Source organism: Leopardus geoffroyi, chromosome C1 (assembly GCF_018350155.1).
Source record: "Leopardus geoffroyi isolate Oge1 chromosome C1, O.geoffroyi_Oge1_pat1.0, whole genome shotgun sequence".
Lineage (NCBI taxonomy): Eukaryota > Metazoa > Chordata > Mammalia > Carnivora > Felidae > Leopardus > Leopardus geoffroyi.
In genome coordinates this window covers 18,425,090-18,569,268 of record NC_059328.1, presented here as the reverse complement: position 1 = coordinate 18,569,268, position 144,179 = coordinate 18,425,090, and the positions used below count along the sequence as shown (strand labels likewise).

The 144,179-nt window shown below is 46.3% G+C and overlaps 1 protein-coding gene across 1 annotated transcript; it reads right to left on the bottom strand.

The window, feature by feature from the left end:
• Positions 1–37,911: 37,911 nt before the first annotated feature.
• CLIC4 (chloride intracellular channel 4) lies at positions 37,912–103,537 on the bottom strand. Its single transcript, XM_045482223.1, has 6 exons — positions 103,252–103,537; positions 67,642–67,751; positions 57,258–57,383; positions 50,683–50,789; positions 42,143–42,324; positions 37,912–41,417 (listed from the first exon to the last, which is right to left on the bottom strand). Exons 1-6 carry the CDS (start codon positions 103,321–103,323, stop codon positions 41,253–41,255), a joined length of 762 nt encoding a protein of 253 aa, XP_045338179.1. The 5' UTR covers positions 103,324–103,537; the 3' UTR covers positions 37,912–41,252.
• Between the last annotated feature and the right edge of the window lie 40,642 nt (positions 103,538–144,179).

Below are 144,179 nucleotides of genomic sequence, written 5' to 3'. Positions count from 1 at the left end.
CAGTCGGTTAAGCATCCGACTTCAGCTCAAGTCATGATCTCACAGTTCGTGGGTTCAAGCCCTGCATCAGGCTCTGTGCTGAGAGCTCAGGGCCTGGAGCCTGCTTCAGATTCTGCAACCTCTCTCTCTGCCCCTCCCCCTCTCATGCTCTGTCTCTTTCTCTCTCAAAAATAAATAAACATTTAAAAACAAAAAAAAATAAAAATAAAATAAATAAAAATAAAATAAAATAATAAAAAAAGAAGTAATCTAGAATGAAATCACTGGAAGGATAGGATTATAGCTATTTTACATTTTTTACGTTTTTCAGTGTTTTCCAAGTTCTCTAAAATGAGCACATTTGTTAGGGGTATCATATATTAAACTTCTAGACCTTGATAAATATCCAAGCAAAGGAGTTCAAGATTGAGTTTGGACCACCTCATTTGACATCAGCTGAGGCATCACCTCTTCCAGGGAGCCTTCCTTGATAGCCCCATGCTGGGTTTGGTGCCTTTTCTTTGCAAAGATTATTATCTTTGCAATAATAATGATAACAACAATAACAGCCCATACTCCCTGCCAGGCAATATCGTAAATATTTTGCCATTTTTAACTCAGCTTGTTGAGGTGTGTACTATCACTATCCCCGTTTTATGGATGAGAAAATTGAGGAACAAGGACAGAATTCCCTCCTAATCCTAATGAGGGCACAGCAATACCTGAAAAGGTTGTTTTCCATCCATTGAAGATACTGCAGAGTCAAAGTAAGAACTGACTTTTAGGGAAAAGGTGCTATTTCCTGCACACCTGAGTTTGTGCCCCACGACTCCTACTTGCATAAAGACTGAGCATCAGGGCGCCGTGGTGGCTCAGTTAAACTTCTGACTCTTGCTCTCAGCTCAGGTCGTGATCTCACGGTTCAGTTCGTGAGATCGAGCCCCGCATCGGGCTCTGCACTGGGAGCAAAGCTTGCTTGGGATTCTGTCTCTCCCTCTGCCCATCTTAGCCTCCCCCCGCCCCCACACACACACGCACTCTCTCTCTCTCAAAATAAATAAATAAACTTTAAAGAAAAAAAAGAAAGAAAGAAGGAAAGAAAGAAAGAAAGAAAGAAAAGAAAAGGCTGATCGTCAAAGGGAAAAAGAAATCGTCTTCTAATTTTTTGTCTTTTGTTAAAAAAAAAGCAGAAGCAGAAAAGACACAAGGCTTTATGGCCCTTTGCCTCTGAGGGTGACGTGTCTGCCTTTCTGAGTTGTGGTTCTGACATCCACGAAGCACGAAATCGAAAGACAGAAATCCCTGTCTGTGTGCCCTCTGGTGACCCCCCAGCCCGTTCTTCCCCATTCGAGAGGACGCCGCATGAATGAGGCCTCCCTGGAGGTGGGCCCCAGACCGCCTCATGGCGGGGCTCGCTCGCCCTGGATTTGCACACAGGGCAAGTATCGGCCGAGATGGCAGTCCCGCCTTGCCTCAAACAAGTGCTATTTCTTTTTCCATGAAAACAACTCAGTCCTAAATCACCGACGCCTGAAATTAGAAAAATACGAGGCCCATATTATCATAAAACTATTTTAACACGGTGGGGCCCTCTTGGTGGCAGGAGGGGTGGCCAAGAGCTCCACGGCGGCCCCTTCCAGTCGTAGCCCCTGGAAATGCTCAGAGGGACGAGAAATTTGGTTTTCATTAGCAGCGAATGTGAGGAGTTCTGTCGCTCTGAATGGACCTTTGATTCTGGCTGGCGGTGGAATCTTTCCAGGGCCCAGTGAGTTTTGTTTTGTTTTGTTTTTTTTTTTCGTAGAAAATGGGCCAGGCCCTCCTAGCTTATATCTCCCTGGACTACGCGGGAATTGGGAAACACCCCAAACCCTTGACTTCTAAAGTCAACAGCGGGGGCCCGCAAGAGCGGCACCCGAGACCATTCGGCTTTATTGACTCTGAGGTTTTATTAAAAATGTTATGTTTCCTTGAGGTCCGCGCCAGACCCAACAAGAAGACAGGCCGGTGAGGGGCTGGCACAGGCCAAGGGGATTTTCAGCACCTGGAAAACAACCTACCTTGACCTGCTTTCTCCCGCCCCGGTGACCCCCAGATATGGCCTTCCCTTTAGAATCTGCACAGAAAACCCAGATCCTTCCCTTCTGTCTACTTCAAGTGCAAGGGCATTGGCCTGCTCTTCTGTTCATTCGGTGGGTGTTGATGATGCACCTATTAGAGTGTTGGATGCTTGTGAGACAGCTGCGAATAAGTCAGAGTCCCAGCCCCCTGCAGCTGATGCCCTAAGTCGGAGAGAAAGGCCACGAACAAATACATTACATGATTTCAGGGGCGCCTGGGTGGCCTAGTCAGTTGAACATCCGACTTTGGCTCGGGTCACGATCTAGCGGTTCACGGGTTCGAGCCCCGCGTCGGGCTCCGTGCTGACAGCTCGGAGCCTGGAGGCTGCTGCGGATTCTGCGTCTCCCTCTCTCTCTGCCCCTCCTCCGCTCGTACTCTGTCGATCTCTCTCTCTCAAAAAGAAATACACATTAAAAAAATTTTTTTTCAGAGAGTAATAAGGACTATAAGAAATAAAATAGGAGAATGAGCGGGAGGAAGATGGGGAGCTGGGAGGCGACATTCGGTCGGGGAGGGTCAGGAGGTGACCGCACAGGACCAGGAGCTCAGCCGGGTACGGCCCGACCCCAGCTGCTGTGCTGGAGGCAGGACCTGCGGTGTGGCTGACCAGCACGGCGTCTGGTATTCCGTGGGCAGCTACTGGTTTAGCAAGGGCTCTCTTCAGGACGTCCGGCCGCGGAGAGGAGCCAGAGCGGTTTCCCTTACGTGGCAGGGACGCAGAGCAGATTCCTGGCCCGGCCCAAAGGCTACGTTGATGCTCTGTTCCCCAACGTACCACTGTCAGGGACTGTCTCAGGTCAGGTTCCTAGAAGCAGATCCAGAGGTAGGGATTTGTGTGCAGGAGTGGAAGGGGGACAGAGCAGGGAAAGAGAGCTAATCCATGATGCCTTTGGGCTAGAGACCGGCCTCGCTCTGGTCTCACAGGGGCCTCTGGAGCACGAACTGCACCACGGAGGTGCCCCACCTACACCGAGAGCCAGCCTTTCGTCCGCCCCCGGGAGTCAGCCAGACTGTGATCGACCCCCGGGAGACCCGTAACCGCCCTGGTAAGATCCCTACTACGGGGCGGAGAGCAGTTCTCCGGAGCAAGGGGCAGATGTGCTCTGTTAGCAGCCGACACTCATGTGATGTCAACACGATGGGCCCGGATGATGTCTGTGGAATGTCAAGATGATCGCGGACGTTGCCGTGGAAGCTTCTGGAAAGTTACCCACATCCCCTTCATGGGCCGGCGCCCCCCACCTGCTGCTGTGAATCTTGGGAGCCGGGAGTGTGGCAAGAATGCACGTGGCAGAGGGTGGAAGATAAACCCCGTGAGGATTCAGAAGTTCACCGTGTTGATGAAGGTATAAACGAGCCAGGGGGCCGAGGCATGCCAGGGCGTCACCAAAACGTATGTCCCCGACCTAATCCCTGAAACTTGTGGATGTTACCGTATTTGGAAAAGGGGTGTCTACTGATACAATTACGAATCTCAAGATGAGGACGTCACCTTGGGTTATCTGAGCAGGTCCTCAATCCAATGGCAAATGGTCTTATAAGAGACACACAGAGAAGAGGAGGAAGCCATGTGACCGCAGAGGCAGAGATTGGACTAATGAAACCACAGGCCAACAAACATCTGGAGCCACCAGGGGCCAGAGAAAGCGAAGAATGGATTCTCCCCTGGAGCCTTCAGAGGAAGCAGAGTCCTGCCAACGCCTTGATTTCAGGCTTCTGACCTCCGGAATCATTGGACGTATACATTTACCATCTTAAGTGCCATTAAATATATTCACGTTGTCGTGTAACCATTGCCACCGTTCATCTCCAGACCCCTACATCCTGCCAACGTGAAACTCTAGGGGCGCCTGGGTGGCTCCGTCGGTTAAGCGTCCGACTTCGGCTCAGGTCACGATCTCACCATTTGTGAGTTTGAGCCCCGCATCGGGCTCTGTTGCTGACGGCTCGAGCCTGGAGCCTGTTTGGATTCGGTGTGGGTCTCTCTCTGCCCCTCCCCCACGCACGCTCTGTCTCTCTGTCTCTCTCTTTCTCGAGAATGAATAAACATTAAAAAAATGAAACTCCATCCCCATGAAGCGATAACCTCCTCAACTCCTGGCCATCGTCACTCTACTTTCTGTCTCCGTGATCTTGACTGCTCGACGTATCTCATCCAAGAGGAATCAGACAGCATGCGTTCTTTTGTGACTGGCTGATTTCACGTAGCGTAATGTCCTCAGGGTTCATCCATGTTGTAGCATATGACAGGATTCCCTTCTTTTTGAGTGGTGAATACTATCCCGCCGTGTGGATACATCACATTTTGCTTATTCATTCTTCTGTTCACGGACATTTGGGCTGCTTCCGTGTTTTAGCTACTGTCAATAACTCTGCCAAGGGCATGAGTGTACCAATATCTCTTCAAACCCCACATTTCGTTCTTTGCGGTACCCACCCAGAAGGGAAATTGCTGGATTATATGGTAGCTCTATTTATCAGAAGACGCCACAGAGCTAGATGGGGGTATTGGGCAGATCCCCCAATCCCAGTTGGTCCCAATTTGTCATTGGCAAATCCCAGTAGCGTTGTGCTGGTTCAGGCTCCTAGGGCGTTCAGCAGCAGAAAACTACTCTCCTTTTGCAAACCATTTGAGAAATGTTTGGGCTGCTAGTAATCAGTTCAGATTCAGTCATCTTGATGAAGTGAGGTGGGCTTTTAATCCAGTGTGACTGGTGTCCTTATAAGAGGAGAAGAGACACAGAGACAGGGACACAGGGAGAAGGGCAGGTGAAAAAGAAGGCAGAGACTGGAATGATGTGTCTGCAAGTCAAGGGACACCAAGGATTGCTAGCCGCCACCAGAAGCCAGGAGAGAGGCATAGAACACACTTTCCCTCGGAGCCTCCAGAAGGAACCAACTCCGTGGACACTTTAACCTTGGACTTCCAGACTTCAGACTGTGAGAGAAACACATTTCTGTTATTTTATGCCACCCGGTGTGTGGCACTTTGTATGATAGTCCTCGGAAATGAGTACACCTGGGACCATGTGGGTGATGGGAAGACAGGCTGCACGTGGAGCCACTTGGCTTTGACAGGGAGGCCACAAGGCCCACACCGTCATCTTTTGGCCGGAGAGACTTGGAAAGATGCTTATGTTCCAAAAGCAAAAGGAGAAAAGGAAAAATCACACACTTCCACCCGCTTTCAGGAGGTGAGGACAGCCACCCCACCCAACAGGCACTTGGGTCCGAGCTGTGGACAGAAGTGTCATTAGTCCGGGCTGGAAAATAAATCCAAATGCGCTTGAGGTTGTTTTTGGAACTGCATCTGGCCAGAAGGGAGAGGTGTCGGGCCTGGTGACTGGACCAAGGTCCAGTCAGGGGAAGAGGAGGGAGAAGCTGGGCACTAGGTGAGCAAGTGAGAGAGATCACTCCCCTTTGCTCCCAGAGACCCCTTGTTCATAGGTGCAGGGGTTTTTTTTTTTTTTTTCATAGGAAAAGCAGAGGAGGGAAAACAGAGCTGGGGTCTTGCCAAGTTGGGTGAGAGACCAGTGGCCACATCACCTCAGTCCTGACATCTTTCAGCGAACAGAGTGTCTCCCCAAGACAGAGGACATCCTTAAGGAGCAAGAATTCACTAGAAACAGCATCTCCCAAACTCACTCACTCAAGTACCACCTTCCCACTTTTTGCCATCTCTGGCACATGTCAGCCACACTAGTATTTCACTTGACATCTTTCTTTAAAAGGTTGCCTCTTTCCAGTCTCTTCAACATATGGTGCTGGGACAACTGGATAAAATGAGGCTTGACCCCTACCTCACACCATATACAAACATCAACTCAAAATGGATCAGAGACCTAAATGTAGATGCTGAAGCAATAAGAGCTCTTAGGAGAAAACATAGAGGTTAAATCTTCATGTCCCTGATTTTGGCAATGAATTCTTAGATATGACACGAAAGCACAAGCAACAAAAGAAAAAAATAGATACATTGGACTTCATCAAAAAAAAAAAAAAATCGTCCAAACAAAAGACACTGTTGACAGAGTCAAAAGGCGATCCGCAGAATGGGAGAAAACATTTGCAAATCATAAATCCGATAACAGATTAATATCCAGAATATAGAGCAACCTCCTAAAGCTCAACAACAAAAATAAAACTCAAGTAAGCAAAGGGCTTAAACAGACATTTCTCCAAAGATGATACCCGAGTGGCCAGCAAGCACACGAAGATGCTCAACGTCACTAATCGTTAGGGAAACGCAAATCCCAAGTGCAATGAGATATCACCTCACACCCACTGGAATGCCTAGAATTAAAGGGGAAAAAAAACACAAGGGAACAGCAAGTGTTGGCAAGGATGTGAAGGAATTACAGGCTTCGCCCATTGCTGGTGGGACTATAAAATCGTGCGGCCGCTTTGGGGAACGGTCTGCCAGGTCCTCAAAACGTTATAACACAGAGCTACCATACGACCCAGCAATTCTGATCCTGGATACATACCCAAAAGAATTGAAAACAGGTGTTTAAACAAGTGTTTGTACACAAATATTCACAGTAGCCACAAGGTGGAAACAACCCAGATGTCCATCGACGGATGAACGGGTGAACAAAACGTGGTCCATCCGTACAATGGAATATTACTCAGCCACTAAAAGGAATAGAATCCTGAGGCATGCTGTAACACGGATGAACCTCGAAAACATTATGCGAGTGAAAAAGACCACATATCACACGATTCCGAAATGTCCGGAACAGGCAAACCCATTGAGGCGGAGAGTAGCTGAGAGGTTGCCAGGGGCTGGGGGAGGGGAGGTGCGTAGCGATGCCTAAAAGGTACAAAATTTCTTTGGGGACGACGAATATATCCCGGAGTGGAGTTAGTGGTAATAGTTGCGTGACCTCATGACTATACTAAAAACCACTGAATTGTACATTTTATAAAAGGGTTCATTGTACGGTGTGTGAATCACACCTTAAAAAAAAAAAATCGCCTTCAAGTCTGGACAGACTGGGGGCCAACTGGCACGACTGAGGCTTTTGCTCCTCATGATAACAGTACGCGATCGGTGCCACGGGATCGGTGGGCAGACTCGTGAGCTAACGCTATGAGTCGCAGGTGTTAGGGTTCGGCGGACCCTTCTGGAGAACGTGTCCAAAATACAAGCTGCCGGCCACATCCTCAGGGTCTCAGATTCAGCAGGAGCCTGAGAATTTGCATTTCGAGCACGTTCCCCAGTGACGCTGACGCTGACGGCCTGCGGACCACGCTTTGAGAAGCACAGCACTCATTCGTCGTGCTAAGTGCTCTGCGTCCAGCGCCAGATCCAGGACTCAAACACCACGTGAGCACATTTTAGTTCTTCCCGCAACTACCACTGGGAGGCTTGCAGGACCGGGGTTATTATCTTGGCTTTCCGGTTGGGGAATCAGAGGCCCAGAGACGTCAGTAACTGCCGGGGGGGGGGGGGGTCGTGAGGACAGGACGGGGCAAGGCTGAGACTTGAGCCCAGGGATTCTGGTCCGGGCCGAAGGCTCTTCACCGGCCCGCCGGGAGCAGGCACATTTCCTTCGGAATCTGCCGTCCCCCCTGCCCTCCCCCAGCCTCTGAAGCATTCTAGGTCAAGTCCAGACACCCAACGCTCCAGCCTTCTCACTCGTTGCAATCTCCCTGCCCATCCGGAGATTTTCCCTAAACCCGCTGCTCTGAATCCACTGCCTGGTGGACACAGCTCCCGCCACCCCCTCCCCCAACCCTCAGAGCCTCTTCCTTTCTGCCACCCCTGCCCTGCCCCGGCCCAGGCCTCGGCTCCAGCAGGCAGGACTGAGGCAGGGCGGCCCAGGCAGTCCCGACGGCCACATAAGTCATGTTCTCAACCCCTGGGAGCCTGTGCAAGGCCGTTGTGCATCATCCCCTCCCTCAGTTGCTCCTGTGGCTCCTACAGAGAAGTGGCTTCATCGAGAGCCGTGAGCTGGGCAGGCTTCAGAATGAAGTTTCTCCATGGCTGGTCTGTCATCTGCTCCTTCATCCAAATATTTCCTGGGCACTTGCTCCAAGGCAGGGGCGTGCTGGGCTTTGAGGGACACAGGGGTTATTAAAAACCCAGTTGCAAAAGGTCACGGCCAGGTTGAGAAGACGACGCTGACCCTGCGACAGTCATCACAGGGGTGTGTGTCCGAGGCGCCATCCCATAGAGAACACTTTGAGCAATCCCCAGAGACGTCCAGAAGCAGCCTGGTGTCAAAGCCCAGAGTTCCCGCAGCGTCCCAGTCCTCTCTTGCCCGCTCGGGGCCAGAGGTGGTCACGGCCAGTGGACCCCAGAGAAGTGGACAGACGCCACCCATCGGGAGGCAGGATGCCCAGCGAGATTGGGGGCCGTGAGGAAACACGGGCACATCTTTATAGGGCTCCGTCCTCAAGACAAGCCGCTTCTCAAAGGAAAGTACTTCAGTAAGGGCAGATGTGCAAACGGGTACCATTTTTCCCATTTTAATATTTCTGAAAATTAGGGATGTGTCTTACAATAGCTGTTGGCCAGGGGCCCTCTGGATGGAGTTCTCATTGCCTATGCAAGCCAAGCAGTACTCTGGTATGGGTTTCTGTGGCTTGGAAGGAAATCCTGGAGACAATACAGGAGTATTCTTTCAGCCTCCAGGAACCAGATGGCTGTGGGCGCAGGGCAGGGGAGGTGGGAAAGCGGACGTGTTTAGCAGCATTCCTCGCGTGGGAGTCCAAAGGGAGGAGCAGTGAGCAATGCAAAGCTGGTGTAGGACCAGCACCAGTGGCTCTCAGTCCACCTATGGATTCTGTTGAGAAACGCCGCTTCTGGATGCTTCCCTAGTTGGAGAGGGGGTTAGGGAGAGCACAAAGTTAGTAGGGGTGCTGGAAATCTCTCCGAAACCCAGAGGTAGTCACACTCAGCACTGTGCTGGTAAACCAGCTCCTGAGGAGGGAGGAAAAGGCCTGAATTGCATCATTTGCCAGTTTCCGTGGTGTAAATATTCTCACGATGGCTGGTTTTGAACAACAAACAGTTTAAAAGCTGGTCTGCCAAATTCCTAAATATTTACCCATCAGCCACCACTGATCACAGACGCAGACTTCCATGGATGAAAACTCATCAGATACCCTTACGACGTGTGCGCTTCATGACATGCAAGCTTTTGCTGAATCAAATGTGTTTAAAGTCAGAAAAAGAGAGAGAGAGAGAGAGAGAGGTCACCAACACATGCTGACACAGAGGACAATACCGTTTGAAAAAACACCAGAGTCGGTCACTCTGACCCAGAGCCTGATTTCGAATGTGAACAAGTTTCTTTTCATGTAAATTGAATTTCATCTCGAATAAGTTTATTTTCATCTGAATGCTCCTTCTACATATGTACGAGAATGATGTACGTAAGTCACACATCCAAGTCTAAAGGAGCTCTTTTGTTAAGTGTGAAATAAAAAGATTCTGAGTGATAAGAAGGTATTGTCTTAGTCTGTCAGCACTTTGATTTCCTGTGGCATCGAGAAGAGTGGTATGTCTGTATCCAGGAATGTTGCAGATTTGTTGAAATGTAGAGACGCATTTTTTTTTTTTTTCAGTTTTGTACCTGTTCTCAAGAACACCGGGCCAGGAATTAAGAGATGGGGTTCTAAGTCTGGGTTTGCTGCTGTGTGACCACAGGGAAGTCAGTTATCCTCTCTGAGCTCTGTTCCCTGATTCTAAAATAGGGATAATAATGCTACCTACCTCCTACAGCTGTGGAGCGAGGTTTAGCAGGTGCCTTAGGGAGGCAGGCTAAGTAAGAGCTGAGTCTAGGGCTCCCTAAAGTCATTACTTAGACTCTTCTGAACCCCGATCTGTCAAATGAGCTCAGTCCTAGGTTTGCTGGGAAGATCCAATGAGCTAACACAGGTACACAGCCCCTGAAAACTGGACCGTGCTCTGCCCACAAAACAAGATTGTTAAGAGGGGCGCCTGCCTGGGTGACTCGGTCGGGCGAGCGTCCGACTTCGGCTCAGGTCACCATCTCGCGGTCCGGGAGTCCGAGCCCCGCATCAGGCTCTGTGCTGATGGCTCGGAGCCTGGAGCCTGCTTCGGATTGTGTGTCTCCCTCTCTCTCTTTGCCCCTCCCCCGCTTGCGCTCTCTCTCAAAGAGAAATAAAAAAATAAAAAAAACAAGATTGTTAAGAACGGTCTAAAGGTTGTGAGCAGAAGCACATCAGGTAGCAAAACCATGATGGGACACGTTGCCCAAGGGAAAGAGCCGAAAAGGGAACCACGAAAAGACTGCATGAAGGCTCCCAGCTCACTTCCACACATGGAAACATCTGTCAATCTGCGGTTAGACCCGCCGTCCCAGCCTGGCCGCTCGGTCACCTCAGAATGGAGAAGTGGCCATGGGAACGGCATCCTCGTCTGTGAGGGGCTGACGTAGGGGTTTGGACACAGGGTGGGGGACCGGGCGCCAGAAAACTGAACCGAAAACGTTCCCAGTGAGGCGGGCCCGCCCCGCTGCGCAGCTGTGCTGTCACCAGACCGTGTGGTCCATGGATAAGGAACATGGCCTTCCCAGCCGGAAGAAGCTGGGCTCCAATCCCTGCTCTGTGCGGATTCTCCAGCTGAGAGACGGGGATGGAGCATAGCTACTTGCGGGGTTATTGGGAGGATTAAGTTAGAACACGTATGCAGAGCATCTGGTGGGCCTGGCACGCTGGAGGAGCCTCAGAGAAGGTCTCTGCAGCATGGTGCCACACGAGCCCATCAGTCCCCGTGCCCTCGATGGATCAGGTGGGACAAACGCGGAAATCCACGTTCACGGTGGTGTGGTTAGCGCTGAACAGAGAAGAAAGTATGAGGCGCCATAGAAGGGTGCAGGGTGTGCCTGAAGCTTCCCAGGAGAGCTGAACCTCACCAGATGGGTAAAGTTAGCCAAGCAGCAGAGGGCCGGAAGGGCATTCCCGGCAGATATGACAGTGTGAGCAAAGCCAGGAGGCACGAGGCGGCCAAGCATCCCACACAAAGGCCTCATGCTCCAAAGACAGATCCCTTGGTTTAGGCGGGGAGCCACGGGGACACCAACATTTCTTCCTGATTCTGAGCCAACGCTCCTACTCAGCTGGCAATGACATGGGCTGTTGCTGCCACCTCCAGAGTTAGAGAGTGAGCTCCCCAGCACCTGAAGCATGTAAGTACAAGGTGTCACTGGGCCAGTCCCGGGCCTCTAAGTTCAAACGCATTCCTCCCTGTGTTGCAGGGGGGGCTGATGTCTGTGGGCTGCGTGTCCCCGGTCCCCTGGCCAGTGGGTTTCCAGCTGGGTTCTGGCCCGGCGAGGCACAGTCTGGGGGGATGGGAGAGGGGGCTAAAGAGAGAAGCCGGAATAGTTCTCCTCAAGTGAGGTCACCAGCAGCAGCTCCTCCGTGTTCCAGCTCCCACCCAACTGGGTTCCAGCTGGCACCAGGCAGCCCGGGGCTCTGGGCTCCACTCACCCCACCACCTGCCCTGGCCCCTCCGTCCCCAGGGCGGGGGCAGTTCCCCACACTGGCTAATCTCTGGGTTGACTCACCATCCCCTCTTTGGCTCTAAGCTCTTCCATAACCTGGGTAACTAACTCCCTATATTAAGTCTCTCCGTCTGAAATACCTAGACTGCTTCTGTTTCTTGGTTGGACCCCGAGTGACAAGACCCTCCTGCAGTCCTGTGACAGGACTGCAGGTCACAGATAGGAGGCTAGTCCAGAAGGTCCTCTGAGACTCTCCCCCAGGCATCCACGGGCCACAGGCAGGCCAGCCCCACCCGGACAAGTCCTGGAACAGAAACTATACCCCCAAACCCCAACCCCAACCCCCAGGAAAGTCCAATAGCCCTTCCATGGTTACCCAGAGCAGAGACGGCCCGGTTCCAGACCACAGGGAAGAACTGCACAGGGAGCTAGAGAGGTGCCCTCTCTCCACAGCTTTAGACTGGGGCCCACTTGCAAGCCGGGAAAGTGGGCCAGCATCCTGTTGGAGGGTGAGGAAACTGAGGCTCAGAGAGGGAAGGTGACTTTTTTAGAATTCCCAACCAGAAAGCAGCAGAGCGGGGGCTGGAACCCGGAGGTCCCGGCTCCTGGCCAGTGCTCTTTCCCCTCCCGTGTTATCCTGTCCCTGACCCGCCTCCCGGGAGACAGGGACTCTCCGGTCCACTGGCGACACTGCATCAGCTTGATTGCAGTCAGGTGCCGCCGTGGCCCAGCCCGCCCGCTTCCGGGGCACCGCCATTTAGGAATGTTTCTGGCACAGGCCTAAGGACGTGCGGTGGGATGACTGTAGCCTTGTCTAAAAGTGAAAGGCTAAGGATGACCTAAGTGTCATCAGCAGGGGGTCGGTCCCAAGTGTGGCGTGTCCACACCTTGCGCTCCTGGGTGACCATTAGACCACACGCGGTATGGTCTAACCACCTGCTGTGTTTTCATGACGGAGCCCACGTTAAGGAGCGCAGAGAGAACTCTGAGCAAGGGTCAGTATTGGGGCGGAGCAGGGGTCTGGACCCAGAAATAACTCACTTTTCACTGTAAACCCCTTATGATACTTACGTGGCCGCCACGGCCACACCATTGTTCTGAGGACAGTTAATAAAGTTGTTTTTAATATTTCACTTAAGGGGCACCTGGGTGGCTCAGTCGTTAAGCATCTGACTTCGGTTCAGATCATGATTTCACAGTTCGTGCGTTCGAGTCCCATATCAGATGAGCTTGAGCCCTGCTTCGGGTAAAACATAAGCCCTAGATGAGCCCCACTTCTCTCTCTCTCCCTCTCTTCCCTTTGTGGGATTCTCTCTCTTTGCCCCTCACTCACTTGCACCCTCTCTCTCTCTCTCTCTCTCTCTCAAAAAAAAAAAAAAAAAAAAGACCTAAAACCATAAAACTCCCAGAAAAAAAAACATAGAAGCTCCTGGACATTGGTCTTGGTGATAATATTTTGGATTTGATGCCCTAATCAAAAGAAACAAAGGCAATAATAAACAAGTGAGACCACATCCAACTAAAAAGCTTCTGTAGAGCAAAAGAAACCACCAACGAAATGAAAAGACAACCTACTGAATGGGAGAAAATATTTGCAAATCTTACATCTGATAAGAGATTAATGGCCAAAATATATAAGGAACTCCTACAGCTCAATAGCGAAACAAACAATCTGATTTTATAAATGAGCAGCGGACCCGAAGAGACGTTTTCCCAAAGAAGACATCCAGATGGCCAACAGACACATGAAAGGGTGCTTGACATCGCTTATCGTCAGGGAAATGCAAATCAAGACCACAGTGAGATGTCACTTTACACCTGTCAGAATGGCTAGTATGAAAAAGACCAGAAATAACAAGTGTCAGGGAGGATGTGGAGAAAAGGGAACCCTCGTGCACTGTCGCTGGGAATGTAAACTGGTGCAGCCACTGTGGAAAACAGGATGCAGGTTCCTCAAAAAATTAAAAAGACACCTACCACATGATCCAGTCATTCCACTCCCGGCTATTTATCTGGAGAAAATGAAAACACTGGTTTAAAAAGATCTGTTACTCCCCATGTTCATGGCCGCACTATTTACAATCGCCAAGATATGGAAACTAAGCTGAGCATCCATCAACGGACGAGTGAATAAAGAAGAAGGGGGGGGGGGGTGCGCCTGGGTGGCTCAGTCGGTTGAGCGACCGACTTCGGCTCAGGTCATGATCTCGCGGTTTGTGGGTTCGAGCCCCGCGTCGGGCTCTGTGCTGACAGCTCGGAGCCTGGAGCCTGCTTGGGATTCTGTGTCTCCCTCTCTCTCTGCCCCTCCCCTACTCGTGCTCTGTCTCTGTCTCAGAAATAAACATTAAAAAAAAAAAAAAAAAGAAGAAGAAGAAGAAGATGGGGTAATATCTACAAGGGAATGTTTTTCAACCATAAAAAGAAGGAACTCTTGTCGTTGGCTACAACAAGGATGCACCTTGAGGGCGTTAGGTTAAGTGAAATAAACCAGACAGGAAAAGACAAACATTGTATGATCTCTCTTATGCCTGGAGTCTGAAACCAACAACAAAAACAAAAACAACCAGGCTCCTACACACAGAGAACAGACTGGCGGTGCCAGAGGTTGGGGGTGGGGAGGTGGGTGAAAGGGGTGAAGGGGGCTCACCAGTCACAAAACTTGCAGTTTTATAATAAAATAGGGATGTGACATACAGTCTGATGGCTGCAGTTCATAGTTCTGTATTGCCTCTTTGAAAGTCGCTAAGAGGCTAGATTGCAAAAGCTCTCATCACAAGAAAAGCGACGTCACTGTGTGTGGTGACAGGTGCTAAGCAGACCTACTGTGGTGGTCATCCTGCAGTTGATACAGATAGCAAATCATTATGTTGCACACCTGAAACTCACATACTGTGGTATGTCAATTACGCCCCATTAAAAAAAAAAAAAAAAAGGTTAAAGAAAGACCTGCCAACAGACCAACCTAAGATGGAATAAACTGCCTTGGGAGTGAGCATCCTGTCATTGGGGGAGATCAAGCTGGTGCTGGGCACTGGCCCACAGGACACCGTAGAGGTGACTCAATTGCAGGACAGAGGGTTGATTCTTTGATGTTCAGAGTCCCTTCCACCCCGAGAGTCACTGAAGGAGCCAGTCCTGGGACAGCCCCGTTCGCCGAGTCCTGACTCTGGGCCCAGTGCTGTGTGAAGGGTCCTGTCAATTCTAGAGCCTTAAACCTCACGGCAAAGCTGAGGGAGGGGCACTACCGCTCCCCTGTTCTACAGACAAGGAAAGGGCTGGGGGGGCAGGGGAGGGCCAGGCCACCCCCCCCAAGAGTCCACGCCTGCAGGGAAGGCGTGGCACCCACTGCCCTCCTGAGCCACAGGGGCCCCAGTCCGCAAAGCCCGGCTCTCACTCACTTCCCCTCCCCAAGAGGTCCCCTTCACCAGTTGGTCTGGTTCTGTGTCCTCATAAAGGGTGTTATTGCCTTAAATTGGCACAAATGTATTGTGCTGAATTTTTTAGTATTCTCTTTTACTTTAAATTTGAAAAAAAAAGGGGGGGGTGGCCAGGATGACTCAGTCGGTTAAGCGTCCGACTTCAGCTCAGGTCACGATCTCACAGTTCATGAGTTCGGGCCCCGAGTCAGGCTCTGTGCTGACAGCTCGAAGCCTGGAGCCTGCTTCGGATTCTGTGTCTCCCTCTTTCTCTGCCCCTCTTCTGCTTGTGCTCTGTCTCTCTCTCTCTCTCTCTCTCTCTCTCTCTCTCTCTCAAAAATGAATAAACATTTAAAAAATTAATAAATTTGAAAAAAAGTTAAGCCTTCAAAAAAATGACAAGAAAAACACACTAAAGGGGTCGCTTTCACCTAGATCCAGCCATTATTAACATCTGGCTACGTGCGTTCTCTCTCCATATCTATATACTTTCTTTGTGCTGACCCACAGCAGAGTATGCTATGCACATCAGAATGCGTCATCCCTAAATGTCCCGGGTGCCTCCGGAGAAGAAGGACGTTGTCTTACACAACCTGGGACAATGATCACATCCAGGAGAGTTCACACTGTTCCCTGACATATAGACCACATTCCTTCACCAGCCGGCCCAGCGCTGTCCTTTCTGTCATTTTTCTACGTGCACGTTTCCAGTATGTGGGTTCTTGTCCCCATTCCTGCTTCTTCCACTCAGCCCATGTTGTGGGATCCCTGCGTGTCCCTGCGGGCACACGCTCCCCTCCCCGCTCCCCAGTGCGGACGCCTCCCACAGACAGGGCTGGACACCGTCCTTCCTACCTGTCCCCTAGCCCAGCGCTGCTCACACTTTGCTCCCAAACTACCCGGCGCTCTTGGGAGATGACAGAGTCCAATTCAGCAGGATGCCGGGAAATCTGCATTCCTGACCCCCTCCCGGGAGTTGCTGGCGTTACAAGTCCACACGTGGAGCAGTGAGGCCCCTGAGCGAGAAGTGGGGTGCACTTTTGTGGGGGGTGAGAGGTGAGGGCTGGACCCGGGGGCACAACCGCGTGTCTTGGAATTTGTGGACTTCACCATCACAGGGCACGGCCACTCTGAGCTCCACGATGACTGTCCTTTGTCTGGGTTGCCACGAAGGCCCAGGCGCGGCTGCCTCCCTCGCCGCCCCCCCCCCGCCCCAGAGTCCCCTTCCTCCCCACACTGTGACCTAGGCGGGCAGCTGAAGCTGCACCTCCTGTGGCCAACACGAATCTCTCTGCCCCCCAGCCATGCTCACAACTGAAGGCTGTCCCGCCCTCTGGGCAAACCCCAGAAGCCTCTCTCAGAGAGGCCTCCGGTCTGTGAACACATATGCCCGGAGCTGAACATGAGTTGTCACCACAGTCACAGACCTCGGCCAGCCCTGCCTTTAGCTCCTCTGCAAAACAGAGGCACAGAGAGGTTGTGCGACTTGCCCAATGCTACACAGCCAGAGAGATGGAAAGGCTGGTACTCGCTCCAGCCAGGAACCGTAGGGACAAAGCCGACCGCCAGGGGAGATTAAAAGTGAAAACACCTTCAATCAAACCAATTGCAGTGGGGAGAAAATGACATTCCTGGAAAGACCCATCTTGCTAAGGCTCATGATCAGTGAGTGCATGGACACTGGGCATTTGGGGGTTTGGAGCGTGTGGGGGATTCTGGGCTGACCAGGCCAAGCCCTGCCTGTAGGGATGCTGGGGCCATTCTGGAAATATGCCCCTGAGCCTCCTGGGGGGCCAGCTCCAGGCACCTGCTTAGCCCGCCCACACCTCCCTGCACCTGTGGACCTCGGGGCTCCTCTCGCCCCTTGCTGCCCCCTGCTTTCTGCCCACGCCCTGCTCCTGCCCCCTCAACTTCCGGCCAGGGCCAGAGGCACCAGGGGGTCTAGAAGGTGTGTCTCCCCCCCCCCCAGTGGCCCTGCCTCAGGACCCCTCCTGCTTTCTTGCCCCCCCGCCCCATCCAGGCTGGGAAACCTCTCTTTGTCTCAATAAAAGGACACACGTCCTCCAGCACATGCCCACCTCCTGAGATCCTGTACGTGGCCACCACCCCATGGACGCTTCACCAGGGTGGGGACCAGGCGTCACAGCAGCAGCCCTGGGAAAGCCACCCGCCATCTTCCCCATGTCTCCATACCTCGTGCCCTGCGGACTCCAGACCTGCCTCCCACCCCTGCTCCGCTCCAGCCACCCCGGCCGGCCTCCCTTCGTGCCTCACCTCTTCGTGCCAGCTCTTCCCCTCCTCGGGGCTGTCCCTCTACGACACCTCCCCTAAAGAGCTTCAGCAACCAACCTCTCAGCCTCTGTCTGGATGTCGCCTTTCCAGAAAGGACTCCTCCGAGGTGGCGCCGTGGCGCTGGCCCTCATGGGTCCCCCACTGCCTTGCCCTCCAAACCGTCCCCCTGCTTTCCTGGTTGATCGTCTGGCTGTGACCCCTGGAAGGTCACCTCCAGGGACCAGGACCTTGTCTGCGTGCTGCTATTTCCCCAGACCCCAGAGAAGTGTACGTATGTTATAAAATGCTCATTTCAGGAACAAATAAGCAGCACTTTGCAGTTTACCTGGTGTTTTTGTGTCCACAACATGCTCGATCCACCCAAACCTGTACGGTAGGTAGTTTCTCGACCTTTTCAAAGACGAGCAAATAGGGCTTAGCCCCTCCTGGGCCATTCACTTCTCAGGCTCTGGCTTCCTCATCTGCGAAATGGGCACCATAATAATCCTCACGGCATGCTACGGAGCCAGAGTTCGATACATGGAGACTATTGCTAATGTTATTTTACTTAGATACGTGTACTTTCGATACAAAAGCAGAACCTCGGAACACTTCCGTTACCAAAAATTTGAAACACTGCAGATGAAGCTGAAGAAGCTCCTGGAACCACTGTTGGTTGGGTAACCTCCCTGTTCTTTCTCCTCCTCTGGAGAAATAAAGGAGTGGGGGAAATAAAGTCGTCCTGTGTCCCTCGGTCCTCACGTGAGGGCCACTTAGCGCCCTGTCCCAGAGAGGTCCCATGCTTTCTCGTCCACGGACCGTGTTCCCTCCCACCTGCCGCTTGACCTTCACAGGTGGGTGACTCGAGCCCGGCAGGCGATATCCCCATTTTGCAGAGGGATAAACTGAAGGCCTAAAGAGTAGAGACAGCCGCCCAAGCTCATGCAGGAGGAAGGAGAGGGACCGCCTCCCAAAGCGGGATCTGCCAACTTTGGGGTGGCTGAAGCCACGTCTTCTGAGATCAACTGCCCCCTTGGGAATAGACTGCTACGCACAGCTTCTTTCATTCATTCATTGCCTCATGCATTCATTCAAGCTTTGCCAAGGATGAACAGACCTCCCAACAGTGGCCTCCAGCCATTTACATGCCGGAAAGGGGGGGACGGTGGCTTTAGGACGGTGCCAGTCGCCTGGTTCCTGCCCTGAGGGAGATTCGGACAAAGAGGAGAAAGTCTTCGCGTCTATACTGTCGATAGTTCTAGTTAGAGGCGAGCGCACATTTCCTTTGTGGCCATAAAGAAAAATCCCACCGCCGGAGGAGGAAGCCCACAGGCAGAGGAAAGGCAGGACGAAGCCAGATGAGGAATCGGGGGGCTTTGCGAGACTCCCAGCACCGGCTCCCAGGCTCTCACATCGGGAAAGGGGAAACCAGGGCGAGTGGGGAGCTGTCAGCAGCGCTCAGGCCCCATTAAAACGGCCCCCAAACCCGAAGGTCATTTCCTCCCGCGCAGTGGATGTATTTATTTTCCATATCTGGCCAAACGTGGGGGAGAAACCCAGGCTATGTAGCAAAGGGGCCGGGAGAGAGAGGGGAGAAAAGAAAACAACGCGAAGTGGAGTTTTACGAGAGGCACTAAGTCCCCTCACACGATGAATCACACGGGCCGCTAACGAGGGCGACTCCGGAAAGTCTAGGGGACCGAGTCAGGGGAGAGGCAGGCAGTCGGAGAAAGGTGGGTGGAACTGCACGGGTGCCCGGCACGCACACAGAAAGAGAGCTGCGCTGGGGGACGAAGGTCTCAAGGGAAGAAAGCAAACCCGACAAGGCAGAGCTCTGGAACCATCCCAAGAAGAGTCCCTTCACGCAGAACCTTCCACGGCCTTGCCCGGGCAGCGAAGGAGAGCCTGCCATTGCCCGGTGGATGCTCGGCTGGGGTCCCGCAGACCACCCAGAGTCATGGTCCCCTGCAGGGGGCCCGGGTCTCTCTTCCTGTCCCCCCACCCCACCCCCGCTCCCTCCTCAGGCATGGGAGCTGGGCCTGGTACAAGACGTGGCCTCTCTCCGTCTCTCTCACACACACCTGCACCCACTCACACCCATTACACACACACACACGACTTTAATTCCTTTTTCTCTGGGTGGGTGGAGGGAGCTTCTTGACCAACCAGCTACACCATCAGAAGGCCCTCTGTGTTCTCCAAACCTGCCAGCTCCCCCCACCCCCATCCCCCCCCAGGCTGCAGAACGAGACCGTTTTTCCCCCACGTAGAGCTGTGGGAGGGCCCAGTGATGCTTGGAAGCACTTAGCGCTATGTCTGGTACAGTCCCGGCACGTGGGAGGCATTATTTTTCTTTTTATCATTAGCAGTGACCTTGGGAGGGCCCGGGGCCAAGGGGTGGGAGGGGGAAGGGAATGAGCGAGCCGGGGCAGCAGTGGTCAGGAGGCAGCCGAGGGTGAGGGTCTGCTAGCCGGTGAGGCCTCACGCAGTTGAGGGAGCCGGTGTGAGGCCTGAGGTCACTGGCCGTCAGAAAAGGAGCCTGGAGGTGCACGGGGGCAGGGAGTCTGCTGCCGAGCACGGGGGAGGGAAGATACGGGTTCTGGCACCAAGAAGAGGGACGGAGGGTGGCCTGGAAAGACGCCAGGTGTCCTCGGTTGTGCTCGCCTCCAACTGTGTGACTGTGACCCACCCCTGACTACTCCAAGCCTCAGCGTCCTCCCTGGGAGTCTGGGGCCCCATCTCCCCGCGGACCCACGGCTCGATCTGACGCCACCCACTGTGCCCTCCAGCAGCGGGCGCTCCCTTCGCCCACGGCCACCCCCTCCTCACCTCGGAGCCCCCACAGCCGGGGGCAACAGTCAAGAATGTCTGCCAAGTGCCTCTCCCTCCAAACAAACAAACCAGAAGGAGTCACAGCCTGTGTCTTTTTGGTCCGCTGCCTGATCTCCCTGAAGCCCTGCCTGATTTCTTTCAGGCCCGGTTATGCAAAACATGAGCCTCTCTAGCAACTGAGAGACGGCCCTGAGTTCTGGCGTGGGCCGCAGCGAGACGTTAGTCCCGGATGAAGGTAGTCTGGCCAGTCCCCCAGCCCTTCTGAGCACCTGTCCAAGCTGCGGAGCCTCTTGGTGACTTCGTCAAAGCTAACTGTCGGCTCTGCCAGAAGGGAGGGCCGGGCTGAGCCCGAGGAACGCAGAACGTGAGCCAACGTCCGCGCAGGGGTGTGGTAAACTGCCCATGGTCTGAAGGACGGTCTCGGGGAGGGGGGGGGGGGACTCAGAATCTGCTCCCGGACCGGACCTCGCTCCCCTTACTTCTTTAGGGAACTGGAGCCACAGGCTTCAGGATCCCGCCCTGCAGCCCCTCCAGGCCCGAGCTGACAGTCACGGCCGGGGTAGGGCCACTCCGCTGGCTGGGAGCCCAGCCGCACCTGCACCTGATGCTTCAGGGACAGGGATTGACAAGGCCTGTGTGGCCTGAGTCACAGATTCCTGATGCCTTCCTGACCCCCCCACCCCCCGCCATTAGCCTCTAGGTGACTCGACTTCTGCTCGGGGACTTAGGCTGGCAAGCAGCCCCCGACAGTGACAGTGGCTAAAAGAGGACTGGGGTCCTGGATTTCCACGTACTCCCGCCATCCAGGGGGTCTCAACGGGGCAGGCTGGGGGCACAGCAGGGTCACCCCAGGCTAGGGTGGAGGGACCTGTTCATTGCAAATCTGACTGCCCGTCTCCCACCTCAGACCTGCTACACGGAATCCCCACTGCCCTGGCAGCCCCAGAAATAGGCTCTTGGGCCCCTCACAACTGCAGCGTGGGGCACAATTCTTAAGGGTCCATCCCAAGAGCCAGAAGACCCTCGGCGGACCCCTGACTCTGCCACTTATGAGCTTTATAAACTTGAGCGAATAACCGAACCTCTCTGAGCCTGTCTTCTCATCCTTAGAATGAGGATAAAACTGGCACCTCCTCCACAGGGGACGTGAAGAAAAGATGAGAGAATTCTGTACAACACTCGGTGCAGGGCTCGGCACAGAGTAAATGCTCCATAAACGCCAGCTATCCTTACCGCTCTGACGTGTGGCCCGCTATTAACCACCGCCCTGCCTGCTCTCAGGCTACAGTATCTCTCTGCCCTGCCTCACTAGCCAAATTATACCTCTGCCGGTCAGGGTTGCCACATGCGGTTGCATAGGTTGTGCACTGCACAAAGTGCTGTCGCCGGAACCGGGGCTGAAATCCAACCTGACTCTGCTGCTAAGCCAGGCGCAGCAGCATATGAGCTGTGGCCACAAGGGACGCATTTTCTGATCTGCCTAAAAGCCCCACACAGGCAGCAGCAGGTATTGTAGACCCCTGACTTAGCTTACCCCAGCCACTGCTGGGCACGGGACCCTGATCAGTGTCTACCAAGTACTGCCACTCCAGCCCCACCTCAGCCACCGGGAGAGGGTGGTGGCCAATGTCTGTCTGCCTGTCCCCAGCCCCACCCTGCGGGCTGCAGGAACTTTGATGTCTCTAGCTGACAGGCCCAAGCAGGAGGAGAACAGTGATCCACTGTTTTGTAAAAGTGTATGTACAGATGTATATATATTTGGAGGACAACTTGGGAAATTTGAAAATCAATTTATTATTATACGAGATTAGAACATGGTAGTTAATTTTAGGCATCGCGCTGTGTAGGAGAACGTCTGTATTCTTAGGAGATGAGGGCTGGATTATTTAGGGGCGATGTGCCGTGACGGTGACAACTCAGTCCAGGGGCGCCTGGGTGGCTCAGTCAGTTAAGCGTCCGACTCTTGCTTACAGCTCAGGTCATGATCTCACAGTCTGTGAGTTCGAGCCCTCCGTCGGGTTCTGTGCTGATAGCGAGGAGCCTGCTTGGGATTCTCTCTTTCCCTCTCTCTCTCTGCCCCTCCCCTGCTCACTCTTTCTGTCTCTCTCTGAAAAATAAATAAACTTAAAAAAAAATTAGAAAAAAAAAAAAAGAAGAAGAAAGAAACGCCTGGGCCCCAAAACATAGATCCAGATGTGCCTATAAATATAGAGAAATATAGATACGGAGAAATGATACAGATAAGCAAACCAAGTATGGCCAAGTGTCAACAGCGATTACATCCAGATGGGGGGTATAGAGATGTCTGTGGGACCATCCTTGCACCTTTTCTGTACCTTTGACAGTTCTCATAATAAACACATTTCACTAATAACTCCTGTAAAGGAAATGGTGAGAAAGGGGCCCCAGGGTCAGCCGAGTTCTGTCTGGCGTCCCCCGCCCCCACCTGCACGGTTGTCTTCCTTTCCGGGAGAGAACCTCCTGGACAGGCCCTTGCCTTCTTTGGGCGTGTGGGAGGCACCCTCCCAGGGCGACGCGTTAGAGCCACTCAGAAGCCAGCGCCGAGAAGGGCGAACCATCACCATCTCTGACCCCCAGAGGAGCTCAGATGCGCAGCCCGTGACACCCGCACCCCCGCACCCTCAGGATCCTCCTCTTGGAGTAAGAGATTCTAGAGAAGGATGTTCCCTGCTGCATTTTGCATCGTCAAAAAAAAAAAAAAAAAAAAAAAAAGGAAATCGCGTAACCGTCCACGAGTAGCGGATCAGAGGCATATAGACTGAACAGCTGCGTACCTGGGGTCACGGACGTGATCGTACGTCTATGACATTCGGGTGAAAAAGCAAGTTGACGAGCAACACGTACGATCTGTTGCTCTTAAAAGAAAACTCTAGATATATATGATCACTGTGTACGTCTAGAGAATGATCTGGAGGGTGGCCCGCTGAACTGTTCGCGGTGGTTACTTCTGGAGAGTGAGAGTAGGTAAAGGAAGGGAAACTTTCACTTTCGGGTCAAACGCATCTGCATTTTGGGGATCTGTCCACAATTCTAAAGAGCACGTCTCGGGGTACTTAGAGCATTTCGAGAAGCATAACAACAATGTCCAGCACTCACGGGCACCTACTACGCCTCATGCACTGTTCTCAGGTCTTCATGCCTATTAACCCACTTACCCCGCACACATTATTCTTACCATCTTTCCAATTTAGAGACCAGGGAGGCACAGAGCAGTTAAGCAACCTGCCCAAGGTCACACAGCCAGTAAGTGGGGGAGCTGGGACTTGAACCTGAGCAGTCCCTTTCTACGAGCGGTGCCACAAGCCGACTATATCCCCCTCGGAGGCGTATCTTCATGCCTTGTTTGTAACCCTCGCAAAGCTCTCAGGGGGCCTCCTTGCCCGACTCCCGTAGTCCAAGAGCAGCCGAGGAGGCTGACCCACGAGGGTCCCGGCACTAACACCATCTGGGGCGGGTCGGAGGTTCGTCCTCTTCTAAGAGGGAGGCAGTGAGGGCACCAGAGGAGTAAAGAGGATGCACTCGGTGTAAAACCCTGCGATCTCCGAAGCCTTCTCTCTCTTTCACACGTACCTCTGGTGCCACACAATATTCGTCTTGAAAACCAAGGCCCTGCTGCTCCTTTGACAGATGAGGAAACTGAGGCTCAGAGCCAGGAAGAGCCCAAAGTCGGGATGAGTTTTGGCCAGGGCCTTTTAGGGGAAGGGGGGAGAATAAAGACCAATCCCGTCCTCCAGGGGCTCCCGGTCTTGCTCTCCGTGGATGGTGAGGGGCGAGTCTTGAGTCCCGTGGGCCTCACCTGGGCGGCAAAAGGTGAGCCGCCTCCAGGAAGGCAGCTGGAACCCGATGGCTCCCGCCCCCCACCCCCCCATCCTCAGCGTCGTTGGGGCCTGGACAGAGGTGTCACAGTGCCCCCGAGCCACACCTTAGAATTCTGAGAATAAGAAGTGACCCAACACCCCGGAGGAGACACGCCCAGATGTTAGCAGGGGCAGATCTGGGGCGTGAAATTGCGGGTAATGTTTATTTCCTTCTTTGTACTTTCCCACGGTTTCCAAATTTTTATTTGGTGACCGTGTATCACTGTGATCATTCGAAAAAGAATGCTGTTCTCTCTCTCTCTCTCTCTCTCTCTCTCTCTCTCTCTCTAGGAGAAACCAAGGACAAACCATAGCACGTACTTCCATGTGTGACCCTTGCTAGAGAACCAGCATTTCTGGGATGGCCCACTCTGCAGGGTGCCGGGACTGCTACGTCCCTTATCCCTTTAATGTCCACAACCACCCTGGGAGTCGGCTGTCAGGACCCCCATTTGACAGGTGGCTATACCGAGGCACATGATGGTCCACGACGCATTTCACAACCCAGGTGCCTCTCCGGGCATCGTTGTACCGTAACGCACAACGGTGACCAATGGCTAGCATTTGCCATTCCCTTGATGACGGAAAAACATTGTGTGTTCCGCATGCGCTGTTTTGTCTGGCGTCACGCACACCTAATGTAGATAAAGCTACAGCGGACTCAGGCTCCCCTTTGGCTGCCAGCAGCCCTGAAAACTGGAGCCACCCTTTCGGAAGCAATAGATGACGATGGGTCAAGAGCTCCAAGCACGTTAAGGTCCTATGACTCGGGAGTTCCTTTCCCAGGGATGGGTTTCTAAAAGGGCTTCAGCAGGAAGAGGAACCCGGGCGCATAAAGAGCTTTGTGTCCACATTAACGGCAATAAGCAAACCACTTACAGCACAACGATGTGACAGAAGACGCCATAGGACCTGACCTTCTGCAGGGGGCAAATAGAGTAGCCATAGGTGGCAGCAAACCCCCCCCAAAAGGCCCCACAAAGGCCACTGGCTCCTCGTCGTCACTTGCGAAGTCCCCTCTCCCACCGAGCAGGGCTGACGTGGTAATGGAGAGGATATTGTGGGAGTGACCACAGGTGGCTTTCAGGGAGAGGCCGTGAAACACGTTGCAGTTTCAACCTCAGTCTCGCGATCGATCACTCACTCCGGGGGGAAGCCGGGCATCGCGTCATGAAGAAACCCAAGCCCTGGTCGAGCCCTCAGGCGACACAGCTACCCGCCGGATACCTCAGGACCGCCCAGCTAAGCGGCTCCCAAAATTCTTAGCCCGCAGAAACGACGAGAGAGGAAGTGTTGCTGCTGGGTGTCCGTGAAGCTGGAGAGATCCTGGCCAGGCAAAGGATATCAGATCTCATTGTCTTCTCAGCCCTTGACCTTTCCCCGAAACCCTTCCATGGAATGGTTTGATCACGGAAAAATAAAAATAAAAATAAAAATAAAAATAAAAATTAGTAAGTATAGGTTGTCACTTGACGTCACTGGGTTTTGAGATAACTTGTCCCACAACAGTGAAAAAACAATACCCCATGCAGGGAGCCTGAGGGGCTTGGTCGGTTAAGCGTCCGACTTCGGCTCAGGTCATGATCTCATGGTTCATGAGTTTGAGTCCACATTGGGCTCTGCGCTGACAGCGTGGAGGCTGCTTTGGATCCTCTGTCTCCCTCTCTCTCTGCCCCTCCCCAGCTTGTGCTCTCTCTCTCTCTCTCTCTCTCTCTCTCAAAAATAAATAAACATTTAAAAAATTTTTAAAAGCAACAATGCCCCATGCAGTGGAATACCAGGCAGCAATGAACGTGAACCAGTCGGCTACAAACAACAATATGGGTGAATTTCACAATGTTGAGCAAAAGAAGCCAGATAGCAGAGGACATTCTTTGTGATTTCATTGATACGAAGGTCAAAAACATTCAAAAATGGGGCACCTGGCTGGCTCAGTCAGTGGAGTATGCAACTCGATCTCGGGGTCATGAGTTTGATTCCCCAAGTCGGGTATAGAGATTACTTAAAAATAAATAAATAAAACTTAAAAAAAAAAACAGTCAAAATTAATCTATGCTATCAGAGTAGTGGTTCTCTTTGAGAGAGGGAGGGAGGTTAGTGACTGGGGCCGGTCAGGAGGGGGTCCCCAGGTGCTGAAAGCAGTCTACTTCTCCATCTGGGGTGGCTTTTTAGTTCAGATTATAAGTGTGGTTAGTTTGCAAAATTTCATCAGGCTGTCCATTCGTGATTTGTGTACTAGTCTGTATGTACCCTATATTTCAATACAAAAATGTTTTTAAAAATTTTTTTTAATGTTTATTTTTGAGAGAGAGACAGAGTGCAAGTCCGGGAGGGGCAGAGAGAGAGGGAAACACAGAATCCGAAGCAGGCTCCAGGCTCTGAGCTGTCAGCACAGAGCCTCACATGGGGCTTGAACCCATGAACCGTGAGGCCATGACCTGAGCTGAAGTCAAACACTTAACTTATTGCGGCGCCTGGGTGGCTCAGTTGGTTGAACGACCGACTTCGGCTCAGGTCATGATCTCACAGTTCGTGGGTTCGAGCCCCGCGTCGGGCTGTGTGCTGACAGCTTGGAGCCTGGAGCCTGCTTCCGATTCTAGGTCTCCCTGTCTCTCTGCCCCTCCCCCGCTCATGCTCACTCACTCTCTCTCTCTCTCAAAAATAAAGAAACATTAAAAAAAAAAAAACCACTTAACTTATTGAGCCACCCAGGCGCCTCAATACAAAAATGTTTTAAAATGATCATTTTAGGGGCGCTGGGTGGCTCAGTCGGTTAAGCATCCGACTTCGGCTCAGGTCATGATCTCACAGTTCGTGAGTTCGAGCCCCGCGTCGGGCTCTGTGCTGGCAGCATGGAGCCTGCTTGGGGTTCCCTTTCTCTCTCCCTCTCTCTCTCTGCCCCTCCCCCCCTCACGCGGTCTCTGTCTCTCTCAAAATAAATACATAAACCTGAAATGCACTGTATAAAATCTATGAGCAGGCTCTATTCAGAGAAAAGGGCAGAACCCTAGGGGAGCCTGTACAGTTATCTTCATCCCGCAGCACGCACATGCCTCGGAAGGCAGGGTGGAAAGGAAAGGAAACGTTTGTGTTGGGAAGCAGGGACCCTGGGCCATCGTTAAATCTTCAACTATTTCATTTAAGAATGCATTATACTGTGGTGTCAAAGGAATGAACTACAAGGCCAAGTGGTAAAACAATTTTCCGCAGGGTGTCTAAGCAGACACTAAAATACAATCCTCTAAGGAGTAAGCTTTTCAGTCACCAAAAATCCGGCCACCCAGAAGAGCTCCTTTCCAGAGATTATACAAATCGTTCTAGCGCGGTTTCTCTAAGCAGAATCGGTTATGACAACTACCGTTTTAATGAAAGGCAGAAAAGCGGAGGCCTACTCGCAAGGTTCGTGGCCCAGCGGGGATTGGCGGGGAGTCTCGCCAAGAGGAAAGAGAAGGAGAGGGAAGGAGTCGACGACATGCCAGGCAAACAGAGCAGGAAATATCACTTTGCCGTGAAGTAAGGAAATAACTGCCTCCGGCGGGCCCGAGGGATCCTCCCGAGGGCTGATAGCAGCAGAATCAGAACAGAAACATCACCCTCAAATCCCAAAATGGCTGCAGACTCACAAGAAAGAGGCGAGAGTCCTCAAGTTTCACTGAGCTGTGAACTTCGGGCTTGGCGTAATAGCTTTCCAGGACAGGTCATCTCCCAGCTCAGAACTGTCAGTGGCTCCCCTGCCTGTGACCCTACAGCACAGCCCTAACACGCGTCCTTGGTCCGGCCCCAAACCACAAGTCCGGTCCAGGCACCCACGAATGGGTCACCTCTGGCCTCCAGGCCAAGCCCCCTTGTATCCCTCACCTGGGAACTCCCTTCCCCAACTGCCCTGTACATGGGAAGGGCTTTCTAAGCTTCAAAGCTGTGGAAGAAACCACAGAGGAAATGTCTGACAGATCCGTGCTACAAAAAACAACAACAACAACAACAACAACAAATTCTGGTGTGATTAAAAAATATGAGCACAATTAAAAGACAAGCGACTAGAGGGAATATTTGCAGCGAATACCACAGACAGATGGTTAGAACCCTTAATTTATGAAGAACCCACATAAATCAATAAGAACAAACACAAAGACACTCATGGATAAAAAGGCAAAGGACATAATAAGAAGCAAATATAAGTGGCCCATAAACACTGGGAGGGGGGATAAAAGGATGCTCAATCTATCTAAAGGCCTAAGAAATGCAATTAGCAGTAAGATACCATTAAGTTAGCAAAGACACTGTCCCCTCCTAGCTGGAGCACAGAGATGGCATTAGCCCCGGTGTTGGGGGTCGGGGGGTGTAAATTGCTGAGATATTCCCTGCGAGCCACTGGGTGATATTTATCAAAAGCCTGAGAGGCGCCTGGGTGGCTCAGTCAGTTGAGCGTCCGACTTCGGCTCAGGTCATGATCTCACAGTTTGTGGATTCAAGCCCCGCGTCGGGCTCTGTGCTGACAGCTCAGAGCCTGGAGCCTGCTTCAGATTCTGTGTCTCCTCCTCTCTCTGCCTCTCCCCTGCTCACGCTCTGTGTCTCTCTGTCTCTCAATAATAAATAAATGTTAAAAAGAAATTTTTTTAAAAAGCCTGAAAAAATGGTCCTCCTCTTTGTCCATATGTATGTTTTTAAACCACGTCCTTAGAAACTTCCCAGCAAATAACTTGCTCATATGCATCGATCCTCTGGAGATGGTCATACTTTTGGTTCACATCTCTGATTATTTCCCCCAAAACGTAGAAGCTGAAATACAGTCAGAGATGTACGTGCAGAGATACCCACGGCGATGTAAATGTGTAATAACGGAAAGCTGGAAACAACCTCGACACCCTACCAGTCAGGGAATAAGTGAGTCAATTATGATGCATCTGTGTGACGGCAAGCATTGGGCAAATAGCCTTATAATGATCGAGAGTTCCAGATGATGCGGGAAATGCTTCTGATATGATAGATTTGTGATGGAAAGTAAGCTGTAAAATTCTTAAAGAAAAAAAAAAAAAAATCCTGACCAATTGGTGGGAAAACACACCATGAATGGGTTGCCTCTGGTGGTGAATTTGGGGGAAATTTGTGTATGTGCTTCTCTACTTTTCTCTGTACTTTCCAAGATTTCTACAGCGAGCAGAATTACTTTGATAATCATTTGAACAGTTAAAAACCTTTTATAAACGTATTTGCTATACTATTGATTTTCCTAGTGAAAATCAATTTTCCCTTTACAAATCAGAACAAGGTAGGCTCAATAAATATGCAGGAGTGAATGAATGAATAGTGCTTTTAAGTCTCTTGTGAATAGTTTCTCACCTTCTGCTTTTATTGCCTGGTTATTTGTGTTTATGTCTTTTCTCCCCTGTGGTCCTGGAAGCTCCTGGAAGGCAGAAATCACGTGTCTCCATTTATTCACCATCAGCCAATGCCTTGCGCCCAGGAGGCACTTCAGTTATTTTTTTGAATGAATGGGGCATCTCATACACTCAAGCGTGTTTTAACAGAAGATAAAGATTCTGGATCCCGATAATTTATTTGTTAAAACCCATTTCTTGTGAAGTCAGGGAACTCCCTGAGAACCAAGCAGAGGGGATCAAGATGTGTTTCTAGGGGCGCCTGGGTGGCTTAGTCGGTTAAGCGTCTGACTTCGGCTCAGGTCATGGTCTCACCGTTTGTGAGTTCGAGCCCCGCATTAGGCCCTGTGCTGACAGCTCAGAGCCTGGAACCTGCTTCCGATTCTGTGTCTCCCTCTGTCTCTGCCCTGCCCCCATCCACGCTCTCTCTGTGTCTCTCAAAAAAAAATGAATAAACGTTAAGAAAAAATGTTTTAGAAAACTTACCAAAAAAAAAGATGTGTTTCTAGAGGCAACTCTGGGTCTGCTTGGTAGTCACCACCTTGTCTAGACCTGAGAACACTGTCCTAGAGGTCCCCACCCTGCAACTAATTAACCAAGGGGCGGGGCCCGACCCTCATCCTTGGTTCCTTCATGGATGAGCCAAGGGGGCTGGAGTATGTCCAGGTTGCCCTCACCATCATCTTCTGAAAAGCATCTGATAATGAAAGTTGAGTCAGAATATCAAGTTGAAAGGTATCTTTAGAATACGGCAAGAGTTTGGTTTTTTGTTTTGTTTTTTTTTTAATCAGGGTGCTGGGGGTGGGGGGGGGAGCTCAGGGGTTGAGCATCCAATCCTTGACTTTGGCTCAAAATCTTTCAGCACTGTCAGCACAAAGCCTGCTTGGGGTTCTCTCTCTCCCTCTCTCTGCCCCTCCCCGCCCCCAAATAAATAAACTTTTTTTCAAAAGGCTCTTTTGATAATCAGTGAGTGGGGCTGCCCTCCAGTTTATTTACATTTTTATCTTTCGTCCAATTTGAAAAATAGTTACAATAGGCAACCTTAGGAGGCTGCTAAGGACCGTAGGGGTCTTGGAGCATCTGTAGAGACGAGGACCGACTTCTCTGCAGTCAACTGTTTAAGAGAATGACATGACCTCGTAGATCTAACGGTGTTTCCAGGGAAGGGAAGGCGGAGGTACCCAGGACTTTCGCCTCCTGCCGCTCCCTTGATGGGGAAACTCCCGTTCTGCCTCAGCAGGACGATTTTGCTGGCTTACAGTGACCTCTGCAGGCAGCGGGCAGTTGCACGCCTATTTCTGAGCCGAGGAGGTGGAGAGGCCAGGCCCCTTTTGCTCTCCGGGGAGGCCCCCAGAGTCCCGTCTCACCCTCTTTTTCACAAACAACAAAGCGCCAGTGCGCTTGGCACTTAAGCGTTGGAACCTCTCAGCTCCGCGTGCACGGCGCCCACCCGACTGTGCTCCGGGTGCTGGAGCCGGGCGTGGTACAGCCGCGAACCTTCTGGATCCCACTGGAGAAGTCCACCTAGGGGAACTCTGGACGGCTCCATCGCCCGGCCAAGAAATCAGCCTTCCCGAGTCCCCACCTGAGCCCCTCCCAACGCAGGGGAAGTGACAGCATCGAACTGAGCGCTGTAGATAAATCTCGGAACCAGATGGCTTCTATCACATTCCTGGACATGTGGCCTTGAGCAAATAATTGAACCTTTCTATGCTGAAGTTATCTTACCAAAAAAAAAAAAAAAAAAAAAAAAAGTGGGGGGAGGGTTATTAATCACCCCTACCTCAATAGATTGTTGACAAGATTCAAAGATTTGAAACGTTTATTTATGAATAAATATATATATTTATACGTACATTCGGGATAAGCTTTAACACAGCAACAGGCACCTAGTGTTGAAGGAAAATTATTTACTCTCATTTGAAGACGTCCGAGGAAGAAGAATCACTTGAAAAAACCGAAGTACGCCCATTCTTCCTGTATGAGACACAGAATCAGAAACGTCGCCGGCTGTCCCTCGTTTTCCCGAAGGACGACCCCCGCGGCTCTCCTCACTGGAGGCCACTCCTCCGGCCGGGGACGGAATTTCTCCGGGCGGGCCTGGAACCTTGCACCCCCTTCCGGGGACGACGACGCCCTGGGGCTCTCAGCGCGGCCCCTCCTCCGGGGAGCCTGCCCCGCGCCCCCGCCCCGCCGCCGCACGGTCCCCTGCGCCGTCCCCTGCGCCGCCACCTGGCGGCTCGCGGAGCCGCGTCCCGGCGCGGCGGGGAGGGGGGAGGGGGCCCCCCAGGACCGGCCGTGGCAGCATCGCTGGGTCCCCCCGCCGCACCCGCCTGCACCCGCACCTGCTGCGGTCGCGGCCGAGGCGCTCCCTGCAGCCTCCCGCCTGCCGGCCGACCGCCGAGGGCGCGCGAAGGGCTGAGGGTGCGCGGAGATCGCGCGCTCGCGGGCTCTGCTCCCGCGGGGAGCGGAAGCCCTCGGGCCGCCTGACTTGCAAGCGGGGTGTCCCCCTCCCCGGGGTGCGAGCGGGGCGGGGGGGGGCGGGGGGGCGGCGCTGCAGGTTAGAGCGGCCGTTCGGCACAGGAAGGAGGGGCGGAGGCCGGAGGTGCCTTCACGGCGCGCAGCAGCCGGGACAGATCTGATAAAGAGGAAGGAAGCCAGCGACGCGGCGGAGCCGAGCTGCCAGCTCCCCAAACTGACGCGGGTCTGCAGCTGCCGGGCGGTTTGCAGCCCGGGGAGCGACGGCAAGGGGGCCTGCGCCCCCTGCTGGTCCTTCTAGATCAGCACCCAACGGGCGCCCCGAAAGCCAGCAAGGGCAAGGCTAATGTTGCCTCCAGCACGAGGCAGTAAGCCTTCCCGGGAGAGGCAGGGCCTGTCGGGCCGGGGCCCTCGACCCTCTGCTCCTCGCCGGAGACCTGCCCCAGAGAACAGACAAGAATAGATTTGCTCCTGCTGGAGCTCTGCTGACCTGGCAACCCAATGACCTTGGCTGGCGGGACTCAGGGAGCCAAGTCTACGCTGGAAAAAGCAGGAACACTTGTACAGGTTGCAGCTCACAATCCGCCTATTGCTACGTTCCTTGGGCTCTAATTCTGGCCCTGTGACTTAATAGCTGTGTGACCTTGAGCAACTCTCTTAACTTCCCTGTGCATCAGTTTCTTCATCCACAAAATGGGAATCATAGTCTCCATGTCATAGGATTGTTAGGGAGACTGAGTGTATGTAAAGTGGTTAGAATAGTTCCTGGCACATAATAGGCACATGTTTGTTAATTTTTTTTTAATTTCAGTGCAGGTTTTGTCTTATTTTGCACTTGCAAAATAAGACAGCATTCTCCTGCTGTCTTTCAGTCATGTCTACTTTAATTCTGCTGTGGTCAGAGCACATACTTTGGAGGATTTCTTTGAAATTCGTTGAGACTTGCTTTATAGGCCAGCATATGGTCTACTTTGCTGAAAGCAAAGTACTCGAGAAGCAAGTACTTGAAAAGAATGCGCGTTCTGCAGTTGTTGGATATAGGGTTCCAATGTCAGTCAAGTCAAGTTGGTTAACTGAGTTATTCAAATTCCTTATTGAGTGGGGTGGGAGGTTCTGTAGAGCTGTGATGAAAATCTTTCGTTGTGATGGTGCATTTGTCTATTTCTTCCTTTTAGCTTAGTTAACTTTTGCTCTATGTATTTAAGACTGTGTTGTTAGATGCATACAAGTTTAGGACTTTGTATCTTCCGAGTAAATAAGCCTTTCATTATAAAAGGATACGCTAAATGTCCTGTATTATAAAATGTCCTTCTTCGGCTCTAGTAATACTTTCTGCCTCAAAGCCTGCTTTGTATGATAAATGGTTATGTCTGCTTTCTTTTGATTAATGTGTCGACAGATTGACTGTTCCACCCTTTATTTCCAACCTTTCTGTATCCTTATAGTGGGTTTCTTGTATGTGTCAAATATTGGGTTTTGACTTTGTTTTTAATCATTCAACACTCTTTTTTTTAATGTTTATTTTTGAGAGAGAGCAGTAGCAGGGGAGGGGCAGAGAGATGGAGACAGAGGAGCACTTCCCACTTTCTGATTTTTAATGATTGTTTAGTGCACTTATATTTAATATAATTACTCATGGTATATGGTCTATAGCTAACCTTTTTCTATTTTTTCAATTTGTCCGATCCTTTATTCCTTTAGTCCTCTTGTCCTTTTGTTGGGATTCATTGGCTTTTTTAAAAATTCCTTTCCCCCGGAATCTTAGATGTTTATTCTTATAATTATCGTAATAGCTACCCTAGGCATTATAAAACTTATCTACGGTTTTGTAGTTTTCTTAAATCAGTATTTAATGTAAGGATCCTACAAGTACTTAACTCCACTTACTTTCCTACTACACTTCCATCAATGTTATATATTTATAATATATAACCAGCTATGTGCTGCACGTTATCTATTTTACTTCATTACATTTTACTTCTGTAAGCCAGTTATATGCCCCATAAAATATACTTCTGCAGAATATAGATATGTAAATGTTTACTTCCACAGAAGTAAAATATACAACAGTGCGTATCTGCAAGACGTCGTTGTTGTTTAGTCAATATTCTTTTACATTTGCCTACAGATTTTACCATTTCCATTGCTTATTCCTCCTTCTGGTTCTGTGCCTCAGTCTGGGGGTCATTTGCCTTTGGGCTGAAGTACTTCTCAGTATCTTTGGTAGCATTGGTCCGCTGTTGCCAAATTCTCTCGGCTTTTGTCTCTGTGAAAACGCCTTTTGACTTCGCTTTCGAGAATACTTTCACAAAAGTATGGAATTCTCCATTGGTAGGGTTTCCTTTCCTTTCCTTTTCTTTTCAGCAGTTTGAAGATTCCCCTTTCTTCTGGCTTCCAACATCTCTGCTGAGAAGCCAGCTATTAGTTTCGTTGTGACTCCTTCAAAGGTTATGGGTCATTTCTCTCTGGCTGTCTTCAGGCTTTTCTGCCTTTGGTTTTCAGCAGTTTGACTAGGATATTCTATGTTGTGGTCTCTTTGTTTTGATTCCTTATGGGGTTTGCTGAGGCTAATGAATCTGTGGGTTGATGTCAACAAGTCTGGAGAGTTCTCAGCCATTATTTCACCCAATATTGCTTCTACCCCATTCCCTGTGACTTCAATTACACCTATCTTTAGATTGTGTTCTCTCTCGTGTTCTTTCCTTGTAGATTTGTTTTTGCATTCTTTTTACTGCCTTGCTTCAGTTTTGTTTTTTTTTCTGTTGACCTACCTTTGAGCACTAATCGTGTCTTCTGCTGTGTTTATCCTATTGTTAAACCCATAAAATAAATTCTTAATTTCAGATTTGTGCTTTTTAGCTTAAAAAAAACAACAACACGCTATTGAAGCATAATTTATAGGCTGTAGAATTCACCCATTTTAGGTGAACAAAACTAAATGGTTTATACAAAAATTCTTTTTTTTCAGGGCGCCCAGGTGGCTCAGTCCGCTAAGCGTCCAACTCTCGATTTCAGCTCAGGTCATGATCTCCTTGTTTCATGGATGGGTTCAAGCCCATCGTCGGGCTCTGCGCTGGCACCACAGGGCCTGCTTGGGATTCTCGCTCTCCCTCTCTCTGCCCCTCCCTACTCTCTCTTTCCCTCTCACAATAAACAAAACTTATTTTCATTTTTTTTCCTTTTTCCCTTTTAAGAATACATTTTGGATGACATTTAAATTTTTTTTTTTTTAATTTTTTTTAACGTTTTATTTATTTTTGAGACGGGGAGAGACAGAGCATGAACAGGGGAGGGTCAGAGAGAGGGAAACACAGAATCTGAAACAGGCTCCAGGCTCTGAGCTGTCAGCACAGAGCCCGATGCGGGGCTTGAATTCATGGACTGCGAGATCATGACCTGAGCCGAAGTCTGCGGCTTAACGTACTGAGCCACCCAGGCGCCCCTTAAATTGTTAACTTTAATTCAAACACAAAAGAAAGCCAAGTGACTAACTCTGGCAACTAAGCTGCCAAAACGCTGATTATCCAAAACTTCAGCATGGCAGAGGTGCCTCCATGCACTTTTAAAAAATTGAGATATAACTTACATATCACAAAGTCCACCCTTTTAAAGTACACAATTGGGTGTGGTTTTTTTTATATTTTAGTATTCACAAAGTTGAACAACCATCACCATCATTTAGTTTTGGAACATTTTTATCACTCAAGAAAGGAACACCAGACCTGCCAGCAGTCCCTCCCCATTGTCTCCTCCCCCAACTCCCGGCAACCCAGTAACTTGTCGGTCCCCGTAAGATTTCCCTCTTCTGGACATTTTGCATAAATACGTGGCCTTTTGTGATTGGGCTCTTTGACTGAGCATAATGTTTTCAAGCTTCATTCATGTTGTACCTTGTATCTGTATTTTTTAATGGCTGCATAGTATTCCAGTACATGAACACACAGATATATAGAGATCTACAGGTTTGGGTTTGTTGTTTTTTAACCATTCATCTGATGATATCTGGGTTGTTTCCGTTTGGGGGCTATTATAACTGACATGAGCATCCATGTACAAGATGTGCAGTTTTAATTTTCCTGGCTAGGAAACCTAGGAGTGAAATTGCTGGGTCGTATGGTTGCTCTATGTTTAACTTTTTGAAGAACCACCAGGCTGTTTTCCAATGCAGCTACACTATTTTATGTTCCCATCAGCAATGTATGAGAGTTGTAATTCCTCCACCTTATCGCCAACATTTAATAATTGTCTGTCTTCTTGATTATAGCCACACTAGAGGGTATTTTTTGTGGTTCTAATTTACACTTCCATAATGACTAATATTAAGCTTCTTTTATGTGTTTATTGGCCATCTTTGTATCTTCTTTAAAGAGAGGTCTATTCACATCCTTGCTCTTTTATTATTATAGGAATTCTTTATATATTGTGGACATTAGACCCTTATCTATAATCCATATTTGGAATAGTTCCATCATCTTAAAGATCCCTTATGTTTGTTTGCAATTCCCATTCCCACCCCCAGTGCCAGGCAACCATTACGTTCCTGTGTTTTGAGTAAACCCCTCCAGTTAATGAAATTTTGTCTCCTAAATATGGTGAGATTGTGGGAGATCTCATTCTGCCTTTTGGAAGCCCTGGGCTTAGCTTCTAGCATGCCCTGGACAGCTCTGGAGTTCAGCAAGTGCCCTGTGAGAAATCCAGTCATGTATTTGGGGTAGCTCAGGTTTCCAGTGTGCCCTGTAGACAAGAGCCTTGTGATTTTCATTTCCCCAGAAGAACCACTCTGCATGGGCCAAACCCAGTCCTCAGGCCCAGGCCCAGAATCAGCAAATGCCCCCAGGGAAGAAAATTACCAGACCATCAGTTCACCTCAGAAGGGCTTCCTCCTCTGAAATTCCAATTCATTTAGTTCTTCTTGCTTCCACAGTTTTCTGATGTTTAAAAGTATTATTTTGGTGTTTTTACTAGTTGTAGTATGAATGTTGTGTTGTCGTGACCTACTATAACCTACCCATCAATTATTGTAGGCTTTTAAGTCTTTATATCTTAGATAAAGATATATAAAGATATAAGCTTTATATCTTATCAGGCAAGTCTACTAGGCTACCTTCCCTTTTCCATATATTGGCTATTTGAGGGGCATTAATTCTTCCATATGAATTTTTAAAAATCCATTTATCTAGTTTACACACACACACACACACACACACACACACACAGTTGGGATTTTGTGGGGAAATATACTGAATTTATAAATTACTTGAGACTGAATTGAAACTCAAAGACTCTTAAGCTCCCTATCCATGAACATGGTATACCTATCCATTGCGCAGGTTTCTATTAGGTCCTTTGATAATATTTTGCACTTTTCTTCATAAAGAATTGCACATTTTGATCCTAAATAGCTTATAGTTTATCTTTTAAAACAGTTTTATTTTTTGGAATAGGTAATATATTTGCTACAAATTTCTCAAAACTCAGAAAGTATACACTGACAATTTCCTACCAATTTTCCTGTCACCCAGCTTTTTCCAGAATTGTCACTCAGTGTTACTAGTTTATTAATTTTAATATGGTTAATATTAGTATATAGTAATTATATTTCTTCATTATTGTATCTAGTAAGCTGGCTTAATTTTCTTATTTCTAACAGGTTATTATGGATTTCCTTTATGTGTATGTATCATCTGCAAAGAGCAGCCATTTGGTCACTTCTTTTCCATCCCCTGTTCTTTCTACTGATTTTACTGCACTGGCTAGAATGTTTCTAATAAAATAGCTGTAGAAAGTAGCTGGATAATAGCCATGATAAAAGGCAACCTACGTATGAAATTTGCTATAGGTTCTTAGATGGCTTCACCAGGTTAAACATTTTGTTTTGCCGCTGGTCCTATTTTGCTAAGAATGAGAATTATGAAAGTTCTTATCAAATTATTTTATCCACCTACTGAGAGGACTATATTTTTTCCCCCTTTAATCTATTAAATGTGCCGAATCACCCACTCATGGAAAAAAGTAGTCTCAAGTAAAACACTTTTACCCCAGGTTACTATTTATTTTCATGAGGGGGGGAAAAAAGAACCTTTTATGATAGTGAAAATATACTTTATTTTTTTAATACAATAGCTGCCAGCAATATACTGGTTCTAGAGAGAAAAGAAAATACAAGCATTCTATAATAAGCTTTCATTTGCCTTTTCAAGTAATTCTAAAGAAAATATTCCAATTCTGTTCAACATTATGACGTGGGGAGTTGAAATTTTTTCCATGATAAAAATATAATTTTGATGGCTCCAATCTTGATCATTTGTAAAGGATGGAATAAAAAAAAAGCCCATACAGTGTATCAATAATGAATACTTCCCTCTCAGAATCAAATACTGACTATAACCAGTATAAGAAAATGGTTAATCAATAAACTTGATGAAATGTGTATCAAAATGTTCATGAAAAAATACATTGCTATTTCTTCCCATTTTTTTTACCTTGCAGATATTTTCTAAATGGAGATTTTAAATGTACAGAAATAAAAGCTATCTACATAACTCTGGAGAGATTCAAAACTCAACAGAAGTTAAAATGCCTAAACCCTAGAGTTGATCAACTTAGTGTAAGAATGTCAGAAGTCTCTTAATTGCATACAGATTGCTCAAGAATTTAAACATAAATTGTGTAAGCTGAGTTACCAAGAAATCAAATCTTATATAATTTTCATCACAAAAGCCAACAATCCTAATAAAAGATAGGAGGCTAGAGAATATCCGCATCTACATTAAAAAAAAAAAAAAAAGGAAGTTATATCTGCTGAAATAAAGAGCTTTCCAACTGTTAAACACAAAAATGTCTCAGAATTCCTTGGAAAACAGAGTTTCCATTCAGAATCTAATCTTGTTGAAGGGGAAGGTAAGGGGTTTAAATGAAGGGGGAAATGATTCAGTAGTTGTAGAAATAAATATCAGATGATCCACATTATGTCAAATCATACACTAATTGCCATGAAAACTTTTATGTCCTAATATCTCCCAATATCTTAAGCTATGACCTTTCCACAAGTACAAAATGGGATTTAAAAAAATGTTCCAGGATTATTCTCTTTACTAGCTTTTTGTCCATTTGCCAATCTCAATTTTATCTATCTTCCCTGATAAAGTAGTAAGGTCTTTCTACATCAAAATCAGAAGAGAGAAACCTGCCTTCCTTAGGTATCCAGAGGGATAGCCAAGTATAATCATGGGATAAATTTTTAAAAGACACTGAAGAGAATAAATATCGAAAGTGGAAATACTTCACAACTGAATTTCAGAATGTGTTTTCCATCGCTCTACTTTGAGGAATGTGCCGCTGTCCTCATTACCCTCTCCTCTGCACCGAGGCCACCATTCACTTGGAAGAACAGACCCCCTTCTCTTGAATCTTTTTCATACTTCAGGCTACGAAGCCCGGCTCAGTATCACCTGAATGCCAACTTACCACTTAGAAAGTAGGTGAGAATTGGCAATGTGCTTCCCGGTGCAGATGTGACATTTTCACCCACTGAGGCTATAGAACCTCTCAATGATAACCTGAGTGCTCTTCTTGGAACCAGGTAAGTCATCATCCAATATTTAATTATAAAAAGGTGGGTGCCCAAACTTTCGATCACCAATAAGGAGTTCTAAGAAAGGTAAGGCAAAGAAACTTCCCTGAGCCGAACGGAGACAATATGGAGCTCATCCTTCTATACCAAGCAATTACTCATAAAAATGCAGTACATTTATAAAAATCAGGCTGCTTCCATAACACCAGTGCTTACTGAATGTTACCACATCAAAGTGGGGGGAAACACCGCCACTTTAAAGCAATAATATACTTGAATTTCCAAAAACAGCCTCTGAGAAATAGCACTTCTTAAACAAGTTATGTATAAAAAATTACCAAAAGTGTATTCGAGTCACAGCCATGGTCTTTGGAGCAGTATTTATAAAGTACGTTTTTAAAAAATGAATAAATACATAGCAGACTTTTTGTTTTATTTTTGCCAAGTTCATCCTCCCCTGTCAGAGCACAGACCATCCCTCGTTTAGGACTTCAATCTAAAAAACAAGCATGCAGAGTGCCATCCCTCAGTGCGGCTTTAGAAAAATTTAATTGAAAGACGTACAATGACTGAGATTAGGCAAAACTCGGTAAATGCGTTCTCACCATCACGACTACAATTTAGTCCCAAAGGAGCGAACCATCCTCCAACCCAAAGTTTAACAGTAAACGGGAGTGGAATGGGAAAGCTCGTAACGTGTGTTTTATCTTGTTTTTAATATAGGGTGGAAAGTGCATTGTTTAGATGATCCACATTAATTAAATATGTTTTAGAAACAAAATTCTACTTGCCATTTTGACAAACCCACCCGACATTCCTTCGGTTAATATCTGTGAGGGTTAATCTTTACAAATCGTTATACTGCGACAGCAAAATCAACTAAAGATCAGTTTATGTAGTGTTGCTCAAAAGATCTACAGACAGCAAGGTCTATGCTTACCTAAAAAGGAGCTTTTTAAATAAAGGAGGAAAGCAATATGGTTCCAAATGAATGGCACTGGGCAAAATACATACCAAAAAAAAAAAAAAAATCACAAAAAAAAAACCAAAACAACAACAAAAAAAAAAAAAAACACAAAAAAAATCCACCATACATTTAGACAGAAGAGCAGGTGCCCACTGGTTTTTCTCATAGGGACTTGAGGAAGACCTTGAGAATTATCATCTCTCTCTCTCTAAACTTTTAGCTTCTACATAGTGTCAGATGTTACAACTGGTTTGAGGGATAAATGCTTTCGGGCAAAAGTAAAAACCCACGTACAAAAGTGAAACGGCAAAGTTTGTAGTGACTTTCTGTGGAAGGCTCTCTTCACTGGTGGGAGCACACCCAGGACAGATTATCCTGAAACTGACGGATACGGCGGTATTCTGATATGGTGGCGATCCCTTCATATACGAAATACTCTAAAATTCCAAACATACATAAATATTCCTTGTACCACGCATTGTGCACCAGCTGGGGGCTGACTGAGGAGGTCACGGTTACTATGTTCACACATCAACACTCAAAGTTCCGCCGTCTACACAAAGTGAACAGACACAACAGTGAGGGTTCCGGAAGGATGGCAAACGACCTCTAAAGTGAAAAGAGCGTGATGGAGTGTCCCCAGATGGGGGGCCGGGGAAGGGGTAGGGGCAGGAAGGGGAGGCAGGGTGAAGAATTTTAACATAATACTGCTTAGGAGTGTGTACTTAAAGACAGCTACTATACCTGGTCTATCCTTGATCCTAATCCTGAATAACTGCATGTTCATGCAAAATAAGATTTCTACTTTATAGGAACAGGAGCAGTCTGTTAGGAAAAGCATGTTCTTAGGGGAAGACGTGAAGTCATCTCTCTCATAAGTGATAGTTTACTTGGTGAGTCTTTTGGCTACGTCGCTATATGCTATTTCAACCTCCTTGTCACTGGGACAGGTATTGGTAAACTCATCCCTGCTGTAAGCGTTAGTTAGGTATCTCCAGATGCCAGCCATCCCTTTTGGAATATCAAAGTTGCGATATTTTTTGGCCACCACCTGAAAACACAAAGAGATCGAAAGTGAACATTTATTTTCCATGACTTGTACACCAGACATATCTCCAGTTTGGGGACAAACTAATTCCAACAATCTCTGAGAACTGCTTCTATTGGAGAAGAGGTCACCTTCATCCTAACTATAGTTTTAAATAATGACAGGACTGCACACGACATCAGAACTTCAATAGTGTCACAGTGACCGTAAACGCCTGCTCTGGGGATCCAGGGAGGAGACAGCCAAGTGCCATTGCTCGATAAACACCTTAAAGCGCACATGCTGTTTTAGACGTCCGTTTTCCTTGGTCTTGACCTTTACTGCACAACTAGTGCTTACTCCTATTGTAGTTAGCACAATGTCTTACACAAGAAATGCTCAGTAAATATTTTTTGCCTTGTACCAGATGATCACAGAACAGAATTTGACAATGTAAGTTTGTGTAGCAAACTCCAATTCCAAGTTACCTGCTACCTTTTTTAATTTTTATGCAGCCATAGGAAAAAATATTCTTCTTTCTCATATGCCTCAATTTTAAGACACAATTTTCCATTTAATTAACTCTAAGGCATTTCAACCGTTGCCTAAATAGCATTAATTTCTACTGTTCGGGGGTTCCTGGTCACATACAGAAGATCGAGGAAATTTCACACACAAAGAAAGCGCTATCTCAATAAACAGAGAAGAGCCCCCTAATTGCAAAGTGACACCACATCCCACAGACCTACCTTGACAATGTGCAGTTTGGGAAGCAGGTTGCAGTCAGCTAATGTCATTTCATTGCCATCCAGAAATTTACGTGTAGAAAACTTAATGTCCTCCATACTGTTCTCATCAATTTCATCAGGGAGGGGAGAATTCAGATATTCATCCAGTTTCTGCAGGGTTTTCAAGAGACCCCTCTCCAATGCTGAAAGAAAGATGGGGATACTGTAAGAAGGAAAACCACCCGAGCCCCAAAATAGAAGCGTTACTCTTCCAGCCCGTAACTACTTTATCAAATGCTTACGCCGAACTAGACAGACAAGGTTCCTGCTCTCCTGGAGCTTGTTTACATGGGGCCAATATGAGACAAACAAATACATTTGTTCAGATAAATACAGAAACAAGCGGGACAGTTTCAGAAACCGGAATCCGTAAAACTTAATAACTAAGCGCCCCACTTACAAACACACTGTGGCCCAACACAGTTGAGGTTTAAACCAGAAAAGTGAGTGAGAAAAGACAAAACCTATTAATTCAAATCTAGGGAATAAAATCTTGCCATGACGGAGATTCTTGCCCTGAATTTTAACGCCTGCTTCCCCAGGAATATTTGGATTTATCACCAAGAAACATGTTAAGAAACTCCAATACAGACAATCCAAGCAGAAAACCCGAAGTTTCTGCACTGTCATGTAACACACAAGAAGCCAAGAATAGCACGTTTTATAATAACATGGAAAACACAGAGGTCAGATTAGTGAGTTCAATTTATACTGAATCAGGGGGCTCTTCAGCCAAGTAGATTAAGATGCTATGATTGTTATAATTCAGAAATTAAGTGAGACAGAGCCACCCCTGTATACCTGATCAAGGTTAAGGACCTTCAGCAGAGGGGGTGGGAATGTCATTGGAGAGGACTGTGGAATAACACAGACAGGTCTCCTATTATCCCTTCTTATCCTCTGCCTTCCCAATCTACCTCCCCCCCCCCACCCCCCACACACACACACCCTGAATGGACGAGCTCACACTGATGACTACGGTTGCTTGGCCATAAAAGAAAGTTAAATACCCTGAGGTGACAATCAATACGGTTGTATAAGTTTGAATAAACTTGGTTCCATTAGAGAAAAAGACAAAGTTTTCATATGCTACATATTAGGTATTTCACCAGCAACATAAATATGTCCTAACCCAAAACGTCTTCTTCCCCATTAGTCCCACCCACTCATCCCTTGGTCCCTTCCTAGCAGTCCAGATAAAAGATGGCAGTCTTAGCTGGATAAAAGGGGCTGTAGACATAAAAAGGAATAAATGGATTTTAGAGGTACTTAGGAGATAAAAACCAACAGAGCTTGGAAACAAAACTGTACATCAAGAAAGGACAGACAGGTGCCTGAGAGGCTCAGTCGGTTAAGCATCCAACTTCGGCTCAGGTCATGATTTCGCAGTCAGTGGGTTCAGGCCCCATGTCGGGCTCTGTGTAGAGAGCTCGGAGCCTGGAGCCTGCTTCATGTTCTGGCAGCCAGATGCAGGGCTCAAACTCAGGGACCATGACATCATGCCCTGAGGTGAACTCATGGACCGTGACATCATGAGCTGAGCCGAAATCGGATGCTTAACCAACTGAGCCACCCAGGCGCCCAACACTTAAAAAAAACTTTTAATAAATAAATAAACAAACATTTTTTTAAGTTACTTTATTTTATTTTTTAACGTTTTATTTATTTTTGAGACAGGGAGAGACAGAGCATGAACAGGGGAGGGTCAGAGAGAGGGAGACACAGAATCTGAAACAGGCTCCAGGCTCTGAGCTGTCAGCACAGAGCCCGACGCAGGGTTCGAACTCACGGACCGCGAGATCATGACCTGAGCTGAAGTCGGACGCTCAACTGACTGAGCCACCCAGGCGCCTCAAAGTTACTTTAAAGTCAGTATCTGACAACTGCATACCTTGTAGTTTTTAATATGGTTTTTTTTTTTTTACACTCTACCTGAAACGTTTTCTTTTTTAATATATAATTTATCACCAAGTTAGCTAACATACAGGGTATAGATACAGTATGCTCTTGGCTTCGGGAATAGATTCTCAGGATTCATCACTTACATACACACTCAGTGTTCATCCCAACAAGTGCCTTCTTCACTGCCCATCACCCATTTTTTTAATATGCTTTTTAAAAATATGTATTAGTTATGCTCAGTATTTTAATATGAGCATTGTTAGAATTTTTAGAACTGTTAAATTTTTTAATTCGGGGCTGGTTTATATTAAACTAATAGTCTACTAAATCCTGAACTCCTTCCTTCTAATTCTTGTTATTCAATTAATACGTTATTCTTGTTTCCCCAACCACACTATTTTTTCTTTGAAGGTGAAGTCCGTGTCTCATGCTTCTGTATATCGTCTAAAATTTATGGCACTCTAGTCAAGCACAAATTAAATGCCTGTTCAACATCTGCCCCAGACTGAGAAAGGCTAACAACGAAGTATAAAAGTTTAGAGTTTCTTAAATGTCTGGAGAGGGTTCAAAAGGAAATCATGTGAAAATGTAGAATAGATACTTTTAAAGTCAGACAAGTGGAGAGATTTGTATCTATTACATCTTTGTGGGAAGCTGAAAACAGAGGCAGGAACTGCGTATTGCTAGGAACATTAGAGCCATTTTAAAATGTAAAGAAGAAACGGTAAAAATTTTTTACTTAGGTAAATATCAAATTGGAATGTATGTATGTCAAATGATAGGGGACAAGCTCCAGAACAAAGAACTGCCTATTTTATTAATAAAAGGTCACTCCAGCCATAGCCGGAATCAAGTTAGTTTATTTCTTAGAGCAAACAGTTAAGCAGGAGGGCACTAGAACCCAGTAAAATAAAGTTGAGGAGTTAGCAGAACTCAATTGCAACCATGGAAGTGACAAGGAATTAAGCCATTTAAAAATAGATCAAAAATACAAAGGCAATTAATATAACTTTTTGATTACATCCAAGTTATCACCATGCACACAGTCATCTGAAATGTCAAATTTATAAATTAACAAGAGAATGAAATGTGAGAAATAGGCGGGTTAGTGAGGAGTCCAGGGCTTGATGGAAAAGTTTTCACGGTTATACTTAAAAGGGCTGGGGACGGGCCAGCAGAATCTCAGGACGGTAAAAAAAAAATAAATAAATAAATAAAAAACAAAGCTTCAATATGCTTCCTATCAAAATCAATGAATACAGAATAAATACACATTAGATACAATGACTTGTTCTTTGATGGGTTTATAGTGAACAGAGTCACCGCCTCTATGGAGGAGAATACTGCCTGAATTCAAACACTGAAACAATGTCTCCAATGGTACTTGAGGGGAATGACAAGTCTGGGCAAGTCTATGATCTCCAGGCTACTCTAAATTCATCCTTTTCCTGAACTGGTTTTCAAATGTATCCAACAGAAAAATAAAATATCCTAAATCTACAATATTTGAAACATAATGCTTATCGTCCCAGAGATAATAAGGCACAGACTAAACTTAAGAACCTAGCCAAACATTACAATTACTATTCTTTCCATCCTTTTGGACTTAGTAAAGCATCCACAATGAAGTTGAACTGCTGTACCTCATTAGAATGTGAATATTCATTAAGAATCTCAGAAAAAAGGGTATAGTAATGAAAACAAAGAATGCTGAATTACTTTGATTCAATTTTTTATGAAACAACACAAGGACGCCCAACAAAACAAAGAAAAACAGAGGTGCCGAGAGGTACTACAGAGCATCATTCAATAAATATAATGAAATTTTGAAGACAAACCACGAAGGAATCTAAAGTTAAGAGAAAGAAAACGTCAACATTAACCACTAGAAGGCAATAGCAAGCCATGAGAAACTAGCTCTTGTCTTAGCACTGTTACTCTCTGATACCCCTGCTGTGGTAATGCTGATATCTCTATGAAGGTATTTCAAAAGCTCTCCAAAAAAAAATTAGTACTTAATTACAATAGAGGCCATACAATTAGTTTTAAATTAATTCTGAAAATCGAAACACCCTTTCTTGCCTATGAAAATATAGCAAAAATTTTTACACACACACACACACACACACACACGCCAGGGTCAGAAGTGTGGGGAAATGAATACTCTCACATTAGTGAGAATATAAACTGGTGTGGACTTTTGAGGAACAAAACCTTCTGACCTATTTAGAATGTAGCACAAGGACACTGTGACTGGCATCACTGTTTGTCATAATAAAAAACGAAACAAAAAACTTGAGACAATCTATATGACTATCAACAGGGAAATAATTAAATAAAAATCCTTATTATGGAACACATTAAGCAACATTTCTAAAAACTGAGGTAGATCTATGACCTCCAAGCTACTCTAAATTGATCCTTTTCTTGAACTGGTTTTCAAATGTATCCAACAGAAAAATAAAATATCCTAAATTTACAACATTTGAAACATAACGCTTGTTATGTTTTTTGATATGGGAAGGAAGACTTCTACAACATAATATGTGAAAAAGACAATAGCAGAATGTAAAACACACATAAATACACACTCATACAATGTCTGCAAAATTACATAGAAAAAAGGATGAATACTAACTGTTGGGGAAGAATTTATATAAGGTTATTAAGAAGGACACTGAAATTCCATTAAATTTATTTCTAAACTATTGTAACTTTTTTAGTAAGCATACATTACTCAATCACTGTATAATTTGAATGAGTAAATGCAAGGCAGAAAGCATGAAATGTAACACGATCATGCTAATTTCAATAAAGGGTAATCTTACACAAACAATTTTTAAAGGCCAAGTAGAAAATAGGGAGTGGTAATGAGTATTTAAAGATGATTAGATCTACAATTTGGTTACATAGTTACAATGGTAAACAACCACCCTCTGATTCCAAACACTTCGGGGGGGGGGGGGCACAGCCAAGGAAGAGGGGAGGAAAGATGAATTTTGAATAAAAAGGAACTAATTAGAACTTACAGAGATCCCTTGCCTCCATTTAAAAATAGGAATTTGGACACTATGAAATATGCCTCAGAACATATAATGGCGGGTTTCATCACTGCCAATTCATTGAGCTCTTAAGAATATTATAAATATCAGGGTGCCTGGGTGGCTCAGTCAGTTAAGCGGCTCTTGATTTCGGCTCGGGTCACGATCTCACAGTTAGTGAGATCAAGCCCTGCGTCAGGCTCTGCAGTGACAGTTCCAAGCCTGCTTGGGATTCTCTCTCTCCCTCTCTCAAAATAAACAAACATTTTTTAAAATAAGACTATTATCTAAAGTACCAACACCCTAATAAATTACCTATTAAATAGTTACATTTGGGAACTTAATAATTTATATAAATTAATGAAATCCCAGAACTGAAGAAAAAAAAAGTAGATCTGCACAAGCCCTACCTAATTCATTCCCATGAGAGGAATGACTATTAACTTCTTTTAATGCTTCAAAAGATTACACAAATCTTCTCCCAATCAACTTGGACATGTTACCAAAAGAATTAACCTTTCTCTCCCTTCCTTCCTTCTTCCTTGCTCCCTTCCTCCCTCTCTCCATACCTACCATATTTCCCTTTATTGTATTCTTTAAACCCTATTTGTTTATTTTCTACCCAATCTAAGTGCTGACCCTTCTCGTTCACTGGCCCAATACTGCAGTATCTAGACATCTAATCCCTCACTTAGAATTAGGTCTTAAAACTGTTCAAACATACTGAGTTTTGTAAAATACTTAATAGGCTGGTAAAACTAATCAAAACCTTGCCTACCCCGATTTACTGTGTAAAAATGACAAATTCATCTCCACGTAAGCAGTTTATAGTTTGGGGGAAGAAGGAGAAGCACTAATTTCTTAGGCTTATTTAAGGCATTTTATTGCACTAAACAGATAAGACATCTGAAACATGTATATATATATATATACACACACACACACACACAGACACACACACATATACATATACTCAGTAAGCTCCATAGTAATTTGGAATACTGTTTTCTAAAGTCCCAGGGCAGTGACAGGCCCTATGGGGGAAGGTTGCTTGGCAACTGGAATTCTTATTTACCAATAGGTAATTTAATATAAAGCCTTCTAAGTTATGCACTGTCTGATCCATTATGTTGTTTGTTCTTAGTGGTTACAATTCTAAGGACAGTAAGCGTAGGTGGCTACTTAAGACAGTAACAAATTGATAGGAAAAAATAGAATACACAGTTATACTTAAGTGAGTCACTTTCTCCCCTGTTCTCTCCCCTCCATCCCATCCCCCAAAGCAATTGTTTGGCGTGCGCGTGAGTGTGCGTGCGTGTGTGTGTGTGTGTGTGTGTGTTTAAGCAAATATATTTTTTCCCCTTTCCTCCCCACTAAGTGTCAAAAGAAATTCAACCACCCTCCAGTTTCCAAAGGCTACGTGGAGAAATAAAAACATTATGAATTTAACTCTGAGAGTTCAAAGAAATGTGGGCAAGAGCATCTGGATATAAAAGGGCAGTTTCACGGAAAGAAGAGTCACCTGGATAAAGGAAGGGGACAACAGAAGATACTGTGTGTGGACAGGAGGGGCTCCAATGTAACGGTTTACTTAGTATCTAAAAGGCTTAGACTGAAACATCCATCAGAAAAAAAACCCAGTTGGGGCGCCTGGGTGGCACAGTCGGTTAAGCGTCCGACTTCAGCCAGGTCACGATCTCACGGTCCGTGAGTTCGAGCCCCGCGTCGGGCTCTGGGCTGATGGCTCGGAGCCCGGAGCCTCTTTCCGATTCTGTGTCTCCCTCTCTCTCTGCCCCTCCCCCGTTCATGCTCTGTCTCTCTCTGTCCCAAAAATAAATAAACGTTGAAAAAAAAAAATTAAAAAAAAAAAAAAAAGAAAAAAAGCCAGTTACTTAGGAAAAGTGCTCCCAAACCCAAGGCAATTACTGGAACACATTTAATAGCTACAAGCCAGGGCTGGACACTAAGACTGTTCCCTCCCTCCCTTTGTAGGAAAACATCGCATGCAGTGAATATTATCCCGGAAACCATTGAAATTCAATACTAAATTATAAACTGCTGCAATTTTAAAATTTAATAATAATAATTTTTAAAAAAGCCTGAATAGCTTGGAACTCTGCCTACTGAAATAACATCAGAAAATTAGCAAGTGTTTCAACTTTTTAAAAGATGTTTATTCTTGCTTAACCAGCACTGTTATTTCCCCCCTTTGGTGTCCTTGTTCATTTGTAGCCATAAACTTCTACCCAAAAGAACCACACCCAGGTTACCAAATTGTCTAAAACTACGATGGATTCAAGTGTCTTTAGGAGCTGGCGTTTTGGGTATTGTGATTACTTTTAATTAATAAACACTAACGTTCTCTCCACAGAGTTTTATCCAGACAGAACGATGCTGGATGCTTTGATGCCTCTCAAAGAGAAGAAAAAGAAAAATTACTGAATGGTGTAGTTAAGACAAGGTTCATTAAATGGGCCCTCTTTCCAAAAGACCTCCCTTCACCATATATAGTTTCGGTAAATGAAATAAGATAGTGTCCTTCAATAAATAAAAGAAGGAATTTGGGGGCACCTGGGTGACTCAGTCGGTTAAGTGTCTGACTTCGGCTCAGGTCATGATCTCACGGTCCGTTGAGTTCGAGCCCCGCGTCGGGCTCTGTGCTGACAGCTCAGAGCCTGGAACCTGTTTCAGATTCTGTGTCTCCCCCTCTCTCTGACCCTCCCCCGTTCATGCTCTGTCTCTCTCTGTCTCAAAAATAAATAAATGCTAAAAAAATAAAAATAAATAATAATAAAAGAAGGAACTTATATCTGTACTACCCTAAACAATACTCACCATGAAAATATGACTTAAAACTAAAATCCTATTTCAGGATGCAAGAAATTAGGAATTATACTCCCCAGTATAAATGCCCTCTTAAGAGTCCCTCCCAAAATTGCTCTTTAAGGATAATTATCATAGAGGCGCCTGGCTGGCTCAGTGGCAAGAGCACATAACTCTTGATCTCAGGGTCATGAGTTCAAGCCCCATGCTGGGTATGGAGCCTACTTAAAAAATTTTTTAAAGTAAAAATAAAAAAAAAATTTAAAAAGGACAAGTATCACAAAAATCCATCCAGGCTGACTTTAGGCTGCCAGCACCCAAGAATAAACAAAAGATTTAGTAATAATTTAAATGAAGTTAAATCAGTCTATTCCAAACCACCACAACCACAGAATCCATGGTTTCTGATGCACCGTTAAGTCTTTGCATAGTTCCCCTTCATGGTAACTTCTCAGAAGACTGTGAAAACAATTTGTTCAATAAACATTTTATCACACATCCACTATATGGCAGGCACTGTACCACTAGCCCCAGACAGGAAAACGACAACCTCTAATCAACTTGGAAAGCCAGTTTTTAATACTTAATGGGACTATCTGGACTCCAAAGTAACCATTTATAATCACCGTATAACGGGATTTTTTGGATTTATTTGAGGGGGTTTTTTGGTTTGTTTATCTGCAGTGGTAATCCAATCGTCTGTGGGGTTTTTTTGTTTTGTTTTGTTTTTTTTACCTTCATTAGCCTCTGGCCTTGAATTCTTGATATATGCAGAGAATTTGGCAAAGATGTCCATTCCAGCAGTATTTGATTCTGGGTGTTTTGGTGAAAGCTTCAAGTACCTGGCGGGAAAAGGTGATAAAGGATTAGAAAGATCCTCCAGAGATCTGTTAGTGCTGAGTTCTCTCAATCCACAAACCATCGTGCTACCAGTTACTAGACATCTTCTAACAGTTATGACTCTAAGAAATGCCATCATCTGTTTTCTATGGTATTTTTAAGATGTGTTTTTTCCTTAGGAAACAAAGCTCTGCACAGTGTTTTTGTTCGCATATTAATATTCTTGGCAAGCAAAGGGCATCCGCGCTCACTTCCATTTTATAAATTAGAACGCTGGGGAAACAGTCTGCTTGCTCGGAGGTGGGTGCCAAGCCAATGCGGGTCTTAGAAAGAGAGCTCCAGAGCAGCACTGTCCAAAAGAACTTTCTGTAATGAAGGAAGTATTCTATATCTGAACTTCCCAGTAGGGTGGCCACTAGTCATGTGTGGCTGGCTATCTGGACAGGAATTTCAAGAAACCAGTGTTACGTCAAGTTAAAAAGTCCCCTTCTCCGCTTGCACCAGCCACATTTTAACTACGGAGCTTTCTCAAAACAGAGATGCCAACCAGATTCTTGGTGTGTGCCCTGCCCTGAACCACCCCATGCAGCAGTGCCAGAGAATCCCGACAGCGGGAAAGATCAGGCATTTTGGTCAAGACAAAAACAGCAGGAAGCGGACCACTCACTTCAATCCCACGCTCGGGATTTTCCAAAACCTTCCCTGTATTAGACATTGTAAGGGTGGCACTGGGCAACAGGAAGAGAAGTTGCCCGTAATTTTGCTAACAAGTGTTCTGTTGTGTTGTTACAAAGTTGGTCTACTTTGACATGACACATAGCTTTACACACACACACACACACACACACATACACACACACACACACGTGTATTTTGCATATTTAAATCCCAAACACACATACTCAGTGTCTATTTCTTGCTCAAATTGGAAAATACATGTGAATACTCAGCTCCTCCCTCTTCCCTTGGGCGGAGTCGCACGCACTCAGGGAGTTGGCGGCCACAGGAATTCAGACCATCAGCACCCCAGGAGGAAGACAGATTCATCTCCTCAAACGCCCTGCCAAATTTCCCTGGAAAGTGGGCCTGGGGGAGTAAGACTTTGGAAAAAATCTGACATGAAACTCCAAACTTTGATTTCCTCAGATATTGTAGGATGCGGTCTTTCCACTTCTTTAAAATTAAAAATGAAGGTGAGGTATTCTTAGGTAGAAATTTAATTTACTTGCAAGCTATAGTTTCTGGTTAGCTTTTACATTCATATTTTTTTACATCTGCGATTCTGAAATCAAGGACAGGTACATCTAAAAATCTGGACAGAGGACTACATGGGTAAGGAGATTATAAAGTATCTACTGAATACTCATAGGCTCCATTTGTCTTTCATTTTACTAACTCTCAATTGTGAAGCTTAAAGATTTCTCTTATAAACAGAAATATTTACAGAACAAATTCTTCAATGAATGATGAATTTCATACAGTATAATGTATACTACATTAATAATATATAATAATTTTTTTTTTTCCCTCTTAACTATAGAAAACCTTACCCTCTCTTTCTCTCTCTCTTTTTTTGCCCCCGGCTTTGGGCTGAAAGAGTTAATTCCAGGTTCACCTTCCTGAAGTCCCCTCGAGTATAAAAACAATAGCCTCCAGTTTAAATGTTTTTACTGCCTGTAATACAGTAACGTCATTGATTCTTTCCAAACAAAAAATAGCGCAAGGAACCTACGTGCCTCTTCAATACATCTAGGTTTTCCTCTAGCCAAGTTTCCATAATTATTCTTCTTTTCCCCACCCAATATTTAGCTGTACCTACTTTTTCTAATAAAGTTCACTTCCTAATTCTCAAAATAAGAGGCGTGAAGGTAGGCTTAAATTGTAGATCATTTATATATTCATTACTCACACATATTCATTTATTCTAATTATTATGGGCCTGCACTGTCAGGCATTATTCTAGGTGTGGGGGATATTAATGATGAGCGCACAGAGGCATATTTACTAAAGACCTATTTTAATCAACAGGGAAGAATGAAGAAGGATTTGCAATCAGCATATCCTTAACCATATGAAAACAGATGCTATTATGATTCTTAAAAAATAAAAACTGTCCTCTAAAGCAGGTTAGGCATACCCTACTCTTCTCCAAGACAAACCATTAAATTTGTACTATTTAATCGACAGAATACTTACAAGAGACCACCTCAAGTTCTCATTTTGCCTAAAAGGAAATTCTATTCCAGAAAGCTTACATTCTTGGTCCCCAAATCCCTAGACTAGTTAAAAGTATTGCCAAACTAAAACCCAGGTTTCCTGTCTCCAAGTATTGTTTTTGCTTTTGTTTTAGGACAGATTGGGGTCTCTGAAAGATAAAGCAAATTCTAAACCAGGGGGTCCAAAATCAGTTGCCAGTTTATTTTGCATTTCCTCAAATACTGGATTTTAACAATTCATCATTATTCACTTTCCCAAACAGCTTGATAAAGCAAAACTTCGACTGAGAACCTTCATTTCAACATTTAACAAAAAGGAAGGCAAGTAATTAACAAAAGGCTACCTGTCAGCAACACCACGGGGATGAGCATCCAGGGTACAAAGACTTTCAGATGAGTCCTTTATTCTGTATTACATCACAGACTGTGAATGATAAGACTAGCTAAGAATACTCCCATCCTTTTAGGAAAGATCTCAGGCGTTTTCTTTCTCATGTGAATATAAGAATAAAGTCTGAGTATACAACACATTAAATTATCCCTGTAAATTCAACTTTCATTGTATTTCTCACTTAAAAAAAAAAAAAAAAACAACAAAAACAGGATTAGGGGTGCCCGGACAGCTCAGTTGGTTGATCGGTCAACCTCAGCTCAGGCCATGACCTCGACTGTTGTGAGTTCGAGCCCCAGGTCGGTCTCTGTGCTGAGAGCTCAGAGCCTGAAGCCTGCTTCGGATTCTATGTCTCCCTCTCTCTCTGTCCTTCCCCTGCTCTCTCTCGCTCTCTCTCAAAAATATACAAACATTAAAAAAAAAAAAAAAAAGATTAATAACCCTTTACAGAGCTCATCTCCAAAATTATCTAACTTCCTCTATCCTTCTATTTTTTTTTTTTATCAATAAGTTAGCCAAGTATACCGGTCTGCTTCAGTTAAAACTCCCAAGGTTCAAAGCTTTTTTGAAAGCTTTTTTGGCAAAGTAGTTCCTTAATTCAAGCAAGGGGAATTAGTTATATATTTATAAATACTTTCCCCAGAGGAAAAGAAAGAGAAGGTTTCTTCTATGTATGCTGGTTACACAGACCAGCAAAAAAAAAAAAAAAAAAAAAAAAAAAATCCTGGATTTAAGCTTTTCACTAGTCTCTAAATTCTAAACAACTCTAGAACAAGCAGTTGCCTGTATTTATATTTGTCATGATCGAATCAGAAGTGCTCGCATAAAAACACTCTGTTCTCAGTACCATCAAATGCCAAAAACATGTTATTAGAAATGCTAGCTTCTGGTCTGCCAGCTTGGGCAACTCCTCTGCCTTTTCTCTTCATCCAGTCTAGAAACACGAAGGCTCTCAATCAGGGAGTGAGGAGGGTCAGCAGTAGTTAAGGACTAAAGACCTTCTTGTCCTTGAGGGGAAAGGCAGTGAGCCAGGGCAGTCCCTGAACGCCCCAGAACACCACAGGAAGGGAAAGGGATGCCCATGGTGGTCCGGGAAAGAACTTCCTTCCTCCTCCTGCTCATCTTCCAGAAACAATTGTGCCCAACAGAGACTCTGCTGTTCATCAGCACCTCACAGTAGGGGCCGCAGGGCCCAGTAAGGGGAAGCCCCTGCCCATCCAAACGTGCTTTTCCAATGCATATACATAAAAACTCATCACAAGTTAAGCCTCACCTATTTCTTAAACAGGATTCATTGAATTAAGTTTGACAAAGACCTTTGGTCCCACTGGCTCATCACAGGAAGCTATCTTTGATTTCTTTCCTGCCCTTCCTCCCAACTTGAACTAGCCTACAATTTTATACTCGCTAAAGCACAATCCAATTAAAGACTTACATTTCACCTCTTATATAAAAGTCAAGCTCAACAACACAAAGAGGAGAAAACTAGAAGGAAGAAAATAGAGGAAACACAGGTTTTGGAAGTCATACAGGCCTGGCTTTGGAGCCAGCTCTGCCACCAGTGACTGTAAGACCATGGACAGGCTGCGTAGGTTACTCGTCCTCAGTTTCTCCATAAAGTCTTTGAGAGGACAGAGATCATCTGCAAACATAATCCATAATGCACAGTGCACGGCACATAATTGGCACTTGAACGTTGGTTAATTTTAACAGCAGAGCCATCAGCAACATCAAAAAATACTCCCTTCTACAGAGTGAAATTTAAAGAAACTCTTCAGAAGAGGGGCGCCTGGGTGGCTAGGTCGGTTCAGTGCTGACTTCGGCTCAGGTTATGATCTCAAGGGTTGGTGAGTTTGAGCCCCGCATCGGGCTCTGTGCTGACAGCTCGGAGCCTGGAGCCTGCTTTGGATCCTGTGTCTCCCCCTCTCTCTGCCCCTCCCCTGCTCACACTCTGCCTCTCTCTGTCTCTCAAAAATTAAGTAAACATTGAAAAAAATTTTAAAAATTAAAAAAAGAAACTCTTCAGAATATAAACTACAGCATAAAAACAAGGAATATAATGGGAATAAGGCATGGGGATTAAAGAGTACACTTAGGGGGCCCCTGGGTGGCTCAGGTGGTTAAGTGTCCAACTCTTGATTTCAGCTCAGGTCATGATCTCACACTTGTGAGATCGAGCCCTGTGTTGGGCTCCGTGCCATGTGGAGCCAACTTGAGATTCTCCCTCTCCCTCTCTCTCTCCTTTTCTCTTTCCCTCTCTCTCTCCCTTTCTCTCCTCCGCTCACTTGTGCACATGCGCGCTCTCACTCTCTTTCTCAAAATAAACATTTCAAAAAAAAAAAAAAAAGAGTACATTTAGCAAGATGAAAAAAAATAAAATGATTTTTAAAAAATACCCTTAGAGAGAATTCAGCACATTGTGAACCTTTTAGGACAGAAAGATCTCCAGATACTTTTTTTTTTCTTTACTGATTTTTTTTAGAAAGTTTTCCAAGTTTTAAATTATTTAAAGTGAAAGAAAAGACCATCTCTGGTTAGAGTATCTCTGTGAACATGCCCAAACAAAATGGAGCTGAAATTTCTGTATATAAAAAGCAAAGTGAAAATGTTTATTTTCCAGGTCCGATTCAAGAAGCTGTGATGTCTCACAGAGCACTGAATGCTAAGAAACTTGAGTATTTTTGATATTAGTTCTACTATTATCTATTATCTTAATGTCTGTTCCCTCTGAGAAAAACAAGAAGGAGTAATGAAAATCGTCGCTACAGTTGTGGAAAGCCTAGACTGCCCATCTCTCTCCTTCGTTCACCTGCAGGATGCCACTTTTTGTTCATTAAAGCTTAAGCCAGGTATTGCCTCTTTTCTAAAGCCTCTCCTGCCTCCACTCACTTCCCTTCACCATGCCACCACCCCCTCTCCATCCATAATGGACCGCGCTTCCTGAGGGTAGGAACTGTGTCTTACTCACTACTGTATTCAGAGGGCTTTGGTTGTAGCATAAACGAGTGAGTGAGTTCTGAGGAAACAATTGTTTTAGAACCCTCTGACCCAATAATCCCATTCCTGGGAAATTTATCTGGATATGGAGAGTAAAAGTCAGATCAACTAGCAAGACAGCCCCAGGCCAGAAGAAAAACAGTTCTCTTTTCAGGATGATGGCACCAGAAAAGTCTAAAAGAAATCCATAATGCATTGAACCTACGCCAGGATTATAGTAGGATGCAACACTGCACATGTGCAATGCGGGTAACTGTCACCACAGTCCATCTGTCCCTCAAGCGTACCTCACATTGTAGGAAATATAGTTGAGTACTTCAAAATCATTAACCACGTGGACTAATGTGCAGGGCCTGGGAATCTATAACAGCTCAAAGAAATACAAAAATAAAAACTGAATCCCAGGGACACAGTTGGAAGAGTCAATTCCCTTGGGTGACAGCTTTAGACAGCTGCCTTTAAAATGCCCTGATGAGGAATCCCCCGGCAACGTATTCCACACTCCTGCTTAGCCATTCTGGCTAGGTTCCATCTGAACCTCTCTCTCCATCTCTTCTCCTTCCCAAACTTCTCAGTTTGGGACCACTACCCCTCAAATAACCAGAGCTAACCTAACGTAGCTCCCACGTCTCAAACCCACCTTCAGTGTGTACTCTTATCTAGGCTTATTGGCCGAGCCAGAAGCCAGTTCTGACATCTGTGGAGCATGAATTATAATGAATGAAGGGAAGCCCAGCCACTGCACCTTAATGCTTGCTGTAAGAGTTTGACCCCAGGACCATCCGGAGAAAGGGCCCCAAGGGCCAGAAAAGACCAAACTTTAAAGAGATGGCAATACTTCCGTGCACATTTTCTTTGATACTCACTTGGGAGGGCATAAGACTTCTTCGAGAAATTCTTCAATCTTATTTACATCCGTTTTGACTTCATTGTTGAAAGTTATAAATGGTGGGTGGGTCCCAGGAGCCAAGTTCTGCAGGTCAGCAGGCTTCCTGTTGGGCAAAACAGTGGTCAAAACTGGATCATTTTCTACTCTGGGAAGGCAACAATACTTTAAATACTCAGAGTGGTTCTAAATGTTAAAGTATGTAAAAATGAGTAAGAAATAGTACTTTTTCCACTAAGTACAACAGCTGCACCGCTCTTCTAATAAGACGCGAACCTTCACAAAGCACACAATTCATGGTGAGAAAATCAGAAATCTTTGATTTTTAACCAAAAGACAAGTCCCCCATTCTCATTCCAAATTTAACGGAAGTGCTTATTAGAAACAGTGGCAGAGGGGCGCCTGGGTGGCTCCGTCGGTGAAGCGTCCCACTTCGGCTCAGGTCATGACCTCACAGTCTGTGAGTTCGAGCCCCAAGTCTGGCTCTGTTCTGACAGCTTAGAGCCTAGAGCCTGCTTTGGATTCTGTGTCTCCCTCTCTCCCTGCTCCTCCCCCACTCGTGCTCTCTCTCTCTCTCTCTCTCCTTCAAAAATAAATAACATTTCAAAAAAATTTCAAAAAAAGAAAGAAACGGTGGTAGAACTGAGAGAAAACGGTCTCTAGTCTCAACTCTGGCACCCACTCATTGTGGAGACATGGCGTAAACCGTCACTTTTCTAGGTCTTCCTTTTCTTTTTGTAAAACACGGAACAAGAGCAGCTGATTCACACAGCCTTTTCCAACTGCAAGATTCCAATTCAGTGCTACCAATTTTCCACTTTCCTAGAAGTCCACTCTCAGCGAGGAAAGAGATCACCAGTCAAGATGACTTCAGTACGTAAGAGCATAACCAAAAGTAAGACGCAACACAGACAGAAAGGGCAAAACAGGATAGTGAACAGGAAAGGCTTAAAATACGTATTAGATGAGAATTTTGTCCAAATTCATTAAAAAGCCATCAACAAGTCAAACAGGTAGGAGTCAAAAGAAATTGATACACAATAGATAAAATAAGTGGACACGTGGAAAAATGTAAAAACAAAACAAAAAACCAATTACCAAAGAAATTCAAGAGGAAACTATGACATTTCCTTCCTATTAATTAGGGAAAACTGAAAATACATAGAACACTGATAAAGACGGCAAAATTGGATACTTACAGCTACTAATACCACAGAACACTGGTACCACCCTATTAAAAATCACAGTGGCTCGCCTGAACCCATCAGCGAATCCTAGAATCAGTAATATGACCCAATACAGTGTGATCCTAATGATAAAATACGGAGCGTACATCACCATCTATGAGGTATCCTTACAAAAAAGTTGACCCTGAATCTAGAATCAAGTCTCTTAAGGCAGCTGTCTCTTAAAATGTGGTCTAGGAGACCCTTTCACCAGGTGGTCCATAAAGTCAAAACCATTCTCATAATACTAACACGTCACTTACTTTCTTCACCCTCATTCTTTCATGCCTACAGAGTTATCCATAGACTACCTGGTGTGTGATGTCACAAGGTAACGTATACAGAAACAGATATGAGGATCTGTCTTCTGTTAAGGTAGACATTAGAGATGTACAAAAATGGAAAGCAATGCCACTCTTGTTTTGGAAAATACATTTTTTAAGACATATTTTTTGTGATAATAACAGGTTCATGATTGTTCTAACTAGTAAATGTTTTTTAAATTTCTCAGCTTTAATTTCTAATACAGTAAAGTTGACAGATACAACCCACACAATTGAAAGCTCTTTGAGGTCCTCAAATAATTTAAGTGTATAAAGGACTTCTGAGACCAAAAAGTTCATTTGCAGGAAACATGAGGAGTTGCTGAACAAAGTTAAATGATACCACAAAGAAGCCATCAGCCAAATACAGAATTTGGGACGTTCTGCAGTTCAGTGGAATGGATTTCCACCAGTCAATGGCATGAGGGAAAAAAGTCACAAATGGGGTTTGGAAAGGACTGTTGCAGATTAAGAAAAATTTAAGAGACATAACAACCAAATGTAATGAGTAGAATTTGTTTAGATCCTGATTTGAAGAAAGCAGTCAAAGAAAAAAGATACTATGGAGACAACCAGGGAGATCAGATCATATGCTGGGGACTAGACGTGATAATGGCAGTGTGGGTGGGTAAGAAAATGTCCCTACTGTTTGGAGACATACAGTGAAGGGTGCAGGGTTGGAATGACAGTGGGATTTGCTTTGAAACTTATTAGAAAAAATAGGGACACAGCAAATGGTTAAAATCTTGATAACTGAGTTGAAGTTGTGGGGAAGTTTATTCTAGTCTTGTGTATGTTTGAAAAGTTTCAAAATTAAAAAGATAAATACCTTAAGAAACCTAAATGTTAAAAAAGCAATATATTGCTTCAAGCAACTTCCCCCCCCCCCATACTATTATAACCCTTCCCTATCACAAATGCACAGAATTTAAAAGGATATCTTTTGTTTTTAAAGCTCACCCTTCTTTTTTTTTTTTTTTATGTTTATTTGAGAGAGAGACACGGGCCCAAACCCATGAACTGTGAGATCATGACCTGAGCCAAAATCAAGAGTAGAACACTCAACCAACTGAGCCACCCAGGTGCCCCTTAAAGGATGTCTTTTAATGCATCATGAAGGTGAAATACTTTGTCACTGAAAATAATGTTTAAGACAGAGTGTGCCCCAACGTCTCTACTCATCCCAGCTTATCAATTTCTCTTGGTCTTATTCATATTCCTTCTCTGTCCCTCTCCTTTTTTTTCTCCCTACACCCCCATTTAGGTTTAGAAAGCACTTCATCTCCTTATGACTACATTCCAAAAACAAAGAGACTTATTAATGTCTGCTTAGTCCAAATTTTCTAACTCTAAGCCCCCTCAACCCAAGCTCTAGAGCCCATCTCCCTTTCAAGCCAAAGAAAAAGAAGACGTATTTTCTATGACTCGTGTAAGAACCGAAGCTCTAAAAGAGGACTTTTAAAAGTCAAAATCTGATTTGATGTGCAATTCTGATTCCTTTCCTGAGCACACTTTGGTCTGAAAAGGTAAAGCTGAGCACAAAATGACTGGAATCACGAAAGCTGAGCAGTCTTCCAGCTGCACACGTGTTTAAACAGTGGTGGACCCTGTGAGACTCCCGAACTCATGTAAGTATCCAGGTCGGGGCAGGTCCTTTTCCAGGTGTCATTTCTTTGGTTTGTTCAGTTATCCCTTTTCACGCCTCACCATGACCATCTGTTCATCTGTGATCACCAACGGGCCCGGCAGGTCCACGGCCGTCTCACCTTCGGTCTTCAAGCCCCCTCACGTTCCAGCTCACAGCTCACAACTGTTCCCAGCTACCCTCCATTTCCTGCTCAACTTGGGAAAACCCTGTACATTACCAAGGGTCCAGAAACCCTAACAGTTCAGGGTTTCAACAATTTATTTTCAAATCTCCACATTTTAAAGTTAAAAAAAAGACTTGTTTTGTTCCCACGTTATAAAACCTATCCATCCGCATTTTTATGACTAGCAGTCGATTAATGCCTAAATGTAAGGTAATAACAACATACGTCTGTGCGTTTCACAAATAATTTTTTCATGAACAGGGTAGAGTTAGACAAAGGGGAAGAAAGGGACTGATGCTTTAAAACAACATGGAGGGAGGGCAGCAAAGTAAGTAACAGCTATTACTTCTATAATAAATTGTAACAGCTTTTAGCTCTCCAAACAAATTTATCAGAGGAGGGATACAGTTGGCATGGCAGAGAAGAAAGAGCCAAAGACTGAATCAAAAGGATGTGGTTAAAGTCTCAAACTGAATAGTTCTGCCATCCATCCACCAGCTATGTGACTAAGGAAATCACGGCCTCTGGATTTCCTCCTCTGCACTGCGGACATAAGCCCTGCTCTGCCTGTGAAGATCAAATCAAATAAGGCCTATGAAAGTGAACTAAACCAAAGTATGCAAAGCAAATCCATGACGGCTTTCAGTAGCACACTAACACAGCATGCTGCAGGAGATGAGACCGGTGGTTTTTAAACTCTACTTGAGTCTGATGGTTCAGAACCAGTTATCTAGCATTAGCTGACTGGTAATAAGAAATCTGATTAATAGAGGCTTATAAGTAAAGTGAAACCAGGCACGCGATTACCAATTTTCTGTTCATATTAGGGACTAGTGGATAGTCTGTTTTGTTTCTGCCAAAAGCCTATCTAGATTTTGAAAAACCAAAGGTGACGAAACTCTTTTCCAGGATTAAGTGTTGACATGAAGGAGAACCATGTTAGGTCCTTACCCCAAGTGAAAGTAAATTTGAGAAGAAACTTGAATGCCTCTCAACGGAATAGCAGACTTCAAATAAATGTTCAAGTTGCAAACACTGAGGTGACTTAGAAGCTTTATCAGGTCATCAACCAAGCAGAATCTCCCGTGGCACTCCAAGGCCTCAGGTGTTGTTTGACCCACAAGGTTCACTTTACAGATGCTTCACAGAAACTTAACATTTCAGAAGCGCGGCGTGACAGACGTGAAACTGAAACACAGGCAACGGCTCAACATTTCAGGCCATCCTTGGCTTATTTCATAAAAGCCCTTTAATAAATACTCAATGATTCATTCAAGCCCATTCAAATGTTTTCCTTAAGTGACATCTAGAAAAAGCAAAGTGCATATAATTCGTGCTTTGAGATAAGAGCACAAATACTCTTCAATGTTTGAGGTGTCTTTTCTTTTTTTTTAATGTTACTTATCTGAGAAGTCTTTTTTTTCTCTGTCATAGTAGATGAACAAACATATTCTATTCTCTCCCGTTTTGCTTCTAGATGAAGAAAAGGAAAAATAAAGAGAAACAAACGAATACAAGAGACAGAGGAGGAACCTCATAGGACCTAATACTTTAAGCAACTTAAGTGGCTTAACTTCAATTGAAAGTTAATTCAGTACACTTGCAACAATTGGAGAACAACGGGCAGGTGACTCAGGTCCAGCTGCTTCTTAGAAGATGAGCACAGTATAGTCCTAGGACACTGGAGCCGGTTCTTAAAGGTGACCTATCTGTAACTAGCTGACTCCACTAAATGGAGAAAACAAAAATACTAAGTATGTAGACCTTATATTCTTAATTGAGTTCCTTTTGAAGGTACTGATTTTCAAGACATAAAATTCATCCATACAAATCAAGAGAATATTGAACACTGTATGGCAAGTATGGGGGAAAAAAGTTAACACCAAAAATCCTTGGTTTCAGAACACTGTACTCCTATTAATTATTCTTCCCTAGGTTTGCTATAGTCTACTACTAAAGTCACCAACTGAATGAATGAGTCATGGATTCACCAAAACATACACGCCAAGGTCCCAGTTACTAAGCATTTGCCTATGTGTCCCAATTCAACCAGTTAAAGGATTTTCTTTTGATTAAATGTGGTATGCTGCTAATAATTCTTAAGAGAGTTCATCAACACAGTTTATAGAGTTTACGCTAAGTTTAGAAGAACATCCACCATTAATCCAATCTTCTAATTCAGTTCTTAACCACCTCAACAGGATTTACCATCTTTGAAGTCATTTTGAAAAAGAACATAAAGACGTGGCAGTGAAGCTCTCTCTCTCTCTCTGTATGACTGTCCGTGGCTGTCTGTCTGTCTCTCCCTCTCTGTGTTTCTGATCCTTCCCCCCCACTCAAAACACTACACATGGGGTGTACATATGATTCATAATGCGTTCATGAGACACACATCTTGATTTGTCGTGGTAACAAGGGCTTCGTGTCGCTCAAGTCAACTTTACAAAGGGAAAGAATGGAGTCTGTACCTTCCTGACTGGCCAGTAGCAGGTAATGGATGATTTCTCTAAAAGGCTGGCCTGTTCCATTCCATTTAGTCTCTCTGCATGTGTCATTCACACTGTTGTCACCACCTGGAAACCAAACTGATCTCTCAACTTGCTGAGGACAGTTTTCAGAAGGGTAGAATCACAGAGACATGGTAACAAAAGCAAACTACCTGAAGAATCTAGAAATCAGATTTTGTTCTGAGTCTATAAATGCCTCTCAAGAATACGCAGAACTATCAGTTTTATAGCTCCGTGGTAACTTGTTAAATGATTACAAAATTGTTAAAGTTTAAACTGTCATAATAATCTTCCAAAACTTTATGCTATTATCATGGCAACTTACAAGTGAGTCTTACACAGTCCCTTACGAATGGTGTATCAGCATGTGAAGCAGAAGGAAATCATTTATGACAATGCAAATGATAGGCAAGTTTCAGAGTTTACGGTGGAAATGGGAAAATGGAAACATGTATTTCCCAGACTTTTTTTTAATAAATTTTTTTAAATGTTTATTTATTTTTGAGAGACAGAGACAGAGCATGAGCAGGGGAGGGGCAGAGAGAGACGGAGACAGAATCTGAAGCAGGCTCCAGGCCCTGAGCTGTCAGCACAGAGCCTGATGCGGGGCTTGAGCTCACAAACCGTGAGATCATGACCTGAGCCAAAGTTGGATGCTTAACCGACTGTACCACCCAGGCGCCCCATATCTCCCATAATTTTTAAAAGCAGTTTTCTCCAATTTATTTATTTTCTCAGAGAACATCACAGAGGAGGGATTTTATTCACTGGTAATATACCACCACTTTGACAACAAAAAGCTAATTTCTAGGGCGCCTGGGTGGCTCAGTTGGTTAAGCGTCTAACTCCTGATTTGGGCTCAGGTCATGATCTCACGGTTCATGAGTTTGAGCCCCACGTCTGACTCCGCTGCTTGGAATTCTCTCCCCCACCCACTTCCCTGTGTGCTCCTCCCGCACGTGCATCTTCTCTCAAAATAAATAAGTAAACTTAAAAAAAAGGTTCATTTCTTAACGTTATCATTTCTCCTCTCATTCCCCAAAACTAGAAAAGCTTACCTAACAAATATGTGACAAAATATGGCCACACTTAGATATATCCAAGTCAGGGTCTCAGCATGTGAACAGGGGTGTGTGTGTGTGTGTGTGTGTGTGTGTGTGAGAGAGAGAGAGAGAGAGAGAGAGAGCGCGAGAGAGAAACAGAGATAGAGAGACAGGGGATGGGGAGTCTACTGTTGTCATTCTTCCTTCTTTCTCCTCCCCTTGCCTGCCTCTCAGGCTTATCTGTGCTCCAAAGATGCTAATCGTTGATTTAAAATTTTTATAATTAAGTATAATGAAGGTAGCAGAAGTCTTCAAAGATTTTCATCACTGCCACAAACCTGTCCAGCCAGTATGATAGAAGACAATGAATTCTATTCAACAGAAGTGTCTGAAAATGGTTTGATGAGTAGTAAAAAGCACCCTGAACAGTGTTGAGTACACAGTAAACACTGGGGAAATCTTATTTTTTCCTTCCTTTTTCCTGAATTTAGAAACAAGGTAACTGACCTCCAGAGAAGACGAGGCATCTTGCCCGAGGTCCCACGGAAATAAGTGACAGGGCTCTCTCTACACGGAACCAGGTCTCTATCCCTAATCCATTGCTCCCCGTTTGATGACATGTGATAACACCTTTAAATATGCTCCCAATTTTAATATTTTCGTTTCTATTCATCTGAAGATCTTGCTTAAATGGTGGCTGATGTAAAGCCCAAATTCCTTCTGAAGCCTGAGCACTTTTTTTTTTTTTTTTAATCTCCAATTCTGCAATACAATTGCAGCATGAACAGAAAATGAGGTTTAGGAATGACTCCCACTAAAGCATTAAGGCAGCACTGGCAGGCAAGCCGAGGGGGATTGTTCTAAGCCTCACAGGGGCTCATGAATACCACCAGCACAGTCATTAACATCAATTGAGATTCAAAGAGAACGTGTCATACACTGCCAGAACGAGAAACTGGCTTGTTCTTATGGATGAAATGTCATGGAACAATAATTTTTTCAGAGCACAGAGTGGGCCCTGAAATAGCTCTCAGTTGAGTCCCACTGCTCTCCACTGGTTTGTGGGGCGGTCGGCAGTCTTCACCGAGGAATTATAGACAATTACTGGGAAAAGCAGGAAAATCAGCACCGTAAGCATTTTCTCCCCCGCAGCTTTTTAGAAACGGTCCTGTCTAAAGTTTTTAAAGTTAAGAACATACTGTGAGAGGTACGTTTTTGTTTTTTTTTTTTTCACTACAGGATGCTTGATTCCTCTGTGACAACTTCATTTCACAACGATGTTTTGAGCCAGCGTTCACTCTCTTTAAATCTGACTCAAGACTTTAAGTGTCTTAACTCACTGAAAAGGTCTGGAAGGATAAAGACCAAACCTAGCTGCGACGGTATCTGTGAAGCGGAAGCTGCTGACCAGGGGCTGGAGGTGGCACGGATTCGTTACCAGGTACTCCTTATACATGTATAATTGCCCTTGAGAAGGTTCTGGATGTACTGTAGACCCAAGATTTCTGAGGGAAACTACGAAATACAGGCTCCAGCGTCAAGTGCTGTTGGTTTCACACAAAGCCTAGGAAAGAAACACACATCTTCTCTGGGGGGTAATACTCACGAATGAGGGAGCCTTGAATCCCTCAATCCCACTTGCCACGTGTCACTTTTCACACGCAGCGTATATTACTCTGAGACACATACACATCCGCAAATATCAATCCACGTACAGAAATAATGCCGTCAAGAGTTTGTACAGGAAGAGTGAAAGAGCCATTATGAGCTCACTTCCTTTCCTGAACCAGACTCCCTTCGTTTATGGCACTGTTGTCGGTCTGTGCCACAATCACGCACTGTGTTGAGCTGCTCAAAGAAGGCTTTTTCGAAGCACGGCCGCCAACTCACTTGCTCCAAGCCAAAAATGGAATAGGAGAAATCCGTGTATTTTAAGACACAGTAAGGGTGTGTGCCTGGTAGCATGATCTATTTTTAGAAGTTACACTGGGAAACTTGCTTTTTGAATGCATGTGGGGGGCGGGGGGAACAGTCATAGAAGGGGAACTACTTGAATTATTTCATTCTTCCAACAGCTCTGTCCAATATGAGGTGGCACACCTTTGAAACAGACTATAGTTTTAACTCTTACCGTCCCCAAAGGCTTACCTTACCTCTGCCTTCATATACATAATTAACGGGTTCCTGGACGACTTCCTGGATTATTTTCAGTAAATAAACTTTAAGTCTCCAAAATCTCAAATAAGGGCACTAGCAGTAAGTAAAGAAGAAAGTTTAAGCTACCGACAGAAATGCAGGGAATGCGAGCCTGGAACTGGAAATGGGATGATAAAAGTCTCGCTCTGTGACGCCCAGAGGGATAACATGCGTGACTTCTGCCACCCATGTTTTTTCCTGGACGCTGTTCGTGACTGATAATGCTTAAAAAAATGAGCAACAAGCCATGTTGTTGCATGTGTGCAAGAGGCATACATTTCCACTGCCCAGTCCTAGATTTCCTTTTGTTATAACTGCTCTTAACCCTTGATTTAAATCTCTTCTTTTCGGGGCGCCTGGGGGGCTCAGTCGGTTAAGCGTCGACTTCGGCTCAGGTCATGATCTCGCAGTCTGTGGGTTCGAGTACCGCGTTTGGCTCTGTGCTGACAGCCCAGAGCCTGGAGCCTGCTTCGGATTCTGCGTCTCCCTCTCTCTGTGCCCCTCCCCCACTTGTGCTCTCTCTCTCTCTCTCTCTCAGAAGTAAACATTAAAAAAAAAATTCTTTTTAATAAATAAACCAATCTCTTCTTTTCCCCTAAGTATGAATGTTCTTCACGTCGAGCCTATTTGCCGAGGACGAACAGAGGGGCTCCTGAACACAAGGAGCCTATTACCTATCAGGGCCCTTCCCAGTCCTCTCCACTTGGGCCTGTGGAGGCAGAGTTAGAAACAACTCTTCACCGAGCAAGAATAATCACAGGGCCATGGATAATGGCTCTTATTTCACAATTACATTTAACCAAATATGGTTAAAATCATATTACAGACAGTTCCCTGTAAAGGAGAGTAAATAAAATAGCCCACAGTCGTATTCGTCCTCCTAAAATCCCACTCTTGTCTTGAAGGATCCAGATAATATACACCATGAGTTTAGCACCTTTTAAATGAAGAAGCTGTCTGCTTAGAAAGTTCTTCATAGTTCCACGTTTACACTGGAAAGTCAAAGATCCTGGTGCTGGTCTTGAAGTTAAGAGTAAGCATACAGTAAGTTCCTAAAAAGACGGAGTGGCCAGTAGATGCGATTTACTGATATTGTGAGTTATCCATAATACTTACACAAGTTAAATTTGTCCACAAATCAGCTGAACTTTAATAAATGTATTTCCTTTAAAGAGCATATACATACATAGGGAGGAGAGAGGCTCAAACTGAAAACACTATACACTCAAGTTAATTTCCAACCACAACAAAATCTTACCTTTTCAGGTCCACGGTTGTGACACTAAATACAACTCCTTTGAGCCACAGGATCATGAAGAGCCTCTGGGAAAAGGGGCAGTTTCCTATGCTCTCACCATCACTCCCAGCCTAGGAAACAGAAATCAACATCGAAAACCAGGGTCAGAGGGGTGACATTCAAAACGAAAGACTTTCTTCTGACTTATAATCAGGGGTCCAAGAAGACAGCAAAAGTTGCATTACAGAAGAAGGAGTGGAAACTCAGGTTTCTGTTATTCTGCTCTTTCATTTGCCTCCTCTCTTCTTAAAGATGGCCAGTCTACTATAGCACCATCCTAGAACATTTTCTGCAAGGGTAGAAATGATCTGTATCACCACTGTTCGACACAGCAGTCGTTTGTGACATATGGCTAAAATGACTGCTTAAAATGTAGCTAGTTTGAGGCTTTCCATTTGCTTTTAATTAACTGTATGAAACATCAGTCATTTCCTGTTCTATGAGACAGTATTCTTTACAAGGCAACATAAAGAGGGAAATTCACAGGTGTGTCTATTTCCAAAAAGTTAAAATCATCACCAACCCCTCCCCATTTAAAAAACACTCATTATAAAAATCCCATATCCTGTTTTACACATTCAGGAGCAAGAGAATAACAAGATATCTTTATAATAAGCTATTTGTAATCCTACTTAATGTGAATGGAGCAGCTGATGACTATGACTTCCCCAAGCTCAATGATGAGGTAGAATTTTCCTAAAAATCAGTGGGACAAATCTTTAATTCCATCACATGTGCCCCCAAGTTTACAAAGCAGGGACAGGGGAAGCAGGAAACAGGAGGGGGGAAAGAAAGCATACTGGAAGAGAACATTCTAACACTTGCTAGGGAGAAACACAGTCCTCTTCACCACAAAGGGTGGAAAAAGCCAGAAATAACTTTCGACAACTCATTCAAAGATGAATGATTCAAGTACTATTTATTATCCTAAAGTGACTCTCAAAATATTCAGAAGCCATTTCAGTAAAATGCTACATTAGTAAAGTATTCCTAAACTAATGGGGAAATAGGGTGGAGTAAAAAAAAATAATAAAGTCGTTAACCGATTAAACACAACACAACTAACAAAACACACGGGTATAAAAGGAGGATCCCAGAACCCTTCCCTCATCAGCATGGGAGAGTTACAACTAAGCTTGGTTAAAAAATAATAATAATAATAAAAATCATTCTTTATCAGAAACAAAACATATACAGAATTGTAACCAGACTGACTCATGTTAATTTCTAGTACTGCAACTTGCACAAATCTTGACTTCCTGAAGAAGGTCTAGTTCTTAAACTTTAAGGTGATTAAGAATAACCTAAATAAGGGCACCTCGGTGGCTCAGTTAAGCATCCAACTCTTGATTTCAGGTCAGGTCACGATCCCAGGGTCGTGGGATTACACCCCCGCGTCAGGCTCCACACAGCCTACTTAAGATTCTCTCTTGGGGCTCCTGGGTGGCTCAGATGGTTAAGTGTCCGACTTGGGCTCAGATTATCATCTCACGGTTTGTGAGCTGGAGCCCGGCATCAGGCTCTCTCCTGATGGTGCAGAGCCTGCTTGACATTCTCTCTCTTCCTTTCTCTCTGCCCCTCCCCCACTTGTACCTTCTCTCGCTCTCAAAGTAAATTAAAAAAAAATTTTTTTTTCTCTCTCTCTCCTCTGCCTCTCTCCCCTGCTCTCACACTCTCTCTAAAATGAAATTGAAAACAATACTAATAACCTAAATAAGACAGTTTGGATAGAAGATTTCTGGGCCTTATACCCAGAGATTGTGGACTGTGATTAAGAAGAATGCTTGGGTGGAGCCCAGGAATCCTCATTTTGTTACAGGCACCCAAGGAGATCGCACAGCAAAGCACCTGCTAGTCACACTGAGAAACACTGGTGTGGGAAGGGTCAGGGTGATATTCCTTGGACAAAGCACCAGCCAGTTCATAAAACTAAGTCATCCAATGATACAATGTAACAAAATGGTACACAAAGCTGCTTTTTTGAGGATGCTGGCTATCCCCACACACAGAGAACACTGATAACATAAAAGTGAGTTTATCACAGATAATAAAAAGTTAAGGTATTCTCTTTCTGTATATGTTGAGGATTAATATTTTTACACAAGGCTGTGGCTTTAGATACTCAAATTTTATTATCATTCTTGTTTTGTTTTGTCTTCCCCTCCTGGTTTTAACATGCTTTTAGTAACTACAAGAGGGGCGCTGGCTCAGTCCGTTAAGCATCCTACTCTTGGTTTCCACTCAGGTCATGAACTTGCAGCTTGCGAGTTTGAGCTCTGCATCCGGCTCTGTGCTGACAGTGCAGAGCCTGCTTGGAATTCTCTCTCTCCTCTCTCTCTGCCACTCCCTTGCTCGCTCTCTCTCTCAAAATAAATAAACTTAAATATATAACTACAAGAAAAAGTATACCAAACTTCAGACTTCCTAAAAAAGCAGTATAGTTTGGTAGCCAAAGAACAAGTCTGACTCACTTTGTCCTATTCCATTTGTTTAATCTATGAAATGAACTATAATTTCCCAAAAAGTCTGCCATAGGAGTGTAAAATAATTAAATTGGTACAGAAGTTGTAATAAAGATGTTACATAGAGCCACTTGGAAAGACATTCAACCAAAGGCAAGCCGGATGTAAACAGCGATTGGCTACAGATCAGAAACACCGCACCATAACCTCTATGACAGTCCGCAGAGCATATGCGACAGTAGAGACAGAAGCACCCTGGGACAGGGACGCTGCGTGAAGACCCAGTCAGGACACGAATGCCCCTCTGCCTTCGTGCACTTACTTCCGTCTCAGGCATGTCTAACGCTTGTTACACATCCCGCACTCCTTATACGATTCTTTTATACAAACACAAATAAAAGTATGTGTGCTCTTTAAAGCAGATCTGAAAAACTGCTTTTCATTAACTAAGGCCAAAACTCAGGACAATTCAAATGAGAAATATTGCCAACTACAAGTTTTTCTGAACTTTTAACAGCGTAAGATTGGGAGCTACTAAAAGGATGTTTTCATCAAGTATACATACAGTGAAACTGGAAAAACTTGGATTTCTAGAAGTCACAAATCAAAGACTTCCTCCTTTAATCCGTGTTGTAATAAAATTCCATTTAAACATTTCAATAAAATTCATTCAAGTTAAAGGATCAAAATTACACTCTTCAATATGAACTATGCTGAAGATAACCTATTGGTACAATGGACTGAGGAGGACATTATGGTATAGTGGAATGCACTGTATGCTGGAAATCAAGATACCTTTATTCCATACCCAGTTATTATAATAAAAATTAACACAGGGGCGCCTGGGTGGCGCAGTCGGTTAAGCATCCGACTTCAGCCAGGTCACGATCTCGCGGTCCGTGAGTTCGAGCCCCGCGTCGGGCTCTGGGCTGATGGCTCAGAGCCTGGAGCCTGTTTCTGATTCTGTGTCTCCCTCTCTCTCTGCCCCTCCCCTGCTCATGCTCTGTCTCTCTCTGTCCCAAAAATAAAAATAAACGTTGAAAAAAAAAAATTAAAAAAAAAAAATTAACACATAGGTATATCTAACAATAGCATCTAATAAAGTATGTTAAAAAAAAAATTTTGCTTTTTACTGCTTCTAACAGTACATTCATGATGCTAAAGATAAAAATTAAAACACTACAGAAAGTCAGAGTTCCTCTACCTTTGAAACATTCACTAGCTTGTTCCTTATTCTCCTGAATTTTTATTTTCTATGTACATACTACTTTTCTTTTTCCAATATGTGATCGCTGGGGCGCCTAGGTGATTCAGTCGGTTAAGTGTCTGACTTTGGCTCAGGTCATGATCTCACGGTCTATGAGTTCGAGCCCCGTGTCGGGCTCTGCTGATGGCTCGGAGCCTGGAGCCTGCTTCGGATTCTGTGTCTCCCTCCGTCTCTGCCTCCCCCCACCCCACTTGTGCTCTGTGTCTCTCTCTGTCTCTGCCTCCCCCCTGCTTGTGCTCTGTCTCTCTCTCTCTCTCCCTCAAAAATAAATGTTAAAAATTTTTTTAAAAATATGTGATCGCACCGTACATAACTTTTTTATAATCTGCATTTTTATTCCCAATGTAATGTAATCAACCCTGTGAAGGCTGTCATGCCCTCGCCAGGATGGTGGCCAAGAGGGTCAAGGGGGGCACCAGGGCTTCCAACCCTGCCAGGAAGAGGAAGCCCTACTCCCCCCTGCTCGGGTGCACGTCAGAGGAGGCCCAGTACAGAGCAGTCAGACATTCACCATCAACCAGAGGTAATGAGGCCACCCCACTGGGGTATCAGCGGAGGCCACTGTAGACATTCAGTCTCTGACAGTAACCAGGCAGTGTTTTTATAAAAACTGTCTTTTAATTTTTTTTAAATAAAATTTTTTTTTAAATAAAAATTAAATAAAAAAATTTTTTTATAAATGTTTTTATTTATTTTTGAGACAGAGAGAGACAGAGCATGAGCAGGGGAGGGGCAGAGAGAGAGGGAGACACAGAATCCGAAGTAGGCTCCAGGCTCCGAGCTGTCAGCACAGAGCCCGACGCGGGCTCGAACAGACCGTGAGATCAGGACCCGAGCCGAAGTCAGATGCTTAACGGACTGAGTCACCCAGGCACCCCTAAAAACTTTCCATCTTAAGCTTAGGCTGCCCGTTCCTGGTTCTTTGGCCAGGGAGAGCAGGCTTCTGTTAGAGAGGTTTTTGTCTGCACCTGTTGGTGTTTCTAGGCTGCCGGCTCCTATAGCTCCGGGTCTGGGATATATCGAGACAGAAAACAAAAACTAAAAAACAAAAAACAGACAAAAAGCAATTTATCTACTCTATCTTTCCAGAAGCAGAAGTCTCTCAGAAGTATTAAAATTAGAAAGCAAAATTAAAAATGTAGAAAATGTGGTATATCCATACAATGGAGTATTATTCAACAGGAAGAAGCAATAAGGTACTGATATACACTCTAAATTGGATGAACTTTAAAAAATTATGCTAACTGAAAGGAGCCAGTCACCAAAAACCATGTAGCGTATAATTCCATGTATATGAAATGTAAAAAACAGGCAAATGTAGAGAGACAGGAAGTAGATTAGTGGTTACCTACCTAGGGCTTCTGTGGAGCAGGAAGGAAGGAAAGGTTGGATAAAAAGGGATGTTTTTCTGGAGTGATGAAAATATTCTAAAATTAGACTGGGGTGATGGCTGCACAACTCTGTGAATATACTAAAAATCACTGAACTGTATACTTTAGATGGATGCACTATATGCTATATGAATCATTATCTCAAAAAGCGGTTTTAAATATACAGGCACAAAGGGCACCTGGGCAGCTCAGTTAAGTGTCAGACTTTGGCTCAGGTCATGATCTCACAGTTCATGAGTTCAAACCCTACATCAGGCTCTACCTGCTTCCGATCCCGTCCCCCCCCCCCACCCCCCCCCCCCCGCGCCGTCCCTCCCTCGCTCATGCTCTCTCAAAAATAAACGTTAAAAACAATTTAAATACACAGGCACAAATTACAAATATAAATATATACATACCAGATAAATGTTAACTTGGAATATATAGTTCTAATATTATGATCTCTTATTAAAAAACAAACATGTCCATGTTTTCTCAAAAATCAGAAAACCCAAATAAGGCCAAAACTTGAATAATCCCACTGACACAGAAATGACCACCAATTTCCAGGTAAAGGCTGGGTCTAAATATTCATTTTAAATGTTCTTACAAAAGGAGCAGTTCTGGGGCGCCTGGGTGGCTCGGTCGGTTAAGCGTCCGACTTCGGCTCAAGTCATGATCTCACGGTCCGTGAGTTCGAGCCCCGCGTCGGGCTCTGGGCTGACTGCTCAGAGCCTGGAGCCTGTTTCAGATTTTGTGTCTCCCTCTCTCTCTGCCCCTCCCCTGTTCATGCTCTGTCTCTCTCTGTCTCAAAAATAAATAAAACGTTAAAAAAAAAAAAGGAGCAGTTCTGCTTAACTTGCTATCTGGGGCTCCTCTTACACACTCACTATCGCTCACCCTTCTCCCTCCAGGCCTCTGTTGTAATTCCTGAATTGCCTAATACCAGTATTTAATCAGAAACTTCCATATTAACTCCTACATTGCTAAATAGGGGTCAGTGATAGATGCCATAAATATTTTAATGTTTTACTAATTCAAGGTTAAGGAATGGCTCACTTAGAAAACCTAGTTTAATCAGTTGTTAGAATAGTCATTTTAAAACACCCAAGAAGGCAAGTTTGAACTCCATTCCTCTTTTGTGACTAAGGGACTGGGGGGAGAGGGGGGGGCTGCAGGGGGTGACTAGGGTAAGAAAGACAAACTAGGAACTTAAGGTAAACCTGTGCTCCTGACCATTAAATTATTTTCCTTGACATACTTTCTAAGGAATGTATAGAACAATACGCTGCTAAAAGAGTAAACTTAAAAACCTTAAGGCTTCATTTACCTTTACTGTGGATTCTACCTAAATTTGCTATCTGAATACACTAAATGGCTTGCTTTGATTTAGATTAACTTAAAAGTCTCAAAACAACATGATAAATGGGCAAAGTCACCTGGTTTCTATTATTCATTTCTTCAGAATTTTCCTAAACACATGCTAGAACCAAGGTTTAGAGTCCTGAGGTTTAACAAGCCTTCACTCGTCTACAGGGTCTGCAGAGCATGTCAGAAACAGGGTTCAGAATCAGACATCTGGGGCGCCTGGGGGGCTCAGTAGGTTAAGCGTCCGACTGAGGCTCAGGTCACGATCTCGTGGTTCACAGGTTCAAGCCCCACGTCTGGCTTTGTGCTGACAGCTGGGAGGCTGGAGCCTGCTTCCCATTCTGTGTCTCCCTCTCTCTCTGCCCCTCTCCCACTCACACTCTGTGTCTCTCTCTCTCTTCAAAAATAAACATTAAAAAAATTTTTAATAAAATAAATTAAAAGAAAGAATCAGACATCTGGATTTTGAATCCTGACTTCACTACTTATTAGATGTGTAATCTTTAGTTAAGTTACTTAACATCTGTGAAACTGGACTTCCTATGCCATGTTATTAGGGGGTCAAGTCTGTTAGGGTACACACAGTTCTTGGCACATGGTGAGAGTTTAGTAAATGTTACTTGACTTTAAAGACACTTCATGCACAGAACTCAAGCCCTAACAACAGGTTTTTAAGTTGGAGCACTTAGTCATTAGAATCTCCAGTCACTTTATTCTTCCAGAAAATGAGAGAGGGAAAAGAATCACAGAACTAAGTCTACAAATAAAGCCAAAGGATACGGAGTGGAACAATCCCTGTATCCCAAGCTCTGGCGATGTAAATAAAGCAGCCAATGGCAGGGCCTGGGAAAGACCTCAGTTGCTACCATTTTCTTGTTCAGTATCACCAACTCCTGAAGTCCACCGTGCAATTTAGAGAAGAACTGATTCGTGTGAAATTACATGAGGATACCCAACTACCAGGGTTAGATGAAACTCCAGGCTAGGCTGTCTGAGTTCACATAAAACATTTACCTTACTGAAAATGAACTCTCTACTCTCCCAGAACAAGCTCTTTATGTGTATTAACCTAGTTGATCCTTGAATTCTCTAATTCAGCAGAGGACGGTGGTTAATTAAGAGCCAGACTCACACAAAGCCACCACTTCCTGTGTGACTTTGAAAAAGTGACTCAACCTCTCTGGGCCAGTCTTCCTCGGGCATAAAATGGAAACAATAACAGGACCTACCATTGGATTGTTGAGGGGAACTGAATGAGATAACACACCAAAGGGCTCAGAACAGCACAACTGCTCTAAAGCCAAGACACTGGGAGGGAGTTATTCACTGCATACCTTTTACACTCTCACATTTTTTGATATTTGTACTATGCACATGAGTCTTTCGTCTTAAAAAAAAAAAAAGAAGCAAGGCGGGGTGCCAGGGTGGGGGTGCCAGGGTGGCTCAGTAGGTTAAGTATCCAACTCTTGGTTTCGGCTCAGATCACGATCTCGCAGTTTCCTGAGTTCAATCCCCACACTGGGCTCTGTGCTGGCAGCACGGAGCCTGCTCAGGAGTCTTTCTCTCTCCCTTTCTGTGCATCCCCCACTCACGCTCTCAAAATTAATAAAGAAAGTTTAAAAAAAAAAAAAAGGCAAGCAAACAAAAGCCTTCCACCCCAAACATATGAAAATGAAGTAAAACAAAAGCTACAGAATGAACGTGGAAAAGTTCTGAAGACGAATGACAGAGATGTGACAGAATGTACAGGAGCAGCATTCTCACATCTCAGGCTACAGAAAAGTCCACAAGAAGTGCGTTTAAAATGCAGATTTCCAGGCCTCACCTCCAGACATTCAGATTCAGTAGGTCTCTGGTGAGGTCCAGGAATCTGCAATTTTTAACAAGTGCGTCAAGCAATTCAAATTCTGATGCATTTGGTGGGCAGACCACATTTTGGTAAACACTGACCCAGAAGAAAAATGTGCCAAGAAATAAAGACTGGAAGGAAGTTTACTCCACAGTTAGACTTTGAATTTGAATTCCTCATGATGCCTTTTGGACTCTGCTCTTTGTAGGCCAGCAACCTGGTCACTATTTGTTAGAGGCAGTTTGGGTACATAACAGCTGCCTCCCATATTTTAAAGGAATACTACACTATCTGGCCTCAAACTAGGGCATATCAAGACTTAAACGAAGCCAACCTAAAGCCCTTTAGAAACCTAAACACTCACATTCAAGAATATTCTTTAAAAAAAAAAAAAAAGTTTATTTATTTATTTTGAGAGAGACCGAGACAGAGAGGGACAAAGAGAGAGGGAGACAGAGAATCCCTAGCACTGAGCTGATGCAGGGCTCAAACTCATGAAACCATGAGATCATGACCTGAGGCAAAACCAAGAGTCAGATGCTTAACCTACTGAGCCACCCAGGTGCCCCAAAAACATTCTTATTTACACAAACTAAGAAGCAGAAGCAAAACAAGGTAACAACAATGTTTCTAAGGGTTTGTCTTACCGCCAAACAATGTCAAGGAAATAATGGTGTCTGGAGTCCTCTATAGATCAAGTCCTTTATGCTGTGGGATGGTTAGATCTGATTTAAAAGAACTATAATTGTAATTACTATATTACATTACTAAATGATTTGACTTCTCAGGAGGAAAAAAAAAAAGATTCTACTATAATGTTAGGGACAAGGACCAATACCTGAATTGAAAAACAGGTTTGGGGCGGGGGGTGGGGGTGGGGGTGCGCCTGGGTGGCTCAGTCAGCTAAGCGTCCGACTTCGGCTCAGGTCATGATCTCATGGTGCATGAGTTTGAGCCCCGAGTCGGGCTCTGTGCTGACAGCTGGGAGCCTGGAGCCTGCTTCCGATTCTGTGTCTCCCTCTCTCTGCCCCTCCCCCACTCATGCGCTCGCATGTGCGCGTTCTCTCTCAAAAATAAATAAAAAACACTAAAAGAAAAGAAGAACAGGTTGGGTTTTTCACTTAGAAGCCATGTAACTTTACACTAGGCAAGTCACTTAACGGCTTTGCCTTTAGTTTTCTCTTGTAACGGGCAGTCCTAGTGTAGGGGTTTGGGGGTGGAGACTGAGTCACAGAAGCTGGAAACTACAAGGTTGTGATACAAGAATATATTCCTACTCTTAGAGAACACAATGTATGGAACTTCAAGAAAAGGGGCAAATAATAAAGCAAATGGGGTAACATATTAATAGGTAAACCAGGTAAAGGATGGTCTTTGTACTGTTCTTATTCCTGCAACTTGAAAGTTTGAAATTATTTCCAAATTAGTGGTTTTTAAGTTATTCATTTAGTTTCCACTTCTGTCCTAATAGTTTCTAACTATAACTCATTTTTAATGTACCATTTATATATTATCTCCAAGGGTAGATAAAAATCAATCTTTTTAAATTAAATTTTTTTGCTTTTTAATCATTCATCAACCGTACGAGGACCGACTCTAAATCCTGGAGATCCGGTGCTGGATAAGAAAAGACTGTCCCTACATCTGTAATACCTATGGTCTACAAAGCTGAATCTGAATAATTTAAGAATGTTAGAACACACTAAAAAATGAAAATCAAAACAGGATACAGTGAAACTCAAAATACATTCCCCAACCTTATCACAACTGAAATAGCACTTCAACATTTTCTCAAAAGTGTCATAAACATCCCCCAATAAATCACGGTTCTGGGAGTTTCAGTTTTATGGGCTTTTGCCACGGCTGCTCCTCTGCGTTGGTGATTCAGCTTTTAACAGGAGACTTGATGTTCTTTTGCTTTAGTCTAAATCACTGAACTGAGAAAGCATTCAAAACTGCACAAAACATGTCTTTTCACTTTATTCTCAAATACAAAAAAAGGAGGGAGCAGGTAAAAGAATAGACAAAGTTTATCATACTTTACCATCTAAAATAACCTTCTAAAATTTACAGTTATTACTAAAGTCATCGAGATTCAAAGTTACTTGAGGCAGTTGGGGGAAATCACTGAAATACACAATTCAGCCCACTGTTTTAGCTACATGTCAGGGTTTAATGATAAATCTTCCTTTTTTAAGCTGCTGCTTCGACCCACAACGATGGAGAGTTAAACCTGTTGAAAGGCAAACAATTCGTTTTCCAGTAGTTTCTAAGGCTATTTATTTCCTGTAGTAAATCACCACATTATGATTCAATTATCCAATGTAGCTGATAGTTTAACTTAAGATTAAAAAAAGCCTGTAAACATGTACAACTGTCTTTAAAAATGAAGTCTTTGACACAGTTCTCACTTCTTCCTCAAGATGATTTACCAACCCGTGTCCCTGAGGACCCTACACCACGATTCCGTTATCCCCTCCCGTTCATCCTGTACAATAAGGCCACGTGAATCAGACACTTTTGTGACTCAAATCACATCATCTTCCACAAAAATGCCCACTGCCACACCTGTCCTTCAGGTGAAGCTCAAGCTTCACCTTTAAGAAATCTTTCTAGATCACTCTAGCCCAAACCAGTTACCTGTCCTCTCACCTTCTACTCTGGCTTCTCAGACTCTGATGTCAACACAAATCATCAGAAGATCATGTCAAAATGCAGCTTTGGCTCCAGAAGATCTGGGGTAGGGCTCAAGATTCTCCATCTCTTACAAACTCCAAGGGCATAGCAAGCCTGTGCCACTTACTTAACAATGAATACTGAGTTGCCTTGTGATCTCTTAAATTGTTACTGTGTATTATCAGTTTCCTATTCATATCCCTGCACAGTTATCTCCTGAGCTAGCCTGTAACTTCAACTGAGATGGCATACATTTTTTCATCTTACCATAGGACCTCATCTGCTACAGATGCTTTACTATTTATTAGCTTTCCATTGATTGCTAACAATGAAAGCCTCTGAGTTACAAAAAACGTGCTCCAGGTTATTAGCATAGAAAAAAAAATATATTTATTAAAGTCAAAGCTTCTTGATTAATGCTTCTCAAAAATTTAAATTAGTTCTCCAAGTGAACTTGGAACATAGCTAGCAAATTACAGAAGCCACTATAGCAAACTCTGAGAATTGCCTGCCCAGTATCCATTCTCCTACTTCTTACTGCTGATAGAAGTCCCATTTATAAAACGGGAGTGGGGCGCCTGGGTGGCTCAGGCCGTTAAGCGTCTGACTTCAGCTCAGGTCATGATCTCGCGGTTTGTGAGTTCGAGCCCTGCGTTGGGTTCTGTGCTGACAGCTCAGAGCCTGGAGCCTGCTTCGGATTCTATGTCCCCCCCTCTCTCTCTCTCTCTCTGCCCCTCCCCCTGCCCACGCTCTGTCTCTCTGACTCTCAAAAATGAATAAACGTTTTTAAAAAAAGTTTTAATTTAAAAAGTAAAATAAAAGAGGGGCACCTGGGTGGTTCATTTGGTTAAGTGTTGGACTTCAGCTCAGGTCATGATCTCGAAGTTTCTGAGTTCAAGCCCCACGTTGGGCTCTGTGCTCACAATTCAGAGCCTGGAGCCTGCTTCAAATTCTGTGTCTCACTCTCTCTGCCCCTCCCCTGCTCACCCTGTGTCTATCTCTCTCAAAAATAAAAGAAACATTAAACATTAAAAAAGAAAGAAAGAATTCCCATTTTTGATCAGGTATCCATTCTGTCCTTCCCCCAAGGGACACAGGGGAGGATGACCCAATCCCCAATACTAGGAGTAAATCCTGACTAATCCTAAGCCAGTCATGATAGCTCCATTCCTCTTGCCAGTGATTAGTGGCAGACCTGGTGACTAGCCCCAGGTCTGGTGGACAAGAGTCGCATGAGAAGAGTTTCCTGCTCTTAAAAGAAAGACAGCAGAAGAGGAAACCTTGAATGTGAAACCTCTGGCTGCTGTGGCCAACTTGACGGTAGCCAGAGGCTGCAACCAACCCCAAGAAAGAGCAGAACTGAGAAATGCAGATTTGTGTGGGATAAACAGCTAATATACCAAGTGAAAAACTGTATACTGCAGTAAGTGCCAAGAGGAAAGCAAAGTAGCAAGAGTGAGGGTGAAGAGCACCGACTTTGGATGGTCCTAAGAGCTCTCTTAGAGCTAAAGAAAGACAAGGAGTCCGCCATGCAAAGCGCCAGCATGAGTACGACAGAAAGTGGTATTGGCAGGGGCCAGATCATGAGTTTCTAGACCAAATTAAGGAGTCTGAATTTTACGTTTACAAAGGGAACAATTTATTCTCCCATGTAACAAATGTTGGCCCAGCGCCTGTGGCGCAGAAAGAAACCACTGCACACGATGGTTCATCAGCAAGGTCTCTGGAAGCAGAGTGTCTGGTTTGATATATGGGTCCTTCTGCTTAACCTGCTGTGTGATATTGGTACCTACTTAACCTCTCTGGGACTCAGCTTCCTTATATGTCAAATGGGGAATAATACTACCTCATAGTTAGGAGATTAAATGAGTTAATATGACAGTCTCTTAAAACACTGCCCAGCATCTGGTTAGTGCTCAGTAACAAAGTATGTGCTAAGTAGAGAACAATTTCCAGGCTTCACTGAGCTTGGGGGAAATGCCAGAGAGCAGGGTGGTAACGGGATACCACTGAAGGGTAGGGGCATATGAGGGCAACATCCAACTTCCTTTTTAAGACAATAAGTAACACTTGCTACCATATGGAGAGCAGGCTGGGGGCACGGAGCTGGTGGAGAACGTACACTGGGAGATTCAGAATGTAGCCTGGATTAGGGGCGCCTGGGTGGCTCAGTCGGTTAAGCGTCCAACTTCAGCTCAGGTCGTGATCTCATGGTCCGTGGGTTCGAGCCCCGCGTCGGGCTCGGTGCCGTCGGTTCGGAGCCTGGAGCCTGCTTCGGATTCTGTGTCTCCCTCTCTCTCTGCCCCTCCCCCACTCACGCTCTATCAAAAAAATGAATAAACGTTAAAAAAAAAAAAATTAGAATGTGGCCTGGATTCAAGGCAATGGAGCTGGAGAGAAATGCATGGATTAAACTGAACCAAGAGGATACAACCCTAAAGACTTGTGGGTGGATGACCTGCATGTGGGAAGTGAAGTCAAAAAAGAAATCAAAGAACTAGATTTCTGGTTTGAGGAACTGGGTAGAGGAAAGCCTCAAGATAGGGGTGGGGGTGTGCCTTTACTTTGCTGGAAGACAGAGCAATCCCTCAAGAGATGACCATACAACTACCACCATGGCTTGGAAATATTTCTCAAGTGTGAAAGGCTACAAACCAACACTGACCCTGTTGACCTCAGGACACACTTGAGGAGAGGTGGGGGGAGGGTTATGACTTGATATACTTCTGCACTGCTTGGTTTCTTTTTTTTTTTTTTTTTTTTGGATTTAAGAACATTCTAAAAGAAAATGTTCAAAATGTTTACCCATTTTATTCCTGTCCCTAACCACTGCCAAAATACTAAACTGCTTAAAGATGACAGAACTTTTTTAGAATTCTTCATATTGCTTGAAAAAATGCTGAATGCAAAGTAATCGGTAATTAATGACAGTTGAGAAAGATTCTATTGAGGACATCTGTTCTGTTACATATTGGAAACATATGCTGAAAATGAAAACAAAAGTTCTAATCTATACTCAAATCAAATCTGAAATGTCTCAGCTAGAATCGTTTGCTAAAACAAAGTGTCAGATATACAGTGACCAGACTTTACATCTAAGCACAACAAAACTATAGCAAAAACAAGTTCTGCTGCAATGTTTCATTTACATTCACCCATCAAAAGCCTAAGATAGGAGGAACAAAGTCTATTATCTCTTCAGAGAAAATTATATGCCACATGTAATTAAAAATACTAAATGCCAAGTCAGGAAAAAAAAAAAAAAAAGACGACCAAAAGTAGAACCCCTTTTCCCATCTGGATCAAACTGGATTCTACTCCCCACAGGAATCAAACACAACAAATGAAACGTCACAAAGTGGCCTACGAACAAGCTAACAGCTACTGTTTCATTTAGCAGCTTCTATCTCACTTGAGATGCACTATTATGAAAACGCTTTACATATAGTAATTTTCACAATAACCATATGAAGTTAGGTATTATTTTCCTCATATTTCAGATAAGGAAACAGACTTTGAGAAGCTTAAGTAACCCGTCTTAGGTCCTACAACTGAGGAGTAGCAGAACCGAGTTTGATGGCTGAGGTCCATGCTACTAACCATTCTCATAATTTCTTACACCTAGGTTAGAAAGAGACGCTGGACTCCTACCTGCTTAATCTCATGACTTTGGGGTACAACCACCACCTCACTCATATGCACATTACTACCAAGATAAATCCCCTGACCTACAATCAATACAATGTAATTGACAAATTTCATTTCAAATTTTCTAGGAGCCATATTTTAAAGAGTAAAAAAGAAACACATGAAACTACTTTAAATAACATCTTACTTAATTCTATGTATCTAAGACATTATTTCAACACGTAAATGACACAAAAAAATATTACATTCTTTTCTTTGTACTCAATCTTTGAATTCTGGTATATATTTTATAGTACATCTCAATTCAAACGAAACACATTTCAAGCACTCAAAAGCCACATATGGCTAGTGGCTCTCACACTGGTCAGCAGACGTCTAGAGAAAAAGCCTCTGAATAACCAACACCAAGGTCACCAAGACCACATACTAAAGGTCATGTACCTGAACTCATCAAATCAACATTCAAGCTCTCAGAAATGATTTCTTCTTATTCCAAACAAATTTTAACAAGTTTGTCTACCTGACTTACCAAACTACAACAGATGACAACAGAAAAGTAAAGGAAATGGACTGCATGAACACAGCTGAGCGGGCAAAGAAAGAAACAGAAAACACACAACATAAATACACACAGGCGTGCACACATAAAAAGGAGATCTAGGTTCAAACACCGTAACAGTTGATGACCCTTAGCAAAAAGGCAAAAACAGTCTTCCATACCTCAACAGTTCCCCAGGACAAGGTAGCATTATGGAATTCATCAGAATGCTGGCATTAAGTGGCAGTTAAATTCAGCATTTTAAGGGACACCTGGGTGGCTAAGTCGGTTAAGCATCCAACTTTGGCTCAGGTCACGGGTCTCACAGTTCATGAGTTCGAGCCCCAAACTGGGCTCTGTGCTGCCTGTGCAGAGCCTGCTTGGGATTCGTTCTCTCTCTCTCTCTCTCTCTCTCTCTCTCTCTCTCTCTCTCTCTTCTCTCATTCACTCAAAACAAATAAACTTTAAAAAAAACAAATCAATTTGAAAACTCTCTGTACCATCTTTGCAATTTTCCTATAAATCTAAAACTACCCTAAAATTATAAACTTACCTTGAAAAAAACAATTTGAGGGGCACCTGGGTGGCCCAGTTGGTTAAGTATCCAACCTCGGCTCAAGTCATGATCTCACAGTTCGTGGGTTCGATCCCAACATTGGGCTCTCTGCTCTCAGCACAGAGCCTGCTTCAGATCCTCTGTCCTCCCCCATCTCTCCCCCACCCCCACTTCTCTTTCTCAAAAATAAATAAACATAAAAAAAATTTCTGAGGGGTGCCTGGCTGGCTCAGTCAGTAGAGCATGTGACTCTTGATCTTGGGGTTATGAGTTCAAGCCCCACATTGGGTACAGAGTTTACTTTAAAATCTTTTAAAAAATAAAAAGAAGGGGTGCCTGGGTGGCTCAGTTGGCTAAGTGTCCAACTCTTAATTTTGGCTCAGGTCTTGATCTCACAGTTTGTGGGTTTGAGCCCCACGTTGGGCTCTGCACTGACAGCATGGAGCCTGCTTGGGATTCTCTCTCTCTCTCCCTCTCTCTCTCAAAATAAATAAACCTTAAAAAAAAAAAAAAAAAAAAAAAGGAAAAGAAAAAGAAAAAAAAACAGTTTGAGGCTTCTGGTATGGTCAAATAGTTCCCACAAATCAACCCTCTACCCCGATAACAATGATAACTTCCACACAAAAGCAACCACTTGTTGGGGCGCCTGGGTGGCTCAGTCGGTTAAGCAGCCGACCTCGGTCCAGGTCATGATCTCACGGTTCGTGGGTTCGAGCCCCACATCAGGCTCTGTGCTGACCAGCTTGGAGCCTGGAGCTGCTTCGGATTCTGTGTCTCCTTCTCTCTCTGCCCCTCCCCCACTTGTGTGTGCGCTCTCTCTCTCTCTCTCTCTGTCTCTCAAAAAATAAATAAATGTTAAAAAAATTTTTTTTTTTACATAAAAAAAAAAGCAACCACTTGTGGGCACTGGAGAGTAAACAAAAACAGCAGACATCGGAGGGGAGCTGACACTTGGAAGAAAGGAAATACGCTGCACAATTTTCCCCAATTTTTATCTTTTAATCTTGTGCCATGCAGGGCAGCTAAAACTCCAAAAGGTTCTGCTGGCTTGAAGAACAGCATTCAAAGCACCACTGGAAAATAAGGCAGAACACCATAAAAAAGACAGTGGGAGAACCAGAGCCCTAAAATCTGCATAAAACTCTGCCTAAATCTCTAGCTAATGCCCAGCACACACAGGCACAGTACAGAATCCAAGCAGAGCAGCTAACAGAACTGAACTGAAATTTGAGCTGCCACCCATCATGGGGGAAAGAGTTTTGCACTTTGAGTTCAGTTCGTTCCTGCTTTAAAAAAAAGAAGCAGCAGCAAAATCCATACTCTTCAAAGGAACACAACCAAATCCAAAGCTTCTACAACTTGTCGTTCACAATATCCAGAATGCAATCCAAAATTATTCCCAGGAAGAAAACAGGAAAACACAACCCATTCTCAAGAGAAAAAAATAATCACATAATCATGGACACACCCTTTGTTGACCCAAAGGGTATAATTTGCAGGCAAGGATTTTCAAGCGGTTATTATCACTACGCTCAAGAACTTAACAAAATATAGATGTTCATCATAAAGGAAGATATAAAATTTCAGTAAAGACTGAAAAGAAAATGGAAATACAAGAACTACAAAACATACTATCTGAAAATTTTTTAAACCACTACATGGGCTTAACAGTAGAACAGAGAAAAGAAAGAGAAAGGTTTATGAATGGGAAGACAGATCCAAGAAATTAATCAGAAGAATTTTTTTTAAGGTGAAAATATCAACAGTCTCAAAGACCCATGGGAAAATATCAAAAGGCCTACATTTTTAATTAGAGTCTCAGAAGGAGAGAAAGAAAAAGAATGAGGCATAAAAAATTTTTCAAGAAAAAATGGCCAAACTTTTCCCAAATAAAGACAAATCTACAGATGCAATAAATTTCATGAACATCAAGATTAATATAAAGAAAGTGACAGTGAGGTTAATCACAATTAAAATGCTAAAAAGCAAAAAAATAAAAAAAATAAAATAGTTGGGGGAAAAAAAAACACACTGCATACAAACAATGATTGGAATGACAGTGGAATTTTCATCAGAAATAACAGAGGCCAGAAAATATGGAACATTTTTTAAATGCTTAAATAAAAATAACAACAAAAATCACCCCAAAATCTTATATCCACCAAAAATATCTTTAAAGAATGGAAATAAAATCAAGGCATTTTCAGATAAAACTATGTAGAATTTGCATGTCTGACATTTAAATAACTGAATGTCTGGAATATAGAAAACTAACTTATGCTTATTAATATTGTCATGATTATATTACTATAAAAAGAAACACGTGCCCTTTACAATCAGCCATTCGCACTTTGGTCACATACAAAAAATGAATCTCCACCTTTTTCATTGTAAGACTCATTCTTTTAACATATTGTAAACAAAGGCAAATTCACTGGGGCGCCTGGGTGGCTCAGTCAGTTGGGTGTCCGACTCTTTAATCTCAACTCAGGTCTTGATCTCAGGGTTGTGGGTTCAAGCCCCTCGCTGGGCTCCATGCTGGGCGTGAAGCCTACTTCAAACAAACAAACAAACAACAACAAAGATACATTCACTAACTTCCAGAGTCTTCCTCTATCAGCTGAAGACAAGTATGTTGGGGTTGGGGGGAGCGGGGAAGGGAGGGGTGAAATTCTTATGCTAGTCAAAATCCAGCAGCCCACTTTCACTAAGGGCTTTAAAATACACACGCTATAGTATCAACTACATTCAGAAAGAGTCCTGAGAGTAAAAGAAAACTTCCTCCCCCATCTGTGTATGGCAGCTACCTGATTTTAGTGGATGAGAGGAATTTCTCTTCATCAACAAGTTCCCAGACCTAGAAATTCCAGTAAGAGTTCGGAAGTAGGGTCAAAAATCCAACTTCTCCCTTTGTAAAAAATATGAATTCTCCATGAAGTTCTTTTTTAAGAGATTACACTTTAGATAAACAAAATAAAAATAAAGAATTCAGAGAATAAATAAGGTATGTGAGCGACTTTAACAACAGACTGACATGACACGGTTATGCACAGGATATTGGCTATAAAGATATTCATCACAGTACTGCTTAATAGCTAAATTTTGGACCTGTAAATGACTAAGAACAGTGGAATAATAATGATAACAATGAACAATGAAAAAGTGCATTCATAAAAGTGCTACAGAATTTTAACATAAAATATTAGCAATCAATAAGCATATGAAAGAATGAATCATTCTCTGGTATTTTATTTGGGATTATCTGTGTTTAAAGTTTTCACTAAAATATCTTACAAAATAAAATTTTTAAAATTATATATACCCAGGGTGCCTGGGTGGCTCAGTCAGTTGAGAATCTGACTCCAGCTCAGGTCATGATCCTGTGGTGTGTGAGTTTGAGTTCCACATCGGGCTCACCCTGCTGTCAGCATGGAGCCCATTGCGGATCCTATGTCCCCCTCTCTCTCTCTCTCTGACCCTCCCCTGCTCACGCTCTCTCTCTCAAAATAAATAAAAAAATTTTTAAAAAATTACAAATAGGGGCGCCTGGGTGGCGCAGTCGGTTAAGCGTCCGACTTCAGCCAGGTCACGATCTCGCAGCCCGTGAGTTCGAGCCCCGTGTCGGGCTCTGGGCTGATGGCTCAGAGCCTGGAGCCTGTTTCCGATTCTGTGTCTCCCTCTCTCTCTGCCCCTCCCCCGTTCATGCTCTGTCTCTCTCTGTCCCAAAAATAAATAAACGTTGGGAAAAAAAAAAATTTTTTTTAATTACAAATAAAAAAATAAAATTATCATTCAACAATGTACCGTAGCTGCAAAAGTTAACATTTGGGATTCTTGTCTATCTTCCTGGCTAGCCTAAAATCAGTATCAAATATCTGAATAGTACAAGATAGCATGTTTATTACTGAAATTTTTACTTGCTATTTCAACACACAGGTGCATTAAATATGATAAAGGCAAATTCTAACTTACAAGAGTTCTGTATCTGTCTTATTTTAGACATACAAACAAAACCTTCCCTTTATCTTTTAAGTAGCTGATTTTCAGGTAGTTCATTTGGAAAATAGAACATACTTCTAGTCAAAGAATTCACTCATGAAATATTCTTCATTTCTCGGACAAACTGCCCTCATTGTCACTGAGAATTTTTTTATTTAAAGAGAATTTTTATTAGCTCCATTTGTATTTGTTTTCTGATAAACTGCATCTAATTATGAGAATTCAATTATCTGGATCAGACTTTGAAATCTCAGGTCTCAACTTTCTGTCTGGACCTAAATACCCAAGACTAAGGCTACTCTGGCATATAAAATAAATCTGGACTAGACTGGACATCAGTTGTAAGAAACACACCCACTTTACAGATGAGAACAACAATTTGAACCTGGTCTTCCAGTTATGTAATTTGAAGACTCTAGGCCTTTAAACCCATCTGTTATTAAGTTTAGATCAATGGCTATCTAGTGAGCCCTAATCATAAAACCCAAATTACAGGTCTCAAGCTCAATAATTGAATACTATTTTTATCTCTGGCATTTTACTATGAGGTAACACAGAACCCAACACCAAAAACAGATTTAAAATTCTCTTGCATTCATCTATCCCCAGACTACACATACCAATTTGCCCAAAAACTCTTATAGATATTTACTGAATTAGTGAGTTTTCCCCTATATAAAGATTGTGTTGGGTGGAAAATATGAAAGATGAAGTAAACAGTCCCTGATCCTTGACCTCCTAGAATTCACATTCTGGCCCGCAACAAAGATATGATGAGAAATGACTGAGACGAGGGTCAGAAACATACAAACACCAAATGTTCCAGACAGACAGGAGGAAGGATTAGCTCAGCTGAGGGAGGCACAAGGTCAAAGAAGGAGCTAAACCTTGGAGGGCATTTGGTTTCAGGAGCTAAAACCCTTGAAATTATATGTTAAGCTACACTTTTTACAGAGTTTGGTGTACTCCAAAATATTTATAATGAAATACACCATAAAGGTGCATGCATCGTTCTTCTCTCCAGAAGCACAGCACATTCCTAAGTGCCTGAATGCGTCCGCATGCTTGCCAAGAGCTCTGAGGAGGAGCACAGAAGCTGAAAACAGTTATTGTCAGTAATAATGTTTTGGGGGGCTTTTAAGAGTCTTTATTTGTGAACAACATGTGCTCTGGCCAGAAACAGATTTATTCCTTCATTCTGCTCTACAATATCTACCACCAACCAATCAGAAGAGTCTTAATACCACTTGACCACACAGGGATCTGACTTCATGGTTAAAAACCGAATAAAGCCAAGAAAATACTATGTAAGACAGACGCTTCTTACAAAAAGACGAAAGAGTCTAGCCTCACAGTAAAAATACATGTGAAAAAGACCTAAGGTTAAAATCACCGAAGAGAAGAGAAGAGAAGAGAAGAGAAGAGAAGAGAAGAGAAGAGAAGAGAAGATTGGAGAAAAGAATTGGGAATAGGAAAATGGCAACAGGGTCAAGAAACTAAAGAAACGAATATATTTACAACCTCCCTCAAAAAAGATATAAGCAACTATTCTTTCTACAGAAAGCAGAATGTGTGTGTGCGTGCGTGTGTGTGTGTGTGTGTGTGTGTGTGTGTGTGTGTGTTTTAAAGAAAGATTCCTCATAAATGGTCTGGTTTTTCTTTAAGGGACAAAAGAAGACAGACCACAGGATTAATCAGTTTCATAGCCTTTTAAGTGAGCCAAAAAAAAAAAAAAAAAAAGCGAAACCAAATGAAACAAACAAAAAACCCCAAATCCAAAAGCACTGGCTGATCTCATTAGCTTTGCTTAAGAAACTTTATAGATGTGACTTCACTCCTGGATTACACTTCTATATTTAGTTTATACCTAATATGGATAAAGTCCCGAACTAACAGTCATTTCCTCTCTCCACAAAAAGAAACTTCCTTGCTTTTTTTTCTATTAACAATGCAAAGATTACTGTAGGCTCCTCTAACGGGAGAGGAGGTTAAAAAAAAAGAACACAAAGAAAAATATTAACAACTTGGTATGTTACTTCTGTTAAACTCAGACTGCTTGGACACATCTAAATTGTAAAGCAATCCTAAAATCAAATATGTGATGTTCCAGTCAAGTTCCTTAACAAGTTTATGAATAAACCCTTTACAGAACTTTACAATACTAATTAACCAGGCCCCCAAAATGCACAGAGGTGAGGTAATGGAAATTTTAGTTTCCTTTCAAATTTAACCAAGAGAACTGAAAGAAACCAAACTCATTTAACGAACCATCTAGACTTGCTGGTTGTCAGTATGTTTTAGAAATACCCTTAAACATTCTCAGAATGTTCTCTTTTATTTTTTTATTTTTCAGGGTGACTGAATACAGCAAAGAGTGAAAACAAAACTACGTTAGGTAAACATTCAAGTTTCAAATAAAGAAAAAATATAAACACAAAAGCTCTTAGTGGTTAAGAGTCAGGCTCTGGATAACAAAGACCTCCGTACAAATACTTACTAGCCCTGCAGCCACACACAAGCAATGGCCTCTCTAAGCTTCGTGTGTAAAATAGTATTGATAGTACCTATTTCAGAGTTTATAGGAGGATTAAATTCGCTAACATGTAAAGGGCGTGGCACACCATGCCTGGACCAGAGTAAATATACAATGCTCTCTAATATCTTATGCCTCTTTTTCTGACTTTAACAGAAAAACAAAAACTTACTGCTCATTTTCATGTATCAGTGTACTCTTATACAGGAATAAATTAAGTGGTTTCAAGGAGCTTAAAACACTATCATAAAATGAAGGGTTTTAAAATCAGTTTACGATCCTTACATCACCTATTAATTACAGCCATGCTAAAGTTTTATCATCATCCCATTGTGGTCTAAAGTGGAATTAAAAAACAACAACAATAACAATCTTAGGGTCTAGAAATAAACTAAGAATTAGGAAACTTCAACTCTCTCTACTCTTACCCCCTTAAAAATTACTAAGCATAAAACCTGTCAATCTACACTAGCTCAATTTCTTCTGCTACAAATTAAATAGAACCTAATCTCTCCTAAACATGTCTGTACCTCCCATAAAGAAAGCATTAGATAATGGGGCACCTGGGTGGCTCAGTCAGTTAAGTGTCTGACTTTGGCTCAGGTCATGATCTCGTGGTTCGTGGGATCGAGCCCCATGTCCGGCTCTGTGCTGACAGTGCAGAGCCTGCTTGAGATTCTTCACTCTCCCTCCGCTTCCCTCCCTCACGCTTGCTCTTTCTCTCTTCCTCTCTCTCTCAAAAATAAGTAAACATTAAAAAAAAAGAAAGAAAGCATTAGATAAATGTCAGTTAATGTATGACCAGTTCAACTTTGTAAGTGAAAATGTAGTAGCACAAGGCACTATTATACCAAATCCATAATTCACAGAACCACTAGACAGATTCAATAAGCCACAGATTATTCCTCCACTTCTTTTATGCTCTCACAAAAAATGGAAGGAAGGAAGGAAGGGAGGAAGGGAGGGAGGGAGACACTCCTACTAATAATAAACTCTTAAAACTTTAGCTACTAGTCCAGAAACAGCTGCTGAGGCAGAGTCTAAGGTGGCAGAGTCCAATCTGAATGTCCTTTAGTTATCTAGAAAGTGTCAACAGGATCATGGTTCACTTAATTCAGGAATAAATTTGAGACTAATCTTGAATTTTTTTTCTAATTATATCTGCTCTTCTGATAAAGAATGGAAAGTTCTCCACCTATTTATTTGTAGTAGCAGCCTGGCAGATGCTTCTCTTAGCAACATCCTGGAGATTGAAACCACATGTGTTGAACAAATAAACCAACCATGAGCCAGTAGAGTCTTAACTCAGCATGCCAAAGGCCCATGTAATAATAATAAGCAAATAATGCTTAGTATATGCCAGACCTTAAGTGTTTTCCTTGTATTAATTCTTGTAATCTTTACAAAAGCCCAAGAAGTAGATGCCATTACCCTAGTAGAGACACTAAGGCAGCTAGCGAAAGGCAGAACCAATATTGACACAGTCCACATGAGTTCCAGAGACGATGCTCTTAACCACTATGCGACGACAACATAAAGATCCAGTCTTCCAATAGACAACTCAATTGCCTACTTGCAATATTTATTCTAACCATCTTCAACTCTGAAATAGACTATTTAGTGCCACATAGAAAATATAAATGATACTTCAACTCGATAATCATCCCCTGGCTCTGACTCTGGGCTCTCAAATCTCAAATATTACCAAGGATAGAAAGAACATTTACAAGCAACACCAAAGGCAGCACTATAATCTAGCACAGGGGTCCCTGCTCAGTCATCAAGACAGTGATGGCGACTCTTCAGCCCTCTGGCTGTCAAGCCACATATTCAGGGCCAGGACGCAGTCACGGACTCTCCCCTCGCTCTTTTTTATTGTACGAGGGGAAAAAAGTAAATCTGTTCACTTCAACCTAAAATAAGAGTCATTCTGAGGCACTAAATCAAAACAGCCATAATGCACTGAGCCCAGTGATTTGCATCACAGTCTATTTCTCTGGCTTTTTTTTTTTTTTTTAATTTTTTTTTTCATTGTTTATTTATTTTTGGGACAGAGAGAGACAGAGCATGAACGGGGGAGGGGCAGAGAGAGAGGGAGACACAGAATCGGAAACAGGCTCCAGGCTCCGAGCCATCAGCCCAGAGCCTGACGCGGGGCTCGAACTCACGGACCGCGAGATCGTGACCTGGCTGAAGTCGGACGCTTCACCGACTGCGCCACCCAGGCGCCCCTCTCTGGCTTCTTGTTTGAAAATTTCTGTGAATTTCATAAGCATTTGCTTTTCCCCAATCACCCATTTTATATCTTCTTTTCCCACCAGCCTCCTCTGGAATCAACCCTGAGCACGGGGGTTGTTGTGGGGTGGGGGGGGGGGAAGCTTCTGTATATTCCTTCAGCAAACATTTTATTGAGTCAACACAAGTAATGCAGTTAGCCCAGTGCCTGGCACACAGAAAGCACCCATATGTGTTTATATTATTTCAATTAAATATGAAATAATCTTCTACATATTTATCCTACCTCATGCGTTTGGGAAATGCAACCCAAAAATAAGTCAGTGGTAATAAGCACATCTATTCTAAATATACACAAAACAGACCTTCCTCACTGAAAAAGGCCTCCCAGTCGGTGAATCAGGAGACTCTCATGGGAACTATTTTCCCCTCCAATATGATGATGTAGTGTTCTTTCCAACATTATAGCCCTTTCAGCTCATAATTTTTAGAAATGCCTCCCCTTAAAATGTCTCCTCTTCTGACTACCAACCTGTTCCTTCCGCATAGCCAGGTCTCGCGTTAGAGCTGGCATTACACATGGGCTCTGCTGGTACTTTTCTTTTCTCTCTTCTACCCACTCTGCTATGGCTTTCCCACCAGGACTCCACCAAGGCTGCTGCTGTGTTGCCAACGACTTCCAGGCAATAAATCAAACAGACATTCATCTTACTTGACACAAATGGTCACTCCCTCCTTCTTAAAAGCCTCTCCTGGCTTCTTTGGTACCCCACTCTTGTAGCTTTCCTCTCCCCACACTGCCTTATTGCAACTCCTCCCTGTTCTCCTTTTTCAGCTTCTCTATTACACAACCCCTAAGTGTTGAGAGTTTCTTAGAACTTGGTCCTGGGCATTTTTCCCTACTGCTCCTCATTCACCTGGTGAATGGTCTCACACTTTAAATACTATATAAGCAGCTATATGTAACAAGTCCCAACTTTCTCTACCCTGCCTAGGCCTTTTTTTTTTTTTTTTTTAAGTTTGAGAGAGAGGGCGCGCATGAGTAGGGGAGGGGCAGAGAGAGGGAGAAAGAGAATCTCAAGCAGGCTCTGCATTGTCAGCACAGAACCCAACACAGGGCTCGAACCCATGAACTGTGAGATCATGACCTGAGCCAAAATCAAGAGCAGGATGCCTAACCAACTGAACCACCCAGGCACTACCACCCCCAGACCTCTTTCTGGTTGTGGTTGTTTGCTTTAACATTTTATTTATTTTTAAGAGGGGGAGAGAGAGAGAGAGAGAGAGAGAAGAGGGGCAGACAGAGGGAGACACAGAGTCCAAAGCAGGCTCCAGGCTCTGAGCTGTCAGCACAGAGCCTGACACAGGGCTCGAACCCACGAACCAAGAGATCATGATCTGAGCCAAAGTCACACGCTCAACCAACTGAGCCGCCCAGGTGCCCCTAGACCTCTTTCAGAACATGAGATCTGTATATCCAACTTTCTACTAGACATATCCACTTGACATCTCGGTCATCCCAGACTCCAGAAGGCAAAACATGAACACTGTCTGCTCCTCCTCCTCCAATAAAAAGCACCGCTCTCAACCAGTGAATCTGATTAGAAACTCACATACAACTCCTTTGCTAGCTTCCTATTGACTCCACCTCCAAAATGTATCTCAAATCCACTCTCTTCTCCCCATCACCACCCCAATCCAAGCCATCATCATCTGTCTCGACTACAATGGCCTCCAAATAGGTTGCCTTGTTCCTACTCTCGCCTCTCCGCATTTCGTAGTGGGGAGACTACTCATATCAAAATGCACATCAAACCGTGGCACTCCGTTGCTTAAAATGTTTTGAGAACTGCTCTTTTTACTAAGGATAAAAGTCACATGACCTACAAAGACCTCCATGATGTAGCCCATCTCCATCTCACTCTGCACCTCAATTCTGTTCCCTCTATTCCAGTCACACTCTCAATTTGTTGAGTATTTCCAGCCTTTACATGCATCAATTCTTCCAGCCTGGAATCCTATTCCCCTCATTCTTCTCTTAATTACTATGCGTCCTACATGTCATTTCTCAGAGAAGGCCCCACTCAGCTTCCATCTAAATTAGATTTCCTGGCATTTCTTCTCAAGAAATGCCCTATTCTTGTCTTTAATGTAATTATATGCTGTCTGTGTTTGTGTATTTCTTTAACATAAGCTTCTCCCACTAGACAAAAGATTACAGGAGGTCTTAAAATTTATCATGTCAAAAACGACACTCCTGATCTTCGCCCGGTCAGAACTAGCTCTCCGCAGCCTTCCCCGTCTCAATCAGTGGCAACTTCGTCATTCTGTAATTTCTTCAGAACAAAAATCTCCTAATCAGACTACTTCTCACCTTAGCCCAAGCCACCAATCTCCTGCCTGAATTACTAAATAGCTAATTGGACTCTCTGCTTCTGACCATGCTTCCTTCTAGGCTATTCTCCACAAGGCTAGCCAAAGGTCCTGTTAAATCAAAAACAGCACCCCCTACTATTCTGTACTCCGTACCCTACTGGAGTTTTCTTTCCAGCACTTATCACTAGTGGACATAATTTATGGTCTGCCTCCCCCAACTGAATATGAAAGCCATGAAACTCCTTGATGTAGCCAAAGCCCCACAACAACGACCTCACTATCTGTTACGTTGACTGAATGAAAAAGTGACTGAATGAAAAAGTAACAATTTATTCCTCTGGGCAGGCAGAAATTGGAGGTGGGGTAGGGGCTGGAGAAGTCAAAGGTATTTCAAATGAAGGAAACACCAGCAAAAGTCTTGCCTGGAGACACAGAAGTACAGGGCATATTCAGGATGAGTCTAGCTAGAATTTGAGGTAAATTTACAGCTGCTGTGGGAGATAAGACTGGAAACCCAGTTGGGTCATGATCTGAAAGGCTCTGCCTGCCAGATCAAGGAGCTGTATCTAATTCAATAAACAACTAGACAAAGTAGGCTCCATTTAACGTTTGAGGCAAGAAGTATCAGTTTCATTTTAGATAGATAAAAATTACAGAATATTAACACATAACTAAGTTACTGAGGGAAAAGATTCAAGTTTCTTTAAACAGCTAATAATATACCATACTTAGTAGGTTCCAGAGTACTAAGTACCTTTCATCTGTCAGCACACAACATAAACATGTCACTTGTGTCTAAGTCTGTTAGTTACCAAATAAATCATTTCTTAAGGTCTTAATTCAACTGCATCTTAAAAAGCACAAGCCAAAAAGTCGCTATACTGTATATGAAAATGCCATCATCAACCATGGCTCATTCACTCACCGTCTAACTCTCCATCAGGGGATACTGTGAGCTCCTTAAAGACCAGAAACCTGCTCTCACGCCTTTATGTCTCCAGCACTGACTACAGAGAATGTATTCAATTAACGTTTGCTTTTATTAATATCTCTATATTGTGCTGGACCATTTCCAGGCAAAGATTCTATCTTATATCCTCTAGCTGTACAATGGGTACCTACTACAAGATTAAAGAGGAAAATTAATACTAAAATATAATTTGGATTTTCAGAACAGATTTCTCCTAAAGAGCACAGAGGGGCAGGCTACCTTCAAGCCATTTAATCAGTATCTTTTCTATGAGCAATTCTAGGTATTGGCAAATTTCACAACAAAAAGGGCTTGCTTACTTGCAGCAGAAATCAGAGTAAATGCTCTTTTAGGGTCATTAGGAAGATAAATCCAGATACAATCTGAGTTTCTTTGGGAAAAAAAAACTAAATAAAGTATATTTCCTTTAAATCAACTCACAACTCAATACATGTTACATACTATTTTTCATTCATCCAAGTATTCTGCTGTCATAAAGAACGTTAAAATGCTCTCATCAATAATTCTTGCAAGTTTATGGAAAAGACTATGATATATAACAAAATAGAAACAGCAGCCATTTCCAGAAGGAAGGGTTTTATTTGGTAATTTTTTTAGTAATTTTATTTATTTAGTAATTTTATTTTATGTGTGCTTTCCTGTGTTTTCTAGGTTGTCTACAGTAAACACATATGGTTTGTATAATTGGGGAAAAAACACATTTTTTTTTTTTTTTTAATTTGAGAGAGTGCTGCAAGCAGGAGAGGGACAGAGGGAGAGAGAGAATCTTAAGCATGAGATCGACATGGGGCTCGATCTCATGATCCAGGGATCATGACCTGAACCAAAATCAAGAGTTGGGTGCTCAAATGGACTGAGCCACCTAGATGCCCCCCAAAAAAACATTTTTCAAAGAGCACATTATGTATAAAACGAATATACTAGGAAGCAGAAAGGAAATGGCATTACTTTCCAAATTTCGGGTCAATATTTAAACTGAAGCAGACAAAAGTTAGATACTACTTATGCTAAGTGATTAAAAAAACAGGATTTGTAACCAAGGGTACTGCCGAAAACTACAAAATGTAAATAAAGCTTGTGTTACTGATGGCTAGCCACAGTTTTTACACGACTTAGTGAAGGATCAACAGCCCTAAACACTTTCAAGCCAAAATTCTGGATCCCCGTGTTAACTAAAACATGCTGTGCATTAGAACCCCACACTCTTCCTAAGCGTGTGTCTTTGAACACTTTTCAATTCTGTCTTGGGCATCTGTATGTCTGAGGCTAAAATTTCATTTCTACAGTCCGAACACCTTCCTTTTCTCTGTCAGTCCACTGTCACGGACGGACACCCCACCACGCTGCCAGCTTCCTTAGGAGCGCGACAGCCTCCTTCAGTTCGTGTTCAGTTTTTAAAGAACTTTCCCTCTTGTCACCTACCACCAGGCCTCCACCCCCAAAATAAAGGAACTGGTTCTTAGCAGAGGAAAACAGGTGGCAGAACTCACATACCCTTAAAAGTTCTTAATTACTTCAGCTTTCACCTAATTACTTGCTGTTCTATTCTCCAACGTTTGCTCAGATTCTCTTTCTTCTCTCACACATACAAATAAATAGCTATGTGGCATGGTGCAAATTATTGCAGATGATTGACATGTTTATAACTCTATCATGAGAGCTAAATCCTTTTCGTAAGGATGAGTTATTGCACATGTAAAGCTGGAATGATTTGATCACAAAAAGAGAAGCGGGGGGGGGGGGGGGGAATCTGTTATACCCCTTTACTTAGGGCCACAATGTATTTCAACTTCAAGAAAAGCAAAAACAAACAAACAAAAAATCTAGGAGACAAAATATATGCATGATGAACTCAGTTCGGTATCTGGCCGTGGTTCTAATATTGTTACTTCTTCAAAACATTAACCATTAAAGTTTAAAATACTCCTAGTCCACCTTTGGCACAACTTTCAAATACTATCTTGCTTATCTATGTTAAGTTGTTATTTTCATAAATTTAAACGAATACAGTTTCCTGGTTTTAAATAAAGGTGGGGGGGGGGGGAACCACAAACCAAACAAGACTAATTGATATTCCTTATACCAATACTCAGTACTGAGCACTGAGGGATAAAAGCCAAGTCTCAATAGACAAGAGGATTAAAAGTTCCAAGAGAATTCACAAACCGATGCCCTGAATTAAATTTAGATTCCCGTTAATTCATACTTGGATGGTTTGTAATCATGACCTTGGTGTTATTTTCCTTGAGAAACTCCCTTTCCATTCTCTACCAGAGCCTCTAAAATGAGCAAACTCATCTTAACTTACCCCTAACTTGATCAAAATCTTAAATTAAGGCTTTAATCACACTTCCCATCCGGCCTCGCACATTTCCCTTTTATGGACTCACTAATTCCCTATCCAGGAGACACCTGACATGAGGATCCACAACACTAATGAAACAGGAAGTGGGAAAGTCTTGCTCACCATCCTTTTACTGGCTTCCAGGCATCTCTGTAAGCATCCTTTCAAACCAACCAACTTTCAGTGACAGCCAGGTCCTCCCCACTGCCTCCTTCCCATCATGATTCATACTACGTACAGCTTCTCACGTGTCCAGTCCCCTGCCTCAGCAGTCTCCTGTCTCTTCCCCATTTGGGGCCCCATTCTCTCAGAATTTTACAGTTAACCAGAATCGTGACCTTGGCCTTTGCCGAGAGTAGCACTGTTCAGTCTTCAGGAACAGGTCACACAACATGTAAAAAGAATACAGTTCTCATTCATTTCTATCTTCTGAATTTTCCCCTCTGGAAACCTCAAAGGAATGGCAAACCAGTTAGATCCAAGGTGACACGGTCTTAATGTTGAATTTGTTTTTGTTCAATTATCAGAACAAAGCTCTCCACATCACTTCTTACAGAAAACATATTTGATGTGCGTTTAAAAAGGAGGTTGAAGACCGCCTTTGATACAAAATATAAAGAACTCACTCTATACTGGCAAAACAGTTGACAGTTTGCCCGTCTGTATACTCAACTACACCCTCCCAAATGCCACTGAGAAGTTGGTGAATAGACAGCAATCCAAAAAATAGGGAAGTGTTGGAAAAATAAACAAGGCTGAAGAAGTTTTATGAGCAAAAACCTAAATTAGGTTTCAATAGTCTATCCTTGGGGTGGGTGCCTGGGTGGCTGGGCTCAGTCGATTAAGTGTCTCTTAATTTTGGCTCAGGTCGTGATCTCATGGCTCATGAGATCAACCGCGCTGACAGTGCGGAGCCTGCTTGGGATTCTCTCTCTCCCTCTGTGTCTGCCCCTCTCCCACTTGTCTCTCTCAAAATAAATAAATAAACATTATTAGGAAGGCAGCTCAGACTACCCTAATTAATACACAGAGATTAGCAGTTAATCCCCTCAGCAACCCTATAAAATTGTTGTTATTATTACCCTAATATTAGAGGTCAGGAAACTGAGGCACTGAGAACTTAAGAAACTTGCCTGATACATTACGAGAAGCCAGATTCAAGCCAAGCAGTCTGGCTCCAGGGTCCACACACACTGGAGACCCTGCCAAATAGCTCAAAAGAAACAGTTATTCTTGTGTGTTATGCCACCCTGCACCAGATTAATTTTTTACAACCACCACCCCAATCCCAGCAGTTTAGCGACCATTGCCAACAGTGACTGTCCCAGTTCAAAATCGTACACCAAGTTTAAATTCCAGCCCACAAAACTAAACTCTACAAAGGGACTCCTTCTACGCTGAGATCAGAACTACCATCACAGCAAACCAAAGCCACCAGTGGAGACTGGGGAGACAGCAGGGCCAACAGGAGTTGGGCTTATACAAGCCAAAGAAAAAAAAACAAAAACCCAGTCTCTTTTCAATTTCTCTCATTGTGTGATTCAATAATTAAGATTTTTACTTAATACAGAAATCTTGGTTCCCAAATTCTGAACATGGCCAAGAAGAAATACTGGTGGAAAACACAGAAGACACAAGAAAAGACTAGAAGTACTACCAACTGGAGGGGGAAGAAAAGTGAATAAAACCACATAGGGTTTTGGAGGCAAAGGACCAAGGTTTGAGACTCAGGCTATGAGTATCTAAGTAAGTAGTTCCCAATTCCAAAGCACGTCAACACGTATACAAACAGCAAAGTGCTAAGAAAAAAAGGAAACAATCTCATTTCAAACATTCAAACCATCTTATGTTCCAGGCACTTAGAATAATAAATATACAGACCTTATCTTAAAAAGAAACTTAAGCTCTATCTAGTACGGGAGATCTGCATATAAATACACACATACAAAATGACACCCAACTAGCATTTATTTTCTGCATATCAGATACTGTTCTAAGCTTATTACATGCTCCATATATCAACTAATTTATTCCTATGAGCTTGGTCTATTAATATCCTAACTGCACAGATGAGGCACAGAGAGTTTTAAGTAATGTGTCCTGAGACACACAATTAGTAAGTGAACAAATTGGATTAGAAATTTTCATTATATTCAAATTATAAGGGACCTTATGCCTTTGCTAAAGGGTCTGAACTTCTTCCTGTTGATTAGTGGTTCCCAACTGGTGTTGGTACATCAAAATATACATGCACCAGGCCCCTCTTGGTGGGGGAAGAAGGCCCTCCCACAGTTGGGAGGATGTCTTATCCTCTGCGTGTTGGCGTCAACAAACCCAAATGGAGAACTGCTTTTATACAGGTGATGAGGAGCCTCTAGGCTCAGGGGCAGACAACTCCAAAAACAGAAAGAAAATGTAGCTGTGAGTCTAGTCACACTAGCTGGGAAGGTCCTGGCCTATTTCTCTTAAATTTAAATCTACCTAAACGGGTAAGCTCAATATCCTTTTCACTCATGTGCCTGAAGTGTAGATAACAGTTTTTGGCTACACACTCGGATACCTCTTGGCAGAATAATTAACGCTGTTTCACATAACCATGCTGAACAACCCTGGCCTCTGCCCCCTCACTACTTTCAAAATAACTATACTTACAAGGGTATCTTCCCCCATTTGCATTTCCCATATATAGGTTTCAAGAAGAAATCAAGAGAACCGTTTACCAAAAAAGAAGAAAGAGAAGACTCTTTACCACCATTTACCTGGCCCTTTTTTTCCCCCTTTGAAACAACTATCCTGGTTGATATCAGTACACCGCTTTACCTACGCGGAATCACAGGGCAGCAGAAAACAGCTCACCTCTTGCTTCACAAATGAAGGAAGTAAACAACTTCCAGTTGGGAAAACAACTGCCCAGTGAGTGCAGAACTATGACTTGAACCCTGGGTCTCTGCCACCAAGTCCTGGGAGACAGGCTGACAATGAGTGGTAAGCTGGACTCTTGTAGTTATGCATAGAAGAAGTATAATCACCACACCTCACCCACCGTTTCAGATGTTACTGCAAGTTTTATTTAGTGAACCAGAATACACGTCCAACACAAACATGGACAACCGGGAAGCAGTAAGGAAGTAACTCCAGTTCCAGAAAAAAAGTGACATGTCCCTCTCCTAACTGAAGGGTTAAATTAATAGCAGGCAGAGCACGAAGCCTTGATCTCTTCCACTCTAATTCATACACTTCATTTCTTTTTCTTTTTAAAAATTTTTTTAATGTTTATTTATTTTTGAGACAGAGAGAGACAGAGCATGAATGGGGGAGGGTCAGAGAGAGGGAGACACAGAATCTGAAACAGGCTCCAGGCTCTGAGCCGTCAGCACAGAGCCCGACGCGGGGCTCGAACTCAAGGACCGCGAGATCATGACCTGAGCCGAAGTCGGCCGCTTAACCGACTGAGCCACCCAGGCGCCCCTTCATTTCTTTTTCTTGTCTTGTTGTATTGGCTAGGACCTACAGTATAAAGCTAGAAAGAAACCATCACTGATAGTATCCTTATCTGATTCTAAATTTAATGCTACTTCTAAAGTTTCAAGGTTAAGTATCACGGGGTTTTTTAGAACTTAACAGATACACTGTTTTTGGAGTCGATGGGAATTCCTTCCTATTCCTAGCTCAGGAAAACTTTTTTTTTTTTTTTTTTTTTTAATTTTTTTTTTTTTTTCAACTTTTATTTATTTTTTTGGGACAGAGAGAGACAGAGCATGAACGGGGGGAGGGGCAGAGAGAGAGGGAGACACAGAATCAGAAACAGGCTCCAGGCTCTGAGCCATCAGCCCAGAGCCTGACGCGGGGCTCGAACTCACGGACCGCGAGATCGTGACCTGGCTGAAGTCGGACGCTTAACCGACTGCGCCACCCAGGCGCCCCAAGGAAAACTTTTTGAACACTGAACTGATCTGTGACCCACCCTTCTCCCTTCTCCCCACTCCATGCTGCCTTCCACCCTCTTACTTTGTCTTATGTCAGGTTCCTTCCTACATCCTCGGTGCTTCAAAGTTCTAGATCTGCCCCCCAAACGAACAGAATCTTTGAAGATATTCTGGGGGTTCTATACCGGTCAGCTGTTTCAGTTCCCCAAACCAAAATGCTTCTAAACTCTGCCACTGAAAGAAAATCCTAAAACACACACTGTTTTGATCATTTTTCCCTCCCATCTCTCAAACACACCCTTCGAAGTGTCCCCTTCTTTAAAATAAAAACTCGAGGGAACAAAAAAAGGAACAAGATTCTTCTAGATTCCTATTAACTTTCCAATTCACAGCCTGTCTCTGAAGAAGTCTGCTTAAGTAAGTGACTAAGAGAATCTCAAGGATTTTGAAGTTTTGAGGGAGGCAGCGGGAGCCAGATGTTCCTAACTTCTACTGTCTCTCCTTTGCTAAAATGAAAAATAGTAAAAGAAAATACGAAAGAGACAGGGGTAGTATTTGCAAGCAAGTAAGGTGGTGGTAGGATATAAACACTGAAAAGACCAGAGGGGAACACCAACCCTTTAAAGCCCAAGCAAGTTATAAACTCTCTCCCTCATCAGTTTTTCTTTCAAAACAAAAGAGCACAATCTTTCCCGAGGCAGCAGCACCGAGCGGAGCAGCCAAAATGTTGCATCATACAAACCACTCCGAGTTTAAGCAACAAGAAACCCAGATGGTGGTAAAACACCTAAGACAGGAAAACCCAAGTTGGGAATCTCGGTCTTTCCCGGAAGCCCAGGAATGTCTGCTTTTTTTTTTTTTTTTTAAGACCGCATCGAAAATTAAAGTTACAGTTTCAAGCCAGCGGGAAGCGAAATGCTCTTTGAGAAAGCGTTCCAAGAAGTTGGGTCCATCACCTCCCGACTGAGAGGCTGCGGCCCCGGCCCGGGTTGGGGGGACCTGGAAGCGAGGGTGGGGTGGGGTCGGGCCGGCGCCAGGGCGGGAGCGGGGCTGGGGGCCGACGGGGCCCACCCCCGCCCGGGGCCCGGAGCGCAGCCGCTCTTCCCACCCGGACGCGGGACGACGGTCTGGCGTCGGCCGGAGCCCGCGCAGCTGGAGGCGGTGACCGCCGCCCCGCGTGCGGGCTGCCGGGGGTCCCGGTCCCGCCCCGGCTCCCCCGACCGGCCTGGGCGGCGGGAAGGCGCGGGTGGGCCCGAGACAATGGGCTGGGGGCGCGGGAGCAGCCTCTGTGGGCCCGGGAGGCGGGCGCCGCGTGGGGGCGCAGCGGGGGCTCCGCGGCCGGGGAGCGCCCGGTGCGCAGGGACGCCGCCCCCCGCGGTCGGGCGGACGGGCGCCGGGGGCTCGGCGCGGCGGGACGGCGGGCGAGCGCTCACCTTGACGAAGAGCTCGATGACGGGCTCTTTGTCCTCCTCCTTCAGCCCGTTCAGCGGCATCGACAACGCCATGGCCGGCTCGACTGCGCTCAGCGGACGGCGGCGGCGGCTCCTCCTGCTCCCGGGTTACTCCGACTGAGGGTCCCCGCCGCGCTGCGCTGCGCCTCCCTGGACAGTCCCAGCGTCGAGCTCGCCTCAGCCGCTGATGCCCAGCACCGCCCCACGCCCCGCGAGCGACTCGGAGGCGGCCCCAGCCCGAGCCGCTTCAAGCCGCGGGGCGGGGCCGGGGGCGGGGCCGGGGGGCGGGGCCAAGGCCAGGCGCCTCCGGACTCGGGAGGAAAAGAGCGGCTGGAGCTGGGGGGCGTGGCCTGGGGCTGGGGCGGTAAAGCAGCTCAGGCTCGGCGGGTAGGTGGGCGGGACTCCGAGCCCCGCCTCCCGAGGGGGCGGGAGGGAAATTCCCCCGGGGGTCGGAGCCTGACACCGCCTCCCGCCGCAGCGCGGGCGCGTCCTCGCAGCTGCCGCTGGCGCTCTGCCAGGTGACCTCATGCCTTCGGCTGGCCTGGGGAGGCGAGGAGGCGCCTCCCGCTCTGTCCCGCGCTGCAGCCCACTAGACTCACAGCCCTTTCCCCCTTTCCCGCAGCGGCCACCTCCCCAAGTCCTTCTGTTAGGCGGAGCTGCCTTCCGGAGGGACAACTTTTCGGAAAGTTTTCATCCCCTTAGAAACACCTTTTTTTTTTTTCCTCCTCCGACTTCTTCCTTTTTCCTTTGACTCTCCTGTCACTTCTATCTCGGGAGCCAGCATATTGACAAATATTTATGAGGCCCTCGTGTGTTCCAGGCCCCGGGTGGTGAACAGTAGGGACAGGATCCCTCTCCTAGAATCTACAGTCTGGAACTGCAACCCCAGTGCCTGAAGGCTAGTAAGGATTCCCAAGCCGTTGTCTGTGTTCCTCCTGCCTGGACTGATTTCTCACCCCCGTTCACCTGGAGTGCATCAGAATCACCTGGATGCTACACTTGGCCCTGCTTTACCCATCCAATTCTCCTTCTCCGGGGAAGGGAGAAATTCACATTTTAATAAGCATCAGGACAATTTTGATGTAGGTGGTCCTCAAACTGGAAAAACTGTCCTGGGTTTTAAGCCCCTGGAGACAGAAACTGTGATACTTCATTTTTTTTTTTTTTTTTTTGGAGAGAGAGACAGCACAAGCAGGGGAGGGGTAGAGAGAGAGGGAGACACAGAATCCGAAACAGACTCCAGGCTCCGAGCTGTCAGCACAGAGCCCAACACAGGGCTCGAAATCACAAACCGTGAGATCATGACCTGAGCTGAAGTCAGACGCTTAACCAACTGAGCCACCCAGGCGCCCCTGTGATACTTTGAGCCAGGCAGAAGGTATGCACCCAGTCCAGGTTTCCTACTGTTGAACACTTGGGGAAAATGTCACCCCCTCTGGAAAGAGTTACTTGTTCCCTCTTCCGGCTTTAGGTAATGCTTGACTCACAACTACTTCTCACTTACCAGGTTAAGTTGAATGATGAAGGCCAGACGTGGGAGGTTTGTCTCTCTACACCCTTAGCGTATTAACACACATTGGTGTTGGAACAAATTGAATGTATGCATGAAAATATAGTGAAACCTGCAGCTTCTTCCTCTCCCAGCCAGTAGCAAGTTGCTCAAGTGTTCTTGTAGGGACTCTGTTAAAGAGACAGTGTACCCCAGAGGTTAGGAGCACTGCTCTAGAGTCAGAGCCTCAGTTTCATTATGGCGCGGTGGGGCCCTGTTACCAGTCTTTGCCTTTCCACGTGTGCTGCTCAGTCAGCGGTGGCTGTTATCAGAGCCTTGGGCCTTATACTGTCCCTGTTCCCCCCTGCGGGCAAGGATGGCGTCATATTCAACTCCAACTCCCTCCGTGACCAGCTCGTTTGTTGGAAAGGACTAAATGCTAGGAGGCTGCCCCCGAGATAGGGACTTGAACCTGAAACAAACTGGAGTGCCTGTGTGGACTCTGAACTGAACCCAGTGTTAGTTTTTCACAAAATTATGAACTGAACCAACGTTCCCTTCCCGCCGCCCCCCTCCACCCTGCCGGAACAGCAACCAAAATGGACCTCCAGGTCAAAGCAGTTCCAAGTCTAAAAGGATCAAATGGCACTTCAAAGAAGGCCCCAAACTGTCCCTGGGGCCAAGGAACAGTTCAAGACATCCTATTTTCTAAGGCGTGCCTGAGGGTTTGTCGAATTCAGTTTGAATCAGCGAACATTCCCTGTGGTGTCTGTTGCAAGTCACATGCTGGCATCCTAGCACCAGGATACAAGGCGATGGGGAAGGCCGGGAAGCAGAAGACCAGGGCTCTTTAGACTTCCTTGACTACACTCAGCTCTTACCTGAAAGGAAACCATTCTCCTCCTTGGGACGCTGAGGCAGCGACAGTCTCTAAGACCCAGACCCTGAGCCTGTGCTTAGAAACCCGGTCATAGTCACTCCCACTCCAGCACCCCCCCCCCCGCCCCATTTCCACCCCATAGGCTCACAGGGATGGGTAGAGAGGGGGTGAGTAGGGATGTTTATGCAGGGAGGCTCCCTGAGCACATTGTATTCAAGTCTCGTTTGCCAACTGTGAAATGTGTGCATATTTTGCATTCTGTACTCATGTTTGTTTTGGTAGCACACACACAAACCTTAAAGACGGGTGGAGATGTGCTCTCTTTCCCACCTCCCCCCACACCCTTCTGACCTCATCTTAACTGCTCTCCCCTTTGCTCTCTACCCCAGCCACACCCACCTCCTTGCTATCCCTTGAACAAGCCAAACGCACTCTTACCTCAGGTCCTTTGCACCTGCTATTCTACCTCTGTGGGACATTCTTCCCCCAGAAGTCCCGCAACTCCCACTCCCTTGCCTCCTTCAGGCCTTTGATCACCTGTCCCCCGCTCAGAGGTCTCCCCAAGTACCATCCTGTTTGCCAGTGCAAGCTGTTCCATTCTATCTCACCCTACCCCCTGCCATTTCTCTCCGTAACACTTACCACCCTCGGTCATATATTTCACTCACTTATTCGCATATTGTCTGGTGCCCCCAACTAGACCGTAAACTCCATGAGAGCGGGGATTTTTGTTCCTTGTTGTTTATGGCTATATTTCCGGCTCGTAGAACTGCTCATGGTACGCAATGAAAACTTATGGGATGAGTGAGTGTGCCCTGTTGATCTACAGTTTCCTGTACCCCTGGCTTGCCCTTTGCAGGGTCCTGCGTGTGCCCAGCCTGAAAAGCCAGGCGGTCTGTGTTTGTTACGATTGCCACTTGACGAGGAGTCAGGTTTTCCAAAGGACCAGATGGCGCCTCCAGAAAACTTCCCCGAATGACTTCCTCTTCCCTCCTCCCACTCTTGATTATGTGGCGTTATTGACTGACGGGCTCAACCCCCTTTCTATAACTTTCTAGACAGTAGACGGGGGTGCTATGCATGCGGACTCTGGGGCCAGACCGTCCGCTTTCCAGTCTTGCCCTGTCGTCGACTAGCTCAGCATAACTTATTTAATCTCTCTGCGCTTCAGTTTCTCATCTGTAAAATGGACCTAAAAATCAACTTGGGTAAGTTACTCAAGTACGTTCCCTCGTCACTACAGCAGACAATATAAGAGAACCTAACTCCTAGAGTCACTGTGAGGATTAGGTGAGACAACATTGGTGCAAAGTATTTAGTTAAGAAGCATTTAATAAATGTTAGCGATTGGGGTACCTGGGTGGCTCAGTCGGGTAAACATCCGACTCTGGGTTTCGGCTCAGTTCATGATCTCTGGTTCGTGAGATCGAGCCCCAGGTCCCTTGGGATTCTCTCTCTCCTTCTCTGTCTCTCTCTCTCTCAAAAATAAATAAGCAAACATTTTAAGCATGTCTCTACTACTACTATTCATATCAATGTGTTCTTTCTTGGTATGCTGTAAGATTCCTGGAGCATGGGGACACTTGTCATATACATCCTTACTTGAGCAAAATATTTAACTTCCCAGCTGTGCGATTTTGAGCAAGTCACCTTCCCTGTACCACGGTTTCCTCATACAAAATGAAGATAATTACAATACCTACCTCATAAGGTTGTTATGGAGATTATACAGGTTAATAAATGTAAAGCATTTGACACAGTGCCTGGCGAATAGTAAGTGCTCAGGAAACACTAGTGGTTATGGAGGCTCTGCTCTGCTTCCCTCAGTGCCTGGCATATGATGTAGGATGATAATCATCAGACTAAGTGAAAGAATCAATCACATAAATTTCAAACATTGCTTTTTAACTTCCCACCTCCTAAGTTCATATAGCTCTTTCTCTCACTGCACGTATAATAGGTGTTCAATTATTCTTCGGTGATGTCAATCAACCCAGCTATGGAAAATCCCAAGGCAGCTTTGAATTTCAGCTATGTCCCCATACTGTGAATTAGGTCCTATAAAATCTTGCTAATTGCCACTTAGCCATAATTCTGGCTAACGTTTAACCTGAATGCTGTGTCCATAGGAGCAGCAACCTGTCCAGCCTCTCTATAGATCTGGGTTCACCTGGAGGCATCAAAGTCACTCCACAAACCCAGGAGCTGGACACAGCCTTTCCAGGCCTTTCCAGGCTCTAGGGATAGAGTTCCAGTGTGTGGGTCCAAGGACGGACATGTTCATCCTGACCACAAGCCCCAGTAGATGGACCTTCATTAGGAAAAGGACCATCCAGGTACCATTTGAAACCAGGGTACTGTGGAGAAAACTGAAGTTCAGAGAAGTTAAGCAGTTTGCCTAGGGTCACACAGCCAATGAGTGGCAAAGCCAATAATCAGACCCAGATCTCTTTATCCATGTTGCCCATACCCTGGCCAACCATCTGCTCATAATGCTGGTCTTCAGGTTCTTAAGGGTGTTTAAAAAAGATAGTACATAGGGGGCACCTGGCTGGCTTGGTCAGTGGAGCATGTGACTCTTGATCTTGGGGTTGTGAGTTTGAGCCCCCGTGTTGGATGTAGAGATTACTTAAAAAAAGAAAATCAAACCCAAGGGAAGAAAAGATGGTACATAAAGTTTTTAGCATGGTGTAGACATTCAAAAGCTATCATCTTCTGCTTCTTCTGCACAAACCCCTCCTCAACTCAATTTCTCCTTTGCCTCATGGTCCCGAGGTCAAAAGATGTTGCATAACAGGTCTTGGCTCAAATTCCAACTCTGCCACTTACCAGTTTAGGCAAACAGTTCCACCTTATTGAGCCTCAGTTTCTTCTTCTGCCAAGGGTCGGAGGCTTATGTTAAATCAGGGAAGGAAGGGAAAGTTTACACAGATGTGAGAGACCATTATTCATATTGAAAAGAATTCACTAACATGCTCACAGGATCTACTGGGTTGGCTGCCTTCAACATTACTTCCAGAGAAAACAGCCTAGAGGAGCACAAGAGGGGGGAGGGGCAGAGAGAGAGGGAGACACAGTATCCGAAGCAGGCTCCAGGCTCCGAGCTGTCAGCACAGAGCCTGATGCGGGGCCGAACCCACAAACCCACAAACCGTGAGATCATGACCTGAGCCGAAGTTGGAAGCTCAACCGACAGAGCCACCCAGGAGCCCCAAAAATTGCTTTTAGAAAGAAATAAATAGTTGAAAGAGCATTCTGAGTGCAATTAAGCCTAAACTGGAGGACAGTTGCCTTTCCATTTCTGCAGTAGGGACCTCGAGCAGGGCGCGCCCTTTCACAGTCTAGGTTTCCAGCCTGGCCACAGTTCAGTGGGAGAACTCACGTCTCCTTGCTTGGCATCTCTTTTCCACTGTCTGCATCCAGCTCCCTCCCTGCAAGGACTGATCTTGAGGGTGGTGATCCAGCCTCTGATCCTGGCCCCAGCACTCTCTCTCTCTCTCTCTCTCTCTCTCTCCCCACACACACAGTATTAAAACCATTTGGGTGCAATGCACATCTGCTTCCCTGGGAACAGAAACCCTACCCTCAGCCCCTTCCTGCCCTGCTGGCCTGGAGACTGTCTCGTCTTGGGAAAGTTACAGGTTTCATTTTGTCACTTGGAAGCCGCAGCAGCCAGGAAGGGAACCCGAGTTGACTTGGAGCCAGGGCCTTAATTGGATTGGATCCCTGTGGAGGCCATTAGCCTCTTGCTGCAGCTTGGCAGGGAGGAAATATTTCCTCCCTCTCCCCAGTCCCCACTTGCACACGCCCCAGCCAAGATCTTCAATGGCCTACCACCCAAATAAGGTCCTGTATTAAGTTTCCAATTATTATGATCCTCCTTTCCATTCGAGCAGCTTTTTACTGTTTCCAGGCACTAGCAACCGCCGTGTTAAGAGGAGTCTCCTTTGATCTCTTCATTCAGTTATGCCATATATTTTTATTGAGGGCCTACTATGTGTCAGGCACCTGCTCCAGGCCCAGGTCAGACAGCATCTTGGCTTTCCCGAAGATTACATTTTATTTGCGAAGACAGAGAATAAGCCAAGACCCAGGACAATTTGCCTATGTCAGGAGGTAATAAGAGCTACTATGAAGAACAAAGCAGAGTAAGGAGATGGGGAGGGGTGCTGGGGGCAGGGAGGAACAGCCTCTCTGATAAAATGGCATTTGAGTAAAGACCTGAAGGAGGTAGGACAATATCTGGGCAAACAGTGCTCTAGGCAGACAGAACAGCAAGCACAAAGGCACTGAGGCAGGAATCTCCTCAGAGTGTTGGAAAAATGGTAAAGAGGCAGCTAAGAAATCCCATGTCTGGACAGTTTGGTGACTTGTTTGCTGACCAATTCAGTGGCTTTTACCCACTCCTCTGCCTAGTGAACACTAAAGACTAGCAGAGGGTTTAGAAAAATTTCTTTAGCTGGGTAACAGAAATCATCCAGGATGATAAATAACCCCCCCCCCACACACACGATACACACACACACACACACACACACACATATATATATATATATATATACGCACATTCCACCCAAATGGATGGTTTATGTGTGTGTGTGTGTGTGTGTGTGTGTGTGTGTGTGTGTGTAAAAGTACTCCTCATTAGAAGACAGAAGTAGCGGGGCGCCTGGGTGGCGCAGTCGGTTAAGCATCCGACTTCAGCCAGGTCACGATCTCGCGGTCCGGGAGTTCGAGCCCCGCGTCGGGCTCTGGGCTGATGGCTCAGAGCCTGGAGCCTGTTTCAGATTCTGTGTCTCCCTCTCTCTCTGCCCCTCCCCCGTTCATGCTCTGTCTCTCTCTGTCCCAAAAATAAATAAATGTTGAAAAAAAATTAAAAAAAAAAAAAAAAAAGAAGACAGAAGTAGCATTTTTTAGCTGAGTACTATGCTTGTAACACTGCACATTGGGCTTTCAATAGGAGGAAACCGTGACTCAGAGAAGACACGTGACTTGCTTAAGCCCACACAGCCAGGGGTTTGAATGCGGGTCAGGTTATATGCCTGTCTCCCCTGTAGCCCATGAGCATGGTGAGGGCCCATCCATGTCTGTCCTCTTTACCCTGGCACAAAGCACGGGGCCTGGCCCGGAGTCGATGCTGACAAAAGTGCTGATTATGTGGTTGATGATCTCTATCTTCAAAGCCTGTTCTGATTCTAATATACCACTTGGCTTCCCCATTAAAATGTGATCCGTCTAATCATTGAACTATTCTGCAGCTGTTAAAACGATTGTTTGCTTAGGGCAGCTGGGTGGCTCAGTCAGTTAAGCACAGGACGCTTGGTTTCAGCTCAAGGTCATGATCTCGTGGTTCATGAGTTCGAGCCCCACGTCAGGCTCCGTGCTGGCAACGTGGAGCCTGCTTGGGATTCTCTCTCTCCCTCTCCCTCTGTCCCTCTCCTGCTCACACACTCTATCTCTCTCAAAATAAATAAACTTTAAAAAATGATTGTTTGTTTAAATAAGACATAGTTCATCCATAGAATGGAATAATACACAGTCATTAAAATGATGTTGAGGGTTGCTGAGGATAAATCCACGGACAGGGTCTGGCCACCAGGGTGATGGCATTCTATCTATACCTCTGGCCTCCGCTCAGTGCCACTGGCTACTCTCTTAGCCCATACCCCACTCCTACTTCACCCTGGCTCCAATTTCCTAGTCAACCCTCACACAGCAGCCCGGAGGCTCAGAAATGATAATAGTGATCATCACCATCGTCATCATCACTATTATTATTAGATAGGACACTATTTGGGGAGGTTTACGGGACACTCAATATGCGCCTGATTGAGTGGGTTACAAATACAATCTCATTTAATACCTACAACCTCATTTAAGACCTGCCATACCTACGACACGAGTGGAGTATTCTTTTTTATTTAAGATGTTACTTTTAAGCCATCTCTACACCCACCGCGGGGCTCGAACTCACCACCCCGAGACCAAGAGTCACGTGCCCTGCCAACTGAGCCAGCCCGGTGCCCCTGAGTTTGAGTATTATTAGTGCTCCCCATTTTGCTGAGGACAAACTGAGGCTTAGAGAGATTAAATCACTTGCCCAAATCAATCAATCAATCAATCAATCAATTTGAACCCAAGGCTCTTCTGACTCTAGATGGTGCTTTGCTGCACCATCCATCCTTCTCCCACCACCCACAGCCATCCCACGGGCAGTACTCTGTGTTCAGCAGTCTTCCCCTAAACGCCTGCTCTGCCCTTTGCCCTTTGCCTCAAGAATATGGCTGTGATCTTCAACATAGACCAACAGCTCTGACCACAGAGGGTCTCCACCCAGAGCTTTGTGGCCCTGAGTCAGATGAGCAGCTCATTTCCTACTGTCTGAAGGTGCAGAGGATGCCAAGTGGTTGCCCCGGGAGAATCCCAGGCCTGGGTAGCCTACTTCCCGGCTGTTTCCTTGCTACATTAGAGCAAACGTCGACAGTCCTCTCCAGCCATACATTTGGACTTGAATAAGGACGTCTCTTGTCCATCCTTGGGCATTCACAGTTCATTTATTTGGTACTTTGAGGCCCGAACAATCAGTCCTTTAGATCACAGCTAGGTAGCAGAGGGGGCGTTAAACTATTTGAAATTCAAGCAGTCAGCTGTATTTTTTTCAAAGCTGAGAAGTGTCCTTCACGCTTCCCCAGTGCTGAGCCGTGCTCGTGCTCAGTGCCAGCAGCCGGAGGAGCCCTGCAAAAGGGGAAAAGGAAAAGCAGCAGGCTGATGTTTTCGCAGCTGCATCCCACACCCTGGGGGGCCACCTTCCTGGCTTGCTGGAGGCTTGGTGATACCTGCTGGCACACAGAGCTAATGTAATGTCCACGTCTGGACACCCAGGAGACGGTCCCCAACAGAAGGACAACAGCCTTGCCTGAGCTGATCACATACATGGCCAGGGACCTGAGGGATGAGCCCAAGACTATTTTCTTCTCCCATTTGGTTTACCTCTTAGTTTTCAGGTGAGATTCTGGAAGGAATCCTTTCTTCCCCTGCCATTCTCTTCAGCTGCTGGATACACCCCACCAGGGCAAGGACCAGAACCCCTGGATTCACCCAGCGGGGCTCCCACAGGAGTGGGCATGTCCAAATCCCACAGAATGCTGATATAGGCCCCATCCCAGTCCCTCAACAGGGGAGGGCGACAAGAACAAGGAAGGTGAAAGGGGGCCGGGGGCCTCTTCCTGCTGATCAGAAATAAACACTACGAGAATCAGCAGGAACAGGATATTTACATGACCTTAAAGTGTCCCTACAGATTGCTTATTGCTTGCAAGGAGGAAAATTGTAACTTCCACGGTGGAGAAAAACCAGACCACCTCTTAACTGTTGCTCAAATTGAGCACCACTCTCTCCAGGCAGACAGACAGGGGCGGAAGGGGTGGGGGGGCGGGGAAGTGATGCATATGGTATCAGTTTTGCAAATATTCCAGCTGAGAATGCGCAGCCTGAATCTAGTCGAGAGGAGACCCAAATCGAGCAACATTCTATAAAATAACTGGTCTGTATTCTTCCAAATACCAGCGTCGTGAAAGGCAAGGCGGCTTGCTGTTCCTGACTCAAGGAGATTAGAAACACACGTCAGGCAACTAAATGCAATGCGTGAACTTGGCCAGATCTCGTACTGGAGGGAAAAGAAGACCGTAAAGAACATTCCTGGGTCAACTGACAGCATCGGAATACGGAGAGTAGATTAAAGTATTATGTCAATGTTACATTTTCTGGATTTCATAGCTGTACTGTGGTTGAGTAAGAGGATATTTTTGTTCTTTAGAAGTACATAGTGGGGCGCCTGGGGGGCTCAGTTGGTTAACTCTCTGGATCTTGGTTTTGGCTCAGGTCATGATCTCGCGGTTCGCGCGTTCGAGCCCCATGTCAGGCTCCACGCAGACAGTGCCAAGCCTGCTTGCAATTCTCTCTCTCTCTCTGCTCCTTCCCCATTCGTGCTCTCTCTCTCTCTCTCTCTCCCTCTCAAAATAAATAAACCTAAAAAAAATCGCATACTGAAGCGTTAAGGGGGAAAGGGGCATCAATGTCTGCAATCTGCTCTCAAGTGGTTCAGAAACTGTAATGTGTATTCCATAATTATATGTATCTATCTATATGTCTATATATCTACCCATCTATCTGTCTCTATTTACCTATCATCAAAAGAGAGAGACAGAGGGAGAGAGAGTAAACATGGCAAAATGTAAAAAAAAAAAAAAAAAAAAGTGAATCTAGGTAAAGGGTATTTAAGAGCTCTTTGTATTATTCTTGCAACTTTTCTGTTAGTTTGAAATTATTTTTTTTTATTTTAAAAAAAATTTTTTTTTTTAATTTTTTTTTCAACGTTTATTTATTTTTGGAACAGAGAGAGACAGAGCATGAAAGGGGGAGGGGCAGAGAGAGAGGGAGACACAGAATCGGAAACAGGCTCCAGGCTCTGAGCCATCAGCCCAGAGCCCGACGCGGGGCTCGAACTCACGGACCGCGAGATCGTGACCTGGCTGAAGTCGGACGCTTAACCGACTGCGCCACCCAGGCGCCCCAATTTTTTTTTTAATTTTTTTAACATTTTATTTATTTTTGAGACAGGGAGAGACAGAGCATGAACGGGGGAGGGGCAGAGAGAGAGGGAGACACAGACTGAAACAGGCTCCAGGCTCTGAGCTGTCAGCAAAGAGCCCGATGCAGGGCTCGAACTCACGGACTGTGAGATCATGACCTGAGCCGAAGTCGGGTGCTTAACCGACTGAGCCACCCAGGCGCCCCTATTTTTATTTTTTTAACGTTTATTTATTTTTGAGACAGAGAGAGACAGAGCATGAACGGGGGAGGGTCAGAGAGAAAGAGGGAGACACAGAATCCGAAACAGGATCCAGGCTCTGAGCGGTCAGCACAGAGCCCGACGCGGGGCTCAAACTCACGACCGTGAGATCGTGACCTGAGCTGAAGTCGGACGCTTAACCGACTGAGCCACCCAGGTGCCCCTGAAATTATTTTAAATTAAAATAAACATCATACGGGGCGCCTGGGTGGCGCAGTCGGTTAAGCGTCCGACTTCAGCCAGGTCACGATCTCGCGGTCCGTGAGTTCGAGCCCCGCGTCGGGCTCTGGGCTGATGGCTCAGAGCCTGGAGCCTGTTTCCGATTCTGCGTCTCCCTCTCTCTCTGCCCCTCCCCCGTTCATGCTCTGTCTCTCTCTGTCCCAAGAAAAAAATAAACGTTGAAAAAAAAAAAAAATTAAAAAAAATAAATAAATAAAAAAATAAAAAATAAAATAAAATAAACATCATAGGAGTCCAGAGGGGGGAAAAGTTGGATCCCCAATTGAAATCCAGGGAGTTCTTCCCCCTCCTCTTTGAGTGAGTAACAGAACATTCTATGACTTCTCTCTTTGAAGGACTTTTTGTGGGTTCGTTGGTTCCTCTTTTGCTAAGAGCCAGGAAAACACTCTAGCCCTCTTAAAGACTTTTTTCTTTTTTTTTTTTTAAGTTTATTTACTTATTTTGAGAGAGATAGAGAGAGGCAGAAGGAGAGAGAGAGAGAAAGAATTCCAAGCAGGCTCCGCATGGTCAGCTCAGAACCTGACAGCTTGAACCCACGAACCATGAGATCACGGCCTGAGCCAAAACCAAGAACCAGATGCTTAACCAACTGAGTTACCCAGATGCCCCTAGCCCTCTTAGATCATTACCACTGGGAGCACCAAGTCTGGCCATAAGGGTGGGCTTCCCAAGTGGGCCAGGTGAGAAGCATGGGGAGCACAGGCACACCCCCCTGTCATTCCAAAGTGAAAAGGCAGAGATTCTGAGCCTCTGGGACCCACGTGGAAAGTAAGGAGAAAGAAAAGGCTGCACATGATTCCTCCACATGATGACAGAAGCCTAGCACCCCACCTCCCTTTGTCTCCAGTGGGGCTGAGAATCAGCCGAACGAGAAATCACCTTTTTTTAAAAAAAAATTTTTTTAATGTTTTTTACTTCTTTTTGAGACAGAGAGAGACAGAGCGTGAGCAGTTACTTCTTTTTGAGACAGAGAGAGACAGAGCGTGAGCAGGGGAGGGGCAGAGAGAGAGGGAGACACAGAATCCAAAGCAGGCTCCAGGCTCTGAGCTGCCAGCACAGAGCCCGACACGGGGCTCGAACTCACGGACTATGAGATCATGACCTGAGCTGAAGACGGATGCTTAACCGACTGAGCCACCCAGACACCCCCCAGATGCAAGGATGTTTAACACAGATATAAACTGAGCACCTGCTATGTGCCAGACATTGCTCTAGGCCTCATGAATGCCATAAAAATAGAACACAAGCTCTCACAGAACTTCCATTCCAGTGGGGAGTCAGGTTCTATTAGGAAGAGACAAATAGATACATAACATGTCAGGAGGTCACGTGCTATGATGGAAAAGTAAAAGAAGTTAAGGGGATGGAAAGTTTACCCATCTGTGAAATGGGGTATCTACAGGTATCTCACTCACACCCTCATCACAAGGATTAAGTGAAGTCATGTATAGAAAATGCTTAGGGGCTCCTGGGTGGCTCAGTCAGTTAAGCATCTGACTTCAGCTCAGGTCATGATCTCACGGTCGGTGAGTTCAAGCCCCGCATCAGGCTGTGTGCTGACAGTTCAGGGCCTGGAGTCTGCTTCGGATTCTGCGTCTCTGTTCCTCTCCTGCTCATGACCTCTCTCTCTCAAAAATAAATAAGCATTAAAAAAAAAAAAAAAGAGGGGCGCCTGGGTGGCGCAGTCGGTTAAGCGTCCGACTTCATCCAGGTCACGATCTCGCGGTCCGTGAGTTCGAGCCCCGCGTCGGGCTCTGGGCTGATGGCTCAGAGCCTGGAGCCTGCTTCCGATTCTGTGTCTCCCTCTCTCTCTGCCCCTCCCCCGTTCATGCTCTGTCTCTCTCTGTCTCAAAAATAAATAAAAACATTCAAAAAAAAAAAAAGAAAGAAAGTGCTCGGTGTTTAAGACAGAGTGTTAAATACTTTACATGCTTTGTAAATGCTCAAGAAGTGTGTATTTGTTTGAATGGATCATTTCGTTTATTTAACAAGAATCTCTTGAGAAGTTTTTAACGTGTACTAGGCCCTGAGTGGGTATCAGGGTGATATAGCCCAACTGCGGCGTTCAAGCTCAAAACCGTCTAGAGGGGGAGACAGATAAACAGGCAATTCCGAATATCACGTGATGAGAACCAAGCCTTATCGAGTGCTTACCGTGTACCAGGCACTATTTTGAGCATTTTATCTGTGTTGAGTCATATAATCTTTTACAACAACTCTGAGCTTAGCACTCTTTCACACATGAGAAAACTGAGGTTCCGAGAGGTTAGGTAATTAGCCCAAAGCTACAGGCATTGCAAAAGGGGCAGAGCTGGGATTCTGAACTAGGGGACCCCAGTGTGTTACGGGAGCCCCGAGGAGGCCCCTGACAGGACTGATCAGGGAAGGCTTCTTGGAGGAGGGCCCATCGAAGATCAGGTTTGCATTCATGGGTAGATATTAGCTGGGCAGTTGGGGAGAAGGACTGTTCAGGTTGTGCGTGGGCCCGAGGGGAGAGAGAGAAGGCTGTTGTGCTTCCCAGCTATTAGTCTGAGATGAGGAAGTGGAGAGGATGAGTCTGGACAGTAGGGCAGGGCCGGTCAGGGAGGACTTTCTACCGTCCGAAGAAATGTGGCCTTTCTCTTTGGTGTGGAGGTGCAGTGAGGAGCCGGTTGAAGAGGCTGCCTGTCCTGGTGGGGGTCCTCCAGGTTGAGTGGAGTGGGCAGGGGGGCACCCCCACAGTTCTGCTCCCTGAGCTGGTAGGTGCCCACTTTGATAGAAACAGCCACCTGGCCGGGAGACTCCTAGTCAGACCCGGGATCTCTCCAAAAGGAGGTCACCTAAACAGCCAGAACAGGGGTACCTGGGCCAGTTGCTCAATCAGTTAAGAGCCTGATTCTGGATTTTGGCTCAGGTCATGACCCCACGATTTGTGGGTTCGAGTCCCGCGTCGGGCTCTGTGCTGACAGTGCAGAGCCTGCTTGGGATTCTCTCTCTGCCCCTCCCCTGCTCTCTCTCTGTAAAAATAAATAAATAAACGTTAAAAAAAAAAAAAAAAAAAAGAACCAGAATAGAGAATGAGAGGGGGAGCCCATAGCTAGGTCCCTGAGATGGCAACTGTAGGACCTAATGGAAATCTGGGGCTTGGGTCTGGTTGATATTCTTGACTAAAAATGAAACAAAGCAAAACTTTCTGAGGGCCCCTGGCTGGCTCAGCTGGTAAAGCATGTGACTCTTGATCTCGGTTCTAAGTTTGAGCCCCATGTTGGGTGTAGAGATTACCTTAAAAAAAAAAAAAAAATCTAAAAAAAAAAACACCACAAAACACTTTTTTTGGAAAGGTTATGCAAGCATATGGTAAGAGAAGTAAATAATAATTCAAGCAGTCCCATGGAGCCTAAGCCCAGAGACACCCCCCTCCCTCCACCTTGGTCTCTCATTTCCCCTCCCCCCAGCCCTGCGCTTGACCATTTTTCTGGACTGCCTTCCAAAGACATTCTACGCATATATGCATAGGTTTATGTAGATGCGTCCCAGGGAGGAATTTTAATAATGAATTTTAATGTTCTTCTTTGGTGGTGGCGGGGAGTCCATTAAAAAGTAAAATATGTTCATTGTAAAGAACGTGGGGGCAGAAAAAACACAAAAAGGAGAAAAGCACAGCAAAAGCTGAGCCGCAAAGGCAATCACCGCTCACGTTTTCAATCACCCCAGGATTTCTGCTTTAATAAGAAAACCAAGTAACCTTTGAGGCATGGTAAAAAGAACTCCGCCTTCCCTCCCATCTGCCCCCTCCCAATGGCATGATATTTGGAATCATGCAGATTATTATGACTTCAGACGAGAAAACGAGGGCTGGGAGAACTGGGCCTGTGACGCTAGATCTCCCGGTTCTAGAGCCCCCTTACACTTCGGGGCCCCCACCTTTTCCCTGTCTCTCAGGCCTCAGGAGGGGGGTCACCTCCCTGCCCACCAGAGACAAAACCTGGCTTCCCGCCTTGGTCTGCCATTCTCTCCTCCCGCTGCTGGGATGGGGACCCGGTGAGGGAGGTACAAGGAGTGTTACGAGCCCTGGCTTTGGGGTCAGAGTGCCCTTGGCCAGCTGTGTGACCTTAGGCAGATCACTTAAGCTTTCTGTATCTCCCTCCCTCTCATGCCCGAGTAGTGCTTGCCCATGGCATGCACTCAATGCTTTTATCATTCCGGTGCTCTCAGCCAGAAGGTGAGGTGGATAGGAGCCCGTTCCGTGTTCTGAGGGCCATGTCTCCACACGCCCTCCCTCCCTCCCAGGCTACTCTGCCCCTAAGCCCCAACTTCCCAGAAGCGGATAGCTCTTTGCTCATGCTGTACCCTCTGACCCTCTTCTCAGGCTTTCCAGCCTGAGGAAATCTTCCTCAGACTCCAGGATTCAGAGGCGAAGCCTCCAGGGATCCTCCCACAAATAAACCTCCACCCTCAGTCCAAATAAACCTCTTCCTCCTCTGGATCCGGCACCACCGCACAATGGACGAACACATTGTATTCAAATGATTTGTGTAACCCAGGGATCCCCCCCAGACCCTCCAGTTGACAGGGGTCACTAGTTCTTTAAAGTTGCGTCCACAACCGTTTTGTGAGCTCCCAGCAGATCCCTCCTCTGGCCAGCCCCCTTATTCTGGGATAGCTTGCCCCAATACCAGTTCCAAGCATGCAGGCAGAGAAGGCAAAGCTAACCAGCTCCTGGCATTGTTTCAGTGCTGTTACTGGTCCAGGGATGACCACATGACACAGCTTGCCCAGTCAGACTGAAGGGAAGCCCTTGGATGTCCCGTTTAGGGGCACAGCCTCTTCCTCTTGCCGGAAGAGTAAGGATGCATGTTGGTCTAGGGGCTGCGGGCAGCCATCTTGTCATCAAGAAGGTAGCTAACCTTGGACTGGGTCCAACGTGTAGAGTCAGAGACAGAAATCTCCTGGGTCCTTAGGCCACCGTCGAACCACTGAATCAGTCCATCCTGAGGCCAGGAATGCGCCGGGACTTCCTGTTGGTGAAATAATAAATTACCTTAATGTTTAAGCTTGAGTCGGGTGTCCACATCACTTCTCACACCACAAGAGCTCAGATTGAACTTCTCGAGCACTTACGACACATCAGGCACTGTTCTGAGAGCTCCGCGTGCAGAAATTCACTTAGCATTCACAGCTACCTTCATAAGTAGATGTGATCTGGGTCACAGCTAATAGCACAGTCTCTGGACCGAGACCTCCTGGGTTTTCATACCGATTGTATAAACTTAGCCAGCTGCTTACGCTTCCTAGTCCTCAGTTTCCTCATCTGAAAATAGCACCTACCTCATAGGGTTGTAGTAAGGTTTAAAAGAGGACAATCCAGGGGCGCCTGGGTGGCTCAGTCGGTTGAGCGTCCGACTTCGGCTCAGGTCATGATCTCGCGGTCCGAGACTTCGAGCCCCGCGTCCGGCTCTGTGCTGACAGCTCAGAGCCTGGAGCCTGTTTCGGATTCTGTGTCTCCCTCTCTCTCTGACCCTCCCCCGTTCATGCCCTGTCTCTCTCTGTCTCAAAAATAAATAAACGTTAAAAATAAATTAAAAAAATAAAATTAAATAAGACAATCCACATAAAGCACCTGTATCAGGGCCTAGTACCTAGTAGATGATGAAAAACTTAGTCTTTATGTTATTGTTCCCATTTTACAGATGAAACCAAGACTCAGAGAGTCTATGACAGGACCTAAGTTTACACTTGCAGTAAGTGTGTCAAACCCGCATAATCTATCTCTATGGTCTCCAGTCTTAACTGCAGGGTTCAAAGCCCCAGTGCCCGCCTGGGGAGAAAAGCCCAGGAGACGTGCAGGTTACAGGCAGTCCGTCTCATCGGCCTCCTAGGACCGCATCCACTGAACTGGCCATCTCCAGACACGTCTAGCGCCCCAGGGGTGCTGTCCACACACCCAGTTCCGGTCGTGGAACACCACCGCCCACAAAGTGGTGGGAAGGCTGGGGTGTGGCAGGCGGTCTGGAGCGTTAGCGGTGACAGTGTGGGGTGCCACCACTTAGCTGAAATTTGATTGTTAAATAGCCTTCTTCTTAAAAGCCCAGCAAACATTTCCGCCCCGGGAACCCTGGGACTCTACACAGGCTGCCTTTTTCTTTAGGCTCCGTTTCTCTGCTCCCATTTTCGGTGACAAGTCTCCCCTCCTTTGCTCACAAGAAGCCTTCCTCTCACGGGCAGAGAGAGGCTGTGGGCAGGGAGAGGGCAGTGCCGCTCACACCCGAGGTGGCCATCGGTGTACGTGGCCACGCAAAGAGCCTCATCTTCCCGGAGGAGTGCCGTGGCCAGGTCTTAATCTAGCATTTCTCCCCCTGCCAAGTCTGTGAGCGTGTTGGCATTCAGGCCTCTGGCTCCGGGGCCCAGTCTTCTTGCAGGGAGTGTCCGAGGAAGGAAGACTCAGCTAAGGCAGTCCTGGCCCTTCCCGACTCGGCGGCTCGCCCCACCTCCCCAAGAGGCAGTTCCGAAGCCGGGCCTCTCGGCCTTTCCTGTTCTCTTCCCAGGCTCCGGAAGAACAACAGGATGTGAACTGCGCCTGAGCCGTTTTTGGACTTGACCGAGTGGCAGGTGTTGGCAGGCCGTCCGCAGAGGCTAAGGCTCCTTGCTCAGTTCCCCGCATCCCACCGCCAGCCCCCACCGGTCACCCCAAAGGTGGGAGAACCCCATCCCAGGAGATGAGTAATGGATGCCCACGGATGAGTGGGGTCCACTGTGCACCCCAACTCCCGAACAGAGGGGACAGGGGCAGAGAAGGTCAGAAGGTGGAGCTGCAGCCAGATGACCTGGGTTTGACTCCCCGGGCACAACTCTCTGCCTCAGTTGCCTCATCTATAAAAAACAAAAACAAAACGGCGGTAACAATAGTCCCTCCCGCCAAGACGGTGAGGAGTAAATGCGTTAATCTGTGTAAAGCACTCAGAAGAGTGCCTGGCACATAAAAAAGCACTAGGTCCGGTGTTTCATGAGAAAAATAAATTCAGTAAACATTTAAATGTTGATTTATCTTTGCGGGGCGCCTGGGTGGCTCCGTCGGTTGAGCGTCCGACTCCGACTCAGGTCACGATCTCGCAGTCCGTGGGTTCGAGCCCTGCGTCGGGCTCTGTGCTGACCTCTCAGAGCCTGGAGCCTGTTTCTGATTCTGTGTCTCCCTCTCTCTCTCTCTCTCTGCCCCTCCCCTGCTCATGCTCTGTCTCTCTCTCTCTCTCTGTCTCAAAACTCAAATAAAACATTAAAATAAATAAATAAATAAATAAATAAATAAATAAATAAATAAACTTCGCTGAACAAGTGGTAAAACTGAGGCACGGGGAGAGGCAGGCTGTCGCCCAAGATGTTACAGCTGGAGAGTAACAGCAAACGCTAAAGCTTAGGGAGCGCTTTCAATGCCCCAGACGGAGGGTTGTTTCATCGGTGTTTTGTTCTTGTCCCCAGTGTAGAAGTGAGGAACTGAGCACAGAGAGGTTGAGTAACATGCTCAAGGTCAAATTGCTAGGAAAGGGTAGAGGCAAGACTGACCCCCAGGCAGCCTGGCTGAGCAAACAGCAGGACAATGCTAATAATTAACTGTCGTCTACGGAGAGCCCCCGGCGGTATTGCAAAATACGTCATCTTCTCTCATCCTTATACCACCCGGCGAAGTAGGTACCATTACTGTGCCCATTTCACAGATGAAGGAACTGAGGCCCGGGGAGAGTATGCAGTCTGCCCAAGTTCTCACAACAAGGCCGTGGCAGAGCTGGGGTTTCTAAAAACTAGGCTCTCCCGCCTCCCCGGCCCCCCTCTTGATTTCCAGCAGCTTCCCCCCGTCTGGCTGGAGCCTGTCCTGTTGCCCTCCGTCCCTCCCGGGCCCCGGGCAGCGCGTGCGGAGAATGCAGAAGCCACTGAACCACAGTCTGGACAAATGAGCATTATGAGTACGGTCCGTCTGCCAAGCGGAGAGAGAGCCTTAGAATGTAGCCAGAGCCAAGCGGCTGCTGTTTGGGACCAGCCGCAGCCCCACTCCCTGCAGCCGGACCCCAAGATCAAGGATGCTCTGGGACGACTGGACTCCGCCAGGCTCGGAACACCCACTGGTAACAGCGGTGCTCAGCTCGGCTGGATCTCCCACACACATCGGGCCAAGACTGGGCTTCACGACGACCTAACGAAGAAGGTTCTGGGAGTAGCGCCATCTTGCACGGGGCAGGACAGTTGAGCGTGAGGAGCATTGACTCTGGAACCAGACAGCCTGAGTTCCAACCCCAGCCCTGCCACCGCCTGGCCGTGGCCTCAGGCAACTCTTACCCTCTCTGGGCTTCAGTTTTCCCATCACTAGAAGAGGACAATGAGAGCACCTACGCCTCCCAGGGTGGGTAAGAAAACAGCGTGAGGAGACGGGAAGCACTTCGAAGAGTGCCCAGCACACCGATAAGCACTATGTGTTTGCTATTTTAAGGAAACCGAGGCTCCAGGACGTCCCGTGACTCGGCTCACCTCACTCAGGTGCCACATAAAAGAACCAGGACTTGGGGCGCCTGGGTGGCGCAGTCGGTTAAGCGTCCGACTTCAGCCAGGTCACGATCTCGCGGTCCGTGAGTTCGAGCCCCGCGTCGGGCTCTGGGCTGATGGCTCAGAGCCTGGAGCCTGTTTCCGATTCTGTGTCTCCCTCTCTCTCTGCCCCTCCCCCGTTCATGCTCTGTCTCACTCTGTCCCAAAAATAAATAAACGTTGAAAAAAAAAAAAATTAAAAAAAAAAAAAAAAGAACCAGGACTTGAACTCAAATCCGTTTGACTCCCGAAGCAGCCCTTTGTCACACGTTGGGGGCAGAGTCCCCCGATGGATGAGCAGGGTTTGGGGTTGAAGGGAGACAGACATGTTAGGTTGACGTGGGAATGGGCCGCACAGCGGCCTCGTAGTAGAACCAGAGAAAGGGCCCCGTCCCCACAGCGCCAACGCTCAGCCGCGCCCACCCCGCCTGAAGGCAAGTCAGATCAGTCCAGAAGAATTCCTTGGGCACCTACCGCGTGCCACGCCAGGCACTGGGCACTGAGAAAAGAAAAAGATATCATACACGGGTCTCGTCGTCCAGAAACCCAATAATCTAGTGAAGGAGATGAGTATACAAACACACAAATCACTATCAAGCAGCCAAATAATGGTTCCTTAGTGGACAGGAACAAAGAGCAAATTCTCTTTTATTTGCGCCTGGGTGGCTCAGTCGGTTGAGCATCCGACTTCGGCTCAGGTCCAGCTGACCAAGTTAATGAACGGGGAAAAGCGAATCAGTCCCAAGCAGAAGTCACAGAGTACGTGGGGTGTCTGGGGGGAAGGCAAGTCCAGAGCAAAAAGGCAGATGGGAGCTCAAAAGTGGTTTGAGGCCACAGTAGGCAGGGCCTCTGTATTGGTCAGAACTCCTGGGTTGCAAGAGACAGAAAGCCCAATTCCAAGAGGCTTAAAGGAAAAGGAAACGTATTGACCTCAAGAAACAAACAAAAAAAGGCAGCTTATCCGCTTCAGGAACAGCTGGACTTAGTGGGCTCAAATGATGCCACCGGCACCTGGTCTCCCATCTTCCTGCTTCTCCCTGCCTTGCCTTCATTCTGGAGCAGGTTCTTTCCAGATGGAGGCAGCCCCAGGCTGACACCCTCGCGGTTCCAAGCCCAGTGGAAGGAAAGATTCATTTCTCCCAATGTTCAAACACAGATTCTGAAACTGGATCTCCCTGGAGCGGTTTGGGTCACGTGACTACCCCGGAACCCGGCACTGTGTGGGGGTGGGGTAGAATATTCTCATTGGCCGGACAGGGGGGCCTATGGTTAGGTGTGAGCCCCACCCAAACGGCAGAAACTGGGGGTGGGGGAAAGGTGGCTTCCCAGGAACTAAAGGATTTGGAAATCAGAAGGAAGAGGAACAGGGGCCGAGTGGGCAAAGAAGGCAGGGCAAAGACCCTGAGGCCATGGTCCTTTGGGCAGTGGGCAGCGGGCGAGGGCTTTAATTCACTGAGCGGCTTAAATTAGATTTGTGCCTTGGGAGTGAAGAAGGGGGAGCGAAGGGGGGCAGACATGCTTGTGGGAAGACGTAAGTCCCTTTAAGAGATCCTGGAAGCCTGGGGCAGAAGGCATGGAGAAGAGGCCCAAGTGCAGAAGACACCTGGCTGGGATGCCCCAGTTGTCACTGGAAGGGCTTTTCAAGGACCAAGACCACGTTACCCTCTTGCTATGGGCCTGCAGATGCCAGCAAGAGTGTGGGCTGAGGGCCCAGCCTCCCTTCCCCCCAGAACTCTATGACTAACTCTCTCCCTCCATCTGCTCCCACACTTACTCAACCCCCACCCCCCACCCCCACACCCCTACTCCAGCCCCGGGCCCCAGAGAATCTGAACTCCTGTGGCCCCAGTGCGGGGTGGTCACCTTGACATCAGGTGGCCGTGAGGGGGTGACTCAGCACCTCCACTTCTCCCAGCCTTAGCAACCCCTTCCTTAGTTTCTGACCTCCCACTCCATGCCCCTGGGGCCTGGGACACCACCTCGAGGGCTATAGGCAAGCCAGCTCCTCTTTGTGGTGAAAGGAGCCATTGTGAGATCAGCCTGAGAGCTGGCAGGCTCTGGGCTGGTTCACGTGGCTCTCCCAGAGGCCCTGGGTGCAGCCATTCCTGTTCTGACCGCTTGGGCCTTTCCAGAGAGCAGGGAGGAGGCCTAAGGGGGCTTGGGCTACCACAGGGCGCTTCTGGGCCTGCCTTAGCTAGACCCCAAGTATACGCTAAACATTCTGGTTTCCATCTGCCTTGAGTCTGAGGGAGGAGCCCGGAGGGCAGGCTGGCTGCTGGAACCTTCAGAAACTTGGAACAGGCAGGACTTGCCAGCTGGCCCCCAGCAGATCTGGGGCCTTCGCCAAACTGAAAGCCGTGGTGTGCTAGACCAGGCCAGAAGCCTGGTCCCCAGCAGCCCGGCCAAACTTGGAGAGCTGTGGAGGGAAAGGCGGGGCAGCGAGGCCGTCCAGGAAAGGTTGTGAGGTTTGGGGGTGGGCGGTGAGAAAGGAAAGAGTTTCTTACGGTGTCAGCCCAGACTGCCAGAGACCTTCCAGACTGGGCCTGTGGTGATAGGTCATAACAGCTCACTACTATTTCTTGAGTACTTTACTAAGTGTTGGGCGCATTATCTCATTTAGTCCTCCTAACAACCACATAAGGCCGATGTTATCTGTCGAGCTTTCTTGTACAGTTGTACAGGTTGTTCACTGAACAGGGGACGCAGGCAAGGGACAGGTGAAGGCCCAAACGCACCCAGTGCTGTACTTACCAGCTGTATCCCTGCAGACCTGTGTCTGTACAAAGGTCCCATTCCCCTTACGTTTCAGCTGAGGGAAGGCAGGCTCTGAGAAGACGAAATGACTTGTCCAAGGGTCCCATAACTAATAAAACACAGAGAGGGGCGCCTGGGTGGCTCAGTCGGTTGGGCGTCCGACTTCGGCTCAGGTCATGATCTCACGGTTCGTGAGTTCGAGCCCCGCGTCGGGCTCTGTGCTGACAGCTCGGAGCCTGGAGCCTGCTTCGGATTCTGTGTCTCCCTCTCTCTCTGCCCCTCCCTCACTCACGCTCGTCTGTCTCTCTCTCTCTCTCAAAAATAAATAGATGTTAAAAAAAAAATTAAAGAAAAAAACTAATAAAACACAGAGGATTCAGACTCAAGGTCTGTCTGACTCCGAAACCTCTCACTTAACCGCAACACTCTCTGTGTCCAGGCCTGTTCACTTATACTCCTCTCTACCTTCCTCTTTCCTTGGGACCCAACTGCTCCCAGTCTGCAGTATGGTGGGAGGCAGGACACCTGGGTCACACTCCCAGCTCTTCCTCTTATCCACGTTTCCTCTCCACACCTCATTCTTCTCATCTGTAAAGTGGGTATGTCAATTAGAGCTCTTTAGGAGTAAGCAACAGAAACCAACTTGGGTGGGGGCGGGGGGCGGCACTTGGGTGGCACAGTGGGTTGGGCGTCCGACTCTTGATCTCGGCGCAGGTTGCGATCTCGTGGTCCGTGAGTTGGAGCCCCGCTGGGGATTCTGTCTCCCCTTCTCTCTGCTCCTCTCCACCTTGGGCTCGCTCGCTCTCAAAGTAGATAAATGAAACAAAAAAAAAACAAAAAAGAAACCAACCTTGGCTTGCTTCAGCAACAACGGCAGCAAAGGAATGTGCTGGAAGGATCTGAGGCTGCCTATAGAATGGAGGGAGGAGGTAAACCAGGCCTAGGAAAGGCCAGAAATCTTAGCCACTCAGGGATCCAGCAGTGGGGATAGGGACGAGTACCTTTAGATTAGTTCTGGAAGTAATCAACCAGGCTCCGTTATCGGAAGGGGAATGGTTGTAGCAGCCCCAGAAAACTCATGCCCACCTCAGGGAGGAGGACGGCCTGTTGGTAGGGACAACCTGAATCAAGTGAACTCTGGTTGGGGAGAAGCCCCTCGAAGGCGGCAGAGTAGCGTAAGACATACGGAAGCATCATGGATCTCTGCCCTTCTTATCCAGTCATTTCTGACTTTGCCCCTGACTGGTCATACGTCCTTGGGCAAGTCACTTTTCCTTCTGGAGCAGAACTTTCCTCACCCATAGAAAGAAAGTGATTATCTTTAAGGCCTTTAGTAGCCCATCCCAGAGGAATTTGGGGTGTGGAAAGATATTCCTGGGAGCAATTCCTCAACCCAAAAGAATGAATCAGGAACAGTGGAATTTCAGGCATCCGTAAAGATGGTATTGGGCGGGGTTCTGTTTGTCACACCAAGTGGAGACACCCTCGCGTCCCCTGGGAGGCTGAGCGGGGAGAGGGGTAGCACAGGCACGGTGCCCCAACCTCCTGCCTCCAGGACTTTGCCATGAAGGGGCTCCAGAGCTTCTCGCTCAGGGGCAAGGGGCAGGTCACTTTTGAGATTTCAGCCACTGGAAGTTTCCAGGCAGAGGAAATACAAGCAGGCCGACCGGAGACACGGGGCCTCTGGACCGCTCGTGTCACAGAGCCTTTGTTGAAGGGACACACGGATTTGGGACAGTGGACTGAGGCACTGTGCCAAGAGGGCATCAGTTCTCTCTGGGCCTCAGTTTCTACCTCTGTCAAACGGGGATGAGGTCACTGTCGTACCAACCTCCTGGGGCCTTTCTGAGGGTCAAATAGGAAAATACGTATGAAAGGAAACCTGAGGTGGGGGTGGTGCCTGGGTGGCTCACTTGGTTACTGTGCCTGACTCTTGATTTTGGCTCCGGTCATGATCCGGTGGTTTGTGAGTTCGAGCCCCGCATCAGGCTCTGCACTGACAGCGCGGAGCCTGCGTGGGATTCTCTGTCTTCTCTCTCTCTGCCCTTCCCCCCACACGTGTACTCGCTCTTTCTCAAAAAATAAATAAGAAAGAAAGAAGAAAGAAAGAAAGAAAGAAAGAAAGAAAGAAAGAAAGAAAGAAAGAGAAAGGAAGGAAGGAAGGAAGGAAGGAAGGAAGGAAGGAAGGAAGCCTGAAGAAACATAGGGCGCCCAGCTGCTGAATAAGGACTCGAACGTGAGCTTCATGGGCCAAGGCCTGTATCTGCCTCGTTCCCTGCTGTATCCTCAGTGCAGCTTCGCGCCCAGCATACAGCAGGTGCCCCCAAATCATTTGTCGGATATTGCCAGCTAACACGTCGTATGGACTTATGTTCTACGCACTGTTCTAAGAATTTTCCACGGATGTACTCCTTAATCTTGACGACCACACGGGTTCTGTTGCTGCCATCTCCATTTAGAGGTAAAGACACTGAGGCACAGAGACTGAGTCACCTGCCCACGGCCGTGCCCTTGTAAGAGGGGGAGTGGGCTTTGAACCCCGGGCGGTCTGGCTCTAGGGTCTGTGATCTTACGCCTAACTACACCTGCGTGAATGGCTAACTCACGGAGTAAATACATGAATTAACGACTGTGGGTATTTACGAATGAGCTTGGGGGTTCAGACTTCTCAGAGCTTTGCTTTGGGAACGTGAGCTGAAGCTCCTCTCTCTCTCTCTCTCTTTTTATTACTCTGTCAGCAGGTTCTGGTATTTACGGAAGGCACATTGCAAAGGCAACACCGTTCGTCCCCAAGTGGTCTTATCACCTTCCTCCGAACCTGTTCACCCACCCTCTCCCTCCCCCCAATTTCAGCTCCAGCTGTCACTGAGGACAGTTGCCCAGGACAGAAACTTCCGAGTCACCGCTGACACCTTCCTTTCTCTCACCTGGACGGGCTCTGCTGGGCCCTCCTCAAGGTCACAGCAGAAACCTTATCTCATACCGAGTTCATCCAGATGTCACCCGGTCATCCAGGTATAACGACTTGCTGAGGCCCCCCCTGTGTTTTAAGCTTTCATGAAAAGTTGACTCCCCTAGGGGCGTGTGGGTGGCTCAGTCGGCTGAGCGTCCGACTTCAGCTCAGGTCATGATCTGACACTCCGTGAGTTCGAGCCCCGCGTCAGGCTCTGTGCTGACAGCTCAGAGCCTGGAGCCTGCTTCAGATTCTGCGTCTCCCTCTCTCTCTGCCCCTCCGCTGCTCATGCTCTGTCTCTCTCTGTCTCAAAAATAAATAAACATTAAAAAAAATTTTTTTTTTAAAGATTTAGGTCACTTCTTTTTTTTTTAATTTTTTTTTTTTTTTTTACATTTATTCATTTTTGAGAGACAGAGAGAGACAGGGCACAAGTGGGGAGGGGCAGAGAGAGAGGGAGACACAGAATCCGAAGCAGGCTCCAGGCTTGGAGCCATCAGCACGGAGCCCTACGCAGGGCTCGAACTCACAAACTGTGAGGTCATGACCTGAGCCGAAGTCCGACGCTTAACCGACTGAGCCACCCAGGCGCCCCAAGATTTAGGTCACTTCTATGGTATTCTATTGGTCAAGCAGTCACAGAACCAGTATTCAAGGGGAGGGTCAGAGCATTTGGGGGCCACGTTTCAGAGCCACCACACCTGATCTCTCTGGGGACCCTTGTGGAGGGGTCGTTTCCCCTCGTTCACTCCGCAATCCCTCCTTTCCGTAACACCTTCTTCTGCTGGATTTAACACCCTGCCGCTCTCAACTCCCTTGAAAGCTCTTTCTACTGCACTGGCAGCCCAAAGGTCAACGCCCCTTGCTCTCGATTTTTCCCAAGGTCATGTGTCGAGATGCAGGAGACTCGTACTGACTCGCCGATGGGTGATTCACGCACGATGGGCGAGAATCCCTACGCTGCCTGCGGCTGCGTGCGGATGATTTCTAGCCGCACGTCGGCCCTCTCTGCCCTCCCGCGTCCTTCAGCCACCCTGGGGCCCCCATCCTCCCTCCTGCCTGGGCTGCATCTTCCCACCAGGCTGCCAGACCCTCCCCCACCCTCAAGCCACTCACCTCAACTCTTTCAACTGCCTCTCTCAACTCCACACCGTTTAGCACCCTGAACAATGAACTTCTCAGCCCCCTTCTTCCCAGTGCATCCCAGCTGCACTCAGGGAGGGCTCTCTTTCCACAATTACCGTATCTTTGTAGCCAAGAGAGGTGCCGAACACAGGCGGGTCCCTCCCCTAAGGGGAATCCAGCTACCAGAATGTTCCCCCTGCTTCACTTGGATTTGGAAGGGCCCTAAGAGAGCCTCTCACTCAACATCCGACCCCCCCTGGTCCTAGGAGCGGTATTCCTTCTCACATTGGTCACAGATGTGCCGTAGGGGTAGTGTGGCCAATCGTGTGTGGGGACTTCTGGTTAAGGTGGAACGGCCCCCTCTGACTGCAGTGCCATTAACTAGCACCTTCTACAAGCAAGGAAACCCTCTAATCACTTCCATGCTACATGGTAACCACCAGCCGCACATGTCTATGGAGCCCTTGAAATGTGGCTGGTGAGATGGAGGTAATGGACTTGAAACTTTAATTGATTTTAATTAATTTTAATTTCAGTAATCACGTGTGGCTAGTGGCTACCATGTTGGACAGCCCAGCGTCAGAGTCTTTATCTTAAAATTTTTTTTTCAACGTTTATTTATCTTTGGGACAGAGAGAGACAGAGCATGAACGGGGGAGGGGCAGAGAGAGAGGGAGACACAGAATCGGAAACAGGCTCCAGGCTCTGAGCCATCAGCCCAGAGCCCGACGCGGGGCTCGAACTCACGGACCGCGAGATCGTGACCTGGCTGAAGTCGGACGCTTAACCGACTGCGCCACCCAGGTGCCCCCAGAGTCTTTAATATTCCAGTAAGTGTTAAGTGGTTTTTCCCAACATGTTTACCAAGGATTCTCTCTCTCTCTCTCTTTCTCTCTCTTTATGGAGTGCATTTAACTCTGTGTGTTTGTTTGTTTGTTTGTCTGCAGTCTGGGAAATGCTCCTCTGGTCCAATCCTTATTTGACAACTGATCCCAGGGAGCAGAAGGGACTTTCCCAAAGTGACACAGCAAGTCAGTTGCCCAGCTGAGACTTGAACTCAGACTTCTTCTCTCTCCTAGTCGAGCTTTGCCTCTCTGGCCTTTTGACAGCTTTCAGGGCTGAAGCCAAAAGAAAGGACAGACATTGAGTTTGCTTAATGTTCAAGTCTGTGACAGGACCTCACACATCCTTTCAATAACCCTGTCAGGTGGGAATTAGTCGCCCCAATATACGCATGGGGGAACTGAGGCTCAAAGAGAGGAAGCGACTTGCCCAAAGCCATGTATGTGGCCATGCCTGAAATGAGCAGAGCTGCGTCCAAAACGTGCAATCAGCAGGAAAAAGGTGGGGAAGTGCCAGGAAGGAGAAGAATAAGCCTCCGAAAACAATGAACAGAGAATTGGGGTGGGGGCAGGAGCCCAGGGAACTGGCCCAGGCCCAGAGGAAAATCAGGATAAGCAGAGAAAACGTTTGCGTAAACCAGAGACAAAAACGACCCCAACCATCACAGCGCAGGGATGGGCAGGCCTCTGGTCTTGGGCGACCGTTCTATAGGTTGGCTGGCACCCAATGGGGGGGGTGGCCAGGGCAGCTGGCGTGAATGCTCTGGCCAACAGGGGCTGCTCTGACAAGTTGGCGAGTGGGAGAGCCAATCGGATCCTGTCTTCTGTGGGGTTTGGAGGTGAAAAGTTGTTTATAGCAGCCAAAGACACAGAATGAGCCAACGGTTGGGTAGCCTTGACCTAAACCTGTGTAAACGCTGCGGTCACAGACTTGAGCAAATGAGCAATGGCTCGTTGGAAAGAAAGGATGACATAAGAGCCTTCCACGAGTAATGAGTAATTAGGGACAATGGATAACATTGTGCTGTGTGGGTAGTAAGAGCTCCATCATGGAGATTATTCAAGACTTCTTGTCTGGGAAGATGGGGGCTGGGATGGGATCTCGACCAGCTGAATGGACTGGGGAGCCATCACTTCCTCCACCCTTCACATTGATCTTAGAGAAGCCGCGCCTGCTCCCACAGCCCTGGTCGTGGGCGGTGGGCGGTGGCCCCCGGCCCCTGGGGTGGCTACCAGCCCCAGCTGGTCAATCAGGTTTATTCTTCTAGAATTTGCGATTGAGACCTAGACACCGGCCCCCGCTGAGCGCTTGAACTGAGGAGACCCAAAGAGCTGGGCTGGAGACAGCGGGGAGCCCTTCCAAAGCTAGTGGACAAGGGCAGGGGTAGAGGGTGGCGCGTAATGGCATTTCTTATTTTCTGGTTTTGTTTCTGGCCCCTTGGGAGCTCTGGCCGCAGTGCCTTGCCCTTGCCTCGCTCAAGGATCCTGCCAATATCCCCCACGCCCCCTCCCCCATTTATGCCTAAGTGGGCTGGGCTGAGCGGCCTCTGACCTTGCAGCTCGAGCAAGGCCTATGTGACCTTGTGTGTCTGGGTGTGAAGGGATAGAGTAATTTTTTTTTTTTTTTTAATTTTTTTTTTTCAACGTTTATTTATTTTTGGGATAGAGAGAGACAGAGCATGAACGGGGGAGGGGCAGAGAGAGAGGGAGACACAGAATCGGAAACAGGCTCCAGGCTCTGAGCCATCAGCCCAGAGCCCGACGTGGGGCTCGAACTCACGGACCGCGAGATCGTGACCTGGCTGAAGTCGGACGCTTAACCGACTGCGCCACCCAGGCGCCCCTTTTTCTTTTTTTTTTTTTTTTTTAATTTTGGGATAGAGTAATTTTTATGCCCGTGAGAGCCCATGTGCTTGGTGACGGTATATCTTTGTGGACAAACCACTTTTCTCTGACCCCCAGTCTTCCCACTTGTGTGGGGAGGGGTTGGGGGAGGAGAGAAGAGGCTCTTACTTAAAAAAAAAAAAAAATTAATGTTTATTTTTTCAGAGACAGAGCGGGAGTGGGGGAGAGGCAGAGAGAGAGGGAGACACAGAGTCTGAAGCAGGCTCCAAGATGTCAGCACAGAGCCCGACACGGGGCTCGAACTCACAGACCGTGAGATCATGACCTGAGCCGAAGTAGGACGCTCAACCGACTGAGCCACCTGGGCAACCCCCGAAGGGACTCTTCTGATGGCCAGCTTTCTGTTGCAAGGCTATGTGCCCTAGGAAAACCGCATTCACTCATTCATTCTGCAAACGTTCACTGAATACCTACTATATGCCAAGCATCGTTCTAGGCAGCAGGGATGAAGCAGTGAAAAAAAACAGACAGAAACAAACAAAACCCTTTGTACAGATTGCCCTTAGTTTCCTTATCTGGAAAATAGTTGAACCAAAAACTCTTGGAGGTAACCCTAGGCTGTATCTGTCCACAAAACGCGCCTGCCCCCGCCTATAAAACCCGAATCTGTACTTCAGGCTCCTGGAGGGGGTTGGGCAGGGGACCTGGAACCCGAGAGGGAGGCGGGTGGGCGGTGATGGCTCCTGAGCTCAGGTTGCAGACTCTGCCGGGCCTGCCAGCTGGCCTTGCCCTAGCCCCATTCCTGGCCACCCTTCCCCTGTTACTGCTCAGCTCTCCCTATTTGGCCCAGGGGCTGCCCCACCCACCCTCTCTGACTCACCTCCCCGGGCTTCCCTCACACTCCACCCTTGACCTTTTGGTGGGGTGGGATCCTGGAACACCAGGCGGTTAAAATACCTGCCCCACCACTTTCTGGCCGTGTTACCTCAGGCAAGCTTCTTCTCCTCTCCTCGCCTCTGTGTTTCCCTCTGTGAAATGGGGATAATAATAGTACCTTACATCAGAGGTGATGGAATCATACGTGGCTGGCACATGAAGTGTTCACGTTTTATGACACACAGGCTCCTAATAGAGCGGTGGCGCTGGCCCGGGTTCCACAACAGGAGCCTCAATTTTGTCCTCTATGGAATGAGGATAACAAAGATGTTGGAAGGATAACAGGCAAGGCAAAATGCCTCTGCGTGTTCTAGAATTCAGCTCTGCCTTGAACCAGATGGATCACTTTGAGCGAGTCTCATCTCTTCTGAGGCAGACCCTTCCTTCCCCTCTTCCTTCCCCCCTACCTTCTCCCCTCTTTCCCCCCTTCCTTCCCCCCCCCCAAGGGGACTCCAGGAGAGCCCCGCCCTGGGAGAGCTCCCCTCTAGGAGAACCTGCCCCAGGACGACCCATCCAAGAAAAGCCCCACCCCAGGAGAGCCCCCACCATCCTACGCCCTTACCTCCCACCTCCACCCCTGCTCCAGAAGAGGTCTTGTCCCCTTACCCAATGGTTGGTTCAGGCAACCCTGGCCAATGGGAGGCAAGAGGAAGTCTGCGGGGCCGCCCTGGGAGGGTCTCCCCTCTCTTACAATGTGTCACAGGGAAGAGAGAGTTCGCTGCTTGCCTCCGGACCCGCCATCGTGGGTCCCTGACACCTTTGCGGCCATTTGGGGACTGTGAGAGAGGGATGCGCCAAGGTGCCAAGAAAGGAGCTCACGAAGAGGGTAAGAGCCCTGTCCCGGTGGCCCGTGGAGTCCCTGGATTACCGAGTTGGAATTCGCCAACTCTAGAACTTTGGGGGGTTTGTCAGATAAATGTCTTTATCATTTAAGCCACTTGGGGTTGGCTTATCTGTTGCTTGAAGCTGACAGAATCCTAACAGATAGACTCTCCTGAGCCTCAGTCTTCTTCTCTGGAAAGTGGAGATGATTCCCGCCTCACGGTTGCTGTAAACATGGTAGGAGGGCACGCGTGTGCAAAGTCCAGTGGCCTCCGCATAAGCAGGGGCTCCCTCTTGTTTTTCTTCTGTGAGGCCAGGACCAGGTGCCCCTGGGTAGCACGGCTGACTCCCTTGCTCCTGCTGGGCTGGCCCCAGCTCCCCAGCGGGCGTCCCAGGCTGACTGGGTGTTCCCCATGGGGCCAGCACGGGGAGCACCAACGCAAATATCACCCCCAACCACACGGTGAATCGAAGTAAGCCAGGGGGCCGGTGCTGCTTCTCTCCACAGACACGTGGTGGCTAGGGGCCTGGACTCCGAGGCAGCCAGACCTCCGGTCTGAGTCACAGCGGTGTCACGGCCAAGATGTGTCATCGGTTACATTCACTGCCTTATGGCTCAGCTGTTTGGTCTGTAAACTGGGAATAACAGTGGCACCTGCCTCACAGATGTGATTGAATGAACAAATGTGGTCAGATGCTTGGAACCAGTGAGCAGCTTCAAAACGGCAGTTCCCTTCATCCTTGATTCCCTAGCTTGGCCCGCGTCCAGCTTCCAGGTCCTTAAAAGCCTGTGACTTCAGCGGTCATCTGGTCCAACTTTGTCCTTTCTTTCTTTTTTTTTTTTTTTTTTCTTTCTTTCTTTCTTTCTTTCTTTCTTTCTTGTCTTTCTGTCTTTTTTTCAGTCTTTCTCTTCCTTCCTTCCTTCCATCTTTTCTTCCTTCCTTCCTTCTTTCCTTCCTTCCTCTTTCTTTCTTGTCTTTCTTTCTTTTTTTGGTCTTTCTCTTTCTTCCTGTCTTTGTGACTTCCTTCCTTCCCTTCTCTATCTCTTTTTCTTTCTTTCTTTCTTTCTTTCTCTTTCTTTCTTCCTTCCTTCCTTCCTTTCAGTAGTGCAACTTCTTCAGATAAAATCTGATGTGAAGGAACATTCATAGCTCTTCATTTATAATAGCTAAAAACTGAAACAATGCAAACTGCCCTCAACGGGTCAATGGAGTATGGAAACCAATTTGACAATAAATTTCATATATTAAAAAAAAAAAAAAAAGAAAGAAATTATTTTGGCAACTTAATCCCTAAAAAAAAAAAACAAAAAAAATAAACAGGTCAATGGATGAAGAAACTGGCATTTCCATGCGACAGAATACTACTCAGCGTTACAAAGGGATGCGCCACGGATACATGTGCCAACAGAGATGAATCTCAAAGTAATTACGCTGAGTACAAGAAGTCAGACAGAAGAGAGCACATACCGCAGGCTTCCGTTTACATAAAATTCTAGAAAATGCAAACTGGGATGCCTGCGTGGCTCATTCCTTTAAGCGTCCAACTTTGGCTCAGGTCATGATCTTGTGGTTTGTGAGTTGGATCCCCGTGTCGGGCTCCCTGCTGTCAGCGCAGAGCCCGCTTTGGATCCTCTGTATCCCTGTCTCTCTGCCCCTTCCCTGTTCATGCTCTCTCTCTCTCTCTCAAAAATAATAATAAACTGGGGCGCCTGGGTGGCTCAGTCGGTTAAGCGTCCGACTTCAGCTCAGGTCACGATCTCACGGTCCGTGAGTTCGAGCCCCGCGTCGGGCTCTGGGCTGATGATGGCCCAGAGCCTGGAGCCTGCTTCCGATTCTGTGTCTCCCTCTCTCTCTGACCCTCCCCCGTTCATGCTCTGCCTCTCTCTGTCTCAAAAATAAATAAACGTTAAAAAAAAAAAAAATTTTTTTTAAATAATAATAAACATAAAAAAAAGAAAAGAAACTGCAAACTGGTATATAATGAGAGAAGGCAGATCAGTGGTTCTTGGGTCACGGGAGGAATTAAAGGGCATGAGGCAACTCCTGAGGGGGATGCATGTGTTCACTATCTTGATTGTGTTGATGGACAATGCTTTTCAAATTATACGCTTTAAATATGTCAGTTTATTGCCTATCAATTTCCCCCCAGTAAAGCTGTAGAAAACAAAACCAAACAGACATCTCAGGTGAAAGCCGAGCGTGTAAACGTTGAAAGTGAAGAACGGAGCCCCTCTGGGCGGTGGGAGCCGGGCCTGGAATGCCAGCTCGTGCCCTTGGCCTCTCCCCACCACTCAGGAATATCCACGGCACGCCTGGCCTCCACTGAGCACAATCTGAAAAACCACAAAGGCTTCCGAGAAAGGGCCTTGCCCGAAGTCATGCAGACCGAGCCGGGTGCAGCCAGGGGCAGAAGCCGGGTTTCCTTCCTGTGCAGCCGGACTCTTTCCACTAGACGCTGGGGGTCCGGTGGGTGTTCGTCAAAGACCTCAGGGAGGAGCCGGCGACACCGTCAGTTACTGGTCTGCTATACCCTGTGCTCAGCCCTACCCTGGGCTCTGAGGGGAGCACAGAAGCAAGCGGGCCCCGGTCTCTTGTGCTTAAACGAGCACTCAAGTCTCGCTGGAGGCAAGAAAGACCTGGAATTCAGGAGGAATCAGAGACACAAAATTATAAAGATGGCTTGGTGTCGAATCCCCGGGCTGGAGCACTGGCGACGGCCAACCGGGAGGACAGCGTGTGTAGAGGAAACTTTCTCGGGGCGCCTGGGAGGCTCAGTTGGTTAAGCGTCCGACTTCGGTTCAGGTCACGATCTCCCAGCTTGTGGGTTCGAGCCCCGCGTCGGACTCCGGGCTGACAGCCCAGAGCCTGGAGCCCGCTTCGGATTGTCTCTCCCTCCCTCTCTCTCTCTCTCTCTGCCCCTCCCCTGCTCATGCTCTCTCTCCTTCTCTCAAAAATAAAAATAAACATTAAAATAAATTTTTTAATAAATAAAAACAAACACTGTTTCTCCAGCGGCCCAGGAAGAGGGACCGAGGGGCAGCACTTTGTGACAGGTGTGGGAGGTGGCTATTGTCTGAACCCAGGACGAAACTCAGGCCCCAGAACCACAGTAGGCCAGTCACCTCAAGCTAAAGTTCCTTATTTCAAAGTGCAGACACTGAGGCCCAGAGAGGGGAAGGGGCTGAACCAGAACTAGAACCCCGGCGTCCTCACTCCAAAGCTGCTGCCCCTCAGGAGGGCTGGGAAGTGGGTCTTCCCTCCTGGAGTCTGGTGTTTCTCTCCGTAGGACGGATGGTGGGGGCTGGACCTCAGGCTGGGTCCTGGTCAGTCAGACCAGGGCAGTGCGAAGACAGGGGCTGAGAGGGGAGGAGTATAGCCAACCCATCCAGGCCTTTCTAAGGCTGATGCTGGGTCAGGCGATGACAGACTTCCTCGCCAGTGAGCCCTCTGGAATGCTTGGAACTCAGTGGTGACAGTCCAGAAGTTTCCCTTCCCCTAGAGGGCCCTGGAATGGAGGGAAAGTTCTAGATAAGCACCCAGGGCTTTGGCCTTTCATCCTGCCCTGCCTCCTCTCTCCCGGGGACTTCGAGTGTGCGGGGGCGGAAAGAGCCCCTCTGGGACGCGCGGCCGGGCCTCGTGAGCCTGCCCACTTCCTGCCCCAGCTCCTGCGCTGGGATTAAGGAAAACGACAATCTCTTACATTTAGACAACGCTTTGCAGCCCACAAGGAATGCTCACATCCTTCTTCACTAAAAATGTTCCTCCCCAATCCTCACAATGCAGGGGAGAATCATTATCCCCATTTCACAGACAAGGAAACAGAGGCCCGCAGAGATGCGTGGTTTTCCCTGGCCGCGGAATGAGTTAAGGGCTCAGAGTTTGTTCAAGACCCCAAGGCTCCGGCCTAGCTTTGCTCCAGCCAATTCCTACCCTCACGCCCCTGTAAATACCAAGAGGGGGCGTCGCGTGATGAAAAGCACGGACAGGCTCTGAGGCATTCAAGCTGCGTCGAGTCCCAACTCTACCGCTGACTGTTGCTGCATTTTCTATAGTTCTTCACCCTCCGGGTTTCAGTTTCCTTATCTGTAAAAGGGGGTAATAATAGTAACCACCCATTACGGTGGACGTGAGAATGAACACGACGGTCACACATGAGGTACTTGGCACATGGTGGGCAGAGAGCACTCAGTAAATGACAGTGGCTGTTTTGTCACGGGCCCTGGAGGTGAAACCATGTCGGGCCTCTGGCTCTCTGCCTTGTCCCGGCTCCTCACTAGCTGCCGGGAGGGTCCAGCGGGATGGCAGCGTGTGGATTTATCTCCGCCGTCATGTGAAACCACCACCCAAGACCCGACTGTCTGAAGTGAGGCTTCCTCCTTAAATTTCCGGTCTCCTTTGGACAGAAGGGAACTAGGAAGATCCCGAAGCATCTCAGACACGTGAAGTCCAATCTGCTACTTTCATAGGGAGAGAACCCCGAGGCCCGGAGAGGAGCGGGGACTTGCTCAAGGGCACACAGCAAGGCAGGGTGGGAGACTGACCTAGAATTCTTGTGATTCCTCCGTCCCCGTCCCCTAAAAGAGGACGGACCAGGAGAAGCCTGCAGATTGTTGCCCAATGTTTAAGGGCAAATCCAGGATGTAAAGGTCGTGTCTTTACAGAAGCAGCAAGTGGAGAGAAGAACGTGCTGGGTCAGGAGTCAGGAGCAGTGGGGGTTTCCCACGGCCGTCTTCACCAGTGGCCACGGAGCCGGGGCACATACTTTGGTGTAGGATAAAGGACCAAAGGCACGGAGGGCCTGTCCTGCGTCTCCTGGAGCCTGGGCCCAGCGCTCAGCACCGCACTTCAGAGGGACCCAGTCAAACCAGGCAGATCTAGAGGAGATAATAAAGATAAAACCACTCCCCGTGAGGCACTGGGGGCATTAATTAGGGTTCGTTCATTTGCATGGATCAGAAAACCCAGCTCAAACTAGCTTAAACGATAAGGGGACTTAACCAACACTAACAAACTACCTACCTAACTCATAACGTATCAGAGAGTTCAGAGAAGGGTCCTGAGGTATGAGCTGCTCCAGAAGCTCAAGTGATGGCACCACAACGATGACTTAAAACTTGTCCACAGGTTCTTTGACACTCCCTTCACAGGAAGCCTCATTATCCTCCCCCTTGAATTGTGGGTCCGACTTAGTCACCAGAGCCTAGAAAAAAAGTGGAAATGACAACACACCGCTTCGGAGACTAGACCGTTGGTTCCTTGGCTCATTCTTTCTCCTCACTCACTCCGGTGGAAACCGTCCGCCACGGAAAGGACCACCTAGCGAGGGACTGAGGCCTCCCGCCCATGGCCATGTGAGTGCGCCATCTTGGATGTGGCCCAGTCAAGACTGCGGATGAGTGCGGCCCTCGCCAACCTCTCCCTACAAACTCGTGAGAGACCCTGAGCCAGAACCACCTGTCTAGGCCTCTTCGACCGTGTAGAGTGATTCGTTGCACAACAATAGTTAATAAAACCACGGACTGGATTCTATGCCTCTACAGAGTCTCTGGGTGTTGCCTTCCTCTGTACGTGGGCCTCATCCTCGAAAGGAATTCTCTTTTGGCAATGGCTGCCGTGCTTCTGCCCTCCTATCCCCGGCCCAGGTTGTCCAGAGAAGCAAGCCCTGCTACTTCTCCGGACAAATCGCTGGCTCTGCCTTAAGTGTCCACTGTTGTCCCTGGGAGTGAGGTGATGCACTGCTTGGCCTAAGCCCTCTGAGCCCACTCTGGAGCTAGAGGTACCACCATCACCCAATCACACGGGCTCCCAACAGGGCCGAACACGGCTCTGATGGCGGGGGAGATGGGGAACCAATGCTGGGAAGCCGCGAAATCGCCATGACATCAAGGTAGTGGTGGTGGAACGATCAGGAACAGGAGGGTCCTCACCGGCCCCACAGCATCCTCCAGGGTATGGGGATAGCGGGGCTTAGAAGTTAAGGTGTGAGCTCTGGAGTCAGACAGGATCCAAATCCTGGTTCTACCGCTCGCCAGCTTATGTGACGTCTCTGTGCCTCAGTTCCTTCATTTGTAAAATGGGGCTGGCGCGCCCAGGAACACAGGTGGAAGGAGGAAATGAGGTGCAGTGAAGGTTCGATAGATAAGTCCTATTATTCAAAATATTCACTGAGGGCTCACTACCGCTCAATTGTCCCTTGTCCCGGCCAGACCGAGAGGCACCCCCAAAGGAAGAAACTATGGGGTTGTGTCTTTGTCTTGGTAACCCCAGGGCTTGGCACACAGGCAGTACATGTGTGCATGGCCGAGATGAATCATTTGGAAAAGGGAGTAAATGTTCTTTGTGCCTCCGAGGGACAGAGGGACAGAGCTCAGCCCAAGGCCAGTGCATGCAAGTTTTAACGGACTGAACCACCCAGGCACCCCTAAAGGAGAACTCTCAAATAAGAGTGGAGCTATCCATAGGTATACAAGAACCCAAAATGAAAGACGTATTTGCTGAGACTAAGCCTGTTTGCACGTCGTCTCCTTCGCTCCTCACAACCTTATGAGGTAACTACTCTGATTGGCCCCATTTCCCAGGTGAGGAAACCGATGCTCAGAACAATGGAGCTTGTTCACTAACTCGTTCACCAAATGAGTGCCCCGCCTGTGCCAGGCCCGGGGGATTCACTCATAAACAAAACAGACGCGGTTTAAGTGACACCTGCTAAACCAGGGGCAAAGCTGGGACGTTAGAGCCCAAGTGCATGACCATTACAAGGCTTCCTTCCAGAAGAGGATCCTCCTAGAGTAGTGCGTTTCCAGCCACCAAAGGTGTGCGGGGTCAGAACTGGAGAGAGCTGGGGGGTAGCCGGGAAGAAATTTCAGTTTGGGATGTACTGGAGCCAGGGGGCTGCGAGGGCCCCTGTGGCTGTCAAGCTCTGGAACCCTGCGGGCAGCCTGTGAGCACTGGGGCCTCCAGCGGCCAGGAAGCAAGACAGGGATGGAGGGAAAGGGAAAAGAGAAGCGGGGGAAGCCCACCGAGGACTCCCTTGCAGGGCGGCAGCTCCCGCTGCCGGCAGCCGGGGTCGGGGCGCCACCTGGTGGAAGAATGTTAGAAAGCCGCTGAAACCGGCGTTAGAGACCCCGAGACGGAGGGATGAGAGGTGGAGCGACACACGAGTGTGCCGCAGGGCTGGGTCAGGAGCTCTTCTCGGCGTGGCAGACCCTTCTGTGCACAATACTGTATTGAATGTGAGCGCCAATGGGGCAGGGACTACCTTTTGTTCATGTTGGTCCTCCCCCAAGCCCTATGAGGGGCATACCATCGTTACTAATTTTCCTACAGGGCTAAGGGTTTCAATAGAGAAGCATCTAAAAATCTTTTTAAATCACTAGGTAAGACGTATACAAAAGGGAGAACTGTAGCTGTGGTTTGCTATTGGCATGGGGTGATTTATCGAATTTCCAAATGTCCTGGTTATAGAAAACATTTACAATGTACTCTGCAATTTTAGTTTAAGATATGCCCAATGAAAAAAAAGAATTATTAAACATTACTGTATATACGGTATGAGCCTGATATGTACTTCTAAATAGGTAAGGAAAAGACCTGGTTTGTTCCATATATTAGACGGGGGAGCTCAGTGGGCACTGGGCGTAGTCAGGTAGAGAACTTGACCTGACACAGGTGCCCTTGGTTATATTAGGACGGTAGGATTGCCAACAATTTTTTTCTCTATATTTCTGTTTCCCAAATTCTCTGAAAGTCAGCATGTATTTTCCTTATAATTAGAAAATATCATCTTATATACATTCCTAAGTCCAAAAAGGACTTGGACATTAGGAGAGAACATTCCAGAGAATGGCAAGAGAAAAACAAGAGAATGGAAGCGGGCGATCACAGGATAGGAGCCCCGAACCGGCCTTGAGCACCTGCCAGGTGCTCAGCAAACCCCGGCTGCTTGGGTAGATCCTGCCGGTCTGGGTGGGCTTCTCCCTCCTGGTGGGGCCGAGCCCAGTTAGACTTATTACCCCCCACCGGTCATGTTGGCTGTGTAGGCCAAAGCCTCTGTGCTTAAAATGCCAGAAGGGTCCCTGCCTGGTTGTGCACTAGGGAGGATCTTGAAAGAACAGATGTCGGACTCTTGGATCCACCAACTTGCATGTGTCTAGATGGGGTTTCTCCTTCCATATTACCGATACCCACGGAAAGCTGCTTCACCCCTGCTCCCGAGGCACTTGGCAGATCTCAGTGGGTCTGCTTCCTCCCACCACAGCGTAAGGTTGGGTGCCATTCACAGCCCCCAGCCGAGGCAGGGCGATGAAGTGGGAAAGTACCTGGGGAGTATTATTTACTATGATGTGTAGGGCCTTGGGGCAGTCTGTTCCTCTTTGTACTTTTTCTGTAGAAGACACGGGCTAGGCTAGATGGGTGGTTTTCACGCGGTGTTTGGTTGCAGATCCCTTTATTCAGACAGAACACTACAGGAAAAGCCCAAAGTTGAAAGAAAAAAACACGTTGTTTGTATGTATCTAGATACCTACGTATCAGAGTCAAGCACCTGCAAGGCTTACCTTTATCATCTCTCTGTCCTTCCACAAAGGTAGGTACGACCAGCAGCCCCGGTTTACAGAGAAAATCTGAACCGTAAACCCCCCCCACTTAGGGTGCTGCAGGGCAGTTTAAACACTGGTGGACCAGATGATCGGCGCGTGTGGCAGTGGCTTTCCACTTTGACTATGAATTAGACTACATTTTACATAGTAGCCCACTTACACATGTGCACGTGGGAATAGACACGTCATGAAACGATACTTAGCCTGCTACAATTCACAGCCAAATTTACTATTTCACTTTTTTTCCTTTAATGCTGGTTGTGATCCAGTAATCGTAAAATTATAATCCCCTACTGGCTCTCAACGTGCAGACTCCAAAACACTTCCTTAAAGTAGTTCCTACCCGAAGAGTTTATGACTGCTTCATCTGGTTAGCAGAGTCCACAGCCCTCTGCACGGATGCTGCCACTCTCCGGGATCTTGGGAGCATGCTGGCTGCCCCTCCCCTCTGATACACCTGAAATAAAACGGGAACTTGGCAAAAACCTTTTATGATATACTAGACAGACCTACTGAGAAAAAGATTGGGTTATCAGATGGTAGGAGGGACAGTATTTTTTTTTTTTTTTTTTTTTTAGTGTCTTTATTTGAGACAGAGAGAAACAGAGCATGAGCAGGGGAGGGGCAGGGAGAGAGGGAGACACAGAATGTGAAGCAGGCTCCAGGCTCTGAGCTGTCAGCACACAGCCCTACGCGGGGTTCGAACCCACAGACTGTGAGGTCATGACCCAAGCCGAAGTCAGACGTCCAACCGACTGAGCCACCCAGGTGCCCCGGGACAGTACTTTGTTTTTAATTTATTTTGAGAGAGAGAGAGAGAGAGAGAGCGCGCGAGAGCGAGCAGGGGAGGGGCAGAGACAGAGGGGGAGAGAGAGAGTCCCAAGCAGGCTCTGCACTGCCAGTGCGGAGCCCGACGTGGAACTTGAACCCACAAACCGTGAGATCATGACCTGAGCTGAAATCAAGAGTTCGATGCCTAACCAGCTGAACCACCCAGGCGCCAGAGGAAGGACAATATTAACTAGAC

What these genes read in the sequence shown, in the direction of transcription:
- CLIC4 (XM_045482223.1), bottom strand. Translation starts at nt 103,323, where the DNA reads ATGGCGTTGTCGATGCCGCTGAACGGGCTGAAGGAGGAGGACAAAGAG. An exon ending in ACAACCGTGGACCTGAAAAG is followed by an intron (nt 57,384 to 67,641) that starts GTAAGATTTTGT and finishes TTTGCCCAACAG; the next exon opens with GAAGCCTGCTGACCTGCAGA. An exon ending in GAAGTCTTATGCCCTCCCAA is followed by an intron (nt 50,790 to 57,257) that starts GTGAGTATCAAA and finishes TTTTCCCGCCAG; the next exon opens with GTACTTGAAGCTTTCACCAA.